This window comes from Rhinolophus sinicus, linkage group LG11 (genome assembly GCF_036562045.2).
Source record: "Rhinolophus sinicus isolate RSC01 linkage group LG11, ASM3656204v1, whole genome shotgun sequence".
Classification (NCBI taxonomy): domain Eukaryota; kingdom Metazoa; phylum Chordata; class Mammalia; order Chiroptera; family Rhinolophidae; genus Rhinolophus; species Rhinolophus sinicus.
In genome coordinates this window covers 4,793,709-4,924,518 of record NC_133760.1, presented here as the reverse complement: position 1 = coordinate 4,924,518, position 130,810 = coordinate 4,793,709, and the positions used below count along the sequence as shown (strand labels likewise).

The 130,810-nt window shown below is 48.1% G+C and overlaps 10 protein-coding genes and 2 long non-coding RNA genes across 20 annotated transcripts; 1 reads left to right on the top strand and 11 right to left on the bottom strand.

Moving 5' to 3' along the window:
- Positions 1 to 23,530: 23,530 nt before the first annotated feature.
- On the bottom strand, positions 23,531 to 29,100 carry LOC141567612 (uncharacterized). Its single transcript, XR_012490413.1, has 4 exons — positions 28,702 to 29,100; positions 26,899 to 26,974; positions 26,066 to 26,181; positions 23,531 to 25,969 (listed from the first exon to the last, which is right to left on the bottom strand). It is a non-coding gene; the product is annotated as an uncharacterized LOC141567612 (long non-coding RNA).
- A 1,287-nt stretch (positions 29,101 to 30,387) lies between these two features.
- Positions 30,388 to 38,677, bottom strand: LOC109452513 (kallikrein-5). 2 transcript variants are annotated; one of them, XM_074315579.1, is made up of 7 exons: positions 38,551 to 38,629; positions 38,404 to 38,454; positions 38,206 to 38,289; positions 36,501 to 36,762; positions 35,484 to 35,740; positions 35,220 to 35,353; positions 30,388 to 31,591 (listed from the first exon to the last, which is right to left on the bottom strand). In XM_074315579.1, the coding sequence occupies exons 2-7, from the start codon at positions 38,417 to 38,419 to the stop codon at positions 31,436 to 31,438; spliced, it is 909 nt and encodes a 302-aa protein (XP_074171680.1). In that variant the 5' UTR covers positions 38,420 to 38,454; positions 38,551 to 38,629; the 3' UTR covers positions 30,388 to 31,435. The 2 variants fall into 2 exon arrangements, with proteins under 2 accessions (XP_074171680.1, XP_019597027.2); XM_019741468.2 differs by lacking the exon at positions 38,404 to 38,454 and having other exon boundaries at positions 38,551 to 38,677.
- A 4,042-nt stretch (positions 38,678 to 42,719) lies between these two features.
- LOC109452487 (kallikrein-6) lies at positions 42,720 to 49,719 on the bottom strand. Of its 3 annotated transcripts, none has more exons than XM_019741440.2 (7): positions 49,565 to 49,719; positions 48,766 to 48,913; positions 48,287 to 48,334; positions 47,782 to 47,938; positions 45,589 to 45,836; positions 44,303 to 44,439; positions 42,720 to 43,420 (listed from the first exon to the last, which is right to left on the bottom strand). In XM_019741440.2, the coding sequence occupies exons 3-7, from the start codon at positions 48,330 to 48,332 to the stop codon at positions 43,265 to 43,267; spliced, it is 744 nt and encodes a 247-aa protein (XP_019596999.2). In that variant the 5' UTR covers positions 48,333 to 48,334; positions 48,766 to 48,913; positions 49,565 to 49,719; the 3' UTR covers positions 42,720 to 43,264. The 3 variants fall into 3 exon arrangements, with proteins under 3 accessions (XP_019596999.2, XP_074171691.1, XP_019597000.2); XM_074315590.1 differs by having other exon boundaries at positions 48,766 to 48,874; XM_019741441.2 differs by lacking the exon at positions 48,766 to 48,913 and having other exon boundaries at positions 49,565 to 49,695.
- A 4,009-nt stretch (positions 49,720 to 53,728) lies between these two features.
- On the bottom strand, positions 53,729 to 58,095 carry LOC109439360 (kallikrein-7). The gene is made up of 6 exons (XM_074315584.1): positions 58,053 to 58,095; positions 57,640 to 57,769; positions 57,035 to 57,188; positions 56,560 to 56,807; positions 56,146 to 56,282; positions 53,729 to 54,512 (listed from the first exon to the last, which is right to left on the bottom strand). The coding sequence occupies exons 2-6, from the start codon at positions 57,710 to 57,712 to the stop codon at positions 54,357 to 54,359; spliced, it is 768 nt and encodes a 255-aa protein (XP_074171685.1). The 5' UTR covers positions 57,713 to 57,769; positions 58,053 to 58,095; the 3' UTR covers positions 53,729 to 54,356.
- A 4,845-nt stretch (positions 58,096 to 62,940) lies between these two features.
- On the bottom strand, positions 62,941 to 67,869 carry LOC109452493 (kallikrein-7). The gene is made up of 4 exons (XM_074315592.1): positions 67,745 to 67,869; positions 66,498 to 66,745; positions 66,119 to 66,255; positions 62,941 to 63,682 (listed from the first exon to the last, which is right to left on the bottom strand). Exons 2-4 carry the CDS (start codon positions 66,727 to 66,729, stop codon positions 63,527 to 63,529), a joined length of 525 nt encoding a protein of 174 aa, XP_074171693.1. The 5' UTR covers positions 66,730 to 66,745; positions 67,745 to 67,869; the 3' UTR covers positions 62,941 to 63,526.
- A 9,991-nt stretch (positions 67,870 to 77,860) lies between these two features.
- On the bottom strand, positions 77,861 to 82,806 carry KLK8 (kallikrein related peptidase 8). Of its 2 annotated transcripts, XM_019719670.2 has the most exons (6): positions 82,586 to 82,806; positions 82,326 to 82,403; positions 81,676 to 81,835; positions 81,201 to 81,460; positions 79,285 to 79,418; positions 77,861 to 78,066 (listed from the first exon to the last, which is right to left on the bottom strand). In XM_019719670.2, the coding sequence occupies exons 2-6, from the start codon at positions 82,393 to 82,395 to the stop codon at positions 77,911 to 77,913; spliced, it is 780 nt and encodes a 259-aa protein (XP_019575229.1). In that variant the 5' UTR covers positions 82,396 to 82,403; positions 82,586 to 82,806; the 3' UTR covers positions 77,861 to 77,910. The 2 variants fall into 2 exon arrangements, with proteins under 2 accessions (XP_019575229.1, XP_074171683.1); XM_074315582.1 differs by lacking the exon at positions 81,676 to 81,835 and having other exon boundaries at positions 82,586 to 82,646.
- Positions 82,807 to 84,102: 1,296 nt separating this feature from the next.
- Positions 84,103 to 89,356, bottom strand: KLK9 (kallikrein related peptidase 9). The gene is made up of 5 exons (XM_019719673.2): positions 89,224 to 89,356; positions 88,900 to 89,056; positions 86,431 to 86,696; positions 85,119 to 85,255; positions 84,103 to 84,712 (listed from the first exon to the last, which is right to left on the bottom strand). Exons 1-5 carry the CDS (start codon positions 89,333 to 89,335, stop codon positions 84,560 to 84,562), a joined length of 825 nt encoding a protein of 274 aa, XP_019575232.2. The 5' UTR covers positions 89,336 to 89,356; the 3' UTR covers positions 84,103 to 84,559.
- Positions 89,357 to 93,018: 3,662 nt separating this feature from the next.
- Positions 93,019 to 97,616, bottom strand: KLK10 (kallikrein related peptidase 10). 2 transcript variants are annotated; one of them, XM_019719675.2, is made up of 6 exons: positions 97,468 to 97,616; positions 96,974 to 97,078; positions 96,247 to 96,427; positions 95,248 to 95,522; positions 94,950 to 95,083; positions 93,019 to 93,585 (listed from the first exon to the last, which is right to left on the bottom strand). In XM_019719675.2, exons 2-6 carry the CDS (start codon positions 97,062 to 97,064, stop codon positions 93,433 to 93,435), a joined length of 834 nt encoding a protein of 277 aa, XP_019575234.1. In that variant the 5' UTR covers positions 97,065 to 97,078; positions 97,468 to 97,616; the 3' UTR covers positions 93,019 to 93,432. The 2 variants fall into 2 exon arrangements, with proteins under 2 accessions (XP_019575234.1, XP_019575235.1); XM_019719676.2 differs by having other exon boundaries at positions 96,974 to 97,073.
- Positions 97,054 to 106,752, top strand: LOC141567610 (uncharacterized). Its single transcript, XR_012490409.1, has 4 exons — positions 97,054 to 97,373; positions 103,667 to 103,780; positions 104,544 to 104,683; positions 105,334 to 106,752. It is a non-coding gene; the product is annotated as an uncharacterized LOC141567610 (long non-coding RNA).
- Positions 99,085 to 103,656, bottom strand: LOC109439365 (kallikrein-11). Its single transcript, XM_019719678.2, has 5 exons — positions 101,787 to 103,656; positions 101,165 to 101,321; positions 100,528 to 100,793; positions 99,840 to 99,976; positions 99,085 to 99,511 (listed from the first exon to the last, which is right to left on the bottom strand). Exons 1-5 carry the CDS (start codon positions 101,824 to 101,826, stop codon positions 99,359 to 99,361), a joined length of 753 nt encoding a protein of 250 aa, XP_019575237.2. The 5' UTR covers positions 101,827 to 103,656; the 3' UTR covers positions 99,085 to 99,358.
- On the bottom strand, positions 104,675 to 108,938 carry LOC109439359 (kallikrein-12). Of its 2 annotated transcripts, XM_074315593.1 has the most exons (4): positions 108,478 to 108,938; positions 107,822 to 107,981; positions 105,695 to 105,828; positions 104,675 to 104,840 (listed from the first exon to the last, which is right to left on the bottom strand). In XM_074315593.1, exons 1-4 carry the CDS (start codon positions 108,610 to 108,612, stop codon positions 104,685 to 104,687), a joined length of 585 nt encoding a protein of 194 aa, XP_074171694.1. In that variant the 5' UTR covers positions 108,613 to 108,938; the 3' UTR covers positions 104,675 to 104,684. The 2 variants fall into 2 exon arrangements, with proteins under 2 accessions (XP_074171694.1, XP_019575226.2); XM_019719667.2 differs by lacking the exons at positions 107,822 to 107,981; positions 108,478 to 108,938 and adding an exon at positions 106,746 to 107,804.
- A 6,781-nt stretch (positions 108,939 to 115,719) lies between these two features.
- Positions 115,720 to 123,768, bottom strand: KLK13 (kallikrein related peptidase 13). 3 transcript variants are annotated; one of them, XM_019719674.2, is made up of 5 exons: positions 123,717 to 123,768; positions 120,141 to 120,324; positions 119,572 to 119,840; positions 118,253 to 118,389; positions 115,720 to 116,799 (listed from the first exon to the last, which is right to left on the bottom strand). In XM_019719674.2, the coding sequence occupies exons 1-5, from the start codon at positions 123,766 to 123,768 to the stop codon at positions 116,611 to 116,613; spliced, it is 831 nt and encodes a 276-aa protein (XP_019575233.1). In that variant the 3' UTR covers positions 115,720 to 116,610. The 3 variants fall into 3 exon arrangements, with proteins under 3 accessions (XP_019575233.1, XP_074171686.1, XP_074171687.1); XM_074315585.1 differs by having other exon boundaries at positions 119,791 to 119,840; XM_074315586.1 differs by lacking the exons at positions 119,572 to 119,840; positions 120,141 to 120,324.
- Between the last annotated feature and the right edge of the window lie 7,042 nt (positions 123,769 to 130,810).

Below are 130,810 nucleotides of genomic sequence, written 5' to 3'. Positions count from 1 at the left end.
AAATGAATGAGTACATGGTTCATTTTGGAGCTAGAGTCAACATACTGACAGATGGATGGAAAGTGGGGATGCAGGGGAAAGGGAGTTAAGCATGATGCCTGGCTCAGTCTGGAGCCACTGGGCTGTTAGTACCATTTGTGGGACATAGCAAGCAGGTGTGGGACAAGAGGGTTAGCTGGAAACACCCATCCAAAATAGTTGACGTAAAAACAAGAAAAGATAAGAAAAAAAAAAGGTAAAAAAAAACAAAACAAAGTAGCTGACATATGAACACAAGGTGTGGGCAGAGGTCAGCACTGGTGAGAAACCGTGGGGTGTCACTGGGGAGCAGTGCTGTCCAAAGACATGGGGCTTGTGGGGAGGAAAAAGAATTTTCTTTCTACCCTTCTAAGTTCTCTTGGCTGATCTAACAATCAAATGAACATGAGACAGATTAACAGGAGAAAATAATCAAATTTATTACATATGTGCATACAGGGGGTTCCATAAGCATATGGTACCCAAGGACAGATTGGGCAGTTGAGGCTTATATGTCATTTTGAGCTAAGGAGAAGTGGGGGTTGTGGTTTGGGACTTCAAAGGGGAGGACAGCAATTTCCATGCGGTTGGGAAGGCAATGTCTGCTAAATAAGTGTTCCCTGGGCCATCTTAACAAGGGGACACAGAGAGGACAGGGCTCCAAACCCTGCTCGGCTCCTCCCTGTCTATCACCCCTCGTTCATGTTCAACCATAGTTACCTATGATGACAGCTCCCTTCCTGGAGCAGGTCCTCTGTCTAAATTCTTATAGGCAGTAAGGGGGAAGGGCAAAGGTTTTTCCTGAGTCTTTCATTTCTGGAAAATACCCACCTTAAAGTGATATCTCCAGAAAGGCATACTTTGGGGTGGAAAAATTTTGCTTCCCCTCAGTCCTGCCTTGGAAACTTTGAGTAAGAAATTTCACATTCCAGAAGCTAAGTTGGTAGCTTGCCCCAAATTCCGTGGGACTGATCATTCAGTCCTGATATGAGGTTGGTTCAGTTAAACAGTTCTGTCTCATCTTAAGAGACGGTGATGCAAGTGGGCTCCCAAAGTTGGGCCTGTATTGTGCAAGCAAGTAATCAGGAAAGGTGTTTAATAAGAGGCATTCTAAGGAAACAAAAGAAAAACAAAGGTTAATAATGGGAGCAAATTATAAACCAGTTTCCGAGTCTAGTGGGCCGCCAGTTGAGAAGATTTCTAGATATTAGGCTCAAAGCTTCTTTTGCAGTTTGAAATATCACAGATGATGTCATCGAGTGCTCAGACAAACTTTTTTTTTTTTTAATTTTTATTGGGGAATATTGGGGAATAATGTGTTTCTCCAGGGCCCGTCTGCTCCAAGTCATTTTCCTTCAATCTAGTTGTGGAGGGCGCAGCTCAGCTCCAAGTGAACTGGCAACCTTGTTGTTGAGAGTTTGCGCTCTAACCAACTGAGCCATCCGGCCGTCCTCCAGAGGCTCAGCGGCAGCTTATTATCTTCAATCTAGTTGTGGAGGGCGCAGCTCACTGGCCCATGTGGGAATTGAACCAGGAACCCTGTTGTTCAGAGCTCGTGCTCTAACAAACTGAGCCATCCGGCCGCCCCAAACTTTTTTTAGTGGCTTACACAGCATCAGGCATTGGGATTGCCTAAGCATGAGCTATTGTGGTGATTTCTCTGAAGTTTATATCAAGTCATATAACTGCAGTTCACAGGGATTCATGAAAAAGAGCAGTTTTAGTTCCCAATGACTCTAAGTCAAAATGGGATAAAAAAGTGGAGACATCAGTTGTGAGAGTTGCAGCCAAGTATTGAGGAAACTAGGAGAATTCAAGCTCTCGTCTGATTTACAGGTGGAAAACAAAGCCCCAAAGACAATGAACTGAGCTAGAATCTAATATCCACAAGTGTGTATTATAGTTTCTATTGAAACAATTTTTTTCTCTCTAAAATCACCCTCATTTTTATCAAACTTAGTCAAATTACGACTAATTTATTTGCAAAATAAGTCTAGTTCCAATAGACTTGGCTTGTTTATTTGTATAAGTACAACAAGAATAGCAGTTGATCATATAAGTCATTTAAATCTGCTGGAATTTTTCATAAAGAACCTCCAGATTGAACTTTAAATAGCCTCTTGAGGCCAATAGGCCAAGCCAAATATTTACCATCAGAGTTCACCTGCAGTGCCTTTAGATTTGGGTGATTTCTTCTCTTCTCAAGGTTCTTTAAATATCCTGAGGTCCAGGCACCTGCCAGGAAATGACCTTCCATACTCACCTGGTAAGCTTCCTGGGAACCCTATAAGAGAGGCTGTTTTCCCAAGGGTCTTAAACAATTGGCTTCTAATGTCAGTCTAGTTCCTTAAATCTGTCTGGTCATATCTGAGCCTATGTATGTCTCTCTCATACATGACGTTCCAGTCAAAGCCTTGGTAATGTAACCAGTTTCCAATTGTGTCCTGTTACGAGGAGAACAGACTATTGAACTTATGCAAATAACGATATTGCCATGAAAATAAGAATATTCACTGAGAGTTTCCAAATTCTGAAGGGATCAGCTGGGGAAAAAGGTAAATGTTTCAGTTCTGCTTACAAAGTACAATTGACCAAATTGCTCTAGGTTACAGAGAACTTAAGAGAAAAAAAGTTTCCTTAAGTTTGGAAAACAAAATATTTTAAAAATCATCCATATTTTGAACAAAAACTCATAAAAATTATAATCATCCTCATCAGTTAATTCAGTCCCATGTAATCAATTTTTGTTTATCTTGATCTTTTGTTAGTTTTATGAAGCCATCGGGTTTTTTTTTTTTTTTGAGTTCTGTAAAATTTTACCCAGTTCAATGGTATGATCTCTAAGTTTGTCAGAAACCTATATTTTAGAGTGTCAGAGTCCTTTCCGTGAATCTCTCTGAAGATGAGACATAGTTGCAAAAGCATCAGAGTAAAACAATGATACCTGTAAATGACAAAGACTTAAAACGCCCATGGTTATGTCAGATGAGAGTTTATTATAACACACTCAGTAAGGAAATTTGCTTATTTGTTGGCACAAAACACTTAAGAAAATAACTAGAATTATAATTGATAACATTATACCAGGACATATCAAAATTTCCAAGAATTTTGTGCAATCTTTGGAATACTTATATTAATAATATTTGCCCATATGATATACTCTAGCAATTTATTATCACTTATTTGACAACGCTTCACATGCAATTAAACACACAAAAGAAGCCTAATTAGTTTAATATTTCTCTTTTATAAGGAGAGAAAGAGATAATCCTTCGAAATGTTCCAGGGGTCCTTTCAGTAAATCTCAAAGTTATTTTCAAGTCAAGAAACATATTCTATCTAAAATTTGAATTTTGAGGCAGCCAGTTAGCTCAGTTGGTTAGAGTGCGGTGCTCTTAACAACAAGGTTGCCAGTTCGATCCCCACATGGGCCAGTGAGCTGCGCCCTCCACCACTAGATTGAAACAACTACCTGACTTGGAGTTGGTCGGTCCTGGAAAAACACACTTAAAATTAAAAAAAAAAAAAAAAAGTTTAAAATTTGAATTTTGGGAAGTTTGTCAAAAAACATCAAGTTTTTTAAAAAACACTTGATTAGATAGGATTATAGGTCATTATGAAACAATGTTTATTTATTGTCGACTGGCCAAATATTTCTCCAGGTAATCCACCAAAAGAAAATGGTTTATTTGGGAAAAGAAAAAGAAACGGAACCACCAAGGAGTGTGTGCACACTTGCTGGCCTGCTCACCACCATCCATGTGGGAGAAAAAAGGGGGGCTAACCCAACATAAGTTTCCCCTTTATTTGCATCCCTACCCGGGAAGTTATCATAGAGTTCAACAGGAAGCCAAGACTAGAGAGTTAACAAGGGGCCCAGCTCCACCCCACAGTCCTCCCAGCTCTATGGTTAAGCATCTTAAGATGCCAGTTCACTTTTAACATTATCCATTTAACCAAAGTGACAATAAAAGAGTTCAAAGACAAATACAGAAGGTTACTCAATTGTTAGCAAAAACATTAGCTCTTACTATTGAGAACATTCAGTTTTCTTAAGAAATCAAGAACCTGATCAAGACAACATAAAACACAGAAAGTTATTTTGATAAAACATAGAATCTTTGCTTTTTAGGCAGAAAACTTTTCATAATCTTATCAGGACCAGACCAGTAGTAGAGGAAAACTTTGTTCTTTTAACAGAGAAAACCAAACTTAATTTGCATCAGCTTACTTTTGATATTAAATTCACTAAATTAAATTCATCCCAATCTTATTCAGCTTGACCACACATAAAATTTCCTTTCTCAAAGTTCCTCTTTCATAAACCTTCTACAACTTTCCTTGTCCCTATTAGTTTGTCTCTTCATATTCATTCAGAAATTGCCAATCTATTTTAGGACAAACCATTTTCTTTTAATTCCCTTAAAAATGGATCTCCATACCTTATAACCTTCTATTACCAAAACCATGTATTATTTTCCTTCCATCTTAATTAGCATTCTTAACTGTTTAAAAAAACCGTCATTTCTAATGAAAACTAAATAAGCAATTAACATTCTTCAGATTGGCAAACCCAAGAATACTTTTCTATAAACATATGCTTCCTCAACAAAGCACAATAAAACTTATTAACAGATTCAAATTTATATTTTAGTTTCTATGTAATAAGAAACCAAGAGTAGAAAACTTAGATTTATTTAGTAATTAATGTTTCAGTATTTTATCTTATTTGGAAATGATCTAGATAGTCAATAATGTCCATCATTTAATGCGACTTGGCAAAATTCTAAAGTTTCAAGTTACCAAAAGATTTTGGGAAACTATTTTTAAGTATACATATCATAACACATATTAGTACCAAAATGTTAACCTAAAACCATTTTTAATCTTTTTACATCTATTAAATTTGTTAGTTTTTAGCAATTATATTTAGATTACCCATGAAAAATCCATGAGACATCAAAGTCAATTATTACCCCAAGCTATTTTTACTGCTGACAAATTTTCATACACTTATTTTTTGTAAACCGAGGTAAAATAAATGTATTATACTGACTATTAATAACACTAAGAACATGTCTGTTTTAATTAAACCAACACACTTAAATTAGCTTTAGTACCAAATATTTTTTCAGAACCTGAAAAACATTTAGGTTAGTTTCTATTATTTTTCTTATTTTGTATAAGCACTTAATTCCTTTATACCAATTAAACAGAGCTCTTTACAAACCAGTCTTAATAATAACCTCTAGAGGCAGAAAAATACCATATCTATACATAAAACAAACAAATACAGACAGAGATCATAAACACAGAGTTACAAATGTTTGTAGTGAAGACACTTAAGATTTTTCATTTGCCCTTGACAACAATTTTTAAGAAGGCTGTGGGGGTGGGCTAGATTTAGGCAAGGAAGACTTTTCAGCTGCTTATGCTTTCAAAAAGCTCTCCTTTCCCATGTTTCCCCCTTTAGTTTGCTCAGTCTCAGGCAAATGTTAGCTGTTTACATTTCTGATTATCTACAGAAGGGTCTGGGCAGTTACTGAGGAGTCTTGAAAACTTTTCTGACTTAGAAACATCAACTTCCAATTCTGCCAAATTTCTGATCATAGAGTTATTAAATTCTTTGAAATACCTTGTGAGGTTTCAGCCAGGACAAACAGTAATTATTTCCGGTAGTATTAGATAATTCCATGGACTCAAAGGGGTGCCAAGTTTGGGATGATGAAGCATGAACGTCTGTGATTCTCCCTGTTGCTCGCTCTGATTTTCTGTCCAGCTCTTGCTTAGCATCTGTCTGGTTCTTTAGCTTGTCTCCATCTCTCTGCCTGCATCCGTCTCCTGGTGACTCATAGACCCCTTCCCCTGCCCTGCTCTTGGGACCAGCAGCCCTGACCACCAGGATGAATGAAGGAGGCCAGGAGGAAGGGTGGGGGGTGCAGTGTGGGCTCAGGTCTCACAGCTGCCCAGATGTGACTAAGGTTTGGATGGTGGGAGGAGGAGGGTTGGGGCCAGTGCTGGGGCCAGGAGGGAGAAGGAAGTGGATGTGGTATCCCTTGGTCCCTGTTTTGTGCCTATTCTATGTCCTGTCCTGCCTGAAGTCAGTCAGAGGTGATCCAGTTATTTGGGGATGGGTGCAGGACAGTTGTGGGCAGGTCACATGGTGGAGATGCTTCCACTCTGGCAGGTGAGAACAGTTTGGAATATGACCCCAGGAATAGGCTCCATGGGTCAGAAACCAGACTGGGGTAGGGGATGGAGAGAGGCAGAGACAAAGAGAGACAGAGATAAACTAGGAGACTGGGACCAGAGACCTCTAGAGAAATAAAGTTACAGAAGGATATAGTGACACAGACAGGGGTGGAGGCAGAGACAGAGAGGAACAGAGGTGGAGAGATTGACAGGAAGAAGAGATAAAGACACAGGGAGACAAGAGAGATGGAGACCCAAAGTGAGACAGACACAGAGGGAGACAGGGAGCTAGAGACACAGAATAAAGATGGACAGAAAGATGGGCACAGACAGGCAGAGACAAAATGACACTGATAGAGATTATTAAGTAGCCCGGAAGTTATTTTTAAAATGGGGACAGAAATGAGTTTTAATTTCTGCCCACTTGACCCAACCCCAACCCCTAGGTGCCCCCTTCTCAATAAGTGGCACCCCATTCACCTGTCCCCTTTGATTCTTCCCTCAGTCACTCTAGCCCATCCGTGAGGTCGTCTGGGCGGCACATCCAAAACATAATTCAGACCTAGCCAAGTCTCCTTACCTCGACTCCCCAGATCCTGGTCTAGCCCCTTCCTGCTTCCACTTTTGTCCACCTCATTATATTTCCCAGTGGGATGTGGCTCCTGTGAACAGCTCCAACCCCCTTCCCAGCCTCCCTTCTCCTCTAGGCTACCCTGTGGTTTGTTCCATGTGCCTCCAACACTCTTCCCCTCAATCTCCCCTGATGACTCCCACTTCTCATTTTATCTCAGTTTAAATGTGACTTTTCCAGAGAGGCCTTCCTTGACCCCTTCCCCAAATCTAACTCAGGGGTCCCACTCTCCTGGTTATTTTTTTTTATTTTTATTTTTTATCCTTCTCATAGCATCCCACACTTTTTCCCCCCCAGAATCCTTAGTACAATTTACACACGTTATTGCTTGTGTGTTTCTTTTTCTTTTTTTTTTCTCCTCTTTAGGTTTTTTTTTAAAGATTTTATTGGGGAAGGGGAACAGGACTTTATTGGGGAACACTGTGTACTTCCAGGCCTTTTTTTTTTTTCCAAGTCAAGTTGTTGTCCTTTCAATCTCAGTTGTGGAGGGTGCTGTTCAGCTTCAAGTTGTTGTTCTTTCAGTCTTAGTTGTGGAGGGCACAGCTCAGCTCCAGGTCCATTTGCCATTGCTAGTTACAGGGGGCACAGCCCACCATCCCTTGTGGGAGTCGAACCGGCAACCTTGTGGTTGAGAGGATGCGCTCCAACCAACTGAGCCATCTGGGAGCTCAGCTCAAGGTGCCGTGTTCAATCTTAGTTGCAGGGGGCAGAGCCCACCATCCCTTGCGGGACTCAAGGAGTTGAACTGGCAACCTTGTGGTTGAGAGCCCACTGGCCCATGTGGGAATCGAACCAGCAGCCTTCGGAGTTAGGAGCATGGAGCTCCAACCGCCTGAGCCACCGGGCCGGCCCCTGTGTTTAATTTTCTAATGTCTACCTGTCTCACTAGTTTCCTCAGGAAAGGGCCCATGTCTGCTCTGTTCACTGATTTAAAAAAAATAATCAGTGCCACTCATGGAGAAGGCATTCAGTATGTATGAGTTGAATGGATGGGTAAAGAGAGATAGAAAGACTGAGACTGAGAGAGACAGAAAGACACAGAGACAGACAGACAGACAGACAGACAGAAAGAGAAGGAACAGGAGATGAAGACATGGAGAGAGAGAGAGAATAATAATAACAAACAATAATAATAGCTTATGACTAATAGTAGCTCTCTCTCCACTGGTACAAGAGTAGGAAACATTTAATATGTTGAATTAGTTAATGTTGAATTAATTATATTTATGCTGAGAGCTTACTATGGCCCTGTTTTAAGTGCTTTATATGTAATTAACTCATGTATTCATGACAACAGCTCTGTGAAGCAGATGCTCTCATTAGATTTATTTTAGATGAGGAAACTGAGGCACAGAGAGGTTAAGTAGTATACCCGAGGTCACAGAAAGACTGAGGCTGAAAGCGATGGAGATGAACAGACAGACAGAGATGGACAAATATAGAGCAGGAGAGAGGTGGAAACAGCGAAAGGGGAGGCCAAGAAGATAGGAGATGCTGAAAGAGAGATATTCGTCTCAGGAACTGTTACTGGAGAACAGACCCTCCTCGGCGCGTGTGCAGGTTCTTGGTGTCTCGAGCAAAGAATTGAACGAGACACAGAAATACAGTGGCGAAAGAGCAGTTTATTAGAAGTGAAAGTGCACTCCAAAGAGATAGGAGTGGGCCCGAGCACAAGAGGGTGGCTCCAGGGGCCCCACTAGTGAGAGCTTGGTGGTTTTACTTTCTTTTCTCTAGCATGGGCTACTCCTCTCTGGGTGTGTGGCCTCTTGATTGGCACCTGTGATTGATAAGCGGCCATTACCTCACTCTCTTAGACTGCGCATGTCCCTTCTCAGAGTTCAGTCTGTTATAATGATATTAATGAACTTCTGGGCATATATATGATATTATAATGATGGTATAATGAGGCGAGGGTGAGATGGAGGTCATGGTTTTTCTCCCGTGGTTAATGCTTACGGCAGATAAGGAAGAATTTGGGAGGTCTCCAGGCGGTGCTCCCTGTAGATTTTGTTGGCCGTGCAGAGATGCACAGACCCCATTACCTGTCTCTAACTGCCTGCCTTTCTCCTGAGAGACGTGATCCCCATAAAGCTCTGTGGGAAGTTGAGGGACAGGAATTCTTTTTTTTCTGTATCTGCTTCAGGCTGAGGAGGGTAGAGCTGTCCCTACCTACAGGGGATTCATGAAACTCTTGCCCTATCTGTTCTTAAATAAAGAAGAGGGGGTCTCATATCTGCCTTGGTCGGGGTACACTGAAAGCCTTGCTGGGACATAACTCGTATCCTGATGGCCCCTAGATGAAGAGAGAGAGATTAATAAATTAAAGCACTGGCTCCAAAAATAGGACTCAAAGCCCAATTATCTTAACTTTACCCAGCGGTTAGGTCTGGACTGGCCTGGAGGAGTATTAAGACCCATTTGGTCTCTGGGATGGCGTTTATTTATCCAAGAATTAGGTCTGGAATGGCTTGGGGGAATGTTGGGCTACAATTATAGCTCACAGGCTTTTAAGTAGTTATTGGGCAGGGGTGAGAGACATTCTGTGATTTAGGCTAGGAGCAATCTTTGGGATTCAGAGACTGACTGGAAGAGTGATTAAAACCAGGGACTAAGGAGCTAAGAAACTAGGGAAAAGGAGACTTAAAATTTTTATATTGAGGGGACTTAAAATTCCTATAGTGACGGGACTCTCTCGTACATAATGATATTAATGAACTTCCGGGCATATGCATGCTATTATAATGATGGTATAATGAGGCTAAGGTGAGGTGAAGGTCGTTGTAGCCTTTACGGCACAGGTGTGAGTAACCAGTCTAATCTAGTTAGATATTTAGTATCCTTTAGCTTCCACATAGTGGTTGATGGCTATAGTGGATATGGGAAAGATTTGGGCGTGGAGGGGAGCTCTTCTGGGTGTTCGCTTTCCGTAGGTCGTGTTAAACGTGCAGGAATGTTTGGAGACCCCATTCCTCTCTCTAGCTGCCTGCCTCATTTTCCTTTGAGAGGCGTGATCCCCATAAATCTCTATGGGAAGTTGAGGGGCAGGAGGTCTCGCCTCTGTATCTGCTTCCTTCTGAATGTGGCTGTTGTCCCTACCTATTGGGGATTCACGGAGCTCTTATCTTATCTTAGATGAAGTGAAGGGGTCTCGGGATCTGCCAGGAAGGCCATATTGACCTTTTTGGATGGGATGTACTGGAAGTCTTGCTGGGGCATCATTTGTATCCCAATGGCCCCTAGATGAGGAGAGATAGATTTTGGTTAATAGATTAAAAGCGCTGGCCCAAGGAGCAGGACTCAGAGCTACTGACGCAGGGTGAAGTCCATTTAGCTCTGTGGGGCCTCCTGTGGCTTTTCCCTCTGGTGTTTAACTAGTTGTTCAGGTGGCATTGTTTACCCAGGAGTTGGGTCTGGAATGGCCTGGAAAGAATGCTGGGCCACAATGATTACAATCAACAAGCTTAAATCACAAGCTTCTGGGTAATTATCTGAAGCAGGGGTGAGAGACATTCTACGATTCAGGCTAGGAGCAATCTTTAGTTTAAGATTAAGAAACTGATCTAAAAGGTGATTAAAACCAGGAACTAGGGAGCTAAGAAACTAGGGAAAAGGAAACTTAAAATTCCTATAGTGAGGGGGCTGTCCCACAGCAGAACTAGGGATAATAATAATTTTTTAAAAAACAGATCTAATGGTATGTCACCTACTCTTTTCTAGGTGCCTTCATAATTGTTTTACACGCGTGACTGGTTTGAATCTTCATAATAACCCCATGAAGTACCTATTATTATGCCTCATTTTATGAAAGAGGAAACAGAGGCACAGAGGTCAAGAAACTTAGCCAAGGTGAGACAACAAAGTGGCAGTGACTCCAGGCTCCTGGCCCCACAGCACACATCTTGAGCTCTCTGCTGTGCGGCTCCCTCACGCATGTCAGGAAACAGAAGCAGAAGCTGAGGGACAGGTGAGCCATCTCCTTGGAGACACAGGTCATGGGGGTCCAGGATGCACCACCGCCCCTCACCTGTCATCTGCCTTCGCCCCCACCTGGAGGCAAGGTGCAGCCTTAGCCAGAAAAGACACGGAGCATTGCTAGGGAAGGGACAGAATGAGCACGCCAAGCCCCCTCGTCCGGAGCATCCACTCTCACTGCTTCACTGGAAGAACAAGCTCTTCCTCCCTCCCACCTGGTACCTGGAGGGCTGGCTGAGTCATTCATCTCCTAGATACAGTGCAGCAGGAGGCTGGCTGTTTAGAAATATCATCTGGCCTTAGGCTCATGGCAGCCCTAGTGTCTATTCCAGAACTTTATGGAACTGACCCTTGAGCTTTACCTGGTAAATTCAGGAAATGCCAGTCAGTGAGCTGGGTTTGAACAAACTTTCAGAGTGGGTTGAGGGACTGCCCCTGTTCCACTCAGTAACTAAAGCTTCATTGAGAACAGATTATATTATCCAAAGAGAAGTGTTTTCTTTCTTTTTTAGGGCAATCGGGTAATTCAGTGGGAAAAACTCTGCGAATGCTGGTGTGGGCATCTCCCTTCCACGCTCCTGTCCCAGGAACGAGATGCCAGCCCTGAGCGGTGTAATCCTGGAGTCTGCCCAGAAGGGGGCAGCATAGAGAGAAAAGCTTGGGGACGGGTTTTACTGGAGAGTTGGAGCTTACTGCAGCCTGGGGAACCACAGAGAACATTGCCTGACCATATGGGAGAAGGTGGGTGGCTGTGGGCTGTGGGGACCACCACGGGGCGCATATCCCAGCCCCTCTGCAGCGCCAGGGTTGGGGGGGACCTCAGCCAATATCAAAGGAATGAAGTGACGGTAGTGGCCCCCCCGTGGGCCACAGGCCTGGACACTCCCCCATTTTTTCTAGCAGTGACCAGGCTGAGTTACGCGTCATCGCCCTGCGGAGGACAACAGGGGACCTCCAAAGTGACTGACACATTTCCTGCCTGGCTGGTGGGGGAGGGCCAGTGGGCTTGAAGCAGATTAAAACGGATTTGATCTGTGAGGTCCGACACAGCAGCCACCCTAGGTGGCTAATGAGAACTTGAAATGTGGCTTGTGTGGTAGAGGAATCCGCCTCAAAATTTTACTGAATTTTAACTAATTTAAATGGAAACACTGACACTTGATTCAGTCATTGGAAGAGTTTTAAGTACGTTTGGAACAACCTGGGTAGTGAACTTACTTTTTTTTATTTACTTGGGGAATACTGGGGAACAGTGTGTTTTTCCAGGACCCATCAGCTCCAAGTCAAGTCGTTTTCAATCTAGTTGTGGAGGGCGCAGCTCACTGGCCCATATGGGAATCGAACCAGCGATCTTGGTGTTATGAGCACTGCACTCTAACCCACTGAGCCAACCCGCAGCCCTATGAACTTACTTTTGCAATTCTAAATTTAGAGCTCTGAATAGAGATTAAGCATTTCTAATGAAGATTTAGCACTCGAATGGATATGCCGGCTGTAGGTGTGAAATAGTCACTGGAGTTTGGAGACTTGGTATAAAACAAGAATGTAAACTATGTCATTAATAATTGTATATTGATTACCTGTTGTAGTGACCATCATTTGGATATATTGGGCTAAATAAAATTAAAATGAAAATTTACTTGTTTATTTTTCCTTTTTTAATGTGGCTACTACAAAATTTAAAATTACATATGTAGCTCATGTTATATTTGTATTGGACAGGACTGATTTGGGGGAATTAGGAATCAAAAATTAACAAAACAAAAAAAGTTTAAGTGGTATTAAGTGGTCTTAAGCAGAAACTGCCAGAAGCACTTTGTAAACTGGTTGCGGCAGGGAGCCAGTGAGAGCTCTTTTTTTTTTTTCCTGTTTACCTTAATCTCCAGGAATGTCTCTGATCTGTAAAAAATGTTCTAGAAACAGCAGATCCTTGTCTGGGCTGATCTGCAATAGCCCTCAGCTAAAGAAAAGACCTGTAAAGCTCTTCTGAAAGACTTTTGATCACACTCAGAATAGAAGCTAGAATTTTCACTATGACCCAAAAGCCCACTTAATGTTCTGTCTCCCTTTTTTCATGCCTTAACCTCATCTCACACCTTCTCCCCATCCCTCATGCCTGCCCCACCTGCCTCTTTGCTGCTTCTTAGATCTGTGAAGCTGTTTCCACCTCAGGACATTTGCACTTGCTATTTCTTCTATCCAGAATGCTCTTGCTCAGATATCTACATATCTCAGGCCTTATTCAGCTTTCTTCTAAAATGTCCTCTTCTCAGAGGAGCTTTCCCTGGTCACTCCCCTCCCCCCCCATTTAGAGTGGCTCAATTTCTTTACCCTTATATCAGTATATATACTCTGATTTATACATACCCTTACGTATTTATTACATAGATAAGGTATATAACCTGATATATACTTTTATTATCAGTATAAAACTTATTATTAGTATATAAATCTGTATTCATTTTCTATTGCTTCTGTAAGAAATTACCACAAATTTACTGGCTTAAAACCACACAAATTTATTCTCTGGAGGTCAGAAGTCCAGTTAGTTTGACTGGGCTTATTGCCCAGGAAGCTGTAGGGGAGAACCCATTTCCCTGCCTTTTTCAGCTTCTAGAGGCCTCCCATCTTCCTTGGCTGGTGGGTGGTCCCTTGCTCCACCACCATAGCCAGCAATTGCAACACCTCAAACTCTGCTGCCATTGTCACATGGCCTTGTCTAACCCTGATGCTCTCTTCTAAGGACCCTTGTAGTTACATTGAGCAGGCACCACAATAATCCGGGATAATCATCCCATCTCAAGATCTTTATCACTTCTGCAAAGTCCCCAATGAAGATCACATAGTCAAAAGACATCTTTGGTGGCAGGCATTATTTTATCTACCACAAAATCGTACGACACATCTAATGATGCGCTTGTTCATTCTGTCTCCTCCACTGGAACATAAGCTCCTCCGTGAGGACAAAACACCCATGTCAAAGTCACCATTGTATCTCCATTGCCAAGAATAATAATGCCTGGCACATAGTAGATGGTCAATAAATATTTCCTGAATGAACAAATACCCCCAAGGAAGAAAGCATTAATGCCCTTACTAATAATTCATTTACAGTGACGATTTTCAAACTGTCAGTTGCATTTTACACTAATTAAGAGACAGACTCTGGAAATCCCTGCTTGGACACTGACTAGATGGGTGATCTTGGGCAAATTACAAAGTCTCTCTTCTCATTACCGAGCCTCAGTTTCTCATCTGTGAAATGGGAATGATTGTAGCACTGGGAAGATTAAACGAGTTATTAAATATAAAGCAGTGAAAACAGTGTCTGGCATGTAGGAAGCACTTCATAAGTGTTTGCTTTTGTTGTTATTCTTAACATTATTTGGCAAATATCTGAAACAATGTTTCACAAAATGTGATGCCAACCCCAACATGCAGGGGTGTGGGGTGAGGTAGTTCAAAATAGATAAAACAAATTCAGCAACACCTTGGAGGATTCTGCTGGTATTTGCCTTGGGCACTGTGAACTCCAGAAGTGAGAAAATACAGCACGTCGAGCTCAATTCATAACTGAGTCTCAACTTCATTATCCTCGCTGAACAAATTCGGCTGCCAATATGCTGAATAAAAGTAAATTCCTCCCTTAACGGAGAAAGTCATCGCTTCTATTTCCTTTCTGAAAGGGGACGGGCGGCCTTGTCATTCTGGTTCTCATTAAACTAAAAATAAAAAGCCAAAATGAGAGGCAAGAAGTGTTTATTTGAAATCACAGGTTTACAGTGGTACCTTGTTTTTCGAATGTAATCTGTTCCAGAAGACCACTGGAGTTCTGAAACGTTCGAAAACAGCCGACAGCTAGGCCTCAGGATCCTGCACTCAGCGGAAGACGCATGACATGTTCCACTTCTGAGGCGTGTTCGAAAACCGAAGCATTTACTTCTGGGTTTACGGCGTTCATAAACCGAAATGCTCATCAATGGAGACGTTCGAAAACCGAGGTACTACTGGAATTGCAATCCGGGGCACAGATTCAGGCAGAAACCCCAATTATGCCCTGATTACAGGGTGAAGGCAAGAGGTTTTTATGAGAAAAAAAAGGAAAGGAAAATAATTATATGAATGGACGAAAGGAATTTCCAGAGAAGCTAGCCAGCTAAGTTACTCTTTAGCTCTTCATGGCTGGTTACTGATTCTAAAGAATGTGCCGAATCACCAGTCCTGTAATAGGGAGGTCTGCTTTCCTGGTAGTTTTACAAAGAATTGCTTGTGAGACAATGTTGCTTTGGCTCAGCCCAAAGGTTTTTTTGCCCAATTCAAATACTCCAAATGTTCAAGGAATAAGAAGACATGTCAGGGCAATTCCTTTGGAATGACTGCTCAGGTTCCATTTTAAAATGGCTCCACTCACGTCAACTTTTCACATTCCATAAAAGGAGCATGTTTTCTGTCCCCTCTGATTATGGAGTAAAATACATTGCAATTCCCTTGGAGCTTATCCCTGGGCAGCCCACAGACAGCTCTTGAGCCAAATACAGGCTGCAGAACCATAGGGCCTGCTTCACAGGGTCTGGGCTTTTTTTTTTTTCCTCTTTTTTCTTTTAATTAATTGTGGTAAGAACACTTAACATGAGATCTACCCTCTTAACACATTTTTTTTTTTTTTTAAAGATTTTATTGGGGAAGGGGAACAGGACCTTTATTGGGGAACAGTGTGTACTTCCAGGCCTTTTTTTTTTCCAAGTCAAGTTGTTGTCCTTTCAATTTTAGTTGTGGAGGGTGCCATTCAGCTTCAAGGTGTTGTCCTTTCAGTCTTAGTTGTGGAGGGCGCAGCCCAGCCCCAGGTCCAGTTGCCGCTTTCTAGTTGCAGGGGGCACAGCCCACCATCCCTTGTGGGAGTCGAGGAGTTGAACCGGCAACCTTGTGGTTGAGAGCCCACTGGCCCATGTGGGAATTGAACTGGCAGCCTTCGGAGTCAGGAGCATGGAGCTCTAACTGCCTGAGCCACCGGGCCGGCCCTTAACACATTTTTAAAGTGTGCAGTACAGTATAGTTAACCATAAGGCACTATGCTCTACAGTAGATCTCCAGGACTTATTCATCTTGTATAACTGAAACTTTATACCTGTTGAATAGCAATGTTCCATTTGCCCCTCCTCCAAATCCTGGCAATCACCATGCGACTCTCTGGTTCTATGTATTTGACTATTTTATACAATTCATAGAAGTGTAATCGTCATGTAGCATTTGTTCTTCTGGGGCTGGCTTATTTCACTTAGCATAACACCCCCCCAGGTTCATCCATGTTGTCACATATGGCAGGATTTCCTTCTTTTTTCTAAGGCTGAATAATATTCCATTATATGAATATTTTTTATCCATTTATCCATTGATGGACACTTGGGTTGTTTCTACATCTTGGCTATTGTGAAAAATGCAGCAGTGAGCATAGGTATACAAATAAATACCTCTTGGAGACCCTGATTTCAATTCTTTTGGATAAACACCCAGAAGTGGGATTGCTAGATGATATGGTAGTCCTATTTTTAATTTTGTGAGGACCCTCCATACTGCTTTTCATAGTGGCACCATTTTATATTCTCACCAATTTCTCCACATCCTCACCAACACTTGTTATCTTTTTTTTTTTTATATTAGTCATCCTGACAGATATGACATAACATCTCATCTTGGCATTGGTTTCCATTTCCTTTTTGATTAGTGAGGTTGGTCATCTTTTCATCAACTTGCTCTTCATGTCTATGTTTCATTTGGAGAAATGTCTGTTCAAGTCATTTGCCCATTTTAAAATCAGATTGTTGTTACTATTATTATTATTAGTAGTAGTATTTTGCTATTCAGTTGGAGGAGTTCCTATATAGCTTGGATATCAACCCCTGATCAGTTATACGGTCTGCAAATCTTTTCTCAAACTCCATAGGTTGCTTTTCACTGCTGATTTTCCCTTTGCCATACAGAAGCGTTTTAGTTTGATGTTGTACCACTTATCTATTTTTGTTTTTGTTACCTTTGCTTTTAGTGGCATATCCAAGAAATCATTGCCAAGACCAATGTCATGAATCTTCCCCTCTGCCTTGTTCTAGGGCTTTTACAATTTCAGGTCGTCTGTTTAAGTCTTTAATCTATTCTGAGGTCATTTTTGTGTATGGTGTAAGGTAGAGTCCCAATTTCATTCTTTTGCACGTGGTTATCCAGGTTTCCCAACACTGTTACAGAAACTATCCTTTCCCTTTGTGTATTCTTGAGGCCCTTGTCAATGATCAATTGACTTTATATCATGGGTTTACTTCTTGGCTCTCTGTTCTGCACACTTTTTTTCTTTTTCTTTTCTTTTAATTGGCCATCAGCATTGAAAGATCAGGAGATTTCAAGCTTCTCTTGAAAAGACATTAGACATCAGTCAACATTGTATCTGCATTCCCACACAGGCACAATCCACCATTAGCAGACTCTGAGTGGCCACTGGCATACTGTGGTTTTCCTTGCGCAGTACCCAGTCTGCTTCTCTCATTTACATTACCTGCCTGGCCCCAGGAGGCAGAAGCATTCCTGACCCCAGTGGAGAAAAAAAGTAGACACATGGACACGAAAAGATGTGGACATAAAGAGATCGGAGGGAAAGCAAGTCCCAAATAACAATAATAATAGTCATACATCACCATCATTGTCATGTAGAATACTTACATAAAGACTGATTTAGGGGCAGACTGGTGGCTCAGTTGGTTAGAGTGGGGCAACGGGGCTGCCGATTCGATTCCCACATGGGCCAGCCAGCTGTGCCCTCCATAACTAGAATGAAGTCAGTGAGCTGCCACTCAGCTCCCTGGTGGCCAGATGGCTCAGTTGGTTGGAACCCGTCCTCTCAACCACAAGGTTGTGGTTCAACTCCCACAAGGGATGGTGGGCTGTGCCCCTTGCAACTAACAACAGCAACTGGACCTGGAGCTGAGCTGTGCCCTCCACAACTAAGATTGAAAGGACAACAACTTGACTTGGAAAAAGCCCCGGAAGTACACACTGTCCCCTGCCCCAATAAAATCTTAAAAAAAAAAAAAAAAGACTGACTTAGAGACTACATATAAAGAAGTTATTTTGTTCCAGGCACTAGTCTAGGTCCTTTACAAATGTCAACTTTCTTAATCTCCTCAACATCCTATCAAATAGGAACTATCATCACCCCCACGTTACAGATGAAAAACTGAGGCACAGAGAAGCTAAAAAGAGTCACACAATAAGAAACAGCCAAGTTTGACCCCAGCGAGACCTGTACAAGAGCCTATTGCATAACTTCATTTCTACTTAATTTTCTGAATGGGTATTATTTCCACAAGGTAGGAAAGTAGAATATGTTTATAAAAAAGTTATAGAGTGATAAATCTCCATTTATACCCTTTCTGTCCTGCCCTCACCCCTTCTTTAGAACCTAACAACTAGCATATGTTTCTTGGGATATCTTTAAGGATTTTGTTGCACACAGGAGCAAAGGTGCATTCTTATTTTTCTCTTGCCTTTAGCCACCAGGCTGGACTCCTCGCAAAGCAATGTGTCACCTGGTGTTCAGAACACTTGGCTAATTCTTCTAAATTCTTTTTCCTGTTTTAAGCATCAGAGACCTGTAATGCCTGGTTAGTTTCCAGGTCTGCGAAACACTGTTTGGATAATTACTTATGTTATAAAACAATGGCTGGTGTGAAAATTACAGATGATTCATAATATGTTTACGGCTGTACAGCTTCCTTCTGGGAAGGCTTTGAGTCTGGGAGAACTCAGAGGGAGGCATGCCCCCAGTCAAGGGAAATCTTTTGCGGTGATTAGAGCTGCCCAGAAAAGGAACATTGAAAATATGGCAAATAGATCAAGTGAAAACTGTACACAGGGAGATCAGGGACAATGATAATTAATGTTATTGAGTCCTTTGGATGTGCCAGACACATTTTTTATTATAACATTTTGTTTTGAAATAGTTCAAGACTCATAAGAAGTTGCAAAACAGTACACAGTGTTCTCATATAGCCCTCACCCAGTTTCCTTCAGTGATAACACCTTTCACAACCATAGTACATTGTCAAAACTAGAAAACTGACATTGTTACAATGTTATTAACTTGGGTGAATGATCTTAATTTAATCTCACCATTTTTATCTCCTGTCTCTCTCTCCCCCATCACCACAGCTCTGAATACAGAAGTATTTAGTCACCACAAAGAAATTCTCTCGTGATATTCCATAATAATCACACCCTTCCCCCAACCTTACGCCCTGACAACCACCGGTTTATTCTGTCACTACAATTCTGTTACTTTGACAATGTTATATAAATGGGATCATATAGCACGTAACCCTTTGAGATTAGGTTTTTTCCTCTTCAGCATAATGCCCTTAAGACCCATCCAAGTTGTCACATGTATCAATTGTTTATTCCTTTAGTAAGCATTCAAAAATACTTTGTATGTTTACTTGCTATCATTCACAAAAGCCTGAAGGTTACAGGTTCTGTTAATAATTCTATTTGCAGATGGGAAAACTGAGAGTGGAGAAGTGAAGTATCTTGTCCAAAGGCACACAGCAGACAGATGATACAGCTAGGATTTGAACCCAGGAGGCCAGACTCCAGGGTCACTAATAGAGAGAGAGAAAAAAAGATCACACTTGGTACTAATGAAATTTAATATCTTCTTTTCCTTTTATATAATTAAAGAGCCTCAGATCCCACTTATGGATATACATAGGGTGCCAAAAAAATGTATACACATTTTAAGAAAGGAAAAAACTATTAAAATTGTAATACTCAATATATGCTGATAACAAAGGATGAATACAAGTCACATTTGACTCTGCAATTACGAGGTGATCAAAGTGGTTACCATCAGCGTTCAGACTCTTCTGATTACGGCGAACTACTGCTTGAGCAACGTTGACCCAAGTGTCCACTGGTATACATTTTTTTTGGCACCCCAGTATATTCAAAAGAATTGAAAGCAGGATCTCAAAGAGATATTTACACACCCATGTTTATAGCAGCATTATTCACAACAGCCAAAAGGTGGAAACAACCCAAATGTCCATCAGTGGATGAATGGATAAACAAAATGTGGTCTATCGATATGATGGAATATTACTCAGCCTTAAAAAGGAGGGAAATTCTGATACATGCTACCACATGGATGCATCTAGAAGACACTATGCTGAGTGAAATAAAGCAGTCACAAAAAGACAAAGAGTGTATGATTCCACTTATATGTAGTTTCTAAAATAGTCGAATTCACGGGGACAGAAAGTAGAATGGTGGTTCCCAGGGTGTGTGGGGAGGGGCGATGGGGAGTAATGTTTAATGAACACAGAGTTTTAGTTTTGCAAGATGAAAAAAATCTGGAGACCCATTGCACAACAATGTGAATGTACTTCAGACTACTGACTGTATATTTAAACATGGATAAGATGGTAAATTTTGTTACATGCTTTTTTTTTTTACCACAATTAAAAATGAAATGTTAATAAAACCCCCTGATGCTTGAGTTGGTTACAAAGTTTGTGAAACATCATTTATTCAATTGCATAAGTTATAAAACAATGACTAAGTGTGAAACTAGTGATGACTTTTTTTTTCTTCCCCGTCTTCTGCCTCCCCATCCCTCCAGTTTAAGCTGTTGTTTCTCAGTCTAGTTGTGTAGGACACAGCTCCCTGGCCCATGATGGTATTATGAGCCGTATGCTCCCCCCTGCTGAGGCAGTCGGTGGGCTGCTCACAGCGGCTCTTGCCCACCGCTGCTCATGCTGGCTGCTGGCCGCTCCTGGCAACACATGGTAGCACACAGCAGCTCACACCAAGCCCCAGCTGTTCATGGCAGCCCAGCTCCTGGGAGAGCCGTTGTTCACAATCTTAGCTGTAGAGGGCGCAGCTCACTGGCTCATGTGGGAATTGAACCAGCGACCTTAGTGTTAGGGGCCCGGGGCTCCAACCACCTGAGCCACTGGGCCAACCCGACTTTCTTAATTGTTATCAGTGGAGGTAAATGATACAGCCCTGACTCTTTCCCTGGCTTATTTCTTAAGGTGCATTGTTTTTAAAAAACTATAAAAACTCAGTACAAACATGTAATTGTGAAGTTGAAAAATTTCACTCTTCGTCTACTGCCCTGGACTGGTGTTTTGGTAGAGTGATTCCTTGACAACTTTTTTCTAAAACCCAAGTCCAAATAAAAAGCACTGTTGGATATTATATTTCATTATTCTTGAAACAACCCAGGAGGCTATACTATTATTCTTGCCATTTTATAGACATCAAATATATAGTAAACTTAAGATTAGGACCCAGCACTTTGGCTTTTGGAGGCTGTCTGCCTAGCTGTTCTTCTATTTTGCCTCTTTTCAGCACACACACACACACACACAATATCAACATTGGCTTTTTTAAAACTTTATTTATTATTTTAAATTAATTAATTAATTTTTAATTGGGGAATGTTGGGGGAACAGTGTGTTTCTCCAGGGCCCATCAGCTCCAAGTCGTTGTCCTTCAGTCTAGTTATGGAGGGTGCAGCTCAGCTCCAAGTCCAGTCACCATTTTCAATCTTTAGTTGCAGGGGGCACAGCCCACCATCCCATGCGGGAATTGAACCAGTAACCTTGTTGTTGAGAGCTCTCACTCTAACCAACTGAGCCATCTGGCTGCCCCTCTGGAAGCTCAGCGGTAGCTCATTGTCTTCAATATAGTTATGGAGGGCGCAGCTCACAGTGGCCCATGCGGGGATAGAACTGGCAACCCTGGTATTAAGAGCACCGCGCTCTAACTAACTGAGCTAACTGGCCACCCCAACATTGGTTTATTTTTAATGAGAGACAAAGCTGGGTATTAAAAATGGAGCCAGGCCTCATCTTGTCCTCACATGGGCCCCCAGCTGGGTTCACAGGAGTTAAGATTCAGTCTGAGCTGATTTTGAGGGATGACTTCTGAAGAGTGGTGGTTCTGGTCCCTCTATTTACTTTTCTTGACCTCTGACTTTTCACCGCAACTGTTTCTAGAGGTTTCACTCTGAGTCTTTTTGTCTATAACTTACCCTTTCTGGCTCGCTTTGACCATCAGTTGAAGATGGCACATACATTCTGGACAACACCGCTGACTCCAAATGCTGTCTCTTGGACATCCCATGATGGCCCTCCTCCCTTCCTTCCTGACTTAGGTGATACGCAGGGTCCCAGCCCCCAGCCCCTTCCCAATTCCCCTAACTACCCCATCTCACCTCATCAGGATTATATACTTCCCGGACCTAAGTCTGTGAGTGTGAGATTTGTAGGAATGTGAGAACAGTGTGAGTCCATGGATGTCTGTGTGAGCATATTATGAGAGTGTGTGCTGTGTGCCTGTGTGTGAGTGTGTGTCTGTGTGTGTGTTATGAAAAATCCACCTTCAGCACCATGGTCAGGAACCAAATTTCACCCTGGACAGTGAGTGACCTATGTCCTTTCTAACATGTAGCTGATCACACCCCTCCCTACCGTCTTAATTTACCAGTGGATTAAATTTTTTGAAAGCATTTCTGAGAATAATAAGTCCAGTCTGAGTTGCAGAAAGACTCAGGGTAAAAGAGATGGGTCCAGAGGCAATGCCTAACACCCTCTTTCCCTGCCGGGGTTTGGGGCAAAGAAGGGAAACCTGGCCTGGGACTCAGTCCTGGCTCATGTCCACTATTCATCCTTTCCCTCTGCTCCCCGAGTCCGCTCTCCATGGGAATCCCCACTGCTGCCAGGTGTAAGGCTCCCAGTGAGAGTTCACAGAGGCGTTTTGATGAGGTTGTTTCAGGGCTCAAGGGCCTGGCTTTCTCACTATTGAGCTCAGTGATCCAGCTTTTTTCACCTCCACCACCAAACTCTGTAGTCAGCCCTAAGTACCCTGCTGTGATCTGCAGGACAAAGGCACCTCCTTCCCTGTAAGCAGTGCCCATCCTCCTCTGTTTGCTGTGTAGAGAAAAAATCAGGGACAGAGCAGGGCACAAACAACAGGAAGAAGAGAGGAATTTGCAGTGGTCCAGTGCACCTGTGTTTGCTGCGTATCCTGGAATGTCTTCACTCCATCACCTTCATGACTTTCTCCCTCACTGCTTCTGGTCTGTTTCTGAGTTATCTCACCAGACAGGCCTCTCCTGACCAGCCAGTGGAAAACAAAACCACCCCCAAGTACTCTCTTTCCTCTTTCACCAATATATTCACCTTCACAGCATTTAATGCCCCCCCTCTGAAATATTAAACACATACTTATACGTGTTGGTTTTCTTTCTCCTCCTCTAGAAAACAAAAGGCTACACGCAGACTTTCTCTGACTTGTTTGATGCTGTGGTCTGGGGAACTAGGGCAGTGCCTGGCTCGTAGTAGGTGCTCATAAGTATTTGTTGAATGAATGAATGAATGAATGAATATCCAGAGGACAGCAGCTTGGGCTAAACTGGTGGCAGTACAGATGGACAGAATGCAGCCATCACGACTCAACCGGACACATGTCTGATTCCCACCCTCAACACTTTTGTTATGAACAGTTTTCAAACAGAAAAGTTAAAAGAAATGTACAGTAAACAGCCATATACTCACTACCTATTTTCTATACTCGCTTTGTCCTGTGTCTGTTGACCTTTCATCCATGTATCTTATTTTTGATGCATTTCCTATTAAGTCACAGACATGAGTCCACTTCATCCTAAGCTCTCAAACACATGTCATTTTAATTGTTATGTATGTCAGTATAACTCAAACTTCATGTCTCTTTTTGTTGAGGTGAAATTCCTGTACAATGAAATGCACAGAACCGAAGCTGTAGCTTTCAGTGTGCATCGACAACTGCACATGTGTATAACCCAAACCCCGACCAGTATGCAGAACATTTACCATCACCCCAGAAAGTTCTCTCATGCCACTTCCCCGTCAGTCCCTGCCCCCACCCCAAGAGGCAAGCAGCTTTCTGATTTCTTTCCACCGTAGATTACTTTGGCTTGTTCTGGAGTGTCATATAAGTGGAGACATAAGCGTATACTCTTTGCGTAAGGGTTCTTTCATCTTGAGGTTCACTTACGTAGCTGCAATTTCTTCCTTTTCATTGCTAAGGAATAGCCCATTATTTGAAAAACAACAGTTTATCCTTTCTCCTGTTGATGGACACCTCGGGCTATTACAAATAAAGCTGCTATGAACACATGTGTAAAAATCTTTTTGTGTACATGTGCTTTCTTTTCTCTTGGAGAAATACCGACAAGTGGGCTCTCTGGGCATGCTGTTCAGTATTTTAAGAAACTGCCAGACCTTTTTCCAAAGTGGTCATACCTCGTTACACTTCCCCTAATAATCTCTGGGAGTTCTGGTAGTTCTACATCTCTGCTACCTTTTTTTTCTTTTTTTAAAAGATTTTATTGGGGAAGGGGAACAGGACTTCATTGGGGAACAGTGTGTACTTCCAGGACTTTTTTCCAAGTCAAGTTGTTGTCCTTTCAATCTTAGTTGTGGACGGCGCAGCTCAGCTCCAGGTCCAGTTGCCGTTGCTAGTTGCAGGGGGCACAGCCCACCATCCCTAGCAGGAGTCGAACTGGCAACCTTGTGGTTGAGAGGATGCGCTCCAACCAACTCAGGTGAGCCATCCGAGAGCTCACCTGCAGCTCAGCTCAAGGTGCCATGTTCAATCTTAGTTACAGGGGGTGCTGCCCACCATCCCTTGTGGGACTCGAGGAATTGAACTGGCAACCTTGTGGTTGAGAGCCCTCACTCCAACCAACAACTGAGCCATCCGGGAGGCAGCTCAGCTCAAGGTGCCATGTTCAATCTTAGTTGCAGGGGACCGAGCCCACCATCCCTTGTGGGATTCGAGGAGTTGAACCAGCAACCTTGTGGTTGAGAGCCCACTGGCCCAGGTGGGAATTGAACCGGCAGCCTTCGGAGTTAGGAGCACAGAGCTCCAACCACCTGAGCCACTGGGCCGGCCCTCTGTTACCTTTTGGGGTTTGGGAATTGTAAAAACTTTTTTAGCCATTCTGATGAGTGTTTAGTAGAGTCTGACTGTGGTTTTAAGTTGCATTTCTCTCATGACTAGCGATGCTGAGCATCTTTTCATGTGCTTATTGGACATTTGCATATCTTCTGTTGCAAAATAGACCGATGTTTAATCTTTTCCTCTAGAGGAAAGGGGTCTTGAGATAGTCTAATGTCTGTACCTAACTTACATAGATCAACCTTCTCATATGTATTAATTTCGCAGGGCTGCTGTAACAAAGTACCACACACGGGGTGGCTTAAAACAACAGAAGTTTATCCTCTTACAGTTCTGAGGCCAGAAGTCCAAAATCAAGGTGTCAGCAGGGCCTTAGTCCCTCTGAGACGCTTTCCTTGCATCTTCCCGCTTCCAGTGGTGGCTGTGAATCCTTGCCATCCCTCAGTCTGCAGCTGCATCACTCCAATCGCCACCTCCGTTTTCACATGGCCTTCTCCCCTGTGTGTCTGTCTTCGGTCGTCTTCCCTCTTCTTATAAAGACACCAGCCATATTAGAATAAGGGTCCACCCTACTCCGGTATGACCTCATTGGAACTAATTGCATCTGCAATTACCCTATTTCCAAATTAGGTCACATTCTGAGGTCCTGAGGAGTAAGAGCTCCACATATATTTTGGGGGACACAATTTAACCTGTAATACTACAGATTCAGTAGCCTGACCCTTAAATTATGTCCAGGCTCCATCGGGGAATCAGTGATGCCTTCTGAAAGTGGTAGAACATTTTTTCAGCACTAAGTGTGGGGCAGGCACCATGCATGCGGTGGAATTGACATCTCAGCCTTACAGGTGAGGAGTTTGACCCATCCAGGGGTGGAAGGTCAAGCAACTTGCCCACAGTTGGCCTGGGGACAGAGCTGTGAAACTCCAGAAGTCTTGCCACGTGCATGGCTTTCCCAGGCCATTGCTTCAATGGACCTCGAGGTGGCGGCGTAGAGCAAATGGTGAATTCAAACACCTGGCGTTTAAAATTTGTTCTTCCTGGGGCACATCTCAGTCTTGAACATGCACACGGATCGCCGGGGTAGCTTGTGAAAATGCAACTCCTGACTCAGTTGGTATGAGGAGGCGCCAAGAGTGTGCGCTTCTGACGAGTTCCCAGGAGATGCTGATGGGGCACAAAGGCTGTCTTTTAATGTTCCTAATCATCACAGAAATGCCGGTTTGTACACGCCCCATCCTGTGCCGGGCTCGGTGCCCTTACCTTTATGTGCATTCTCTCCTTTTAATGGTCACAGCAGACCTATGAGGTAGCCCCGTGTAAACAGAACAGGAAACAGACCAGATTTCAATCCAGCCAGGCTAGTGCTGGGATCACCTCTGTAGTACAAAACAGACATTGTCCATGGGGGATGGGGGTGGGGTGTGGGGTGGGGGAAGAGTCTGGAACCGGAGGGAGTGTGAGATCAAGGGTCAGCAATAGAATCCACCCCTTTCTAGACTGCTCTCCTGAAAACTCTCACCACAGGACTCCTCTCTCTCTTTCTCTCTCTCTCTCTCTCTCTCTCTCCCCTTCCTCTTCCTCCCCTTCCTCTCCCTCCCCACAGCCGTATCACTTTTCCTGAGCTCTGGCCCTGTGCCCCTATGTTTGCTTCTGTTGGCTCCAGCGCACTGTGTTTTCAGGCAAAGGCTCAGGACTCCCGCTCTTTAGAGTCGCATCCCAGCTCTGCCATGTGCCAGCTGCAGAAATTGAGCCAAGTCCACCCACCCTCGCTGCCCATTGACTTATTGAGAGCCTCCTTCCTGAGGCTGCTGTCAGAACCTGGAGAGCCACATGCAGTGGCTCTGGCACCCAATAAAGGGTGGCTGTCGTCATTGTTATGATTATTACTAATAAAAGGTAACCCACAGCCGGCCTCTCTGTAGCCAACAATTAGATACTGATCTGGTGTGAGGCATGCATGGGGAAAACCCTCCCACTAACAAAAATGGGGCCACTCCCTGACCTCGGTTTCTGGCCAGGATCAACCATCCCCAGAGCAAGGACACCAGGGGGAGGATGCACCAGCTTTCTGAGCCACACCCGATGACACTTACCACCTTCAGTCGTGGCCTCTTTGTGGTCCTGAGCCAACTCTGCAATTCAGGGGGGTACGCGAGAAGCAGCCACAGTCTGCTTAGATTAAGCAGTGATTTCACAAGTCAGGGATATAAAATAGTATCCGACGGTGGCCACAGGGAATGGCACCACACACACACACACACACACACACACACACACGCACGCCAGCACACGCACGCACACACGGTCTCCCCACCCTGTAAGGGCACAGTCCTTGAAAGGTGTGGTTTGACAACTTTACAAGCTTATTTTTTCACTCTTTTCAGACCTTAGAGACACAGGTTGCATGTCATACGTGTCATCACTAGTTTATACAGAATCCTTCTTTTCTTTAGCCTCCCTCCCTCCTTGCCTTCCTTCTCGTCCCTCTTTCCTTCTTCTCACCCTCCCTCAGTCTCACAAAATGTGTAGTGTGGTTCTTATAAGGCTGTAACTTTAATGAATGTACTTGGCAATGGATTATGTATCTGCTATTCTACGTCACTTTTCAAACAGCACCGTGTTTTTAAGACCCTTCATGTGGCGATGTTCATGCACCTGCCCCATTGTATCCAACAACCCTCCCAGGTATGGAGACTCGATGGCTGCCAGCTCCCCGCTACCACAAGGGACAGTGTAAGGCACATCCTCGTACGTGTCCCCTTGTGTGTGTAACAAATTTTTTGCGGGTGTATAGCCATGAGAGAAATTGCTGAGTTATAGGGTGTGTGTATATTTAATTTGATGAAATAATGGCAGATCCTCCCTCAGGATTGGAGACACCACACTCCCCTGAGCAGCACCTAAACATCCTAATGTCTGTATGTCCCTGAACCATACTTGAATTCTCCAACCTTCTAATTATTTCCAGCCTAATTGGTGCAAAGTGATATCTCCTTGCTGTTCCAATTTACATTTCTCTGATAACTAATGAATTTGAGTAGCCCCTCATGTACATGTTAGCTTTCGGAATTCTGCTTCTGCAAAGTCTTCATATACTCTACCCATTTTCCCATAGGGTCTCTCTTTTCTTCTTATTAGTTCACAGGTGCTTCTTGCATCTCATAGGTTTTAGTCCCTTGTGCATTTTGGATTTTACAAACGACTTCTCCCACACTGACAAATGTCTATTAATGGTCCATCTTACCCTCCTTTAAACCCAAACTTTAAATCTTGACATAATCAAGCTAATCAATGTTTTGTCTTATGACCTGTGCTTTTGAAGTCTTAAGAAGTCATCCCCTGTCTCAGAGATTCAGCTATTTTCCTAGATTTTCTTCTACTAACTTTATAATGTATCTTTCACATGTTGGTCTTTAATGCATCTGGAGTCTACCTTCACGTGTGCTGTTAGATAGGAATCCAGGTTTATTTTTCTCCACACAGTGGGTCAGTTTTCCCTACACCATCTACTAAGCATACCATCTTTCCCCCATTAATTTGGGTTGGTATTTTGTCATGTGTTATATAGATTATATAAAGTACTAAGTTCTCACAGGTCTCTACCTGAACTTTTTCTTCTGTGTCACTGATCCATCTGTCTGTTCTTGCAGTAACACCACACTTATTTTTCACACATTAATTTTGTTGTGTAGTATGTCTTAATATCTAGTAGGGCAAGACATTTATTTCTTGCCCCACCACAGCCCTGTTCTCCTCACCACTTGCATCACCATGCAGGAAATACACGGATCCTCTCCACCCTTGATGGAATCTATTTACAGATATCTGTGCCCTCATGGCTTTAAAGGTGGCCTCTGCAGTGGAAAAGACAGACAGGAAGTGAAAGTCAAACTTACCCAGGAAAATTTGCACAATGTCTTAGCTGAGCTTTGAGTTCCCAGAAACTTCATTTCCCCATCGTCGTCTCTGTGTCGGCGCACTGAAAACCAACTGCAGTAGCCCGGACCCTTGAGGTTTTGTTCTGCCTGTTTCAAGCTCAGATATTGGAAGTCCATGCCTGGAGCACATGCTTAAGCAAGTCACCAAGAGTGCAAGCTTCTTCTTGCTTCTTCTGCTCCCATCTTTAATCTGTGGCTTTTAGCCTCAGGATGCAAAGTGGCTGATTCATTTCTGGGCTCTCACATTCCAGGTGAGAAGAAGAGGGAAGATCCAAACATATGCCCTCCTTTTTATCAGCAAAACAAAAACTTCCCAGGAAAACCCAGCCCCTAGGTTTCAGCTTGTATCTTACTGCTTAGAACCGGATCACATGGCTGCCCAGATGGAAGGTGAGCATCTTTATTCAGATCACGTGCCACCCTGAGCAATAGTTGGGCCGGGATTGTAATGCAGTGGAAAAACTGATGACGGCGTCTCAATTATCCCCAGCTTGCCCTGTGCTGAGTCAGACTCGTTCACAATACACCAGCCTGCTGCCCCGCATAGCTGCCTTCCATGTCCTGCTCTCCTGGGAGCTTAAACTTAACTAGGATGCATCCGGGCTCTGTCATCCGGAGGAAGAAGCATAGGGGACTCACACTCACTTCTTCTCCCACACTTTTTATCATAATTTTAGCAAATGTTATGTGAGCACATTACGTTTATTTATTTATTTATTTATTTTTATTTCGGGAAGGGGAACAGGACTTTATTGGGGAACAGTGTGTACTTCCAGGCCTTTTTCCAAGTCAAGTTGTTGTCCTTTCAGTCTTAGTTGTGGAGGATGCAGCTCAGCTCCAGGTCCAGTTGCCGTTGTTAGTTACAGGGGGCACAGCCCACCATCCCTTGCGGGAGTTGAACTGGCAACCTTGTGGTTAAGAGCCCTCACTCCAACCAACTGAGCCATCTGGCACTGGCCCATGTGGGAATCGAACTGGCAGCCTTTGGCGTTAGGAGCACGGAGCTCCAACCGCCTGAGCCACCGGGCCAGCCCGAGCACATTGCTTTTAATCTTTTAATACAGTCGAAGAAACTATGCAAATGTCCAGTCACAGCAAAAATGGGTAAATAAATTAGAGTACGTTTACATAATAGTATATTGTGCAGCAACGAGAATGAGATGTTTACAGCTATAGACAAAAATCTGAATGTTGAGCAAAACAAGCCAAGTGCAAGATAATGTGCTGTGGGATTTTATTTACATACATTTATTATATTCCTGTAACTCTATCTAAACACATAAGTATATATTTCTTTATACAAAGCATAACTAAACTGTTTTTGTCTGCTCAGGGAATTTTCAAGGCTGGTCTCTGTTTGTGTTTGATTTTAACAGGTACCTGGGATACACCCCAGCCCATCCCAGGCCCAGAGCCTTTGCACTGGTCCTTCTGCGTCAGGAACACCCAGATAGTCACGGGGCTAGTCCCTTTTCATCCTGTAGGTCTCGGCTCAAATGCCACCTCCTCAGAGATGTATTCCTTTCCTACTGTGTTAGTGTCCCCTGGCTGCTGTAACAAATCACCACAAACTTAGAGGCTTAAAACAACACAAGTTTATTCTCTTACAGTTCTAGAGACTAGAAGTCCAAAATGGGTGTCAGTGGGCTACAATCGAGGCATTGACGGGCAAGGCTGGCTCCTTCTGGAGGCTCCAGAGGAGAATCCATTTCTGTGCTCTTTCCAGCTCCCACAGGCCACCTACATTTCTAGGCTCATGACCCCTTCCTTCATCTTCAAAACCGGCAGTTTGCCCAATCTCTCTGTCATCCTGAGCCCACTGCTTCCTTCCTATGAGGATCCCTGGGATTATAACAGCCCCAACCACGTAATGCAGAATAATCCCTCCATCTCAACATCCTCAATTCAATCACACCTGCAAACTCCCTTGGGCCACGTGAGGTCACACTCACATGTTCCAGGGATCAGGATGTGGACGTCTTTTTTTTGGGGGGGGACACGGGGAGGGGTGTCTGTTACACTGCCCTCCACAGCCTCTGTGATCATTCAGTATAAACAGCCCCCTTAACCCCACATTCTTTCTCTTTCCTCACGCTCTATTCTCGTTTTATTCATATCACTTACATACTTAGTGCAGCATACAATGTATTTGTTTATGTCTTTATTGTCTGTTCCCTGACTAGAACGTGAGTTCTACCAGGGGCAGGACTTTTTTCTCTGTTTTGCCCGTTGCAGTGTCCCCAGGCTCTGGAACCGTTCCTGGCACAGAATAGCCAGCCACTTGATCCATATTTGTGAAGAAAATGAAAAGCAGCTTGAGTGGACCTGTTTCTTGCAACTGAAATAACCTCATAGAGCACACACAGTAGTGTAGAGGGGAGAAGTGACTTGTTCCCAGCTGCCCAGCCATCTAGTGACTGGGGCGGGGAGGAGACCACACATGAAGCCCACTTCTCCTTGGATGCTTTATTTCTGGCCATCCTGGGAAATGTCCCCAGGATCCAACTGGAGATATGAGTTCAGTCCACTGTTAGGGAAGGGGGACCCTGATTCCAGGAGACTTGGGGGGCTAGAGGTTAAAATCCTCAGAATCCTTGGGAAGGAATGGGGGTCTGGAAGGAGTGTCAGGTCCCTGCAGGACTGGGGACTTGCAGTGGGTGGGGGACACTAGAATGCCGGGCCCTGGTATGACTCATGAGTTGGACTGGATGGTGTCATGGATCCACTTGGTGAACCGGCAGAGGTTGGTGTAGACGCCGGGTCTGTTGGGCTGAGCACAGGGAAAATCTCCCCAGGACACGAGGCCCTGTAGTTTGCCATTGCAGACCACGGGGCCCCCAGAATCACCCTGTGAGACAGAAAGGGAGGTACACAGAGAGGCAGAGGTGTGGGGAGGTGGAGGAGAGTGACACACAGATGAAGAAGGACCAGAACAGCAAGACACAGAGGCACAGAGGTGGCCAAAGTAGAGAGATGAAGAGACGGGGGGGTGGGGGTGGTCAGGGAGAGGGAGGGGGAGAGAGAGAGAGAGAGAGAGAGAGAGAGAGAGAGAGAGAGGAGAATATTAACATTTTACTCCATGTCCAACTTGTAGAAACCCTGTTTGTCCCTCGTTACCCAACCCCAGCCTCTTCTCTGTCACCCTCATTGCATGTCTCTATTTCTTTCCCTCTCCCCTCCAGCCTTTGAATACCATACTTCTCTCACTGGACACTCTTTCCTTTCCCTTCCTCACTCTTTGTCCATCCTTGATATCAATCCATCTTACTTAGACCTTACTTCTGCTGAGAGGCTGTTCTTAGCCCCTGAAAGAGAGTTTCTCAATCTGGGCACCTTTGACACTGGGCCGGATAATGCTTTGCTGTGAGAGGCTGTCCTGTGCATTTAGGATGTTTAGCAGCATTTCTGGATCTACACACTAGGTGCCAGTAACTGCCCTCCTTTCTCTCCAATCTCCCAGCCCCCGCACAGTTGTGGCAAAGAAAAATATCTCCAGGCCTTGCCACATGTCCCCTAGGGAGTGCAGAATTACTCCCAGTTAAGAACTCTGAATGAAGAGTGGCCTGGCTACCTGGCAGGCCTGACAAGTTCAACAGCTGAAAGTAACCACATAGGATGTTCCGGTCATAAAAAAATTCCTAACTGAGCAGGTCACTGCGGGAAGTCACGTCCTGAATTCTGTGTGACAGGTGAACTTTTACCTTGAGGGGGCCCTGTCCATTGTTTTTGTGCATCTGGAAGAACATACTTCAAATGTCAGAAAGATCTCTTCTCCAGTCCCGGAGATAAACACCCTGATACTGTGACGAGATGACCCCAACGTTCCTCACTGTTATCTTTTACCTGAATACTCACAAGTATTTATGTGAGATGTTAACTATGCTGCATCCACTGTGTAAAAGAAACATGTATCTCTCCATTTTACTATGTATCCAATACTAGAGATTTCCCTTCTTTGCTGTCCCCTGTCTCCTTAATCTACCACAATGGATTTCATGCAAACTTATGTCTTCTACGTTGATTCTAAGTGTATGAAATAAACTGCAAAACTGCTACTTCCTGGAGCATTTCCTCAATCCTTTGAGATTTTGCTTCCCTATCTGGCCTTCAGGCCTTGGCTCAAATAAACTCTTTAAACCTCTCATGAGGTCTGGAACTTCTTTCTTGGACAGAACTGGATTAATTTGGATTGCCAATCCTTAAGTCCCCTAGCTCCCTGTAATTACCCTGCTATAATAATGCCACTCTTTACTGTCATTTCTTACTTACGTTTAAGCAAAATATGAAAGACTACCCAGAGTGCTGGGATCAATTCTAAGGAATAGACCTGACTTCTTTCCCCATTAGCAGACACCATTTCAAGACAAAAGAGATTGGCTGCCCAGACCTCTAAATTCCAACTTTCTTGTGGCTTAATTTTTCTCACGATTTTTTTTTTTTTTTTAACATCCTGCAGAGTTTCTTTGGAGAGGCAGTTAATTAACTGCCCTCAGCCTCGGTTCCTTGTCTGTAAAACGGAGCTAATAATTACAACACTTAAATGAATTAATCAGCTGATGCATGTGAACTACGTAAAACAGTGTCCAGCAATTAGCTGCTATCATTATTATGCTATTAATATTAGTATTGTTGTTATTATTTCTTGTTTTTAGTGGCCTTGCCCAGACCACAGGCTGGTGTAAAAAAGCAACTTGGGTCTGCAAAAAACAAAACAACAGCAAAAACACAAGGTACTATACTTGGCTACAGAAAGGCTAAATGGTTTAAAATATTGGCATTCAAATGAGATGTACTTTCATTTCTTCTGATAAAAATCCTCCCCATCTCGCTATCCTGATGCATGTGCTTCCATTGTTAAGTGGGAACAGAGTTGAAATTGGGAGACCCGGGAAGCTGTTGCAACTGTCAAATTTGTAAAATTTGGGGGGTGGGGGGAGCATTTCACAGCCACCAGGATGGGACTGGAGTGCTATCTGAGCCCACAGCTTACTAAAGGCCAATATTACTCACCTGTACAACCTGCCAGCAGAGAGCTCGTTAGTTTACATTGCACTAGAACTCTTGGGGGCCTGAATACAGGGGAAGGGTCCTGATTGCTGTAACAGTTTAATTTTAATTTCTGTCATCTTCAATAGATATAGCTTCCATTAGAACACAGAGAAGCTCTACATTGGGGATCAAGAAATGTTATTGAACTTTGGCCCCTACCCATCTCTCTCGCCTCAACTTCCAGTGGCCCCCACTCCCCCAAACACTGACCCCAGACACACTGGCTTCTTTCTGTTCTTTGAATCAGCCAAACTCCTCCCTGCCTCAGGGCTTTTGCGCATGCTTTTCCTAACCTTTAACCTTTGCAAGGCTGGCTCCTTTGTGTCATTCAGTCTCTGCTCAAATACAACGTCTTTCAGGAGGTCCTCCCAACCACCGTTTTGAATAGTTGCCCCCCCCACGCCACTTGCCATCATAAAATTATGTTCTACTTTCTGCAAAGCCCTTACCACTCTCTGAAATTACTCTATTTATGCAGTTTCTTAGCCATAGGGTTTGTTTTTACCTTTCAGCCCTCCCAACAACTTTGTAATCAATCCTCTCTATAAGATATTCTCTCTCTTTTTGAAAATACCTAGCATAGGTTGCTGTTTGTCTTCCTCAAGACATTTTACTAGCACTTGTCAAAAAACTTTCATGCTACATATTTTTGTGGGAACAAGACACTGAACGGCTATATGCTTGACATTCACCCAAATAAATAGACAAAACTGTGATGTCTATTATGTGAAGGGTGCCCCTTAGATTTGATTTCTTTATGCAGTGCACAACCTGCCCAACCATACGGAACAGCCTTGAAATCTTCTTCTAGATCTGAGTTGTCTATTACAATAGCCACTAGCCACATGGGGCTGCTGAGCACTTGAAACACGGCTAGCCCAAATTAAGATATGCTGTCAGTGTAAAAATACAGACTGGTTTTCAAAAACTTATTATTAATAGCAAAAAAATGTAAAATAGCTCATTCATCATTGTTTTATATTATTTACGTTTTGAAGTGATGGTACTTGAGATACATTGGGTGAAATATGTACAATATATTAAAAATAGGTAATTTCACCTGTTTCTTTATTACTTTTTTAAAATGTTGCTACTAGCAAATTCAAAATCACATGCACGGCTCACATTATATTCCCATTGGACAGCACTGTTCCACAATATGAGCTCTGAGAGAACAGGGGTCCTAACTGATTTGGTCACCGCTGGAATCTGAGCACTTAGCCGGGTCTCAGGCTACATACTGTGTTTCCCCGAAAATAAGACCTACCCAGAAAATAAGCTCTAGCATGATTTTCAGGATGAGACGTCCTGAACGTAAGTCCTAATGCGTCTTTTGGAGCAAAAATTAATATAAGACCCAGTCTTATTTTCGGGGAAGCACGGTAGTTGTGTATCTGCTGAATGAATGGAGGCGTCTCGGTTCTCACCTGGCAGGAGTCTCTGCCGGCTTCGTCGCCGGCACAGAACATAGTGGCATCGATCTGCCTTGGGTAGGCCTCCCTGCACTTGCTGTCGCTGAGCACAGTGATGTTCAGGCACTGGAGGACCTTGGGGAAGTTAACTGTCAACAGAGACACACAAAGTAGGGCTGCAGTGAGTGGCAGGGAAGGGCGGGTGGGGCAGAGTGCTCAGAGGCACAGACGGGGAGAAGGCAGACATGGGCAGACATCAACAGGGAGCTGAACACTCACCATTGGGACTGCTCACTGTTCCCCAGCCAGATACCATGCAGCGGGTCCCAGCGACTGGACAATGGGAGGAGATGTTAATGGGCTTGACATTCTGAGTCTCAAGGATTCTTCTATTCAGTTTGACGAGCATAAGATCATTGGAGTGGCCGGGGTAGGAGTAGCCAGGGTGGGGGATGGATCTGACCCCCCGGAACAGCTGCTGGCCAGATTCATAATTGGGTGACAGGGAATAGTGGCCGAGACGGATTTTGAACAATCTGAGGAAGACAATGCAGGTCACCACCAACGCTGACCTCCACCCGATAGCCAATGCCAACGGCAGCCCCAAACCCAGTCCTAACCCTACTCCACCCCAGCCCCAACACCATCTTTGTCTCCAACCCCATACCTGTCCTAACCCCAGTCACAATTCAAACCCATCTGCATCCCACTCCCAACCCCAACCTGAATCTTTTCCGCACACAGAAAACACCAACATACGCATTCCTAAGGCCGGATCTCACCATCCTCAACATCAAATCTGACCACCTCCACCTCACCCATAACTCTAATCCTAACCCCATCCTCAATCCTATATCTATTCCCAATATCATCTCTATCCCAACTCTATCTTTATCTCCATCCATCCCAATCTCCACCTGTCTCCAACTCTATAGCCAACTCTAATTCTATCTCCATCCCAAACCATCAGCATATACAGGCCCATCTGCAACCTCAAACCCAACTCTAACCCCATCCGGAATCCCTTGCTCACCCCCAGCTCATCAACAGTATGTGTTCCTAACCCCAAATCCGACCCATCCCTAGCTCCCATCCCCTCCCGCAACGCCCTGCCCAACCTAATCAATCCCCACCCCCACTCTCCTCCACAACTCCATCCTTAATCCCATCCCCAACTCTACTGCCTCCTGCTCCCTCATCCTCAAACCATCTGCGCCAGGTCCTCACCTCTCTGCTCCCTCCCCACCCACCCTTCCCCTAGCCCCGTCCAGCTCTCCTCCTGGAGCCCCCACTCACTTCTTCCAGCAGTGGGCGGCGGTGAGCAGCCACTGCGGATTCACCAGCACGGCCCCACAGTAGAGCTGGTTGGGCTTCAGCAGCAGCGCGCCCTGCCAAGGCTCATCGTGCATCTGGCAGTTGGACCCATTGATGATGCGGCTGCCGCTGCTGTCATTCGCCCGGGGGTCGTCTGTGGCCTCCGCTCCAAGGTCCTGGGTGCTCCCAGAGGTCCCGGTGGTAGAGGGGTTGTTGCAGGAATCATCATTTGCAAGAACAGACGCTGGGTGCAAAAAAACGGGCAAGAAGGGGCTTGGCTGTGGAACTTGGACTCGGAGGTGGGTCTTAGACCAGCCAGTCTGATTTCTGAAGAGGGCCTATGTTGAGGAGGCGGGGCCAATGATTTTGGGGCGGGGCCAAGGGACTAGAAGAACTTGGAGAATATGTGTGAAACCGCTGAGAGGGAGCGAGGCTTAGAACTCATGGGCAGAGTTCAGCCTCAGGCGGTGAGACTGGACTCTGACTGGACTTTAAGATCATGGGAGTGGTTTGAGTAGGACCTGGGAGGGTAAAATTGGACATCGGGGGCGGAGCCAAGGCTCAGGGGGTGGAGCCTTGGGATGGGCCTGGTAGCAGCGCTTTAGGAGGTGGCAGAGCCTGAGATGTGGGAGGGGCTTGGAATCACTTGGGTAGGGCCAAGGCCAGGGTCATGTGGGGGTCATCTTATAAGGAGGCCCTAATTTGCGAGAGGAGGTGGGGGCTGGGCTCCAGGAGTTGAGGACGGGACAGTTGAAACCTGGTTCAAAGGGGGCGCATCACGGAGACTGAGCTTGACCGGTATGGGCCCAACCCAAAGGTCCCTGACTGTAGATGTAGTCTGGGCTTGAATGTGGTTGAGGCAAAGGGGCGGAGCCAGAGCTCATGGGTGGAGTGAGAGTTGTGGGGAGCAGAACCAGGAAGGGTGCTCTGCTCAAGGGGCCCAGTGGAAGGACAGGGGAGAGCTGCTTTTCTGCATTCTCAAACACAAGCGTGCCTCCTGAATGTCCTGCCAAGACTCTCCTCCCCTACACAAATCTACACAGACACAGATACTCTACTCCATCACCAGTTCCCCAGAGTTTGTTCACTCGTTTGTATTCTTACTAATGACCCAGAGAAGAGAAACTTTATGTACACACTCCAAGAAACATGCACACAACAGCTGTCACAGACAAGCACACACAGGGACACATGCATCGTCTCCAAAGGGGCTACATGCTCAGCCCTGTCTCATGGTCCACACACTTCCCAGATATACACAAGCAGGTGTGGCCTTACCTGGCACACACCCAGCATGGCACAGTGCAAGTTGCCTAGCATTGTCATCCACGCTCACACAGCCACTGTCTCATAGGGACAGTCACTTCTGCACACTCAGTCCACTGACGCGCGACAGACACTCCACACACAGCTGCACTGTCACACATACAACCCTCTACAAACAAGCGGTCACATAGTATACAGTCACCTGAATGTAGAGCCTCAAGCAGTCACACCTTCACAGATCTAGCCACACGAAGTCTCACACCCAGCCACAATCACACAATCACAAATATAGACATGGACTCACATTCCCCCAGTCCTGGAGCCAGTCACACTGTCCCCTGGGACAGGGACTCCAGTGCCACACAGCCACTCACAGCACCATGCACAGTTAGCTGTCATGCACACACAGGGTTCTGATTACCTGTCACCCCCAGAATCAGGACGGTGATCAGGGCACAGACCATCCACTTCCAAGAGGGTCCTGCTGTAGCCATGGCCACTGCACCTGGCAGGGGAGGGCAGAGGGTGGAGAGTCTCAAGTAATTCTGGGAACCTTTCCCCCCACTTCTTCCCCTACCGGATTCCCAGGGCAGGGAGGACCATCAGCGTCGAGTTGTACCTAGGGACAATAGCATTCAGGGGAGTCGACATCCAACGCCCTCCAGTTGGACTGAGGAGGGAGGACAGAGAGAGAGAGGGCTGCATCAGGGACCAGAGCCAGACACGGAGACACCTCTCCCTCCCTCTCCCCTTCCCCTGGTCTCACCTGCACACGTCCCCCAGGTAGGGGGTGGGGAGCCAGCTCCCAGCACAGCCGCAGACTTCTCAGGCCTGCGCCGTCCTGCCGCCACCTCCTCCTCGGCTCCGGGCGCCCGGCCTGGGTTATAACCACCCACTGCTCCCTGGGGCGCATTCCCGGGTAGTGAGGCGCCCTGTCGCCTTAGCAATCACTCCTCCTGCCTCCCCCCACCTCCGCCCCCAGAGCACCCCCCACCCAGGGCCAAAGGCCACACCCTACCTGCCTGGCCCGAGGATGGGGAGGGGTCTCCGCTCTGCGGCGCGCTTCTTGGCGCAAGGGTTTTTCTTTCTTTTCCGTGCCTTCGTTCTTTCCGCCTCTTTCGTCCCCCTCCTTTTCATCGTTCCATCCTTTGCGTCTGTTTTTCCAAACTCTTCTACCCTTCCTTCCTTCCCTCTGTTTTTGCTTCCCTCTGAAACTTTCCAAGGGTCTTTCAGTATAAGGCGCCCACTGAGTATTTCTTTTTGGGTCTCTCTCTCTCTCTCCCCCACGTAAGGATCCCTGTCTCTCTGTGTCTCTATCCCTCCCTCTCTGTCTTTCTGTGTCTCTACATCTTGCTCTTTATCTGTGTATCCTTATTCCTCTCTCTTTTAAATGGTTCTGAATATTTTATATGTCAAATATACCTTGGAATTCTCAAGTCTTTTATTTTTCTTAATTCCTTTCTGGTTTATTTTTAAAAACAGCTTTATTGAGGCATAATTGTGATACAATAAGCTGTGCATGGTTAATGTGTACAGTTTGACACACACACGTCCAGCCATCACCACAGTCAAGATAGTGAGCATATCCATTAACCCCAAAATTTCTTTGTGCCCCTCTATGTGTCTCTGTGATTCTCAATTAATCTCTTTTTCTACACCTCTGGGTGTCTGTAGCTTTCCTTTTCTGTTATCTCTCTTTTCTCTGTGACTGTCCTTCTCAACCTCACACTCTGTGTTTCTGTCTCTGTATCATTCTCCCCCCACCCCAGGCTCCTCTCACAGGCTCTGAGCATCTGTATCTCTGTTTCTTTCTGTCCCTCTAGCTCTCTCACCCTGCACTTTGGGTGGAGAAGTCTCAGGCCACTTTGTCAAGGGACACACCAACCTCTTCTCCTGCCCCTCCTGGGGCGGGGGCCACGAAGCAGAAACAGGCAGGGATCCTGTCTGGGGGCCCCGGAGGTGCTACGCCTGGCTGCACAGCCAGGCGTGGGTGAAAGAGTTGGGCAGGGCCACTTGTGGATGAGAAAAGAGGCCAAGAGGCCAGGCGGGATAGAGGGTGGGTGGCTCCTGGCCCTTTGGGAAGTGGGGCACTGGGTGGGGAATCCAAAAGGTGACTTCCCCCTCCTTGGTCCTGGGCCATCTGAGTCTGCCTCCCCTGACCTCTTCTCCATCCCACCTGTTCTTTCTGTCTGCCTCCAACTCTCTGCATCTGTCTCTAACTGTGACTGCAGGTCTCTGTCCCTACTAGGATATAAGAGCCAAACTCATCCCCCCCACAGCCCCCCATCTAACAGCTATTGTCTGAGCACGTTCTCAGTGAACAAAATGGACAAATGCCTGATGATGTGCCCTTGTGGGGGCCCTGTTCCTTAAAGGCAGACCCCGAGCTGTCCTGCTCACATCTGTTATCCAACACCTGTTGAATGAAGGTTTTAGAGCCCTTGAGGCTGGTTTTAGTGCCCAGAGGGAAACACCTTAAAAAATAAAATTCTGAGGTTTATTTTGATTATTGCAATGAATATTTCATGCATTAAAGTGAGAAATTCAGCAACCTAGCACTTTCTTAGTATTTTAGGTTTAGCTTACAAACCTTCTCATTCTAGGTATGTCTTAACTGTCAGTCACTTTTATAGATTCTTTATAATAATGTTTGGTCTAATTTTCAAAGTAAGTTAATTATCTTCAAACATCTGAAACTGCAGTTCTAAAACCAACACATTCAATCTCTTCTGGAAATCCTTCAATTTTTAGATAAACCTCCCAGCATTTAAACACATCTGTACATCTCTCTGTATCACACTTACAATTATGATCAATGTTACATTCTTTTAAGATCCCTAATGCTGGATAGAAACTTGGTATGACTCCAACTTAAAAATCACAGATCAACGACACATTTCAAGCTGAAGTGACAAGGCTGTCCCGATAATAAGTAAAATTCTCTTAGACATAGAAGCACCTTAAATACCAAATGTGCAAAGATTCTGCTTCAGAAAATATTCATGATAAGAATTGGGCCTTTAAACGTTTCTATGCTCATGAAACATATCAGAATTGAAAGGAGACTTTCACATAGCAGAGCAGTGAGGAACTCTGCTCTGGCACCAGTCCCCTGGCATTCAAATTCGGATTTGGTCACCTACTATCTGTGAGCCTCTGGGCAAACCATGGGTCTACTCTGTGCCTCAGTTTCCTTATCTGTAATTAGGAAACAAAAATTGTACCCAGCTCACAGGGTTGCTACGAAGATGAAATAATATACAAAACCCTTAGAACAGTGCCTGGCACGTGCGGTTTACCATCATCATCATCGTCACCCGTTACAGAACACGGTTCCCTCTCAATTAATTGTTGGTTTTGGTCTGGACAACCACTCATTGGGTCCTCTTGGTGACCCTGGGCATCGCTTGGCTCTGTTTCTCATCTGTAACTTCTAGAAGGAGTTGGTCAAAGCGAACCCAGTCCATTCACATGACTCACTATTTCCATGTACTCAAAGAAGTCAACCAATAAGGTAAATAAATAAATAAATAAATAAAATAACAATAGCAATAAAAAAAAAAAGAAGTCAACCACTCCCTCCCATCACATCCCTTTGATAACATTTCATATTTTCTTGGTTCTTTAGACATGAAAGTGTGATTTTTCTCCAACTCTAAAGAGCTTTGGAACCGAGGGACTCTGTTCTTTCCAACACTCCCTCTGTCTTGGGACCACTTCACTCTTCTGTCATAAAGTAATGGAGGATTGACTCTGACATCTGTTGTGATGCAGTCGCTCTGTTAATAACATCCAATTTCATTCTACTCCACCCGGATCAAAATAAGATTGCAATAAATATTAGTGGAACAAATAGATTATGGTCTCTGGTCGTCCCTCTGTTCCTAAATATTCCTCCACTCCTAACCCCAGCCCCCCATCTGGCCCTCTATTCCTTCCCTCTGGGGAGCCACCACGTGTCCTACTAGCCTCATTTTGTCTTCCTCAGAGATGGTACAGTGGGGGTTACAAGAGGAAAAGCCCCCTCTGAGGACAGGCTTGAGGTCTGGGGATAGAGGGGTGTACATCGATTTGGGGTCATGCATGGTGCATGTTAGTGGGACAACCCCAGAAAGCATGCAGAAGCCTGGGTCCTAACCCAACTCTGCCTGTCCACTCCCTTCATTTCTTTTGTGGCCTCTAGTCTCACCTCCTCGCTGGCCATTCACCCACCTCCAATGAACCCCAGCAAGATCTTTCTAATACCCAGATCTGGCCCTGTCCTTCCTTTTGTCAAGGCCCTCAGGATCAAGGCCATGTTCTTCTGCCTGGCGTTCAAGGCCCAGCACAATTTTCCATTGACCTATATTTCTAGCCACGTCACCCACTTGTGCCGCCTCAAACCCCAGCCCCCACCATCCTGAGTGAGTGATTTGCCATCTCTGGGGCACACCAGGTGTCACACCTCCAGCTTTTCTGCAGGTCATTCCCTTTATGAGAATGCCATCCACCCAAACTTATCCATATGGTAACTCACCTTCAGCCTCCCTTCTCCAGCCCTCCCAGCCTCAGCTCGGCCTTCTCCTGGCCTCTAGGCTCTCCCCTCTGGCCCATCCTGCACGTGGTCCCAGTGCTACTCCTGCCCCCAACCCTTCCGTGGCTCCCCATGGCCCTCAGGAGAAAGTCCCAGCCTCCCAACCTGGGGTCTGAGGTCAATGTGGTCCTGGCTATCCTTTCCCATCACTCCTACCCACACACTGTGGTCTCCCGACCCTCTCACCTCCCTGCTTTTGCCACTGAGGGGGGAGTTGAGGGGAGAGAGCCACCCCTGCGGGCTAGCACAAGGTGGAAGAGTCAAGGGTGTCTTCCTGGAGGGGAGAAGTCAAAATGGGCTGTTCAGGGGAACTAAGAATATCTGGGTTTCAGAGATGCAGAAAAGCAAAGTACTACCAACAATGAAATTCATGCTTTATTGAGCAAACATTTACATGTGCATGATTGAGCACGATTACAGCTGTTTCACATGTTCGAAACCTTGAATCTACCCAACAACAGGCACTGCCTGGTGAAGAATATACTCCTATTTTCCTTATGTTACAGATGGGAATCTACACAGTGAAGGAAGGCACTTCCCAGCGGTACATGGGTAGCAGGAGTCAGAGCTAGGATTCCAACTCAGGTGTCTCCAGATTTGTTGCCATGCCTCTGTAGGAAGACACCAAGACCCTGGAATAATCAAGGAAGGAGGGACGTTTGGAAGGGATTTTCCTGTATTCTCTTAGTGGTGGGGTAAGACCTCAACCCATTTCCCACTCACCCCCCATAATGTAAGGATGGGGCTGGGATAAAATCAGGGAGAATTTGTGCTGTTGTGTCATGGCATTTATTAAGCATTAAGTGTTGGATCTGGGCAGGTGCCGGGAAGGTAAGGTCTTGGTGAGATATATTCTAGAGCCAGCAAATGGGGATCGAGGTCAAGAGTTAGATGTCACATGTCAGAGTTAGTAGTAGTCCTGAATGATTTTTCGGATCCATGGGCCATATCTACAGACGTTGGTATAGACTCCTGGCTTCTCTTTGGATCCACAGGGGATGTTACCCCAAGAAACAAGGCCTCGGAGACGGTCTCCACACACCAGAGGACCCCCAGAATCGCCCTGTGGGAAAGAGGGAGAGAGTCATATACAGAAACACAGGGAGAGAAAGACAAAGAAACAGAAGGCGACACAGAGACATGTAGAGAAGGAAAGAGAGACATGCAGAGATGGAGAGAAATACTCAGGGACAGAGAGAGAGGCAGACAGACAGATGCAAAGTCACAGACAGGATACTGGAGAAAGACTGAGGGAGACTCAGAAACATAGAGAAACAGAGAGAACACCAAGATCCAGAGAGGCATAGAGAGAAAAAGAGAAAGAAAAGGATAAAGGTTAAGAACAGAACAGAGACTGAGAGGTGTGGAGAGACAGAGGGAGATCTGTATGCCCTTCCTTTTGATCCAGCTCACTGTGTATCCCTTTCTCTATCTTGGTCTCTTTTCCCCTCTTGGCTAGTCTTTGCAGGTCCTTTAATGCACTGCGGGTAAATTTTGGCACAAGCTGGAGAGACCCAATGGACGATGGTGGAGGAAACCCAAGTGAAAGGTATTTGGGAGTGGGGATGGAACTCCCTCTCTCTCCATCTAGGGTCCCCTCCTCTATGGCTTGGCCATGTCCAAGCAGGACTTGTGGGGGCTGTATTTGAAGGACAGTCCCCTCACACCATTTGCCTCCTACTGTGTCCCTGATTCTTGATCTCTCCATCTCCATCCTTGACTGCATTTCCTGTCTCTGTTGGCTGTCCTTGTATCTCTATCAGTAAACGATTGTGTCTCTGTGTCACATTGAGTCTCTCACCTTTTCATGTCTTGGCTTCTCTCCCAGCCTATCTTCGTACAGCTCTGTTTTGATCTGTATGTATCTCTCTCTTCCTGTTTCTATCTGTGTTTTTGTGTCTCTGTCCTTTGCTATGTAGCTGATGGGTCCCGTAATTGTCCTCACCTGGCAGGAATCCTTCCCGTACTTCTCATCTCCAGCGCACACCATGTTTTGGGTGATCTGGCCAGGGTAGGCACGCTCACATTCCTCATGTGTCACCAGGTGAATGTATGCACACTGGAGGGTGTTAGGAAAATCACCTGACAACAGAGAGGGATCAGGCTCACTTCACAACCCGCCCTTCCCATGTCCTCCCCAGCGATCCTCCAACCCCCGAAAGTTTTCCCTCCCTGATTGGTGCTTACTTCCCACTGGTTTCCTTCTTCCTATTTGTTGCACATTCTTAAAACCCATTTCCATTGGCCCTGACTCCTGACTGGTCCCTCTTTACGTCATTCTTTCCTCCCATTGGCTTGTGTTCCTCATTAGTCATCCCTTCTCCATGAGTCTTCACTTCCTGTTGGTTTTTCCTTTCTCCTAGGTCCTGCCTCCACATGTCTCTCTTCCATTGGTCCCACCTTCTTCAGTAGTTCCAGCTGACTTCTAGACTCTCTTCTATTAGTGGCCTCCTCTGTTGTACCCCTTCATCCTTCATTGGACCATTCTTGCCCATTGGTTCATCCTGACTGGTCACCACTTGATCATTACTCCTTTCCTATCTGGTCCCTTCTTTCCCCATTGGCTCTCCCTTCTAATTGGCCCTTCATCCAATGGCCCATGTCCCCTTTCCTAAATGCTGCTGCGCTCCCCCCACTGGCCCTACCCTTTCATTGGCCTTTCAGCCAATGGTCTACCTTTTTTTTTTGGCCCTTCACTTACAGGCCCATGTTCAATGGTTATTACTGGTCTATCAGACTTGTTTCTTCCTCTGGTCTTTCCTCTAGTGACTCCTATTGATTATCCATGTTTCCCCAATGGTCCCTCCCCTATTAGCTCTCTCTATCCACTCTCTCAATTCACATCCTTCAGTTGCCGCCCTTGCTTTACTGATCTCTCTTGTTTCATTAGACCCTCCTCCTTTCATCCCTTTTTGATCATAGTGCATCCTGATTGGTCCTTTTTGACAACTGGCCTCCTTCCTGATTAGTATCTCCCATTGATCCTTCCTCCTCATTGACCCTTCGTCTTATGACCCATCCTCCCATATCATTCACCCACTGGTCTACTTTCACTCATTGGCTCAACTCCCATATTTGTCTTCCCTCTCCAATGAACTTTCATCCATTGGTACACTGCCCCATTAGTCCTCACCATTGGACCACTTCCACCTTTGACCCTTCACCCTTTGGTCCACCTTCCCTGACCCATCACCCACTGGCCTGCTCCCCCATCGTCCTTGGCCTACTGACCGTTCGCTGTCTTGCCCCAGCCTAGGATGCGGCAGTTGGTGTGGTTTGCCGAGCAGTCTGTCTCCAGTCTCAGGGGCTGGATATATTCGGAGAGTCTGGCTGGCTGCTTCAGGCGTAATAACATGATGTCATTGTCATGGGTGGCAGCATTGTAGCCAGGGTGGGCCACAGCTCGGGCAACAGAATTCGCTATCTGGGAACTCTCTCTTTCTTTAATCTTGTGCTTCCCCAAGTAGACCTGAAGATTCCTGTGAAAGAGGAGGGCTGGGTCTCACTTGTAGCCCTTGTGCTGCAGCTGAGACTCCATATATGGCTGTGGTGGGAGGTGGGGTAGCCTGGTGAACCACAAACCATTTGGCCTGTGTGGTCCCTTCAGTCTTCCCAGCTCAGTAAATGACAAGTCCATCCTTCCAGAATAACCTTGGACCTATTCTTGACTCTTTATTTCATGCCTCATATCAAAGCTGTCCAGAAATCCTTTTGTCTCTCTGATGTATCCAGAATCTGACCACCTCTCACCTTCCCCTTTGCTACATCTTGGTCTGAGCCACCTCTCTGGACCCCTTGCTTGTGCCTTTGGCCCCCTGTAGTGCATCCTCCACAAAGCAGCCAGAGATATTTTGACCACATAAGTCGGTCCTGTCATTCCTCTGCTCAGAATTCTCCCATGACTCTCATCTCACTCAGAGTAAAAGCCAAAGCGTTCACTATGGACCACAAGGTCCTGCCCATTACCTCTGAGACATCTCCTCCCACACTTTTCCTCTCTCCTTCTGCTCCAGTCACACTGGTTTCCCTGCCTTTCCTTGAACACAATAGTCATCCTTTCACCCCAGGGCCTTTGCACTGGCTGTTTCCTCTGCCAGCAACTTTTTTTTTTAAAAAAACTACTCTTTTTTAAAAAAACAACACTACTGTTTTTTTTTTGTTTTGTTTTTTTTTTTTTTTAAAAAACAACTCTGCCAGCAACTGTTTTTTTGTTTTTTAAAAACAACTCTACTCTTTTTTAAAACAACTCTACTCTCTCTCTCTCTCTCTTTTTTTTTAAACAACTCTACTCTTTTATTCCTTATCGACATTAAAATACAGTATCGTCCAGCCGGTCATGCAGTAAGAGGCCTTGGAGTTTGCATATGGATAATACTTCTGAAATAGTCCACAGTCCTCTCTCTCCTCCTGTTGCCACTGTCACTGCCATGGTCCCAGCCTCTATTCTCAGAAGGGTCAGTCTGAAACGTCTCCTTCTCTAATCTATTCTCTACACTGTTTTCAGAGTTGTCTATCCAAAACCCAGACCCGGAGAAGGCGTTCCTTGCCTGTAGACCTGGAATAGCTTCCCATTGACTGAAGGATGGAGGAGGAAGCATTTCAAGACAGCAGTTATATTAGTGGCCAATGGCTCACTGGTTACAGCTGATGGCCATCCAATCACAGTTGATGGCCATTTACTACCTGAGCCAGCACCTTTCCATGTGAGGGCGAGAGCCTGGAAACTGCACTCCTGGCTCTGTCCCTTCACCTGCCCTTATCCAAACTGCTTCTCTTTCCCTCTCCTCTGACTCAGAGAAAGACAACCAAACACCCAGTGTTCAAGTCAAATACTTGGAGGTCAGCCCTGCTTGCTCTTTTTCCCTCCCATCCCACGTCACCACGTCCTGCTGGCTCAGTCTCAAAATACCTCCCAAGGTTTTTAACTTCCATACATCCCCACTGCTAACATCCTGGACCAAACCATCCTTTCATGGCACTGGATGATGGCTACAGCGTCCACATGCATCCCTTCATCTCCTCTCGCCCAGGCCACTTTCCACATGGTAGCCGGAGTGCTCTTAAAAATGTAAATCAGATCTTGCGGCTTCCCACATTAAAACTCTCCAGTGGCTTCCCACTGCACTTAGAATTAAATCCATTGCTCCATCTCTCCCTACAGGTCCTTGTGCAATCTGATTCCCCAATGAGAAGTTCAGTTCATGAAAGCAGCAATTGCTCTTGTTTTCACTTCTGGATCCCCAGGGCTCCAAACAGAGCCTGGTACATATTTAGTACTCAGTTAAATATTGGCCGGATGAACCTGGTTATCAGATGTCCTCACACTGGGACAGGGGGCTGCGTGTGTCACTTCCTGCATGAAGTCTGCAAGACACTGGAAGGGTCAAATTGCAACCAGTCCCCGTTCACGGTGTGGAAACTCACGGTTTTTTGCAGTGGGCAGCAGTGAGGACCCACAGTGGGTGAATGAGGACCCCTCCGCAGAGCAAGTGCCCTGAGGTGTAGAGGGCAGCTTGGTAGGGGTGAGACAGCTGCTCGCAGGGTCCGCCGTGCAGCACCTTTTCCTTCTGCTCTGCCCCGACTGTGGGAGGGAGCATCAGGGTCAGAAAGGAGGTCTGCAGACAACAGGTGCATCCCTGGGCTGATGCCAGTTCCGTCTTAATCATCAACATCATCTCCGTCCCTACACCCAAACTTATCCATCCCATCCATGCCAGCCCCACCCTCAAGCTCTTCGCCATCTTCACACTCACCTCCCACCCCCTTCCCTGTCTGCATCCCCTATTTCTCACCCAGCCCCCACTTCTTCCTCATTCCAAACCACTCCACCTCCACACTCATTTGGATCCCCACCCCCATTCCCAGTCTGTGTCCCAGCAGCAACCCCCACCTGCCCCCAAACCTCCCCATCCGTTCCTTGTCTTCCCACCTGCAGCAATCAGAATCAGTACTGCAGTCAGGGTCTTCATGGCCATTCCTGGGAGGGGAAGCCAAATGCACCATCAGTCCCTGTCTCAGACCCCACCACACCCACCCCCTTCTGTGTCCTCCCCATGTCCTCCTTCCTGGCTGGCCATGCTCTCAGATCCTTTGCTTCTGTCCTTCATTAGGCCTCCTGATATCTTGTCTCCTACACCCCTGTCTCCCATCTGAGGGTCCCATGAAGGCAGGTGTCAGTGAGAAGCCAGGAGCACATCTGCTGGTCCCAGGTGCTGCTCACAGCGCATTCTCATTAAATCTTTCTCCTCCTCTCCGCTAGAGTTTGGCTGCCTAGTAACAGGAAGGGTTGGCCAGGGTGGCCTCCGACGTTCTTGTCTCCCAATGCGTTTTCCTCAGCACCTTGGCTCTGGGCTCACCTGTCCACTCATCCCCCACACCTGTAGGTTCTGGGGTGCAGTATGGTCTTACCTGTGGGAGGGCCACTGCCTACTGGCCCAGGGGTTCTTGGGTTGGGGGCAGGGACAGCACGTGTCACAGGCAGACAGACAAGGAGGCAGAGAGTCAGAAACACAGGGAGCTGAGGGGAGAAAAGGGGCTCAGAAAGGAGAGAGGACTTCTGCGGATGAAAGCGAGAGAGAGGCAGAGAGAGAGAGAGCAGACAATGTAAGGGCTGCAAGGCCCAGGTCTTCAAGGTCTGCCTGACACACACCCCTGGCCTCCTGGCCTCCCTGGAAGAGGCTAGTCCTGTCCCCAGATGCTCCTGGTTCTTCCTTTTAACCCGTGCTCCCCAGGTCCCTGAGGCAGGAGGCTGCCCCGCCCTTTTCCTCCTCACTCAGACCTCCCACACACATTCCTCCAGCTCCCACAGATCTGCTCCTCCTGACCCCTGACCCCAGTTCAGGGAGGGGAGCACTGGTCCATAAGTGCACTGGGGGTCTGAGGGAAGAGGGGCCGGGGGCCTGGACTCCTGGGTCTGAGGGAGGAGGGTCTGGGGGCCTGGACTCCTGGGTCTGAGGGAGGAGGGGCTGGGGGCCTGGACTCCTGGGTCTGAGGGAGGGAAAGATGGGAGCTTGCCCTTCGCAGTCCCTAGACTTTTAGGTCCCTGAGCAAGAAAGTGTCTGAGGACACAAATATGGGCCTCCCAGGTAAGCAAGGAGTGGCCCTGGCCTCTAGGAACCCCACCACTGTCTGTCGGGGCTCGGGACCCGCATTCCCCGGGCCTGGGAACCAGGCTGCAGGGTTGAGGGGGTTGGGCTGATTCACGCACCTGCTGTAAGTCCCTCTGTGGGTGCTGACGACCTCCTTGTCCCCACGAGAGAGTGAGCCAACTAGTGAGAAAGCGTGTGTCACCAAGCTGGCACCCGACCCTGCCCCGGGCTGGGGCGCAGGCCCGGGCACTGTGGGGAAAGGGCCCGGAACAATCAGGCTTTGTCCGCCCCGGCACCTAGTGCCCTGCTCCTGGCAGCTCCATTTCTCAATCTCTCTTCCAAGCAGGCGGGTGACAGGCGGCTGTGTCAATAGCTTCTCTCTGTCATTGTCTGACAGTTCTCTTGCTGTCTTTTGATTGTCCACCCATCTCTGCCCAGATATCAGGACTTCTGACACTCCTGGGCCGCCTTCCTCCAAGTCTGCCCACTTCTGAGCTCTGTCTCTCTCCCTGACTATGGCGGGATGTCTCCATGTCTGTCTCTCTTTTACTCTATCTGTCCATCTCAGCCTCTACCTGTGTCTCTCTATCCCTCTGCTTCTTTCTCCATCTTTTTCTCTGTGTCTGTCTTGCCCCTTTCTTCTCCAAATCTTCTTTGACACTCTCTAATCTCTCTGCTTATCTTCCCTTAGGTTCCCCCTGCATTTTGAAGAGAAGCGTGTGCGCACACACGCATGTGCACCGAGGGTGTTAGATGCTGGGGAGCTGGAAGGAATGACATGAGGGGCGGTGGGGAAACTAATGGGACACGGAAGGATTTGGGGACTTGATGAAAGTCAACATGCAGGGAAGGACATGGAAATAAGTAGGAATGCAAGAAAATTTGAGAGTAACGTCGGAGTGTGGAATGGGGGCACCAGGAGCGGTGGAGGAAATCTAGGAGGATTTGAGGAGGTGAGAAGGCTCAGTGTGTATGAGAAAGGCAGGTGTGGGCTGGAGGAGCGAGGGTGTGTGTGACTGAGAGCAGGGAAATGACGATGGGTGTGGCGACCACAGGGACCGGCCGCTGCAGGGCGTGAGAAGAAAAATGGGGCCTTTCAGGAAAGTCATTGGGTAAGAAGCACAACTGATCTAAATAATGTCCACCTCTGCACCAGCTTGGGCCTGGTACTACATTTCTTTCTTGCATTAAATCTATTTGTCACCACTTTTCCTGGGCCCCATCTCTCCCGGAACAAAAACCAGTTCAGCATTCAATGTACTCTTTGGAGCTGTGCCCCCGGGCCCCCGGCTTCTCCCAGGTCCTTCACATTATGTGCCCACTGAATTGAGAACCCAGCATCCTCCCAGACACCAGGCTGGACCTCTCACAAACTGTTGGTCCCCAAGCCCTGCCCCATGGCCTCCCCTCTCTGTGTGGTTCCCTCCTCTCCATCCCCATGACCCCGGCCTCAGTTCAGAGCTGCTCCTCTCCCACCAGGACCACCATCCCAGGCTCTTCCCCCTCTGCTGCGTCCTTCACTTAATCCCAGAGCGTTCTTCGTGCACCCAGAGCTGACGCTACCCTCTCTTGCTCACAGCTCTGCCCTGGGTCCCCCATCATCCTGGGGACAAAGTTTCAAACACTCAGCCTAGTGTCTGAAGACCTTTAGTACCCAGACCAGTGCTGGCCAGTGGAAATATAATGCCAGGTACACATGCACTTTCCAAGTTTCTAGTAGCCACATTTTTTAAAAAAAGTAAAGAGAAACTGAAGGAGTTTGTTTTAATATCTCATTTAACTCAATACGTCCAAAATAGTCACTCCAACATGAAATCAAAATAAGAAAAGTTTAAAGAGATAGTTTGCCATCTTATTTTTTTGTGCAATTAGAGTTTGGAATCCAATGTGTCATTTACATGTCAACAGCACATCTCAATTGGAACCCGCCACATGTCAAGCAGTAGGGAGCCACCGTGGCGAGTGGCTGCCATATCTCATGGCACAGCTCTGCCCACTTCTCTCGTTGTGGTCCAGCCCTGGAGATTATCTGAAGTTTCCCTGAACTACGGCATGCCCGCTGACCTCTGGGCGTTCGCCCAGAGTGCCCCTCTCACCTGATCCTGGCAAGAACCTGGCCTTCAAGTCTTTGCTTAGACACCACCTCCTTCAGGAAGCTTTCCCTGAACACCACCCGATTTCCACCTGTTCCGGTTGGTTTAGTCACTCTCTCATCTAGGTTTCCGCAAGGTAGGTGCCTCCCTCAAGTCACCCTGCACCATAACCATCTGGATTCACATCCGTCTCCCCCACTGGACCATGAGCTCCTTGAGGGCAGGCACCGAGCCTGACTCACCCCTGTGTGCCAAGCAACTGCACAGGACTTTGCCCAGAAGACGCCTTAGGAAATGTCAACCAAATGACTAAATGACTTCATTACACCCACTCCCATTTTGCAGATAAGAAAACTGAGGCTCAGAAAGAGCACGTTAATTGCTCAACACCAAACACCCGGGAAATGGTGGGGCCTGAACTGGAGCTCAGCTTCCAACATGGCAGTGGACATGACCCATCTCTTGGCGCCCCTACTGGGTCTACCTTAGGAGAGTATGGCATGACTAGATCTGGGAGGAATTGTTGAGAGCCATGTGGGAAAGGAGGGAGGTGGTAGGTGGTGGGGAGTGGAGGAACCTCTAAGAGAGAGAGTGAAGTCCCCAAGTCCAGGCACTCCCCAGTGGCCGTCCTGGCTTTGTCTCCCCACAGGCCATACGTGTTTACTTATGGGGTGTTTTTCTCCAAATTGACGTGCTCTGCAAAGTCTTCAATCAAGAGAATGTTTTTTAAGAATACTTTATGAGAGAATAATCAGGAAAAAGTTTCCAGGTTACAAACAATTAAAAGCCAACATTCACTGAGGCTTATTCTGTGTTAGACAATGTTCTACCACTTTCTGAATATTATACTGATTTAATCTTCATAACAGCCTTGGGAAATAGGTGCAACTTCTCTCATTTCAAAGATGAAGGGCGGCCGGATGGCTCAGTTGATTGGAGTGTGAGCTCTGAACCACAGGGTTGCTGGTTCAATTCCCACATGGGCCAGTGAGCTGCGCCCTCCACAACTGGATTGAAGACAACGAGCTGCCGCTGAGTTTCCGGAGGGGCGGCCGGATGGCTCAGTTGGTTAGAGCGCGAGCTCTCAATAAGGTTCCCAGTTCAATTCCCCTTTGGGATGGTGGGCTGTCCCCGCTGCAACTAAGATTGAGGACAGCACTGGACGTGGAGCTGAGCTGCGCCCTCCACAACTAGATTGAAGGACAACGACTTGGAGCTGATGGGCCCTGGAGAAACACACTGTTCCCCAATATTCCCCAATAAAATTTATTTAAAAAAAATATGAAGGAACAGGGGTTGGGAGCTAATGTTCTCAAAGGCAAATAGCTTCCAGGTGCTAGAACTGGGATTGGAACCCACGAAGCCCAGTTTCTAGAACTAGTGCCTTTAGCTACTATGCTATCCTATATGCCCCCATAAAATTATTTTAAAAAATTCAACAAGAGGACTACCTCAACTTATTGCAAACCAACCCACCCACCCCCAGACATGTACAAAGGAGCTGGAAAGAGAGGCAGGGCCAGGCATCTCCAGCCCCATGTAGTGATGCGAGAGGTGTCCTGGACAGGAGAAGATCCCTCTGCCAGCAGTCTGAGGTGTGACTGCTTCTGGAGCAGGAGTCCATGGGGTGTGGCCAGACTCTGAGTCACAGGGACTCCTCCCTCCTCCCTCCTCCCTTCCAGAGGCTGTTCCCTGCCTTCTTTGAGAATAGGAGCCCACCTACCCGGGTTCCCACCCCATCTTCCTCTTGCACTAGGCACTCTGGGTGCTCATTTTGGCTGCCCCTTGTGGGACTCCGGTGTCCCCTAAACCTGCCAGCCCTACCTTTCCTGAAAACCTCCATCCCTCTTTACCTTCAGTCTCTCTCTCTCTCTCTCTCTCTCTCTCTCTCTCTCTCTCTCTCTCTCTTTCTCTCTCTTTCTCTCGTTTTATAAATGGGGACAACTGAGATCTAGAGAATGGAGAGGAACTGAGTGGGAGTGTGGGAAGGGGAGGGGCAGGTTGAGGGCTCAAAATCGGATGCATTTTTCTTTCCTGTCTCCCTCTGTGAGGGTCTCCTCTCCCCAATTTTAGCTCCTCAGAAATTCCACCTGTATTTTCCAGGTTATAAAAGTGCACAGGCACAGGAAGGGAAATGGAAGGAAGGAGGCACCCCACGAACACCACCACATGCAGGTTGGTACATGCTCTTTCAGGTTTTATTCTGTGACTATTTCATTTACATGGCGAGGTACACATGCATATACATTTTTGGATCTTCCTGTCTTCACTTAACATCCGACAGCATAAACATCCCTGCACGGCACTAATGACTCTGCATAATCATCCTGAACAGCTTCACCAATATTCTTGTCACAAATCGGGTCATGACTTACATAAACAAGCCCCGCATTGGGGACATACTCAGTTTCCACTGTTTTACTATGACAAATAATGTGATGAATTCATCCTTTGCTCCATGTTTTGGAGTTACTAGAATTACTGGGTCAAATGTGGTGAATAAGTGTCTAGATTCACCTTGCTCAACTGCCTTCAGTACAAATTGTATCAATATAAAATTCCAGTGGTTGAGACTGCTGGTCTTACTGCATCTTTACCAGAACTGAGGTATTTGTGTTTCTTGCTTTGGTGGGTATCAGGTTTTTTGTTTTTTTTTCCCCCCCTAATTTAATTGGTTTACACACATGTCATATTGTTGAGGTTTTAGTGAGTATTTGAGGAAAGGTAAAGTCAAATATGACTATAGGTCATCGATGTCGTTATTTCTGTGAATTTCCTGTTCAAGGCGATCTGATGGAGAGATAGGAGTTTCGACAGATTAGCGATGCTTTCTCATGGTCTGATTTATCCAGTCGACGTACTTGCAGACCTGGGTATAGACACCTGGGTCGTTGGGCTGGCCACAAGGGAAAGTTCCCCAGGATACCAGGCCTTGCAGGGTGTCATTGCAAATCAGTGGTCCTCCCGAGTCACCCTGAAGGAAAGAGAGCAGATTAACTTTGGCTTCACACCAACCAGCACTGGGGTCTCATACACCCCACAGTTATCAGGTCCTTGTCCTGCCAGACCACAGTCTTCCATCCTGGCCAATGGGAGGAGACTCATTGTCTCTGTAGACCAATGGGAGAGCAGAAACTAATGCTATTATGGAAAAGACAAACAGGGCTCCCTTAAGACATTGGCTGAAGCCCCAGGCAATGGGACCAATCACAGGGAAGGGATGGAGCTTCTGGAAGTCAGCCCCATTTATTTTCCCTCATGAAGGACTCAGGGTCAGGCCAATGGGAGAAGGAGCATTATCCCCAGGGAAGGGAGACAGGGCAGTGCTGCAAATCAGAGGCAGGACCAATAACCTACTTCACAGGGCCCAGTGCAAAATAAAAAAGCAGGCCCCCTTGCTTAAAAGTTATGAATTTCAAGACAGAGTGCATTAAACCAAATGTGGGACTGTCCCGAGTGAGGGGCTCCATGTCCCTGCACAGCTTGTACATTCATGAAGCAGGTCCTCACTAGCGGACAAGGGAACTCCCCCCATTCTCTAGGACACAGAGTCCTGTTCCATCACCCCTCTCCCTAACACACATCATCCAGCAGTGCCTGAATGTGAGGGTACAGGTGTGAGCAAAGAGAGTGGGGGTACAGAGAGGGACAGGGTCAAAGAAAAGGAGAAGAGAGAGGTAGAGAGAAGGATGGGGAGAGCAACGGGGATGCAGGAGGGAGTGGGGAAAGTGGCAGAGATGGAGGAAAATAAAGACTGACATAGGCAGACTGCTGAGAGAGAGAGAGAGGGAGGGGGAGGGGGAGAGAGAGAACAGATGGGAACAAGACAATGAAATTAGGTGTAAAGAGAGATGTGGGAAGATATTCAGGGACAGAGAGAGAGGTGACAGAGACGAGCACAGGGAACAGAGAGGAAGGGGACTCCTTCTTTTCCCAGGACCAGGACCTGGGTGAGGTGCGTGAGACCTTACCTTCAGGCATGAAATCTTAATGATCACACTAAATAGTATTTTAATGCAATACCTTGAGAATCAAATTTAATGTGAAAAAATTCCACAACAAGCGCAGTATCCCCATTTTAGATAAAGACTGGGTAACTACGATTCTGGGCTGAACAATATGAGAGCCCGAGACTAATGGAAAAACTAGGTAAAACTAATCGCTCTTTATTGAAAATTCTGATATTTTGCTAATTCTGGATATTCTGCATGGATTTTTAAAAATACTGTGTTAGAATTTGAGTAATTGTGGCCACTGCGTTTTTGGTCCTCCTCATTTTCCTCAAAGTTCGGGCTTATGGCCATTGATTGCCTCATTCGCTTCCCCCAGTCCCAGCCTCATTTTCCCCCTCCAGCCCCTCCCCTTCAGCTGTGTGCCCATCCCAGGGTCACACCAGCCCCATGGGCTCCCACTCTGACTCAGGCGGAGCACCGGGTAGAGAGAGTCAGGAAAGTGGGCCTGGGGGTTGGGGGGTGCGAGGGAAGGCTCAGCACCAGGGTCAGACCCTCAGATTCTGGATGGAGGGAGGACAGGGCCCTGTGCTGAGAGGAAGCAGGACCGGGGTGGGGGGGGAGGTGGGGGGGAATGGGCGACGGGGGACGTCTCACATTGCAGGCGTTGGTCTTGGAGTTGGGAATGCCAGCACACAGCATGGATTTGCCCAGCAGGTCCTTGTAAACTTTCTTGCACTCCTGGGAGGAGATGAGCCTGACATCTGTACACATGAGCTGTGTTGGATAGGTCACTGGAGAAGAGTACAGGTCAGTCAGAGGCCTGGAACTAGAAACTCTGGGTGCTAAAGGTGAGAGGATGTGGTCCCTGGGCCTTGAAGGAAGAGGGGGTTGTGGGGCTCAAGACTATGGTCATCAAAAGGGGCATAACTCCTGGGTTCCCGGATCTGAGGGAGGAGGGGCTGGGGTCAGGACTCCCGGGTCTGAGGGAGGAGGGGCCGGGGGCCTGGGCTCCTGGGTCTGAGGGAGGAGGGGCTGGGGCCAATGCCCAGGGTCACTGAGCAGCCTCACCGTCAGGGCTGGTGGTGGTGCCCCAGCCAGAAACAGTACATGTGGTCCCAGGGGGTTCGCAGCGGGAGGGCAGGTTAACTTTCCTCACGTTTGATGACAGCCTGGCCGGCCTACTTAGCTTCACAAGCATGATGTCATTAACGTGGGTCTGCGTGGAGTAGTTGGGGTGCACAAATGACCTTGTGGCCCTGATCTTCTGGGATCCCCTACTGCTCAGCTGATCACCGCCCATGTGCACATTGTACTCACTGGTGGAAGAGGGCGACATTCAGAGGGAGACACTGCGACTGAGGGAAGGGACAGAGCCCCACAGAAGGAGAGGAACAGTAACCCATAATGGGGTACAGGAACCCAGAGACAGGAGGACAGACACACAGAGGGGGCACAAAGACCTAGATAGAGGGGCACAGAGACCCCTAGAAGGGGATAGAGACCCAGAGGGAGGGCTGAGCCTGTGGCACCCACTGCCACGTACTTCATCTTGCAGTGGGCGGCGGTGAGCACCCACATCCTGTTGACCAGCACGCCTCCACAGTGGAGCTCATTGCCCCTGAGCAGAGCCACCTGCCAGGGATGAGAGCCTCTTGGACATGGAACCCCATCAATAATCCTATTACCTTCATCCTGGGCTGGATGGAGACATGGAGAAAAATGTGGGCAGCAAGCTCCTGGGCAAAGCTAAGGCATCAGTAGAGGGATTTGCACAGACAGACGGAGAGACAGACAGACAGGCATGGAGAAGGGCAGGGCAGAAACGGACAACGGTGCAGAGAAAGCTGCATGGAGAGAGGGAGCCCGCTCAGTAACCCAGGGGAGTGTCTGGTCTGGAGGCCACCCCAGAAGCCGATGGGAGGGACACTGAGTGCAGGAGAAGGCCTGGAGGACACACAGACTCAGGAGTCAGAAGGAGGCAGCAAGAAAGGGGGCACAGGCAGAAGAGTCTTATCTTCATGGGAGGAAGCTGCCGCGTGGGGAGGGGTCCTGACTCAGGGACTCCTGGTAGAGAGGGCATCCTGGAGAGGACAGGTGGGGACGCTGTGAGGCCCAGGGGCAAGGTCAGACCTCCCAGAGGGCCCTCACCTTCTCTATCTGCAGATCCCAGGGCTGAGGACCACAGTAGGATCAGCAGGGGCGTGAGAAGGGAACCTGCCATGTGGCCTCTCTGAGCGTCTGAGGCAGCCAGGTGGAGGCAGGGCCTGTCCTGCTGGGGCTGCAAAGACAAAGAGTTCTGGAAGCAGAAGTCCTGGTCCGCTGTCTTAGGAGTTCAGGTCCCTATAGTCCTTCCCCTGGTGACCCAGGAATCTGGCCTCCCATCTCTTCCCATCCATTAGTCTGTATCCCCAGTTCCTTTCCCTCAAGAAACCCAAAATTCCAAGCCCCTGGCCCCTCATCTCAGAATAAGGAATTGAGACCCCCCCCCACCCCCCTCCTCAGGAGCTATAGCCCCCGTCCAGCCAGCACCACTCCCTACCCCAAATGAGGCCGCTTCTCACCTGGGGAGGGTCTGGTCTGATCTGGGATCCAGGTTAGGTTGGGAGCCAAGCATGTCCAGCCCTACGCAGGGCGGCCCTCTTATAGCACACCTGCCTCCACCCCCAGCACCCTGGGGTGCAGGTGGATCCGGCTCTCAGACACCCCCTTCCTGCATTTGTGGTTATCTGGAACCCCTGAGGCAGCTAAAGCAATAGGCCAGCACTCTACCTCCACCCTCCCTGCTGAGGCCAGGTGGGGGCGGCACCCAGCCGGTTCGCCCCCACACATTCTGTCCCTGGTGGCAGCTACCCAGGGAGGGACCAGATGCTGGCTCTGAGGACAGAAGCAGGAGTCAAGGAACAGCAGAGCTGAGTAAATGGCTTTGACCTGGGCCCTCCTCTGTGGCCCTTTTTCTTGCCCTCACCCCCTCGCAGGGGTGGCCTAGACCATACACCCCAACTCTGACCAGCCTGTGGGAACTTGTCCAGGCTGAATCCTATGTGTGTCTTTGAGCCTGAACTCAACCCCAACCCTAATATAAGGGTATGAATGAGAAAGAGACGGCTTTCCTCCACCCACTAAATGCTTACCGTTATCACTTAGTCTGTTCTCATGTTACACATAGATTTCTATAAATATTATGGTTTATAAACAACAATGTACTAAACATTTTGTAATGTAACCTTTTATGTACTCCATAAAATATCTTGAACAATTTTTCCTCTTAGTACATTTAGATCATTTCTCCTTCCTTTATAACTGTTGCATAATATTTCATACTATAGTTCTATTCTGATTGCTGTAATCTGTTTCAAATTGAAACACATTTGGATAGTTTTCATTACAAAAGTGGTGAGATAAATTTTATTTTGTGTGTATTCATCTTTGCTCATTGATTTCATCCAAGAAGTATCCACTGAGCATTTACTCTGTGCCAGAAACTATTCTGGTTCCTGGGGATCCAGCATCAATAATAGAGAAAAAACTTCTTCATAGCAGCTCCCGTTCAATGGGTGGAGACTTGGAATAGAAAAATAAGTACATGGGGAGTTGGGTGAAAAAGGGGAAGAGGTTAAAAAGTACAAATTGGTAACTATGAAACAGTCAAGGGGATGTAAAGTGAAGCACAGGGAATATAGTCAACAATATGGTAATAACTATGTACAGTGCCAGGTGGGTACTAGACTAGTCAGGGGGATCACTTCATAAATTATATAAATGTCTAACCACTATGCTGTACACCTGAAACTAACATAAAATAATGTTGAATGTCAACAGCAATTGAAAAAATAAATAAAAATTTAAAAAATAAAAATAAGTACATAAAATACATAGTTTGTTAGCTGGTGATAAGGGCTAAGGGGGAAAATAAGAACAGAAAAGAGAGAAAGGGAAGTATTGGTTCCCTCCACCCTCAGGGAGCCCTGGGTGATAATATTAGGAAAGACGGTTGGAAAGACTTCATGTGCAGGTGACATTTGAACAAGATCTTGGAGGTGGTGGATGGATTTACGTAGCTACTTAGTCTCAAGTCAGATCCCAAATCTGATCCCAAACCATGAATCCAAATCCAATCCTAACTTGAATCTCTATCTGGAAACCACATTAACCAACACACCCAAGCCTACCCCCAGTGCTACCTCCTTCCCAGCCCTCCTCCCACATCCTCCTTCAGACCCAACCCTTTATATGCTTAAGAAACACATACTGAGCACCAGCTACCTGCCAGACTGGGCTCGGTGCTGAGGGTACAGTGGTGCACAAGCCTGGACAGTCCTTTTCTTTAAGAAACTGATAGTCAAATGTAAAAGAAAAAAATAATCATTGATAAACAAATGAAAAATTACAACTACAATGTGTGCTCTGAAGTAAAGGCGCAGTGTTATGAAAGCAGTTCCAGGGGTTTTGGACCCAGGAAGTGACAATAAGCTGACAGTGGAAAGAACAGGAAGCGTGAACCAAATATCAATCTGGCTCATGTAGGAAGGATGGATTTGAAGGATCTGTGGAGGCACGAGGAGGCCATTGTTGTCCAAACGAGAGATGTCGATGACTTGGTAAGGCCCTTGGGAGGGGGAGAGGGTGATAAGGAGGTGCTTGCTCAGCATTCTGTTAGAAAGAGGAAAGGAGCCTCATTTCTCTGAAGGCCTGTTATTCATTCCTAAATCACCAAAACTCCTCTTCTGCTGTACTTTGCACATTGTCAGTGTTTTTAGTTATTTAATCTGACTTTCTTGCTAAAGCCTGGTTTCCACACAGAGGGAACGTCTGATGTACATGGGTATTTTCTTTCACACCTAGCCAAGACCAGGGAACATAGGAGACATTTAAATAACTGCTAGTCTGCAAATCTCTGCCATCCACAGATCTGCCAATGTTAGACTCAATCCTTCCTCGATCCCTCCGCCACACAGCAAAGGGTGTGATAGAAGAACTTGACTTCACAAGTCAGAATAATCCAGGTGTGAACCTCATGTGCCTTCCCTGTGATTTCAGGTAAATGACTTCATTTTTCGGAGCCTCACTTTGCCCCATGCTTTCTGAAGTCGGGGGAGCAAACCTGCCTCTCAAGGCGAATGGGAGGATGAAGTAAAATGCTGAAAGAGGAATGAATTCAGGGCTCTGTAGGCACTGAATCCACGTTAGCTGCCTTCCCCCACCATCCAGGGAATGAGGAAGCTCCTACTTCTTGCCCTACCCACTGTGTGACGTGTCAGGCACTGCTCAGACCTGGTCGCTCTGCCTACACAGGTCCAAGCCAGGATTGTGTTCCCTGTTTCTATAGATGAGAAAAGGGAGGATTGTAGGCGGTTAGGTAACTTGAACAAAGTCATTCAGCTCAGGAGTCAGGAGCGGCAGAATTCGAACGCTGGGGATTCTTGTGGTACCACCATTGCACAAACCCATACTCTGAGGAGGAAATTTCCCTGGGACACCCTGACAAACCCTCGGAGTCTCCTATGGTGGAAAACAGATGCAGAGCCTCATGGGTCTATTAAGGACGCATGCCTCCACGTTGGCGAGAGCACTGGATCCCAGCCCTCCTGTGCCCTTGGGTTTGGTCCCAGCACCTGTTCCTAAATCCCACCCCAACACACCGCCTCGTGCCTCCCTCACCTTCAGGGCTATGAGTATGTCCTGAACCTTTGCCTGATGACTCATCTTGCTCATTATCTCACTTGAGCACTGTCATGCCAGCTGTGCCTTGCCCTGGGGGATCCTGGACACTGTGGGCCTGGAACTTCCTCCTTCAGCCCCTTGGGTTCTGAAGGCCAATTGTTTCTGACTTCCTGGATTCACTTACCCCTCCTTCAAGAGCAGCTTCCCACGTCTTTTGGGAAGCGGTCCCCTCATATCGTTCTGGCGAAGCTGTCAAACATGCTTCTCCACACCTCCAACCCACTGGGATGGAGGCATGACCCAGGCTAATCCAACAGGAGCACTGCTTCCTTCCTAGAAATACTGACTGATCCAAGGGGTGGGCTCTGGTCAAGCTGGACCAATCAGAGTTCTTCCCTGGGGCTGATATAAGATGCCAGCAGAAAAGAGATCTTTGTTTCTGTTTGGTTTGCTTAATTGGGCCTGTCTGTAGCTGCTAAGTTGCCTCCATGTCTACACAGGCTCAAATGAGATCCACAGGAGAAGGAAAGAGACAAGATATGGGAAACAGGTCACACATGTGGGAGAGAGAAGCAGAGACAGAGAGAGGCAGTCAGAATGACAGAGAAGGAAAGTGTCCCAGAGAGACAGAAAGAGAGCTGAGTGGCTTAAGTCACCATTTCAAGAACTTGAAACTCTGGCACCCATGTCTCTCCTCTGACATCATAAATGTTCCTCTGGGTCTGCGGGAGGAGGGAGCTTGCTGACATGACTCCTGGGTCTCACAGAAGGGGTCTGAGGGCCTCACTTCCTACTTTCTGTGAGAGAAGTGCTCCCAGCCTCTTCTGTGCAGGAAAGCAATGGCTGCAGAATGTCTGCAATGTGAGGAAAGGTGGGGAGTGGGGACCAGGGAGACTCAAGATGGAGATAAGATGATCTGAGGAAGGATCTGGAGCATGTTGGCCAGAAAGGAATTCTTGGAAGAAACTGGAAAGACAGGTATGAGTGGGGAGTCCTGGGCTGGAGAAGATCCCTCTGTCAGCAGAGTCTGAGGTGTGACTGTCCAGGGAGCCTCTGAGAGCAGCAGTCTGGTCAGTGGGGTCAGGCTCTGAGTCACAGGGACTCCTCCCTCCTCCCTCCTCCCTTCCAGAAGCTGTTCCCTGCCTTCTTTGAGAATAGGAGCCCACCTACCTGGGTTTCCACCCCATCTTCCTCTCGCACGAGTTACGCTGGGTACTCATTTTGGCTGGACTTTGTGGGACCCTGGGGTCCCCTCTGCCTGCCAGCCCTACCTTTCTTGAACACCTCCTCCCTCTCTCCTAGTTTGTCACTTGTGAAATGCTCAGAACAACTTCACATCACTTCTCACCCTGAAAAAGCAGTCATTTCTCTACTCTCTCCCTTCATCCCTCTTTACCTTTAGTCTCTCTCTCTCTCTCTCTCTCTCTCTCTCTCTCTCTCTCTCTCTCTTTCCCTCTCTCTCTCTCCTTCTCCTCCCCTCCCCTTCCTCCCTCCTCTCTCCTCCTTGTATTATGGATGGGGACACCTGAGACCTGGGAAATGGATAGGAAAACACACTGGACAGAGGGAAGGGCAGGGTGAGGCCTAAAAATCGGATGCATTTTTCTTTCCTGTCTCCCTCTGTGAGGGTCTCCTCTCCCCAATTTTAGCTCCTCAGAAATTCCACCTGTATTTTCCAGGTTATAAAAGTGCACAGGCACAGGAAGGGAAATGGAAGGAAGGAGGCACCCCACGAACACCACCACATGCAGGTTGGTACATGCTCTTTCAGGTTTTATTCTGTGACTATTTCATTGACATGGCGAGGTACACATGCATATACATTTTTGGATCTTCCTGTCTTCACTTAACATCCGACAGCATAAACATCCCTGCACGGCACTAACGACTCTGCATAATCATCCTGAACAGCTTCATCAACATTCTTGTCACAAGTCGGTTTGTGGTTTACATAAAAAATCCATGAATTGGAAAATGCTCAGTGTTTCCACTGCTTTACTATGACAAATAACGTGTTGAGTTCAAACCTTGCTTTACTTTTTGGATTTACTAGAATTACTGGGTCAAAGGTGGTGAAAAAGGGTCTCCATTTACCATGTGCAGTAGACTTCCATAAGAATTGTATCAATATATAGTTCCAGTAGCTGAGACTGCTGGTCTCACTGCATCTTTACCAACAGTGAGATTGTTTTGTTTTTTATATTGTTTTAGATTTGTGCTCATTTGATTGGATTACACATATGGTATATTGTTGCGGTTTCAATGACCTTTTGAGGAAAGGTAAAGTCAAATACGACTATAGGTCATAGACGTTGTTATTTCTGTGAATTTCCTGTTTTGCACGTACCAATGGAGAGATGGGAGTTTGAAGAGTTTAGCGATGGTTTCGCATAGTCTCCTTTATCCAGTCGACAAAAGTGCAGACCTGGGTATAGACACCTGGGTCGTTGGGCTGGCCACAAGGGAAAGTTCCCCAGGACACCAGGCCTTGCAGGGTGCCATTGCACGTCAGTGGTCCCCCTGAGTCACCCTGGGAGGGAGAGAGCAGATCAGCTTTGGCTTCACACCAACCAGCACTGAGGTCTCATACACCCCACAGTTATCAGGTCCTTGTCCTGCCAGACTACCCTGGCCAATGGGAAGAGATTCATTGTCTCTGTAGACCAATGGGAGAGCAGGTTAATACTATGATGGAGAGGACAAACCAGGTTCTCTTAAGACATTGGCTGGAGTCCCATCCTTACGGACCAATCACAGGAAGGGGGCGGGGCTTCCAGAATGCAGAGCCCCATTCATTTTCCTTCATCAAGGACTCAGATTGGATACAGCCAATCAGAGAAGGGGCATTATCCCCAGGGAATGGATACATGCCCCTTAGCCAGGGAAGGGAGACAGAGCAATCCCAGAAACCAGGGGCAGGACCAATGACCTAATCACAGGGCTCAGTGCAAAATAAAAAAGCAGGTCCCCTTGTTTAAAAATTATGAATTTTAAGATAGCAGTAGGAGTGCGTTAAAGCAAGTGTGGGACTGTCCCGAGTGTGGGGCTCCATGTCCCTGCACAGCTTGTACGTTCATGAAGCAGGTCCTCACTAGGGAACAAGGGACACCCCTCCATTCTCTAGGACACAGAGTCCTGTCCCATCACCCTTCTCCCTAACACACACCACCCCGCAGTACCTGAAAGTGAGGGTTCAGATGTGAGCAAAGAGAGTGGGGGTACAGAGAGGGACAGGGTCAAAGAGAAGGAGAAGAGAGAACTAAAGAGAAGGATGGAGAGAGCAACGGGGATGAAGGAGGGGAAAGAGAAGCAGAAATGTAGAGAGTGATTTAAAAGGAAGAGATGGAGGCAAATAAAAAGGGGGGGAGTAGGGATGGAAGGGAAGAGAGAGAGAGAGAGAGAGAGAGAGAGAGATTACAGAGGAGAACAAGGAAATGAAACTAAGTATAAGGAGAGACATGGGAAGATGTTCAGAGACAGAGAGAGAGGTGACAGAGACGAGCACAGGGAACAGAGAGGAAGGGGACTCCTTCTTTTCCCAGGACCAGGACCTGGGGGAGGTGCGTGAGACCTTACCTTCAGGCATGAAAGCTTAGTGATCACACTAAATAGTATTTTAATGCAATACCTTGAGAATCAAATTTAATATGAAAAAATTAATGACAAACGCAGTATCCCCATTTTAGATAAAGATGGAATCACTACCATGCTGGGCCTAACCAAATGGGAGCCTGAGACTAATGAAAAATTCAGTAAAAACTTATCGCTCCACCTCACCGCAGTCAGAATGGCGATCATCAACAAGACAAATAGTAACAAGTGTTGGAGAGGTTGTGGAGAAAAAGGAACCCTCATACACTGTTGGTGGGAATGCAGACTGGTGCAGCCGTTATGGAAGGCAGTGTGGAGGTTCCTCAAAAATTACGAATAGAATTGCCATATGACCCAGCAATCCCTCTCCTGGGTATCTACCCAAAAAATCTGAAAACATTTATCTATAAAGACACGTGTACTCCAATGTTCATTGCAGCTTTGTTTACGGTGGCCAAGACATGGAAACAACCAAAATGCCCTTCGATAGATGAATGGATAAAGAAGTTGTGGTATATATACACAATGGAATACTATTCGGCGGTAAGAAAAGATGATATAGGAACACTTGCGACAACATGGATGGATCTTGAGAGTATAATGCTGAGCGAAACAAGTCAGACAGAAAAAGCAGAGAACCATGTGATTTCACTGATATGTGGTATATAAACCAAAACCAACAAAAGAACAAGACAAACAAATGAGAAACAGGAACTCATAGACACAGACAATAGTTTAGTGGTTACCAGAGGGTAAGGGGCGTGGGGGGTGGGAGATGAGGGTAAGGGGGATCGAATATATGGTGATGGAAGGAGAACTGACTCTGGGTGGTGAACACACAATGGGATTCATAGATGATGTAATACAGAATTGTACACCTGAAATCTATGTAATTTCACTAACAATTGTCACCCCAATAAATTAAAAACAAACAAACAAACAAAATCTTATAGCTCTTTTTTGAAAATTCTGATATTTTGTTCATCGTGGACTTTTTGCATGGATCATTTAAAAATAAAAATGCATTAGAATATGATTTATCTTGGTCACTGAGTTTTTTGTGCTCCTTAAAGTTTGGGCTTGTGACCAGTGTCTGACTCCCTCCCCCCAGTCCCAGCCTCATTTTCCCCCTCCAGCCCCTCCCCTTCAGCTGTGTGCCCATCCCAGGGTCACACCAGCCCCATGGGCTCCCGCTCTGACTCAGGCGGAGCACCGGGTAGAGAGAGTCAGGAAAGTGGGCCTGGGGGTAGGGGGTGCGAGGGAAGGCTCAGCACCAGGGTCAGACCCTCAGATTCTGGATGGAGGGAGGACAGGGCCCTGTGCTGAGAGGAAGCAGGACCCAGGGCTGGGGCGGGGCGGGGTGGGGGGGTCTCACTTTGCAGGAATCACTGTTGGAGTTGGGGAGGCCAGCACACAGCATGGACTTTGTCAGCTGATCCTTGTAAACTTCCCTGCAGTCTTGGAAGGAGAGGAGGTTGACATCCGTGCACATGAGCTGTGATGGAAGGGTCACTGGGTGTGGGGGGGAAGAGGAGCCAGTCAGATGCCTGAGCCTGTGGACTCTTGAGTGCTAATGGGGAAAGAATGGGTTTCCTGGGCCTTGAATGAGAGAGTGCTGGGGACTCAACACTATGGTCATGTAAAGGAACCTGAGTGCTGGTCCTTTGGGTCTGAGGGAGGAGGCTTTAGGGACCAGGGCTCCTGGGTCAGTGGGCAAAGGGGCTAGGGCTTGTGGATCAGAGAGGCAGCCTCACCGTCAGGGCTGGTGGTGGTGCCCCAGCCAGAAACAGTACATGTGGTCCCAGGGGGTTCGCAGCGGGAGGGCAGGTTGACTTTCCTCACGTTTGATGACAGCCTGGCCGGGCTACTTAGCTTCACAAGCATGATGTCATTAACGTGGGTCTGCGTGGAGTAGTTGGGGTGCACGAATGACCTTGTGGCCCTGATCTTCTGGGATCCCCTACTGCTCAGCCGATCACTGCCCATGTGCACGTAGTACTCACTAGGGGAAGAGGGCGACATTCAGAGGAAGACACTGTGACTGAGGGAAGGGACAGAGCCCCACAGAAAGAGAGGAACAGTAACCCATAATGGGGTACAGGAACCCAGAGACAGGAGAATGGAGACCCAGAAAGAGGGGAACTGAGACCTAGAGACAGGAGATGGGATCTAGCGAGAGGGAGACAGAGACCCAGAAAGAGGAGAGAAAGACCCAGAGAGGCATGATAGAGACCTGCAGAGGGGGAACAGTGGTCCAGAGAGAGGGGACCCAGAGACAAGGGGCAGAGACCCTAAGAAGGGGAACTGGGTCCCAGAGATGGCGATGCGAGCCATAAAGGGAGGAACAGAGACCCAGACAGAGAGCTGGAGTCCCTGCAGCACCCACTGCCACGTACTTCATCTTGCAGTGGGCAGCAGTGAGTACCCACATCTCGGTGACCAGCACGCCTCCACAGTGGAAATGACTGCCCCTGGACAGGGCCACCTGCCAGGGACGGGAGCCCTTTGGACATGGAACTCCATTAATTATCCTTTCCCCGGTATCCTGGGCTGGATGGAGACATGGAGAAAAACGTGGGCAGCAAGCTCCTGGGCAAAGCTGAGGTATCAGCAGAGGGATTTGCACAGACAGACGGAGAGACAGACAGACAGGCACGGAGAAGGGCAGGGCAGAAACGGACAACGGTGCAGAGAAAGCTGCATGGAGAGAGGGAGCCCGCTCAGAAACCCAGGGGAGCGTCTGGTCTGGAGGCAACCCCAGAAGCTGATGGGAGGGACACTGAGTGCAGGAGAAGGCCTGGAGGACACACAGACTCAGGAGTCAGAAGGAAGCAGCAAGAAAGGGGGCACAGGCAGAAGAGTCTTATCTTCATGGGAGGAAGCTGCTGCGTGGGGAGGGGTCCTGACTCAGGGACTCCTGGTAGAGAGGGCATCCTGGAGAGGACAGGTGGGGACGCTGTGAGGCCCAGGGGCAAGGTCAGACCTCCCAGAGGGCCCTCACCTTCTCTATCTGCAGATCCCAGGGCTGAGGACCACAGTAGGATCAGCAGGGGCGTGAGAAGGGAACCTGCCATGTGGCCTCTCTGAGCGTCCGAGGCAGCCAAGTGGAGGCAGGGCCTGTCCTGCTGGGGCTGCAAAGACAGAGTTCCGGAAGCAGAAGTCCTGGTCCCCATGCCCCTCCCCACTCAACCCAGGAGCCCAGTCCCCCAACCCCTTCCTCCCTCAGACTCAGAAGTCCAGGCCCCAGACACCCTTCCCCCAGGGACACAGGAAACTAGCCTCCCACCCCTCCCCATCCATAAGACTTTATCTCTGGTTCTTTTTCTCCTAAGACATAAAACTGCAGACTGCCAGTCTCTCATCTCAGAAAAAGGAGTCCAGGCACCCCACACCCCCTCTCAGGAACTGGAGTCCAGCTCACCTCACCTCTGGACAAAAAGAGGCCCCTTCTCAGCTGCGGAGGGCCGGATCTGATCTGGGCTCCAGACTAGTTTGGGAGACAGTTGTGTCCAGCCCCGTGTAGCATAGATCTCTTATAGCACCCTACCCCCATCACCCTGGGTTGCAGGTTGAGCCGGCTCTAGGTCGCCCCCTTCCTGCGTTTGCTCTTATCTGGAATCCCTGAGGCAGCTAAAACAATTGCCCCACGCTATCTCTACCTTCCCTCCTGAAGCTGGATTAAGGCAGTAACTAGCTGTTTTGCCCCCAGCACATTCTGGCCCCACCATGCCTGGTGGCAGCTACCCAGAGAGGGACCAGATGCTGGCTCTGAGGGGAAGGAGCAGGAGTCAAGGAACAGCAGAGCTGAGAGAATGGCTTTGACCTGGGGCCTCCTCTGTGGCCCTTTTTCTTGCCCTCACCCCCTCGCAGGGGTGGCCTACACCATACACCCCAACTCTGACCAGCCTGTGGGAACTTGTCCAGGCTGAATCCTATGTGTGTCTTTGAGCCTGAACTCAACCCCAACCCTAATATAAGGGTATGAATGAGAAAGAGAAGGCTTTCCTCCACCCACTAAATGCTTACCGTTATCACTTAGTCTGTTCTCATGTTACACATAGTATTCTATATATGTGTTTATAACAAATTATCTGTACTAAACTTTATTTAATATAACCTTTTATTTACTCTATAAAATATCTTGGACAATTTTTCCTCTTAGTGCATTTAGATCATTTCTCCTTCCTTTATAACTTACAAAATATTCCATGCTATAGCTTTATTCTGATTTATGTCAACAGATTGTTTGCATAACAATCCTGTTTCAAATTGAAGAACAATTGGATAGTTTTCATTATAATAATGATGGGACGAATTTCTTTGTATATTCATCTTTGCTCTTCTGACTACTGGAGACACAGCACCAATGAAACATTAAAAATTCCTTTCCAGGGCTGGCCCGGTGGCTCAGGTGGTTAGAGCTCCGTGCTCCTAACTCCGAAGGCTGCCGGTTCGATTCCCACATGGGCCAGTGGGCTCTCAACCACAAGGTTGCCAGTTCAATCCCTCGAGTCCCGCAAGGGATGGTGGGCAGCGCCCCCTGCAACTAAGATTGAACACGGCACCTTGAGCTGAGCTGCCGCTGAGCTCCCGGATGGCTCAGTTTGTTGGAGTGCATCCTCTCAACCACAAGGTTGCTGGTTCGACTCCCGCAAGGGATGGTGGGCTGTGCCCCCTGCAACTAGCAACGGCAACTGGACCTGGAGCTGAGCTGCACCCTCCACAACTAAGACTGAAAGGACAACAACTTGAAGCTGAACGGCACCCTCCACAACTAAGATTGAGATGACAACAACTTGACTGGAAGTACACACTGTTCCCCAATAAAGTCCTGTTCCCCTTCCCCAATAAAATCTTAAAAAAAAAAAAAAAAGTTAATGAAAAATTAAAACAAAAAAATTCCTTTCCAGAGGCTCTTGTTCTAGTGGATGGAGACCTTGAATAGAAAAATAAGTATATAATGTTGCGTTCGGATTCCTTTGTCTTCATTTTTTGGGTATTTTTTGTATGGTTTTGGTTTATGGTTACCATCTAGGTATTTAGTTTAATTGCATTCTAAAAGCACTACATTTTTACTCCCCCGTCCACTCTTATGTTTTCGATGTCAGGTTTTATATCTTTTTGTTTTGTGTATCTCCTCGTTACTTTTTGTAGTTATAGTTAATTTTGCTACTATTGTCTTTGACCTTCCTATTAACTTTTTAAATGGTTGATTCACAGTGATTATTGTATATTTGCCTTTACAGTGAGATTTTGTTTTCCTTTCCTATATTTTCTTATTTCTGGTTATGGCCTTTTCTTTTCTACATAAAGAAGATCTGTTAACATTTCCTGTAAGGCCAGTTTACTGGTGGTGAACTCCTTTAGTTTTTGTTTGTCTGGGAAACTATTTCTCCTTCAGTTCTAAATGATAACCTTGTTGGATAAAGTATTCTGTATCTTAGATTGCTTTCTTTCTTTGAGCACTTTAAATATCTCCTATCACACTCTTCTGGCTTGTGAAGTTCTCCTGAGAAATCAGCTGATAGCCTTATGGGGTTTCTTTTGTATGTGACTTCTTTTTTCATTTTTGCCCTCTTTAAGATGACTCTTTATCCTTAACTTTTGCCATTTTAATTAGAATATGCCTTGGTGTGGGTCTCTTTGGGTTCTTGTTACAACACAGCAATTCCACTTCTGGGTATTTACCCAAAGAAAAGGAAAACACTAAACGAAAAGACATATGCACCCTTACGTTCATTGCAGCATTGTTTACAATAGCCAAGATATGGAAGCAACCTAGGTGTCCATTGATAGATAAATGGATAAAGAAGATGTGGTACATATATACAATGAAATATTATGCAGCAGTGAAAAAGATAAAATCATGCCATTTACAACATGGATGGACCTAGAGGGTATTATGTTAAGTGAAATAAGTCAGGCAGAGAAAGACAAATACCATATGATTTCATTTGTATGTGGAATCTAAAACAAACAAACAAAACAAAACAAAAACAGACTCATAGAAACAGAGAACAAAGGGAGGGCTACCAAAGGGATGGGGGCATGGGTGAAAGAGGGAAGGTGAATATAGTTAATAATATTGTGATAACTTTGCATAGTGGTTACTAGAACTGGTGAGGTGATCACATTGTAAGGTATAAAAATTTTGAATCACTATACTATACATCTGAAACTAATATAAACAATATAAGATTTTATACTAGTTATACATAAATTGAAAAACATTTTTTAAAAAGAAAAATAAGTACATAAAATACATAGTTTGTTAGGTGGCAGCAAGTGCTATGGATAAAAATAAGACCAAGGAAGAGGGTAGGGAAGTATTGGTTCCCTCCACCCTCGGGGAGCCCTGGGTGATAATATTAGGAAAGATGGTTGGAAAGACTTCATGTGCAGGTGACATTTGAACAAGATCTTGAAGGAGGTGGTGGATGGATTCATGTACCTATTTGGGGGCAGTGAATTCCAGGCAGAGAAAACAGGCAGGTGAGTAGACCTAGAATGCTCTAGCAGGGAAATCTTTTTGGCTGGAGCTGAATGAGCAAAGGGGAGACAGGTGGGCAAGGAGGTCAGAGACATAACAGGGCTTGAATGATACAGGGACCTGAGGACCAATGTTGGACTTTGGCTTTTACTCTGAGTAAGATGGAAAACCATTGTCTGATCATTCCCTGATGGCAAATACATAAATGTGGGATTGGGCCCAACTTCTAAATCAGACTCCAAAATGTGATTCATTCCTCAGCTCTGAGTCCAAATACGATCTCAATACTGACCCCTAACACAATTCTACCTTTGTCCCATAATTTGATGCAGCATAGAAACCATTGTTACCTACCCAAGCATTCAGTGCTTCTGCCTTTCTATCAGAACCGCAGTTTTGTTTGGATAATCTTGTATTTTCATGGTGACCACAAATAAGCTTTACAGCACCAAGCATGGGAGACATGTTGCTTGTCAGTGATTGGCTTAGACATGGACATGTGATGGAGTCTGGGACAAAGAAGGGTGAGGGGAAACCCTGGACCACTTCTGGGAGATGATCCTTTTTTCCAAAGCGAGACAAATTCTCTTTTAGTATGTTAGGTGGTGTCCCTTCTAATTTCTGGATGGAAATTTGGGAACTGTGGCAGCCCTCCTGGGACCATGGAGGGAACTGGCTGGTGGACCAAGTGAAAACACTGTAGATGGCCAAACAGAGAGATGGAGGTAACTGGGGTCTTGATGAGGTCGCTGAACTGGTGAATTAACCCTCCATGGACCTTCTTCATCTCATGACATCTTCAGGTTTCCTCTCTGGTCTGGAGATTTTTTGATTCCCACAGCCAAAATCTTTCTTATGAAGACATCAACCTTGAGCCCAAATCTCAAGTCAGATTCCAAATCTGATCCCAAACCATGAATCCAAATCCAATCCTAACTTGAATCTGTATCTGGAAACTACATCAACCAACACACCCAACCCTTCCTCCAGTGCTACCTCCTTTTTCAGCCCTCCTCCCACATCCTCTCTCAGACCCAACACTTAAGAAACACATACTGAGGGCCGGACCTGTGGCTCAGGCAGTTGAACCTCCGTGCTCCTAAGGCCGAAGGCTGCCAGTTCGATTCCCAGATGGGCCAGTGCCAGATGGCTCAGTTGCTTGGAGCGCAGGCTCTCAACCACAAGGCTGCCGATTTGACTCCTCGACTCCTGCAAGGGATGGTGGGCTGTGCCCCCTGCAACTAACAAGGGCAACTAGACATGGAGCTGAGCTGTGCCCTCCACAGCTAAGATTGAAAAGACAACAGCTTGACTTGGAAAAGTCCCAGAAGTACAGACTATTCCCCAGTAAAGTTCTGTTCCCCTTCCCCAATAGAAAAAAAAAGAAAAAGAAATACATACTGAGCACCAGTTACATGCCAGGCTGGGCTCGGTGCTGAGGATACAGTGGTGCGCAAGCCTGGACAGAGTCCTTTTCTTTAAGAAACTGATAGTCAAATGTAAAAGAAAAAAATAATCAATCATTGATAAACAAATAAAAAATTGCAACTACAATGTGTGCTCTGAAGTAAAGGTGCAGTTATGAAAGCACTTCCAGGCAGTTTGGACTCCGGAAGTGACAATAAGCTGACTGGAAAGAACAGGAAGCGTGAACTAGAAGAAAATGGAAGGGGCCTGGAGAGGGTATCATGTACAGAAAACAGCCTGTGCAAAGGGCCTGCGATGGAAGGGGAGTACAGATGGAACTCAGGGAAGAAAGGTTGGTGGGAAACAGACAATGAAGGACCTTGCAGGTCATGGTGAGTTTGACTTTATTGTGTGGACAATGGAGAACCACTTGGACATTAGTCAGGGAAGTGAAATAACAAGATTTGCATGTTTCAAAATATCAGTTTGGATTTGAAGGATTTGTTGAGACATGAGGAGGCCATTGGTGGTGTCCAAATGGGAGAGGATGGTGACTTGGATAAGGCCCTTTGGGAGGAGGAAAAGGTGACGGATTCAAAATGCATTTAGGAGAGAAAATCAACAGGTCATGGTAATAGATTGAATGGAGGTTGTGGTGAAAGACTTGGAGACGTTAGGACTTCAAGGTTTCTTGTTGATGGACGTGGTGCCGTTCACCGAGAAGGCATGGTCAGGTATCATAAAGCACTAACGAGGGAGGGAGAAAGACTTCAGTTCCTGATTTCCAGCATAATTCTAACTCCAGTCTTTATTTTGGCACAACTCTCAACATCAATGTCAACACAACCACAGTCTTTTTTTCTTTTCTTTCAGTAACAGTTGACATTTAATGCTATTTTATATTAGCTTCAGGTGTGTAACATAGTGGTTAGACATTTATATAATTTACGAAGTTATCACCCCAATTAGTCTAGTACCCACTTGGCACTGTACATAGTTATTACAATATTGTTCGCTATATCCCCTATGCTGTAACACAAGCCCAAGTATTAACCTGAAACCTGAAGTTTTACATAATCCTAACCCTCAGTATTGGTTTATCTTTGATTATCTCCAATTTACACCTCAACATGGTACTTACTTCTGGACCAAGCTCTTGACTCCAAATATCAACTCAAGCTACAATTTACACTTCACTCAGCCTTAATCCGGTCTCTTGATTTGAACCCTGAACCTCTAACTGTAAGGTAAACTCATCCTTGGCCCAAACACTAGATGTCACCATAGCCTCAGTCTCAAATCGGACCCAACTCACAACTCAGACTTTAGTCTCCATCTCTGTCATTTTCCAGGAATTTCACATTGAAATCCTACCCATGAACCCATCCCCAAGTCACATCTGACATCAATCCTAACACTCTGACCCCAACCCCAGCCTTCTTCTCATTCCCAACCCAATTTTACCTGCAATCCCTTCCTCATTTCCATGTCCAATTTTTCTCTCCCACCCCTTCATCAGCTCTACACATAACTGTGACTATTCCTTTCACCAAAATTCTAAAATAAAGTCTACCAACTAACAACATACTAACGTCGATCCCATATATTGACTAAATATATTCAAGTTACATTCCCAAACCTGCCTCTCAAGGCGAATGGGAGGATGAAGTAAAATGCTGAAAGAGGAATGAATTCAGGGCTCTGTAGGCACTGAATCCACGTTAGCTGCCTTCCCCCACCATCCAGGGAATGAGGAAGCTCCTACTTCTTGCCCTACCCACTGTGTGACGTGTCGGGCACTGCTCAGACCTGGTCGCTCTGCCTACACAGGTCCAAGCCAGGATTGTGTTCCCTGTTTCTATAGATGAGAAAAGGGAGGATTGTAGGCGGTTAGGTAACTTGAACAAAGTCATTCAGCTCAGGAGTCAGGAGCGGCAGAATTCGAACGCTGGGGATTCTTGTGGTACCACCATTGCACAAACCCATACTCTGAGGAAATTTCCCTGGGACACCCTGACAAACCCTCGGAGTCTCCTATGGTGGAAAACAGATGCAGAGCCTCATGGGTCTATTAAGGACGCATGCCTCCACGTTGGCGAGAGCACTGGATCCCAGCCCTCCTGTGCCCTTGGGTTTGGTCCCAGCACCTGTTCCTAAATCCCACCCCAACACACCGCCTCGTGCCTCCCTCACCTTCAGGGCTATGAGTATGTCCTGAACCTTTGCCTGATGACTCATCTTGCTCATTATCTCACTTGAGCACTGTCATGCCAGCTGTGCCTTGCCCTGGGGGATCCTGGACACTGTGGGCCTGGAACTTCCTCCTTCAGCCCCTTGGGTTCTGAAGGCCAATTGTTTCTGACTTCCTGGATTCACTTACCCCTCCTTCAAGAGCAGCTTCCCACGTCTTTTGGGAAGCGGTCCCCTCATATCGTTCTGGCGAAACTGTCAAACATACTTCTCCACACCTCCAACCCACTGGGATGGAGGCATGACCCAGGCTAATCCAACAGGAGCACTGCTTCCTTCCTAGAAATACTGACTGATCCAAGGGGTGGGCTCTGGTCAAGCTGGACCAATCAGAGTTCTTCCCTGGGGCTGATATAAGATGCCAGCAGAAAAGAGATCTTTGTTTCTGTTTGGTTTGCTTAATTGGGCCTGTCTGTAGCTGCTAAGTTGCCTCCATGTCTACACAGGCTCAAATGAGATCCACAGGAGAAGGAAAGAGACAAGATATGGGAAACAGGTCACACATGTGGGAGACAGAAACAGAGACAGAGAGAGGCAGTCAGAATGACAGAGAAGGAAAGTGTCCCAGAGAGACAGAAAGAGAGCTGAGTGGCTTAAGTCACCATTTCAAGAACTTGAAACTCTGGCACCCATGTCTCTTCCTCTGACATCGCAGCCATTCCCACAGCTTTCTTAGCCACCTAAGTGAACCAATACCCTCTTATTTTTTTTTTTTTATATATATCCTCTTATTCTTAAGCCAGTTTGAACTGGGGCTCTGACACTTGGTATCCAAAAGTTCCCTGACTAAGGCAGAAATAAGCTCCTTATCTGCGTAGCTCGTTGCAGCTTTTGTCCGTGCCTGGTGCTCTGATGCTCTGCCAGCCTGCACAGCCCACAATTCTATTCTTTAATTCCTGATAGACTTTGGACAAGTTCCTTTTCCTCCTTGACCTCAGTCACCCACCTCCTTAATACCAGAAATCAATCTTTAAGTCCTGTCTGGTTTATCTGTCCTTAGGGACATTTAAATATCACCTGGATATTGGCTGATATGAAGGAATTATTATTAACTCTGTATGGTGTGATAATATTAACTGGTTATGTTTAAAAACCATCATTATTTTAGAGAAGGGGTTGCCAAACTTTTGTCATAAGGGCAAGATAGTAAATATTTGAAGGTTGTGGATCAAGAGACAAAACCAAGGACACTATGTAGGTACTTCACAAAACAGAAGAGAAAATAAATTTCCTTACATTTTTAAGTGACATATCTCAAAATATATTAGTAATCATTTAGTACAATTTTTATCATATAGGTCTTTTATTTTATTTTATTTTATTTTTGGGGTCTTTTAATGAGAAGAATCACTTTTTTGGGGGGGTAATATTTTGCTTAACGAAGGTTCTGAGTTTGGGTTCTCTGTCATCAAAACAAATACTAAAAATTATTTTTAGCTCTTGAAATTTGGCCTACCAGCCCTGGCTTGCCAAGTCCTGTTTCAGAAATACATTCTGAAATATTCAAGAAGAAAATGATGGCCAAGATTGGCTTCAAATTATTCCAGTGTTACGGAAATATGTGGGAGTATGAGTGAAACATGAATTGGTTTTGCATTTTTCATTCTTAAGTTGGATGGTAATGTATGAAGTTTCATCATATTATTCTATTGTATGGAATAATACATTTTCCATCATAAAAATCATGTGATGATTCTTTAGGTTGAGATGACCCTTGGATAGCAGAAACACATCCCTGACACTAGGAGTTTAGCGTCAGGCATGAAAGATTTCCTCAGGATTTCTGGTATTGGGGGACTTCCGTGAAGGATCAGGGAGGCTGAGGTATGCAGGCATCTCACACATCTGCACCCCTCATGGAGAACCGCCCGGTCCACAGCCCTGGGTGGCTATAGGTCACATCACATGACTCCAAACAGCCACTGATTAGATTCTGGTCACCTGACCAGAATGCAGTCAAACCATTGGCCATTCAGTGGCCTATGATGTGGCTGAAGGAGAAAAGTTGATCTGGACCAATTGAATTTTTCTTCATGAGACTCTGATCTGAGAAACCCTGGGAGAGTGGAGCAGTTGGTTGTAGTCCTTAAAGGTGAAATTCAAAGGTTGTGAAGTAGAGAGGAGGAAGGCATGAGGGAGCTGACACTCTGACAATGCAGAAGCTAAAGTAGAGGAAGGAGTTACAGAGTCAAGCAGATGAGTTAGCTGGTTGGTAGCAAGACAGCCATGGCACACTGGAAGAGACATGACATAGACATAGAGGGGAGCCAGTGCCTATCTTGTTGCAGTTTATTTATGTCCGTATAACAACTACCCACTCCACACACATCTTTCCCAAGACAACTTCCATTAAGCCTTTGCTCTAATGAAAACTGCCCCAAATGTCCTTTTGTCCACACTTCAATTTGGACACCAGCAATGACGTCCTTCACTTTTTTCTACCACAGCAGTCACCTCCTTACAGCTCTAAGCTGTGAGAAAGACTGACATTTCTCTTGAGAAAAACAGAACTGTCTGAGACATTTGGGGGCTGTCAATGTTCTACTTTTTCACCAGGATGGTGGTGTCAAAAGTGTGCATGAGTGCATATTTGAGCTGTGTATGTATTTCCTGCACCCTTCTCTGCATATCTCACAATTTTAACAGTGGGGGAGGCGAATCTCCCCTCACTGCTTAAAAACACGTTAGCTGCTCAGGAAAAGCAAACAAAGACGCTTTCGAGCGTGTCTTTCACAGGACAGCTCACTGGGTATTAGAAAACTCTTACAAGTCTTCCCTGCCCTGAAATTAACCTCCCATTCCTCCAAGTCCTTTCAGGAAAAAGGGGATCCCTTCAGGCCTTGGTGATGGCAGAGTGGCCATGTGGATCCTGGTCTCTCTAGGTTTCCTGTCAAGACTCCCTCCAGGACACAGACCCTGTCCTTCCACCCCTCCCAGCAGGGCCAAAGCACAGACAGGCAAGGAGCCAGGCCATTTTATCGAATTTATTGAAGGGGCCCCAGAGCTGATCCTAGAATCAATCAGCTCCGGCTGCTTATCGTCTTCTTAATCCAGTCCAGGTAGCGGCAGAGGTTGGTGTAGATGCCAGGTCTCTGGGGTTGCCCACAGGGTTCCGATCCCCAGGATGTGATACCCTGGAGGACGCCACCACACACCAGTGGGCCTCCGGAATCGCCCTGGAGAGGGGAGTAGGAGATGAGTATCACCTAAGATGCCCTCCTGTACCCAGCATTTAGTACCAGTTCTCTACCATGATTGGTCGACTCTAGACACTGGGAATAAGATCATTGTCCCCTGGGACCAACAATTGGCTAGGGTGAGAGAGAGCTTGAGAGAGGGGTGAAGCCTTCCATGTCCAGGGACACAGGCAGAACGTCTGAGGGAAATCCCAACCAATGAGAGAAGAGAATGTCCTCAAGTGTCAAATCCAGAGAGAAGACAGAAGCGGGGGTGGGGAGACTGAGCTGGTGTCTCTTCCTTCATGGCCTCCCGGAAGAGATCATTGAATCCAGTTACCAAACAGGAGAAAGGAGCAGGGTTCTTGTGGACACACACACACACACACACACACACACACACACACACAACAATGGCTCTGTGGGAAGAGACCAATATCTGCGAACCATCCAGAGAGATTGGATTTCGGATCTCATGGCAGGACCACCGATGGAAATGACTACATTCCTGGCCAATGGGGAAGAAAGTGTTGGAGCATTGTCTTCAGGGACCAATAGTTCCTGAGGTGGCTGGGGCTTCCATGAAGGGGAGAAAGTCAGGGAGAGTCCTGAGGACTGGAGTTGCAGCCAGTGGGAAAGAGAGTGCTATATCTGTGCCAAATCTCAAGATTTGTCATTTTGAGGATGCGGAGTCACTGAGGAAGCACTGACGTCAGTGGTGCCATTCCTTGGCCACTTGGGAAGAGAGCATTGCTCCCCAAGGAACCACTCAGAGGAGAAGGCAGCTGTGTTCGGGAACCCAGTCAGGTACCAAGCAAAAGTGGCTGATTACCTGGTCCGTGGCAGAGTCAGCACAATATCAGGGGCTAATCCTGAGAAAGGAAGCAGGGAGGTTGCATACCCTCTAGCCTCTGACTCTCTCCTTCATGGACATCTTCTCTCACCCCTTTTAGCTTCTTCCCCTCCCTGAACCACACTCTGCAGACAAGGGTTCCCAGGAAAATGACTGTGACAATTCAATGCTCCTGATCCCTGTGCTGTGTGACCTGCAGGGAGAGTGTGGCTTTCACTGAATCTTCTCCCTCTGTAGCGATAGGGGTGACCTCTCTGGGTGCTAACCCTTTGGGGTCAGCCCATTGCTAAGGCTCCAGTTTCTACATGGGGTAAAAGAGGAGGGAAGAAAGAGGTTTCAGATTGGTTACTTCAGAAGTCACTCACCTGGCATGAGTCAGCCCCATTGCTGTCGCCTGCACAGATCATACCCTCTGTGACTTTCTGAGGGTAGGCATCCTCACACACCTTCTGGGGAAATATTTCTACTTCTGCACAGTTGAGAGTATCCGGAAAATTCTCTGAGGAAGGCAGCAGCTTTTAGTTCCCAGAGAGAACAAACCTTTTCCTCCATCCCTGTCTGGACCTCACCTCCCTTCTGTGCATCCATAGCTGAGTTTTCTGACACATTTTACGGGGCACCTCACTTCTCACCACATTAAACAAAGACACGGCACCTGCTTTTCCTTTTCTCCAGTTGGAGTGGGAACATTGGACCCTACCTTTTGTTTCTTGCTCTGAGTCATTTTCAAAATAAGGATCAGGGGACTGGAAGACTTGGAGGTGCCTGCTTATGACAACCGTGACCGTCTCTCCCCAATCTTCCCAGACCACCAGGTTCTCAATCTCAGCTAAATCCTACTTCTGCCAAATGTCACCTCCTCCTAGAAGTCCTCCCTGACCATTCTAATAAAACACCACCCCTCTATCACTCCCTATCCACTTACGCTCCATATTTCATTATAGCACTTTTCTTCATATTTCATTTTATATATATTTGTTCATTGTCTATTCCCCCCACTTGGAATGCGACTCCATAAGGATAGAGACTCATACAGTACAGCACTCCTTTGTGCCAGAGCGCTGTGCTCACATCTCATTTAATCGTCACAACAGCTTTTGGAAGGAGGGGTACATTCATTCATTCCATCATCCACTCATCCATGTAAACATTCAACAAATATTTATTGAGCACCATCCTGAGCACTAGAAACACACAGTGAAGAAAAGATACTGTGTTTCCCTGAAAATAAGACCTGGCCGAACCATTAGCTCTAATGCGTCTTTTGAAACAAAAATTAATATAAGACCCAGTATTATATTATATTATTTTATGTTATGTTATATTATATTAAAGACCCGGTCTTATTATAGTAAAACAAGACCGGGTCTTATATTAATTTTTGCTCCAAAAGACGCATTAGAGCTGATGGTTCGGCCAGGTCTTATTTTTGAGGAAACATGGTATGAGTTGAGCCCTTATGGAGCTTTAAAATCTATTGTTTAGTTATCCCTGTTTTGCAGATGGGGAAAGTGAGGCTGAGAGATGGGAAAGGACTTGCCCAGAGAAAGGGGACAGAGCCATGGTTTGCATGGATCTGCCTGACCCATGAGCAGGTGGGTTTCCACGTTGTCCCACTGTCTCCCTAGAAGTGAGAGTCAGACGGGCAGGGACCTGAGTCCTGGATTTCTTGCTTCCTGGTGAGTCACATGGCCTCTCTGAGCTGAGCCCCAATTTCTTCACTATGAAACAGGGTGAGGGCTACCTAGACTCCAGTGTCCCAAAAGGAGGAGCTTAATGGAGGTCCAGAGTTTTCAGTCCAGAATGAGGAGTGAGCTGGTGACCTAGACTTGGGTCCTAGAGAAAGAAGGGCCTGGACTCATGGGCTTGAGGGAGGAACCTCATGGGCTGGGGTCAGGAATCTTGAGTTCAAGAGGAGGAAGGTGCTTAGAATTCTGCTTTCTTGGACCACTATGGATCCTGTGTATCTCAAGTCTGCTAATGAGATTACATAAAATCCTGTACAACAAAAGGTCTCATAATATGGTACTCTCCACCATAAAGGAGGGATGCGTTCATTCACCCATCCATATTTGTGAGCCCTCCTTAACAATGCGTTAGTTTGTTTCCTTTCTCCACCACTTCTATGTTAATACTCTGGCCTTCAAGGTGTCTCACGTGGGCCACGTGTGAATCTCAACCTCACAGTCACTTTCCCTTCTTTATCTCCTTCTAGGGGTAAAGCTTTGCCAATGGCTTGAGGTCCACCAGGCCAACCAGCTCCCCCTCTCACTCACAGTACCTTGGGGACTGGTAACAGTGCCCCACCCCGAGATGGTGCACTTCTGGCCAACTTCAGGGCAGCGCTCCGTCAGGTTGATGGGCTTCACATCGGACCCTAGGGACGCAGGGTCACGTAGTTGAATGAGCATTAGATCATGGTTGTTGCCAGTGCCGTTGCTGTTGTAGCAGGGGTGTGGGATGGACTGACCCACAGCCTTTTCTTGCTCTGTCCCATCATTTTTCTGCAGGCTGTGATCTCCCAGGCGTACTGTGTACTTCCTGAAATTATGGGGGGTAGTTTGGGACCCAGGCAGGAGTCAGAAACCCCAGCCCTTTCATATCCCAGGGTCCAGGCCCCCAGCCCCCTCCTCCCTCAGATCTAGGAGTCCAGGCCCCTCAGTCCGTCTTCTCTCAGACTTCCTCTCCCAGAGGCCCCGTCCCCAACCTTCTCTTTCTCCAGGCCCAGCCCATCTCTGCTCCAGGCATCCACTCACGGTTTTTTACAGTGGGCTGCTGTGAGGACCCAGCTGTCATCTATGAGGACACCCCCACATAGCAGCTGGACGCCCTGGAACAAGGCCGTCTGCCAAGGCTGCGAATGGGCCTTGCACTCTTGGCCCCCTAGCACCTTGGGCTTCTGTGCCCTCCAGTGTCCTGCAGCCGAAGGGAGAGGGTTGGATTGCCACTCCTGGGGCAGTGTGGGAGGGAGGGTGGCAGGAAAACCACTGTGGGTTCAAAGGACACACCCCACGTTCTCCGCCTGCCACACACCCTCACATGTGGGGCCCCTGGCTTGTACTTGCCACCACACGGATATACACGACACTCACTGAAGCCCATGAGTCATCACACAGAGTCACACACCCGAACATGCTTGCACATGCTCCCAGTTGCATTCACACTCCCCTAACGCTGCTGTGTGTACCTGCGTTCCTCAGCGAGCAGCCCCACAGACTTGGTGCGTTCATGCAAACTCAACACTCCTCCCTGCTGCCTGGAGTGCGATGCCTCCACTGCCACCAGGAAAGCAAGCCCATAGAAGCCCCCCACAAGCGATCCCATGCTCACCCCCCCCATACCCCACCACTGGCCCCCACAGAGCCACTATAGCATGCCCATAGGCTCACATATAACACCTCCTCACCTGTGCAGGCTTTCAACAGCAAGAGCAGGAACATCCAGGTCCACATTGCGGCAGGTGGTGGGCGTCCCATGGTGGAGTCTGTGGGAGGGAGAGCGCAGGGCTGAGAGATGAGGAGGGAGGAGCCCAAAATTCTAGTGGGATCTTGAGATTGGGGAGGGAGCAGAGCATGAGCTGCTCTTCAGGGTCCTGCAGGAGGAAGGGGCTGGGACCTAGATTCTTGGGTCTGAAGATAGAGGGCGCTGTGGGGGCTGGATTCTTACGTTCCCAGCGAGGAGGGAATTAAGGGTCCCAGACAACTCCTGAATTTTAAGGCAGAGGAAGCTCAGATTTCCAGGTCTTGAAGGAGGAAGGGATCTGAGGTTGGAGTCCTGGGCCCGAAGTAGGAGGGGCCCCGAGGCCAGAGTCCGGGGGCGGGGTCACTGACTGATTGGGACCCAGAGGAAGAGGCCCCAGTTCTTGAGCTTTCTGCCTGGTACAGGATTCTGGAACCTTTTAACTAGGAATCCCCGCCTCCTGCTCCGCCTCCTCCCGCTCCGGAGCTGTCAGAGCATCCCATTATCTGAGTGAGGAGGGAGGGGCTTAGAGCCTGAAAGGAAAATCTTAGGAAGGAGGGCCTGGAATCGCGTGCTCCCCGAGGCCTGGGAGAGGAACTCACTGCTGTGACTCCTGGGTCTGAAACAGAAAGGACTGGGGGCCCAGACATCTGGGTCTGGGGGAGGCAGGACCTGGGAGCCAGGACTTCTGGGTCTGAGGAAGGAGGGGGTTGGGGGCCTGGACTCCTGGGTCTGAGAGGAGGACTCTGGGCCTGGACTCCTGGGTCTGAGGGAGGAGGAGCTGGGGGCCTGGACTCCCGGGTCTGAGGGAGGAGGGGCTGGGGGCCTGGACTCCCGGGTCTGAGGGAGGAGGGGCTGGGGGCCTGGACTCCCGGGTCTGAGGGAGGAGGGGCTGGGGGCCTGGACTCCCGGGTCTGAGGGAGGAGGGGCTGGGGGCCTGGACTCCTGGGTCTGAGGGAGGAGGGGCTGGGGGCCTGGACTCCTGGGTCTGAGGGAGGAGGGGCTGGGGAACTGGGCTCCCGGGTCTGAGGGAGGAGGGGCTGGGGGCCTGGACTCCTGGGTCTGAGGGAGGTGGGGGCTGGGGACCTGGACTTCTGGGTCTGAGGGAGGAGGGGCTGGGGGCCTGGACTCCCGGGTCTGAGGGAGGAGGGCTGGGGTCCTAGGCTCCTGGGTCTGAGGGAGGAGGGGCTGGGGACCTGGACTCCTGGGTCTGAGGGAGGAGGGGCTGGGGGCCTGGGCTCCTGGGTCTGAGAAGAGGACTCTGGGCCTGGACTTCTGGGTCTGGTGGAGGAGGGCTGGGGGCCTGGACTCCTGGGTCTGACGGTGGAGGGGGCTGCTACGAGTAACCCCGAATGGAAGAAAGACAAGTGTTCTTGGTTCTGACATCTGAGGGCGGATCGATCTGGTCCTCTCTCCTTTGAGAGGTCCGGGATCTGGGAAGGCAGGTTTGGGAGGCACCGTGACCTGGTTTCCCCTTTTCCTGGGGGCGACAGGACCAGCCCGAGCAGAATCCAGTATGCTTGATGCAATAGGGCTGATGGAGACAGACTTCAGGCAGGACAGACTAAGGGCTCAAGGGAAACGGTAACGCTGTGGCCGTTCTCTACCCTCCACGACCCACCTGTTGCCCTTCCTCCATCCCACAAAGGAGGCAGAAGGAGGGCACAGCTCCGCTCATTTATTGTAAACTCATCCATTGGATCTGAAGAGAGCGAGACCCTCCCCTCAATTTCTCCCAGACAGGTACCCCCAGGTTTCAAACCCTGGATCCGCCATGAGGGGCGAAGCCAGACCCTGCCTGCATTCCAGTGGGAGAAGCCATCGCGCCCCTGACGTCACGGGGGCGGGATCTCTGCCGGAGGGGCGGGGCCACACAGGGCGGAGTCCACAGGGGAAGTCTCATTGGCCAAAGTTCCTACCTAGGGCCGAGCCACCAGGTGATGCTGTTCCACCTGAGGTGGTAACAGTTCTTGGTGACGTCATAGAGACCTGGCTACTTGGGTGGAGGTGCCTCCCTGCTCCATTCCGAAGGGGTTGGAGCCTAAAATCCAGAAGGCTTCTCCAGGACAGCTGAGGCCACGGCTGGAATCCATTGAGGCTGGAGACCTGCAGTTCCCCCCTGCCCTGTGCCCACCCTCCTCTCTTGGTCGTCCAAGGCAGAGGGCTCCAAGGCATGAGGGCTCAGTTGTCATCCATTGTCTTCCTGATCCAGTCCACGTAGTGGCATACGCTAGTATAGACAGCGGGGCGCTGAGGTCTGGAGCAGGGTTCTGCTCCCCCAGACACCACACCCGCCAGGGTCCCGTGGCAAACTAGGGGGCCTCCAGAGTCACCCTGTGTGTGGGAGGAAAACAGAGAAACTATTAGGCTGGACTATTCATGACATTATACAGATCACGTCCTCCCTCCCAGGGACCCCTAGTTTCTAACTCCCCCAACACTGGAGTCCAGGTCTCCAGTCCCTCCTCCCTCAGACCCAGGAGTAAAAAGTCATAGTCTCCACCTCGCCCCTGGACCTAGAATTCTGGGCGCCAGCATTCTCTTCCCCCAGGACTTAGAGTCTGGACTCCTAGTCCCCTCCTTCTTTAGATCCGGCAATCCTGTACCTTGCCCCATCCTCCCCCAGGACCCAGCTGTCCCAGCTCCCTCCTTGCTTTGATTTAGGAAGTCTGGGATTCCAAGTCCCTTCTCTCCCAGGACCCAAGAATCCCATCCTCCTCCCCCTCAGAGTAGATCTCACCTGGCAGGAGCCCCGGCCCCCCTCCCACAAGCCGGCACAGAGCATCCTTTTGGAGATGTGGCCTGGATATGCCCGATGGCAGAGTTTAGAATCCAGGATGCTGATGTTGGCACATTGCAGCGTGAGTGGGTACTGCACTGTTGAGGAAGGAGGTCATAGAGGATGAGCAGCTGTCCCTATCACACTCAGCAGCACCCCCCACTTTCTTAAGGAGGATCCATGGAGCCACAGCATAAGATTCCCCAAGATAGAAACAAGAGATAGTGACAAAGAGAGAAAATCATAGTGTGAAAGAGAAACAGATGTACATGGAGAAGGAGGGCGGGGGGGGAGAGAGAGAGGATGCAGAGAACCAAGAGGCAAGAAGAGATACATATTTAATTTACACAGAAAAATGAGACCATGGAGAGAGAGAGAGACCTCTTAAGGGGAAAGAGATTCTCAGAGGCCATGAAGAAATAGGGAGAAACAGGCCCTGTGATATACAGTGAGAAGGCAGGGGGGTAAAGGAAAGGAGATTAATTTCTAGGGAGATGGTTATTGATAGAGACACAAATAAAGATTTAGAGATACTAGGTAAAGCTAAAAGGAGATACAACATATAGAGAGAGATATGGATACAGATATACATATGTCCATGTATATAATGTACGGATTCAAACTCAGATGCTTCCAGGGTCTTGATGGGTAAATAGACGTGGGAGGAGGGGACTGTGCAGGGGGACCACAGCCAGTGGGATGAACTGTACTCGTCTTGTCTGCAGAGGGTGACTTCCACTGCCTCTACCCAACAATGGTGGCTATTTTGGTAATGTGGGCCCAGCGTTGTCAGTTCCTGGAGTTTTTCAAGCAAATCCAGAAACTTGACTTTTATGTAAAAACTCCCAGGTTTTAGATGTTGGCAGCAACAAATACAGACTTTTTTTTCCCCCCACAGATTTTGAAAAGCAGTACTTATGTGGGAAGCCAAATTTGGGTAATAGGCTGTTGATTTGTGACTCTGAGAGACCTGGGCCTTATTTCGATTTTAAGATGCATATATTTTAACATTTAAACATCCCTGAAATCAGAATGTGTCTTCCAGTAAATGGTGCCACACCAGTATCAATGAGACCTTTTGCCCCCATTCACAGTGGGTTGTGAAATAATGATGCATCTTACAATATATAGCATCTTAGATTTGATAGAATATGTGGGTGGGTAGATAGATAGACAGACAGATAGATGACAGAGATGAAAAGGCAGAGACAAAGAGGGAGGATTTAGATCCTCTGCATGAGACTTAGGGAGTGTGTCATGGGCAAGGCTGTACCCTTGGGGCTGGACACGGCCCCCCAGCCAGAGATGAGGCACTGGGTGCCTGGGGAAACGCAGGTCTGGCTGAGGTTGAGGGGCTGCACAGCGGGTCCTAGGTATGTCTGCCTGGGCAGACGGATCAGCATGATGTCATCATTGTGGTCTTGGGCGCTGAGGTCTTTGTTGAACCCAGGGTGGGGGAAGAAGTCCGTGACCCGGATCAGCTGCTCTGGACCCTCCCATTTCCAGAGGTGGTGTTCCCCAAGGCGGACCCACAGATACCTGCTGGGACAGGCCTCATAGGTCAAGCTGAGTGTCCACCAGGGTACTATGTGACTCTCCACGAGCCATTTATCCTCTCTTGGCCCCCATCATCTATGTATGACCCAAGAGGGCTGTGTGATTTTAAGCAAGGCACACACCCCCTGTGGGCCTCTGCTCCCCACTCCATCTCTTCACCTCTGCTTTTGTAGTGCTCCCCCAAAAGCTTACACCCTTCCCTAAGTCCATGCCAAGTGAACCACCTTCCTACTTGCCCCACTTGGAGCCTTGGTGGTGACCTGGGTACCCTGGAACCCTGTAGGGGGGCTCCACCTACAACACAACAGCCCCACCTCCTGCTCCCACAGGTCTGGTAGCTTCTGTGGGGGAGTGGCTCTGTGTATGTCCTAGTGTGTATGTATGGAGGGGGATGGGATATGGAAAATTCCCTAAGTTGGGGGTCGTCTGTGTCCTCAAGTTTTTCCTGTCTGTCGTATCCCTTACCCATCAACACATTTCTTCCTGAGCTCTAACCTCAAGCCCTCTCACTGCAGTTCTAGTCCAGTTTTTCTGCTCTGGGTCCATGCCCTGGACAGCTGGGGACGCTTTGGGGGTCTACATGTCCACGCCCCCACCTCGCCTCCAGCCTCTGATTTCTAGCATTAGGGACCAGAGAACTCAGGGTTGGAGCAGTATGAAGTGTTAGTTCTATCTCTGTGCCTCTCTGTCACCTCTGCCTTGGCTCTGTGTCTGGGAAACCAGCCTCCCCAACCCCAACTCATCCCTGCCCCCGAATCTCTTCTACTTCCCTACCTCTGCTTTTCTCCTTCTTTGTCTTTGGATGAAATCTGAACACTGTTCTCCTAGCCTGATATAAAGACCTGAGCTAAAAAGAGGCCCCATCATGGAGCAATGCATGATGGGAAATTTCCACAGAGCATCCTGTACCAGCACCTGAGCTTCATGCCTGGAAAGAGTATCAAAACAGGATGAACAGCCCCTTTCCAGACATATGTAGAAAGGATTTCTGCATCAGATAGATTCTAGGATTCTATTAGAATGTTCAGAATCTAAGATTCTGGTACTCTAGAATTCTAATACGCTAGGAATCCACGATTCTAGGATTCTATGAGACTTGAGTTCTAGAATGTTATGAATCCAAGATTTTAATGTTCTAGATTTCTCTGGATCAAAAATTCTAGGATTTTAAAATTATCTGAATTAAATCTAGGACTTAAAGAGCCTAGAATTCTAATACTCTGGGAAAGGAAGTGTAGAATGCCACACATTCTAGGATTCTATAAATCTATTATTTTGAAAATTTAAGAATCTAGGATTCAAATAGTTTGAGACACTAGAATTCTCTGAATTAAACATTTGGGGATTTTAAGAATCTGGAATGACAACATTCTGGGTATTAAATCCACCAGATTCTAGACATTTATGAATATAAGCTTCTAGAATTTCCTTGGTTTCAGATTCTAGAATTCTGAAAACACAGTATTCTAGGATACTGTGAATCAAAGATTCCAGGACTGTGAGCATATATACTCAATGAACCTATAGCCAGAATATTCTGAATCCAAGACTCCAGTACAGTGCGGTCCTGTCCAATTAGTAAGCACTTGAAATGGGACTCGTCCAAATTGAAGTGTGTCCTGTGTGTAAAATACATATCCGATTTCAAAGGCTTACACAAAAGAGAGTAAACTATGTTATTCGTAGGTATTTAAACATTGATTACAGGTTGAAATAATATTATTGTAAGTATATTAAATTAAATCTATTAAAATGTTCTCATTTCTTTGTTTTTACTTTTTTAACATGTTTACTAGAATAGTCAAACTTACACATGTGGCTGAGGTTATAGTTCCATCGGACAGTGCTGCTCTGGTCTTCTAAGATTCTAGTAGTTTCTGAATCTATGGATCCTAGAATTCTCTGAGGCTAATGTAGAATCTTTTGGATCCAAGATTTTAGAAGTCTGTGATTCTAGATTTCTCTGGGTTAGAATCTAGGATTCTAAGAGAGTAAATTTCAAATCTTAGATTCTTAGAATCTTAGAGTTGACTCTTTGTAATTCTAAGAGTTTTGAACTTTTAGAAACTATTGAAATAGAGGCTCAGTCCTTCCTGCTTACATATTCCCTCCCTCCTCTACCAGAGGCCCTTGCCCTCCGCACCCTTTCCTTAACCCCAGTCCCCTCCCCAGAGTGGTCACTCACCGCTTTTGGCAGTGGGCAGCTGTGAGTAGCCATCGGTCACTGATGAGGGACGCTCCGCAGAAGAGGCGAGTGTGGTAGAAGAGGCCGGCCTGCCAAGGCTGCGAGTTGGGCTGGCATTCCTGAGCCCCGATGGCTCTGGTGTCTGCCCAGCTATTCCCTGGGGGCAGGTTGGAGGCAGAGAGGTCAATGAAGAGCAAGGTGGGAGGGCTGGGGAGAGATGCTGAGATGCCTAGAGGGTAGGAGTAGAAGTCTGGGGGTGCGACGGGCAATGTGGAGGGGCGGCTGGGGCCATGCAAGGGTACGGATGGGTGGCAGGAGCCTCACCTGCCAGGAGAGAAAGAAGACCACAGATGAATCCCAGCTTCATCACCTCTGGGTGCCTGGGTCCTGGAGCCTGGCTCTGGCATCTGTGCTTCTTTATGGTAAGCCATGCCATCTCCTTCCTCCTCCCTGGGGCCACCCCTGTGATTAATCCAGGTTGAGAAATGTCACAGGGGGAGGGAGAAGCCCTGAGGCCTTGACTGGAGGCACTGAGAAGGGAGGCAGTACAGGGGGATCCCCTGTCAGATTGAGCTGGCTGCCTGCTGGGTATGGGCTTAAATGAAAGGGGGAGAGGGGCTGAGATGTGGGGTCTCCACAGAGGGGGAGCCCTCATTCCCCATGACCTCTGGATACAGGATATTCTGTGGCCTGGAGGAGGAAGAGGAAGAGGAGGAAGATTGCTAAAGTGAGATGATTAATCCGGGTTGAGAAATGTCACAGGGAGCGGGAGAAGCCCTGAGGCTTGACTGGAGGCACTGAGAAGGGAGGCAGTGCAGGGGGACCCCTTGTCATATTGAGCTGGCTGCCTGCTGGGTATGGGCTTGAATGAATGGGGGAGAGGGGCTGGGATGTGGGGTCTCCAGAGAGGGGAGCCCTCATTCCCCATGACCTCTGGATACAGGATATTCTGTGGCCTGCAGGAGGAAGAGGAAGAGGAGGAAGATTGCTAAGGTGGGGTCCTGGAGTAGAAGCAAGTTTATCTGGAATGAAGCTGTGGTGAGCTGGGACTGACCAATGTACATGAGGACCACTCAGAAATCAGGCTAGAGGTGGGAGAAAGAACCAAGACTCAGAGGGAAGAAGCCACGTAAGCAGACAGGATGGGAGTGAGGTGGGGAAAAGGAAAGAAATTAAAGACAGAGGGAGATAGAGACACAGAAAGATCCAGGAGGAGAAACAGAGAGAGAGAGCGAGAGGGGGGGTGGGGAGAGAGAGAGAGAGAGAGAGAGATTGATTCAGACTGAGAGAGGCAAAAACCACAAAGGTGTTTGAGAAATATGGCCCCAACTGGATTAACCCACTCTTCTCATAACTTAATCCCTTCTTCACATCCTCAACACTGCAAGGACCCAGGTGCCCAACCTGCCTGGAACTAAGCACTTTTCCCTTTCTCTTAATACTACCAGAACTTGGCTAAGTCCTAAGAACATTCTCTTGTTTTTTTCTCACCCATCTCCTCCCCTCCATTGTCCTTTCCATCACCCCATCCTCCCTGCCTCTCTCCCATCCTTCCTCATCAGGTGGGCAGCCCTGGAAGGGCCAAACCCAGGTCTGACTCATCTATGTCCCTAGAATCACCCAGTTCAGGCTGGGCTCATGGGAGGTTTCCAAATACATTAATTAAATGAGTGAATGTCTTTCTCAAGATCCTTCTTTTCCTGGTGAACTCCTACTCATCCTTAAAGACCCAACCTAAATGCCCCCTCCTTCAGGAAGCCTTCTCTGATTTCTCCAGGTAGAGTCCATCTTTCCTTCCCTGAGCACTCACAACCTCTTCCACTTGCCACAAGCCTGATTACTAAGCTGGGTCTGGGCTCCTTTGAATGCATCCTCACAATTGTACAGTGGTTTGGAGCATGGACTCTGGAACTGGACTACCTGGATCCAAATCTCAGTGCTGGCAATTACTAGGTGTGTGACCTAGGGCAGGTCACTGGACCTTTCTCAGTTTCTCCATTTATTGAGCAGTGATAATAACCAGGGTTGTAAGGAGATTAAATGAATTCACACATATGAAGCACTGACAACAGTGCCTGGCACGTAGTAAGCATTCAATAAATATAATGTTTGTCCATCTCTTACAGAGCCCTGCACTGCCTCCATCATAATAAATATCACCCATGGCTGGAGTTATCTTACTCCCTTTCCAGACAGGGAGGTCTTGAGACTTGAGGACTGACTATCCACTATGTGTTAAGTGCCATACTAATTCCTTTTAAGAACATCGCAATAGCTACTTTTATTGATTGTTTATTCTGTGCCTGACAGTTAGGTAAGCATTTCAAGTACATTGTCTCATTTTCATCTCACAAGAGTTTATTCAATCCGTATTTTTACAGAGAAGGAAATTGAGGTAGAGCACTCAAGTAATTAGATCAAGTTCACACAGTAAGTGATAGAAAACATTTCTTTCTATACCTGGTGAACTCCTATGTATCCTTTAAAACCTCATACAAATGTCGCCTCATCTGAGAAAACTTTCCTGATTCCTTTGGGAAGAGTCCTTGGCCTCTCCTTGGGGCACCCTGTACTTCTTTCTTTTACAGCATTGATCAATTTGTGTTATTTGGTAATTCAACAATGTATTGAGTAGCTTTGTGTGCCAGGCACTGCACTAGGTGCTTAGAAAACCACAGTGAATAAATCAGAGTCCCTGCCCTCATGAACTGGGTGGGAGGAGGGAGAAGACAGATCGTTATGGAGTAAAGAAATGATTGAGATCATTTCAGTTATAACAACTACTGTAAAAGAAATAAACAAAGCAATGGATTGGTGACTTACAGGGATGGTGGAAACCCCTTTAGCCAGGATAATCCTGAAGGCCTCCTTGAGGCGGTGACCTTTGAGTGAATTCCTGAATGGCAAGAATGTAAGGCTTGCCTGTCTCCCTGACTTGACTAGCAGCTCCTTGAGGGTAGGGCCCAGTCTGATTCATCTCCGGGAACTGGTGTAGGACAGGGTTCAACAAACACTTGTGGCATGACTAAAGGAATGGGTGAAATGCCTTTAAAAATGAATCAAATTTTCAAGTTTCCACCTACTTCACTTCTGATCATTGCATAACAAACTCAGGTGATATGCCTGATTGATGTTTCCTGAATGTGCTAATGGGAGCAGGGGAAGAGTCAGTGGAAGGGACTTGTGCACCAGTCTTCTGTGGTCTGTGAGGGCAGGGACCTGGTGGTCACAACTATATTCCCAGCCCAGCACCAGGCCTGTCATACAATAGATGCTCAATAAATTGGTGTTTGAAAGGGAAACAAAAACAATCTGAGCTGGATAGAAAATTTCTGTCGTGCATATGTTCAGCTTATGTTACTACTCCGAAGTCCAGGCTAAGTGGAGATGCCAGACCATTTCTTAGCTGTGCCTGAATTCTGTGTATAACCGCCCTCCCCCTACCCCCAGCACAGGAATATTTACACGGAGACAGTTTCAGAGAGAGGAAAAGAACCTCTCCTCCCGAATTTTTAGAGCAAAATCTCAAAGCCAATTTGGGATGAGGGTGGGATGGAGTTGGACTTGAGTTACGGGCATTGGATGGGGGCTGAAAATGGAGCCTTGGTGGAGCTGGGATTGCAGCTGTCGGTTGGTGAGGGGGTAGAGATGGAGCTAACAAACAAACCGAAACATTTCCCCTGAATTTCAGAGGGCTTCTTTGTGTGAGCAACTGAGGCGGGGAGAGTTCCTCTGGTCTTAGAGGCTGGGATGGAAGCAGGGTGAGGTCCCTTGGGTTCCAGTGGCCCCAGGAAGCCAGAAAAGGTACCCGATGACTCAGAGCTGGCCCAGCTCCTTCTGGGACAGGAGATACTCGTGTTGGGTGGACCCAGATATGGGAAACAGTGGGAGGGAAAAAGGAAGTGGTTAATAGGCGCTTCATGGAACTTAAGAGGAGGGTGGAGAATGTGATTCTCCCATCAGCCCTCCCATGAGGGATGGGGATGGGGATGAGGTAGGGGGTAGGATTGGGGGCTACCCCTGTGTTTTTCTCCCCAGGACAGAAAGTCACACAAGTTCTTACCAGGACCTGTTCACACATCATGACAACAGGTAACATTTGGTCAAGAGCTCACCACCCACTGTGCTAATGCTTTACTGAGCAATAATGATCTATGTACACACAGTATTTCATAGTCTCCTCACAACATGTCCACAAGGTAGGCACTTGTTTGTTCCCATTTTCCAAGTGAGGAAACTGAGGCCCAGTGACGGTACTTGACTTGCCTAAGTTTGCACAGCAGGGAGTGGTAGAGGAAGCCAGGTTGGGTGACTGATAACTTCTCTCAGAGACTGGGTGATCAGCGGCTTCCTCGCCTGTCTTGCACAAAAGTTTGCCCCCGTTTTCTGTACTCCGGGTTTAACGTGGGCAGAGAACAGCAGTGAGCAGGGGGGTGAGGGAAGAGGAGAGATGTTAGCAGGTGTGGAGGAGTGGCAGAGGTTTAAATGGGGCAGGGGGGTGGCAGATGGTGAAGGACTTGCAGGACCTCTGAGTCAGTTGGAGCGAATGGTTTTCTCTATCCAGGAGGTGTACTTGCAGATCTGTGTGTAGACTGCTGGATGCTGAGCAGAGCCACAGGGGTAAATGCCCCAGGACAGGATGCCTTGAAGGGTGTCGTCACAGACCAGAGGACCACCGGAGTCACTCTGGGGGTGGGAGGAAGGAGAGAGCGAATAAATACACCAATGCGAGCGAGGGCTGCCACTTCAGGGTCTGGGGTATTGATGGGGAAGGAAGGGGGTGGGATAAAGATGAGGTTGGGGTGGGGTTGGACTTGGGTTATGGGTGTTGGATCGGGCAATGAGAATGGACATGTGATGGAGCTGGGATTCTAGCTCCTGACAGGAGCTGCATCTAGAAATAGGGATGGGGCAGAGACTTAGGGATGGCTTGAGGATGTAATGAGGTCCAGGATGGCGGGGGAAGGGGTAGGATTGGGGAGAAGCATGGGAAAATGGACCCAAAAAGGCAGAGCTGGACATGGGGATGTGAATGAGAAAGAGACTGTATAATGAACCTGACAAGCTCAGGGCCTACATGGCAGGCCTGACAAGCTCAGAGACTGAAACCATGTTTCCCTGAAAATAAGACCTAGTCGGACAATCTGCTCTAATGTGTCTTTTGGAGCAAAAATTAACATAAGATTCGGTTATATTATATTATAATATTATATTATATTGACCCAGTCTTATATTGTAGTAAAATAAGACCGGGTCTTACATTAATTTTTGCTCCAAAAGACACACTAGAGCTGACTGTCCAGCTAGGTCTTATTTTTGGGGAAACACGGAAGTAACCACACAGGATGGTCTGATCACAACTTCCTAACTGAGTAGGTTATAGCAGGTAATCTCATCCCAGGCCTATAAGCTTCCTTAGCAAAGGTCAGTTTTTACCTTAATCAAACCCTGTCCATTCTTATGCATCTAGGATAACATGCCTTTGAAGTGAGAGTAATCTTTTCCGCGGGCACCAGAGCACAAGACCACACAACTCCTCGTTATCTTGTAGCCTGCATAGCATCTCTGCACCATTTACCGTAAATGTGAAATGTGAACTATCCGGTACCATCAATGTAAAGAGTATGTGTCTCTCCATGTTACTTTGTATCCATTTCTAGAGATTTCCCTGCTTTTCTTCCTCCCGCTTCCTCAATCTACCACCAATGGATTTCATGGAACCTTTCTTATATCTTTCCTTTGATTCTAATGTGTAAAATAAACCATAAAACTGCTTTTCTCTGGAGCATTTTCCAGTCCGTTGAGAACTTGCTTCCAGGCATGTCCTCAAAATTTTGGCTCAAATAAACTCTTATAAAATTTTTATATAGGTTTGGATGTTCTTTTGCTGACAGGGATGACATTGGGGTAGGGATAGGACAGTGCTGGACACGGGAATGACATTGGCTGGAGTGGTTATGAGGTTGGGGACAAGGGCGGAGCTTTTGCTTTCCTGTAATCACCCTATGCTCATGCCCATGAGTCAGAGACCCTCCCTGGCCAGTCCCTACCTGGCAGGGGTCCTGGCCCTGGTCCAGTCCTGCACACATCATGCTGTTGGCGATCACGCCGGGGTAGAATACCTCACACTCTTTGGAACTCAGGAGAGTGACCCTGGAGCAGCTCAGGCCCTTGTTGTACTTCACTAATGGGAGAAAACGCCAGGTTATTCCAAGCTCCAGCCCCAGTCCTCCAGGACCCAGAATGTTCCCATCCCAGGCCCCAGGCTCTAGCCCCCTCCTCCTTCAGACCCAGAAGCCCCAGTCCCCCTGTCCGTCTTGCCCGAGATACAGGGCTCCCAAGTCTTGCCTCTTCGGGCGGCCGTGGTGCCCCAGCCAGCAACCTGGCACTGGTCTCCCGGCTGAGCACAGGTGTAGGGCAGGCGCAGGGTCTGGATGCGAGGTCCCAGCACAGCGGGCCTGGCCAGTTTCAGCAGCATGAGGTCATGCTCATCTGTCCGCCGGGGCAGGATGGGGCCTGAGCCATGATGGTATTTGGGGTGCATAACAGCACGAGTGGTCCGGCGGAGCTGCTCGCCTTGGAGAAGCAGCAGGTGGTCATCCCCAACTCGAGCCCACAGCTGCCTGGGGAGGGAAGAAACATCTGGAAGCAAAGGCTTTATAGGGGCTGGGACTGGACTCTGAGTCCCTGGGAAGGAGGGTACAGGCAGTGGGGTGGGGGTAGACACCAGGGTTCTGGCAGAGGAGGGGGTTAGGACTCCTGGGACTGAGGAAGGAGGGGTGTGGGCCTGGACTCCTGGGTCTGAGGGAGGAGGGGCTGGGGGCCTGGACTCCTGGGTCTGAGGGAGGAGGGGCTGGGAGCCTGGACTCCTGGGTCTGAGGGAGGAGGGGCTGGGGCCCAGACTCCTAAAGGAATGTGTGGGGGAGAAGAGAGCTGGGGACCTGAATTCTTGGGACATGGGAGAAACAATCAGGTGTTTGGGTCCATGTGTAAGCCTACCCTTTCCTTCTTCTCTCAGTAGGGACTCATGAGGTGAACAATTTATTTTAGCTCTAAATTCCTAACTACATTGACTTCTGCCTGTTACACGCAACTATTTACATCTAATGGAACCCAAGGAGAATCAGCTGGACAGAGGTGATAGATGGACCTTGAAACCCTGAGAAGGACCATACCGCCCTCCGGTGGCCACAGAGCAGCCCCATCTCTCCTACAGGAAGCCCTCCAGGGCTGACCCCATACCGTGCTGGGAGAGTTCCATACCCTCAAGTGCCCCAGCCCTTCTCGCCTCCTCCCTGGGGCCTGCCTCCATGCCCCTCCCTGGCGTCCCCGAGGAGCTCCCCCTACTTGTTGTTCCCGCAGTGCGCGGCCGTGAGCACCCAACTCTTGTCCACCAGGACACCCGCGCAGTGGAACGAGAGGCCATTGAAGAGGGAGACCTGCCAGGGCTGCGAGCCGCGCGCACACGCGGCGCCAGAAGCCTCGGGGTCCCAATCCGTGTCGTTTCTGGGGAACACCGCCTCTGCGGCTGGAGAAAGGAGGTGGAGATTAGAGCAGGCAGGGCGGGGCAAGGGCTGAGTTTGGGGTCCCAGGGCAATGAGCTGGGGCTTGGGGCGCAGCCAGTTGGGTGGGTCTGGAGGGGCAGGGACAGAATGTACAGCGTGTGCAGAGTGCAAGAGTAGAACGCAGCGGAGCGACACGGGAGCGGGGATAGAATGCTGCGCGCGGTGGAGGAGTAGGTGTGGGAATAACGCCGCCGGCTGGAAAAGAGGACAGAGGCAAAAAGCGATGATGTTAGATTTAGGATAAAATAGGGCGGAGTGAGGAGGGGCGGGGACAGAATGGAGCGGAGTGAGGGGCACGGCCCGGGTGGGGGAGGGGCATCTAGGGCGGAGCTAAAAGAGGGGGCGGGGCGGGCTTCAGGGCCAGGCCCGCTTCCGACTCATAGGTGGGTGCTGGGGTCCCAAGGGCAAGGGCAAGAGCAAGAGCAGTGCGCGGGGGTTGGTGGTAAGAGCTCTCTCTCCCATCGCTTCCGGCCCTGGCGCCTTCCTCCAAGCCCTGTCCCCCGCCTCACCCCAGAGTTGCGCCACCAGCAGCGGCAGTAGCAGCTTCGCCCGGGCCCGGGCACCAGAGGCGGCGGAGAGGTGGAGGTGCGAGGGTCTCATGGCCTGGACCTAGACTGGCGGGCGGGGGGGCGGTTTAAAACAGATGCCCTGTCAGAGACCCTCATCCCGCCGTGCCTGTCCGCCCAGCCTGGACCACTCCAGGAGCCTGGGACCCGTTTAACCTGCGACCGACAACCGCAGGGGCGGGCGGGCGATTCCGGCCGGAACTGCGGTAATAAGCTCAATTATCCTAATGACGCCCCTGGCTGCGTCCTCCTGCCCTCCCAGCGCTCTAGGGGAGCGCCCTCCCTGCCGGGGCTGCCCCCGCTGCCAGCCTCTCAGCGCTTGGGGTTTCGCCCTCCTTCACAGGTAGGGTGGGGGTCTGAAGGGAAACCTAGCTCAAGCAGGGCTCCTGCTGGCGATCCGAGGGTCCCCAATTAGGGTGAGGTGCATCCCGCCTCACCTGGGAGTCGCCGAAGGGAAGAGGAGGAGACCCAGAAGTGCCTCTGCCCTGCCGTGTGGGCCTCCGTGATCTTCTGCCCTGGGACCCCTGGCCAGGCCTTCCCTTTTAACCCCGAAGAGTCCGGAAACTTCCCCACCCTCCCCGCAGGGGCTTTCCCTCTCCCTAATTATATCGTGGGTGCGGCTGGCATCCAACCTGGGCCCCAGATTCCTGCTCTGGGAAGGGCCCAGACTTCTCTCAGTGCCAGAAACACCCTTTTTGGAGCTGAATTCCTTGGGGGATTTCCCTAGGTCACCTGTCCCAAGTCTTCCCAGATGGGGAGACAGGGTGACCCGTCTCTAGGGAGCCTGGGGGTCCCATGGAAGGTGTTGATAGTGTTGAAGATAGTGTGGTTTTGAGAGAGAGAGAGAAACAGAAACAGTGATATGCATGACGAGTGACAATGTGAGAAGAAAAACCAAAAGGCTGCCAAGGAGAGAGGAAGGCAGAGAGAGAAGATGGATTAAAGGCAAGAGTAGGAGCAGAGGAGTAGGAGACACACAGAAACAGAAAAAGGAAAATGGGGAGAGGGAGGGAAGGAGGCAGAGACATAGAGCCGCTGGATGCTCTGTGCTTTAGCCCAACCCCCCAGCCTGAGCAGTGGTCTCAATGTGTGTTCCAGTGACTAGGCCCTTGTGTGTTTAGGGGGGCGGGGGCAGGGAGCTCGTGTCATCCCAATGTGTGGTCACTTCACATCCTCCCTGCCATCGCATGTCTCCAGGTGACCCACAGGCCCATGAGTCACAGGAGGCTGCAAGGGGGCATGAACATCACCTGGGCCAACTCCCTCACTTCAGGTGAGGAATGGGAGGCTCAGAGAGGGCAGTGACTCACAAGAGGTCACACAGCAAGTCCACCTGAAAACCTGGAGGCCCCAGTTCCAGCTGTGGGCTCTTACTCCTCATGCCAGCTGCCTCCCCTACAAGGGGAGCAGAAGGTCAGAAAAGAGCCTGAGTGCTGGACTATTTGCCAGGCACCTTCTCCAGGGAGAAGCTGGTTAATTCCAGAGGCTGTCCAGCTCAGCGCTGCCCAGTTGCACTTCTGCAACAACTGTATGTGCTATCTGACACAGCAACAACCAGCCACAGCGGCTGTAGCACATTTGACATGTGTTGCGTGCGACTGAATAATGACAGTTCTGATTTTATGTAATTTTAATTTAAATAATCACCTGTGATTAGTGGCTACTGTATAGGTCTGGCACTGGATGGAAACAAAACAATGATAGTTCCCTTTTGTTAAGTCTTCCCTCCGTGCAGGCGGACTGAGTGCTAACTATACTTTTTGCATGCACTAGTTAACAGGTAAGGAAGCTGAGTATCAAAGCAGGATGCTCACCCTGCTTCAGACTCCTTGCTCTTCTACTACTGGCTGGGGACCATGAGCAAGTGACTTCATGTCTGTATGCTTCAGTTTCCTCGTTTGCAAAACGGATATAATAGTAGCACCGGCCTCATAGGGTTTTTCTGAAGATTAAGATAGTTGATGCATTTAAAAGCCCTTGAGCCAGGGACTGGCACACAGTAAGCACTCAAAAGACTTACTAGTTTAGCAAATATTTATTAAATCTTGGTGAGTGCCAGGAATTGTCTTTGGGGCTGGGGATACACCAGTAAACCAAATAGCTATTAATAATCACTCCCGGAGTCACAAGTTAGTATGTGACAGGATTTGAACCCAGGTCTCACTAATTCCAAGCTCCAAGTTGATTATTAAGTTCCAGCATCTCTCTGTCACGGAGGCCCAAAGGAAGTCTGTCAAGGGATCCTGGCTCAGGGTTGATTAACAGAATGGACAGGAGCCACATCACCAGGTCAGGATGAGGTGCTGGGCTGTGGTGAGTTGGTCCTGGCTAATTGTTCTTCATAGTCTCCTGGATCCAGTCCACATATTTACAGACCTTTGTGTAGACACCGGGCTTTCTGGTGACAGCACATGGATCCTGACCCCAGGAGATAATGCCTTGAAGAGACCCATTACAGACCAGAGGGCCCCCAGAGTCACCCTGGGGATGGGGAGAGAGAGAACCAGTCAGAGAGGAGGGGAGGCCATGGGCGAGGAGGAGGTGTTGGGCATGGTGTTAGGGAGGAGCTGGGGATGGTATTGGGAGTGGGGTGGGAATTGAGGGCAGGGTTGGAGTTATGGGTAGGAACGAAGATGGGGTTAGGGCTGAAAATGGATTTGGGGAAGGTTGGGTGGGAAATAGGGGTGGGAATAGGGATGGAATTGGATTTGGGGGTGCGGGGGACGGGGTTAGGGTTGGGATGAGATTGTGACTATAGATGAAGACGCGAATGAGGACGCGGTTGGAGACCCAGGCCCTGCCCTCTGACCTGGCAGGAGTCCTTGCCCTCTTCCCGAACATTGGCACACACCATGGTGTCTGTGATGTTGCCAGGGTAGGCGTCCTCACACTCCTTGTGATCCATGATGGTGATCTTGGCACACCGCAAGGTATGGGGCAGGTGCACTGTGGAAACAGCGGGAAGGGTGTGGGAAACGAGAGCCTCCCGGCTCACTTCCCCTCACTTCAGGGCTTGTTCTGAACCCAGCACCTGGGTTCTCCAAACCCAAGGACCTTGTTCTGAATCCAGTCCCTCTCCTCCTTGCTTACAGCCAACTCGTGTCTCTGCTCATAACAATAGCTATTGAGTAAATCCTTCGTTGCCGTACATACAGTATCTGTAACCCAGCCTGGTAGGTGGGTGTGATTCTTCTCATTTTATAGAGAAGAAAACCAAGGTTGAGAGAGGTGAAGCCACTTGCCCAAGTCCCTACAACTAGCAGTTGTGGATCTGGCCTGCACATCACATCTACCTGACTCCAAGGCCCAAACGCGGGTCTCCAGCCTCCCCAGCCCTTACTTTTTCACTCTTCCTGTCACCTTATCCCACCGACACCCCCAGGTCGCCCCCTCGTGTTTCACTATGACTCTCATTTTTGAAGGGTCGTTTGTTTTCCTATGTCCTTCCACAATCATGACCACCCTTTCCCCTCCGTGTTCCCCTGGGGAGCCCTTACACTGGGGGCTGGATGTGGTGCCCCAGCCGGAAATGAGGCAGCGGGTGCCAGGAGTGACACAGCATGATGAAAGGGTGAGGGGCCGCACGGCCCGGGTGATGAAGGCTGGTGCCACCATCTTCACCAGCATGATGTCATTGCGGTGGTCTTTGTTGGGGATGCTGTCATTGAAGTCTGGGTGGGGGAAGGACTCAGTCGCTATGCGGGTCTGCTCGTAGCCATCCTGTCGCTGGAGGTTGTGCTCCCCCAGGTGAACTATATATCGGCTGAGGTGGGAGAGATGGTGGTCAGAGATGGAAGGGTAGGGGGAGACAGGAGGTGGGGCGAAAGGCATGGGGGAGGGGAGACATGAGTGCACCTGACAGAATGAAGGACCATGGTACTGCTCCCAGCCTCATCCCCATCTCCCAACGAAGCCCCTTCCAAACCACATGCCCATCCCAGTTCCAACGTCTTCCACCCCATCTTCAGTACCAACTGGACCCCCATCATCAATGCTAATGCCACTCCTCACCCCGTGCCCATCTCCAAGCCCACCTTTCTCACCCCGTACACATTCTCCCCATCCCCAAGCCCCTCTCCATCCATCATTCCATCTCCAGCCCCCACCCGGCCCCGCCCCAGCCCCCGCACCCACGGCTTGCGGCAGTGGGCTGCTGTCAGGAGCCATTTGGGGGCGACGAGGGTTGCCCCACAGAGCAGCCGTGTCTTCTGGAAGAGAGCCACCTGCCAGGGCTGGGAATGAGGCTCGCATTCATATCCCTTGATGACCCTGGTCTCTCCCCGTCCATGCCCTGCAGGGAGTGGGGGCAGAAGAGGGGACTCAGGCATGAGAGGCTCCCAGAAATGGGGGTAGGGAGGAGAGAAAGAGGGAGGGTCCCTGGGTCCTGGCTGGGTGACCCGCTAGTACGCACTATATGGATGGGCCAGCACTAGCGTGAAATGGTTGAAATCCTCTCATACTGGCTGGTCAGTAGCCACTATCCTGAGCTCTCTGAGTGCCCCCCATACCACCCCGGCTGCTCTGGGCCCTCCCTGCGGCCCTCCTTGACCTCTCCCCATTTTAGCATCTAAAGGGGTTACATCTGATACAGCAAGGGGCCTCCAGCACCTCATTATGTCTCATATATCCATTCAGATGCCCGCTGGGTTATTCTAGAGTTTGAATATCAGCTCTGTCAATGTCCAGACATAGAGGGTTGGGGGAATATGAGAGATTCAGGAGGGAAGCCCCTACCCTTCCCCAATGCCCGCCATACCTGTCACCAGAGCAAGCATCATTAATGGTAGAATCCTCATTGCCTGGAGTTGGGGAGGGCAGGCCCCAGGTTCTTCTGGGAACAAGGAAGGACAAGGGGCCAGATCACTTTATGGGGAGACCAGGGGCTGGTTCGTGCCCTCTTCCCTCTCCCTTGCCTGCTCCAGCTGCCCCCAGGGAGAAACAACAGGGCTTGAAGAATTCCCTTGTTTTCACAGCACCCCAAACTCCAAAACCTTAAAGTGAATCTTTGGTATGAAGGGTGGCCTTGGAGGGGTCTGATCTCAGCTAGAAGCTTCTGGTATCTAAGGAGGATGTGGAAGTGGCTGGGAGAGGCTTTACCCCGGGCAGGTAATGGTCTGGCCCTGTTTTAAGTCAGCCTCGGGACCTCCAAGGTTCATTTGGGAGAATACTTTTCTTCTTGCCCACCTGAGACCTGGCCAAGTCCCAGCAACTTGGGGTGGGCGGATAAAGGGAACCGGCACCATTCAGCAACCCCCCAGGACGATATGGGCCCTTTGTGGGCTCCATAGGGGGCTTAGCCTGTGGGTATTCTGGCCCCAGTCCTGATGAACCCTGCCCCTTGGAAGGACAGCAGGGTAGGTTGTTCTCAGGAAGAGCCAGTGCCCTCAGCTGCCCGCGCCAGTGGGTGTGGAGGTGGAGGGCTGGACTCAGTGACAGAGCTGGGGTCAGAGGTCACTGAGGTTGGGGGCAGCTGGATGGAGAGGCAGAGAGAGACAGAGAGCCCCCATCCAAGCCCAGAAGGACAGACCAGAGGGAGAAGTGGTGCTGAGACCCAGGGCAGCCTGCTATGCTCCAGTGCAGGCGCTTGGAGGGGGCTCTTCCCTTCCCCCCCAGACTCACAAGCTCGGGCTGGGGCTCCCGGGGCCCAAGGTGGTGGTGGTGGTGGCAGCTGCAGCAGGCTGGGGCAGGCTGGGTCTGCGTGTGTAGCACCAGGCAGGCAGACAGGAGAGGGGTGGCCCAGGATGACTGGGCCTCCTAGCCCTGCCTTATCGTCCTGGGGGCGGGGTGTGTGTGGGGGCCCTCCCTACACCGGCCCTGGGCCTCGGTGCTGCAGCCTGCCTGCCTCTGTCACCTCTTCAAGCTCCCCTTCTCTCTGATTTTCTCAGTTTCTCCTCAATTTTGTGTCCCTCTGTCTGTCTACATCCTGCCCTGTCACTCCGAATCTCTCTTTGTCATTTATTCACTGCCTTTCTGTAATTCTGCATGTGTGTCATTTTTCTCTTTCTGTCCCTGTGCCTGTCTGTCATTGTCTATCTCTGCTTTTCTCTCACAGTCTCGCTCTGTGGGTCTCTCATTCTTTATCTTTCCTTGTGCCTCTCTGCCTGCCTCCCTCCCTTCATCTCTCACTTTCTCTCTCCCTCTGTCTCTGAACCCCTCTTCTTCCACCTCATCCCCCAGTCTCTGTCTCTCCTCCTGTCCCTACCACTACCTCCCCACAGCCTGAGCCCAGGTGGGCCCCTGGCCTCCTTTGGGCCCCTCCCTTCTCCATTCCAAGGAGGGGGGGGGGAACTGGGGCGTCACAGAGGTGGGGCTGCTACTGGGCGAAGGAGCAGGACAGGAGGGTGGGGGAGGCAGGTCAGGGCCTGTGGGAGTCAAGGCCCAAGAAAGGGCAATCAGGGCTCCTCTGATGACCCTCCGCTCCCTCTTCCCACCTCCCAGTCTGCCAGAAACCCCAGGGTCCTCTGATTCCAGCCTTGACACTTACTTGCTGTGTGACCTGGGTCCGATGATTTCCCAAATCTGAGCCACCTCAATTTCCTCGTCTGCAAAACTTGAGTGACAATCCCTACGTAAACTGGCTTGTTTGTTATCGGTTCAATCGCCTCCCTGTCTTGCCTTCCTCTCTTCCCTAACCAGATGTGGAGCAAGACTGCCAGGCAGGCCTGGCTTCTAACAGCCAGCCCTGTCCCCAAACCCCAGCTCTGCCTCTTCCTCCAATAGTGACGACGTGGGACGAAGGACTCCACCCTAGTAAGGCTCAGTTTCTTCATCTGTGACATGGGGGTGACAGCCCTGCCTTGGGAGGTTGGGACTTCAGGAGATCTAAGGACAGTAGGCGCTCAGCAAATGCTTCCACGGCTGTCACGATCACCTCCGCACCCTCTTCCACCTCACATTCCCCTGCCGTTCATGGGGAGTTCTTTTTCTATCTCCTGGAGAGGTGGTGAAGACAGAACCCAAGGGGGTGGGCAGGGCTATTTTAAAACAGGTTGGGTCCTCTTGCTTTCCAAGGCTGCACTCCACCCTCCATCATTGCAGGCATGAAAATGAACCCACATCCCACATGAAATGTAACGTATGCTCAACTCCAGCAGAGCCACGTTGCCAGTGGCTAGTTGAAGGAATGTTACATTTTATAGACATTTAATTAAATGGTAGTGAATTTCGATTTCATGGCTTTCCTTTGGTATTTTGAAACCAATAATTTTTCCACCTTTGAGTCCTTGGGGGCCCTTGAAAAACTTATAAGCTCTGGGTACAGTTCCTATTGTATCAGGGGGAGAAAAATGGCCCTTGTTTTTACTGTTATGAGTACCTTTTTCTACTCCATTCCTGTGTGACCCGAGGGAAAACCTCACCCTCTCTGCTCTCTATTTCTATACCTGTAGGTAGGGGAAGTGATAAGCCCTCCCTCCCTTCTCAACCAGCTCGGGGATACCAAATAGACAGACATCTCTCCTCAAGTTAGAATATATTTATTCCAAATAATCACTCCCTCCTCCCCAAACCATAGGTCTTACAAAGGCTGGCTGGAGTTGGAGTTCTGGGAAGAAGATCCCCAGACCAAGAAGAGTGAGAACTGGGGATGATTATGGAGGAGAGATTGGAGCCCTGAGGCTCAGAGTAGCCCCCAAGCTGAGGTAGAAGGAGCAGGTCAGTTGTTCTTCATGACCCTCCGGATCCAGTCCACATATTTGCAAATATAGGTGTAGACTCCTGGGATGCCTTTTTGCCCACAAGGCCCCACAGACCCCCAGGACACCAGACCCTGAAGAACTCCTCCGCACACCAGGGGGCCCCCAGAGTCACCCTGGAAGGAAGAAGGGGAAGGAGCACAGCCTGAATATGGCAGAATTCCTGTTCCAGCTTTCCTCTCCCCGACCTATGCTGGGCTTTGATGACAGTGGCACCAAGCCTAGTCATCAAAGGACACAGCCAGATTCCCCAAGGTCAACCGCAATGGCTGACCAATGAGAAGAACACAACGTTCCTAGGAACCGATCCCAGGAAAGGAGGGCGGGACTCCACAAAGGGTAGATAGGATTCCTTTTCTCAAGGACAATGGCTGGGGCCCTGATCAATGAGGGAGGAGAACACAGACATCAATAACCAACCCCAGCAAAGGGGGACGCGTCTCCATAAGAGTTCTCTGAAGGATGATGGCTGGAGCCCTGGCCAGTAGGGAGGGGCAGCCTCTTCTCTGGAGGACCCAAGCAAGAGGTTAAGGTAGCAGAATTTGAGGATGAAAGAGCCCTCCATCCCCCTTTCCTGCATCCATCCTGGAATCTCTCTCTCTCACCCAGGCCAGCATCAACTGGAGGACGGTATGGGGAAGACTCAGAACTGGAGAAGCAGCAGTTACCTGCCTGAGTTCCGAATGCCGGCTGGGTCTTTGTCTTCCCCCACTTTCTCTCTTTGTCTCTTCTTCTCCCTCTCTTCTCTCTGCTCTCTCTCTCTCTCTCTCTCTCTCTCTCTCTCTCTCTGTCCTCCACTCCCTGTCTCTCCCTCCTATTCTGTCTTCCTCCGTTATTGTGTGCCTTCCCTTTCTTCTGACTTTATCTTTCTCCCCTATCCGCTTCCCCTGACTTACCCTCCCCCATTTCTCCCCTTCGCTGTCCTCTGCTTCCTGTCCTGGGTGACTATGCGTCTCCTGCATTCACTCACCTGGCAGGCATCCTCCCCAGTGATGCCACCTGCACACACCATGTTGTCTGTGATTCTCCCAGGGAACACAGCTCGGCAGGTGGAACTGGAGACGATGGAGATGTTGAGGCACTGGAGCCGGTCCGGGAATGGGTCTAGGGGTGGAAGATGGATGCTGCAAGGTCCTCCAAAACTCCCCACTCTGGGACCACATCTCTCCTCTCAAGAAAGCTCAGTCTAAGTCTATGCCCCACCCCCACCCTGTGACCTCCACTGCAATCCTCAAACCTCTAAATTTAAGATTTATGACTTGATTTTGTAGTGACCCTTGACCCTAATGTGTGGGCCCAGCCCCCTTGACCTTTAACCTATGACTTTGAGTGCCATACTCTAGACCCTCCAACCTCAGATACAGTGAATCCAGACCTGACCTTTTACTTCAATCTCAGCTATTGTGACCTTTGACCTTCAAGCTTATCATCCTTTGATCCCAATTTGACCTCCTGTCTCCTGACACCATGTCCCTTGTTTTCTTTCACCTTAAGCTCCAACCTCAGTTCTTCATCCTCTCACTCATTGATTCCCAACTCCAAAATGACCTGTGATCATGGTTTATTTGACCCCAGGCCCCGTGACCTCTAACCTCTAGCTCCATACCCCAAACCCTATGACTTCCAATCACAGACCAGTGATCCCCAATTTCCATCCTTAGATTGTGGCCAGCTTGTGCACCATCTGGATCCCATGACCTCAAGTCTTCAATGACCTTGGCCTCCAGAGTCCATGACCCGTGACCCCATGGTCCTATTTATGTGCATTTTGCTCCAGCCTGATGCTCCCTGACAGCACTCTGACCTCTAACCACCTCCCTGACTATGACTTCTGATTCCATTCTCAACCCCTAACCACTCTGACGCTCAAGACCAAATCCACCATGATCTCTGACCGCAAAACACAATTCTGATGTTTGGCCCTCTACCCATCCTTCCTCTGAGATGGCATGACTCCTGACTTCTCATCCTACACCCCAGATTTTTGCCCATCTTGATCCCTGATCCTGGGGCCTCCTTACTCCACGGTCGGTTGGTGGTGCCCCAGCCTGAGATGTGACACTCAGTGCCACCCGCTGCGCAGGTTGTGGGCAGGGCCAGAGGCTGGACACTGCGGGTCAAGAGGACGGGGGCGCCCAGTCGCAGAAGCCTCAGGTCGTTGTCATGGCTCTTCAGGGCTCCCTGGTAGTCGGGGTGGGTCATGGAGAAGCCGCTGCGTCGGATCTGCTCCGTCCAGTCCAGCTTGCTGAGGCTGTGCTCCCCCAGGCGCACCCAGTACCTGCTGTGGGTACAGCGGCTCAGCGCATGCTGGGTGGGCTGTCCCCAGGCTCCCAGGCCCTCCTGCCTCTCTCTGCAGCTCTGCACCTCATGTCTGGCCTCTCACTCCCTCCTGCATTTGCGCTCTCTCTCTCTCTCTCTCTCTCTCTCTCTCTTTCAGCCTCTGGGTCTCTCTCCACGGCCCCAGTTCTCCTCCCTATGTCACTGCATCTGTCATTTTTAGCTGGCAAAGCCCACAGCGGCAGGGACATCCGTCAGTCTTGTTCACTGTTCTGTCCCCACCACCTAGGACACTGCCTGGGCTGTCAACACTGTCGACTAAATGAACGCTTTCTGTCCTGCTTGTGTCTGTCTCTCCTGTCCTTGAATCTCTTCATCTCGTGTGTCTGAAACTTCCCCTTCCCAAAAACCCACAGTGTCAGACCTAAAAAGCCCAATCCTCTCTTGTACAGATGGAACCACTGAGGTGGTGCAAAGAGTCTGTGTCAGACATGGGTCCAGGGCCCAGTCTGGGTCAGGCAATGGCTGGGGCTGGTGTCAGTTACCACATAGGAAGGAAGTGGTGCAGAAGGGAATGGGAGGGGGTCAGTGGGCAGGTTCCAGGACCTCCCCTGCCCTTCATCCCACTGCACCCCACCCAGCCCCACCCTAGGCCCAGTGTTGATGAAGTCCTACTCCTTGTCTAACCTCAGACTGTTTTTGTGGCAGCACCATCTCCTCACTCCTTGACATCCCTTCCCATGAGCCCCTACCTCTGGTGCTCTCCTCCCTGTCACCTTCCTTTGCCCACTCCAGGAAGGGACCCAGACAGGAGGCTTACCTGCCGCTGCAGTGAGCTGCTGTGAGGACCCATCTCCGATCAATGAGGACCCCCCCACAGCGCAAGTTGGCACCCTCGAACAGCCCCACCTGCCAAGGCTGTGAGTGAGGAACACATTCCGTGCCGTTATAAATCTTCTCTTTGGATGCGTGGCTGAGCCCTGAGGACAGGAGTATGGGCCAAAGAGATGGGATCAGAGACCTAGAGATTGTGTACCAGAGATAGGAAGAGAGATACAGGGATGGAGGGACACAGAGAGAAAAGGGCAAGAGAAATACAGAGACCCTGAGACAGACACAGGGAGACAGACCTAGTGATGTATAGAAAAAGACCTAGGAAAAGACCCAAGATATACAGAAAGGAATAGAAAGAGGGAAACAGAGAGAGAGATGACTAAAGATAGAGGGGAAATAGAGAGGCAGAGATAGAGAGAGAGAGAGAGAGAGAGAATACGACAAGGAGAGACAGAGGGGAGATGAATCAAAAGATGAGATACAGGGAGAGATATGCGCAGGACCTGGGGAGCTGGAGGTGATAGAGGCACAGAGCCAGCCCCACCCCCTCCTCAATGCCATGCTGGGGGCCAGAGCTGAGATAGGGAGATGGGGTCCCCACAGGGAGGAGGCAGGGATTCTCCTTCCTCCTGGGGAACTCACCAATAACACACAGGAGCAAAAGGGTGCTGGACCCCGTGGCAGGCCACCTCCAGGCTCTGGGGGGAAATGTGGGGGACTCTCAGAGATGGCTCTGTCCTTGTCAACCTGCCCCTCCCTTCCTGTCCTTCCCATCATCAGCTCCACAAGAAGGGGATGGCCCGCCCTTCCCTCTCTCTGCCAGTCTTCCGCTGCCACCCCCTCACCAGTGACTGTCTGCCCCCTTCTCACCTTGTGTCTCTGCCTGCTGTCTCCTCCATGTGGCTGTCGCACTTTCAGCCTGTCTGTCTGTTATCCGTCTGCCCACCTACCTGCCTGTATTGTCATCTGCTGGGCACTGCTAGTCAATGCTCCCACTGTTCACCTGGCTGGCTTCTTAGCCACCTGTCATGCTGCACTACCTGTCCTCTTCCTTCTGTCTGTCTGTCCCAGACCAGCAGCTGACACAGCTTTTAACTCTCTTTGTCCCAGCCCATTCAATTTCCTGGTTGAGGGAAGGGGACGAGGAAGACACAGGGTGGGGCACCCTCTAATCTCATACAAACTCTTCTTGGCTAATGACACTTAATTAAGCTCAGCTAAACTGCAGGGGAGTGGGGAAGGGGCCCAGGATGGTGTGGGGGGAAGACGCGGCTCCACTCCTGCCCTCTTCTCCAAACCAGCCAGCAGCCCCCCGGCTCATGACTCAGCTGTTCTGGAAGCTGGGTCCTAATCCCAGCTCCAGTGGTGGAGGCTCAGGGAGGGTGGGGTGCACAGACACCTGGGGCCCCTCCCCATGCAGTGCAGGGGGGTGGAGAGGCAAGAGGGCAGGAGGGTGGAAGTGAGAAGCAGGAAAACCAAGGGCAGAGAGAGCCTGAGAAAGAGAAGAGGAGAAGGGAGGGGGGGAGGGTTTCCACCCTGGGTTCCACGGAGTCTGATTCATTCACTTATTATTTGTTCGTTCATTTATTATTATTTTTTTTGTTTTTCTAAATCTTGGTCTTTTATTTGAGCTAGGTCTGTACAGAGAGTCAAAGAACATTATTTTACAATGATTCTCCAAAGAGCAGTTAAATGGACCTAAAGAATATTATGCTGAGTGAAATAAGTCAGACAGGGAAGAAAAATACTATATGAAGTTACTTATATGTGGAATCTGAACAAAATAAATGAACAAACAAAACAGAAACAGACTCATAGATACAGAAAACAAATTGATGGGTGCCAAGGAGAGGGGGGTTGGGGAGGTGGGTGAAAAAGGTGAAGGGATTAAAAGGTAGAAATCGGTAGTTAGAAAATAGCCACACACAGGGCTGTAAAGTACAGTATAGAGAATATAGTCAGTAATGTTGTAATAACTATGTATAGTGCCAGGTGGGTACTAGACTAGTCAGGGGGATCACTGCACAAACTAGCGGAATTGCCTAAATGCACAGTCAGCTCTGTTCCTTGCTTCAGGAAGTACAAGTCTTATATAAGTGCGGTCAATTTATCTAATTCCATGAAACTTTTTTCTTGCATAGGGTTGCCACTGAGAAGGGGAGGTGAGGAAGAGAGAGCGCACACAAAAAACACGAGAGGTCCCCCCACTCCATTCCTATCTTTTTTGGGGGGTCTTGGGTCTCTTTCTTGCTCTGAAATCAGCATCACAAAACTTCTACTTTTGATTTGTGCTGCTACAGCCCCTAACTCAACCTCTCTCTTTCTGTGGATTGGGGGTGGAGGGCACACCTGGTTTATTGAGATGAATGTAATAAAATGTACCCTTCAGCTTCTGTGGCGAGCTATAACGTGAGCCCAGCATTGCCAAATCCTCTGACTTTTCAAGAAATGCTGGCAATTCAGATTTATGTTGGGACATTTCCTGACTTTAAATATTGGCCAACAACCCCCAAAACAAAACAAAACAAAACAAAACACACAAGTATGGATCCAACACAGATCTCTCTCTCCTCTCATTCTTTCTCTGCCTTTGTCTTTTTCTTTTTAAAATTGTATTGGAGAATCCTGGGAAACAGTGTGTTTCTCCAGGGCCCATGGCTCCAAGTTGTTGTCCTTCAGTCTAGTTGTGGAGGGCGCAGCTCAGCTCCAAGTCCAGTTGCCATTTTCAATCTTTAGTTGCAGGGGGAGCAGCCCACCATCCCACGTGTGACTTGAACCGGAAACCCGGTTGCTCAGAACTCAGTGCTCTAACCAACTGAGCCATCCGGCCATCCCTGCCTTGATCATTTTTTGAAGTAAGAGCCACATAACTTAAAATTCCGCACTTGAACCATTTTAAAATCCGCATTCATTCAGTGTCGTGCGACTATTACCACAATCTAATTCCAGAGCGTTTTCCTCACCCCCAAGAGATCCCATACCCGTTAAGCTGATGTCCATCGACCAGTGAACGGATAAAAGAATGAAGCACTGACCCACACTGCAAAGCGGGTGAACCTCAAAAACAGGATGCTGAGTGAAAGAAGCCAGACACAAACACATGTATTGTAGGATTGCATTTGTATGAAATGTCCAGAACAGGCAAATGCAGAGACAGGATGCAGATTAGTGGTTGCTGGAGCTGGGGGGCATGGGTAATGGGGACTGACTACTTAGTGGTTCTCTTTGATGCACAGATTTGTGCCTTGTGGCTTCCGGCTAAAACCAATCCCTTCTTTTTGTAGCTGGAGGCTCAGAAGGCAGGGACTGGCTCACAGTCACACACCTTCTGTTTTCAGAGAAAGCTCTGAAGTCACTTTTCCCAGAGAACCCCCAGAGCTCTCAAGTTCCCGTGCCCCGGCTCACTCTTGGGCATCAGCAGCCCAATACGAAGGCCCATTGCCTCGAGAGAACTCAGTCACCCCAACACTGGGGCATAGATGTGGAAACTGAGGCACCACTAAATAAAGTCACTTGCCCAGAGTTACACACGTAGCTGGTAAGTGGCAGAACCAGAGTTTGAACCCAGGCAAGCTGTCTCCAGAGCCTGTATTATTTGTTAATCATCATCTAAATATTGAAGGAACAAACGAATGACAAACTGAAATAGATGAACGTAGGAATGCTACGGATTTCAAAGAAGGAGGATATCTTTTGAAATCATCCAGACTGGGTTGAACCCACAGTTCCTTCCATGACTCACTGGGGGCCATTGAGCCACTCTCTTGTCCTAACCTCAGTTTGTCTGTCTGAAAAGTGGGGTGGGAGTGAGCTAAATATCACTGGGGAGATCAGGTAGGTAAAGTGTAGACATGATCAAAATCACCCTGATCAATTTATTTTCTTAGAAAGGAATTTTCAAATCTGACTTAGATAACAGAATCTTCTTTTTTTCCTCAGATGTGAAGAAATAGCAGCTACAACTTGGTGCTGCAACTTCTTTCTCTTCCGGCTATCTTTACACCTCTCCCTCATTCTATTCTTCTGCTCATTCATTCATTCATTCATTCACTCACTCACTCACTCAATCACTCAACAAACATTTTGAGATGCCTTGTGTGCCTGACACTGCTGGGTGATGCTAAGACCACAGAGTTAATCAGAACCAGCCCCACAGCCCCGTTATTCTTTCTTTTTTCCTTCCCCCCTCCCTTTTTTCCACCTCCCCCCCACTCTGGTTCAAGCCGTTGTTTCTCAGTCTAGTTGTGTAGGACACAGCTCCCTGGCCCGTGCTGGTGGTATGAGCCCTGCGCTCCCCCCACCCCCCACTGAGGCAGTTGGTCACTGGTGGTCGGTCAGCCAATCACAGCAGCTCTCTCTGGCTGCCGGCCACTCACGATGGCTGCTGGCCACTCACACTGGCCACCAGCCGCTCAGGGCACACGGTAGCCCACGGCAGCTCCCGCCAACCTCTGGCTGCTCACCACAGCCCAGCTCCAGCGAGAGCTGTTGTTCACAATCTTAGCTGTAGAGGGCACAGCTCACTGACCCATGTGGGAATCGAACCGGCGACCTCAGCCTTAGGAGCACGGTGCTCCAACCACCTACACTACTGGGCCAGCCCAGCCCCTTTCTTCTATCATCCTTCCCAGCAAAACTTGTCCATGGAGATCTCCTCACTGCTTGCACCCTGCAGACATGCTCTTTTGGGGGTTCCAGAGACTTCCATGTTGAGCAACCCAGTGGTCACCCATCTGTCCCTTTCTTATGCAACCTTTCCGCAGCATTCCGCGTGCCAGCCACTCCTCTCCCAGCTTCCGGACGCCATGCATTTCTGGTTTTCCTCCTACTTTGTTGGCTCTTCTTCCTGGTCTCCTTCATGAATAGGCCTTTTTTTCTTCCACAGGTATCTGTACAAACAAGGGTGTTCCCAGGGCCCAGTACTAAACCATGTCTTGTGCACTATGTACACCTCAGATTTATCTGTCACATGTCATCTGGGGCAGGTTGGTTCTCAGGCCTCTCCCCAGCTTCAGACCTATGCCTCCAACAGCCTCCTGAAGGACCCAAACTGAGCTTACCATCTGTCCCCATTGACCTATTCTCAGACCCCACTCTCTGTCCGTGTGGTGGCACCACCATCCACCCAGTCCCCTTGTCCAGACACTTGGGAGACCAACACATTTTCCTTTCTTTCTTCTGAGATGTCCCATCCGCTCCCAAGACGTCCTTAACCACTACCTACCTGCTCCCTAACTCTGAAATCTGTCTCCTGAGCTCTGGGAGTCTGTCTTCCTTCTGGGGAATGGTTATAGCATTGTTCTCCATCATCCCTTCCTCCAAAAAACCTAACTGGGTCTCCTGCCTTCTCAACCCTCCCACAACTTGTCTGCTCTCCTCATCTTGTCATTGAACCTGTTACAATGGAAGCTTGGGCTTAAAAGTCCTTTGACCCCTGTGATATTGTGATTTATAATAAGAAAGATATATTTGGTCTTCATCCCAATTTGGGCACAGAGCTCCTAAAACACTTAGTATTTCCTAAATGAAGGTGACGATAAAGGTGTCTTGTTATGTTATTGAGGTGACTTTTGAAAAGCACCTAAGGAAGGGGATTGGTCACCAAAGGAACCAACCACGTGATTAGAGGGTTAGACCTTTCAGTCCTACCCTGGACCTCTGGGGAGGGGATAGGAGCTGGAAGTTAAATCAATCGTCAGTGCCCAATGATTTAATCAACCATGCCTATGCAATAAAACCTGCATTAAAAACTCAAAAAGATGGGATTTGGAGAGTGTTGGAGTTGGTGAACACTTGGCGATCTGGGGAGACTGGCACCTGGAGAGGCATGGAAGCCCCAAGTCCCCTTCCCCATGCCTTGACGCCTTCTCCCGGGCATCTCTTCCATCTGGCTGTTCCTGAGTTATATCCTTTTATAATAAACTGGCGATCTATTAAGCGAAATGTTTCTCTGAGTTCTGTGAGTTGCTCCAGCAAATTAATCAAACTCAAGGAGAGGGTTACGGGAACCTCCGATCTATAGCTGGTGGTTAGAAGCATCTGAAGTGGAGTGGAGCTGGGGAGGCGGTCTTGTGGGACTGAGCTCGTAACCTGTAGGATCTGACTATCTCCAGGTAAATAGTTGCAGAATTTTGTTTCAATTGTAGGACACCCACTGGTGTCCGAGACTTGCTTTGTCTGGGGGAACATCCACCCACACCACATACTTTGGAATTGGGTGCAGAACCCAATTATCCACATCAGCCTGGAAAGTCTGGCCTAGTCCCTTATCCAAAGTCCACAGCTGGGTGGTGGTGGTGGCTTAGCTTGGCCTGGATCCTCCAGACTAGAAGGGAAAAGTCCCTGGGAATGGTCATGGGGGAGAAGTAGAGGAATGCGTCTCCAGTGGATGGGTTCAACTCACTGTTTGAGTTTTCCTTAGTCTAGGTTGATACTTCTGTGAAATGGGGAGCTGACCTTGGGAGAATAAAAAGGGCTTTATCTGCTGGAACAGTGTCACGAAGCATTGTCATCCCTTTGACACCCCTCCCTCTTTACTTTTCAGTCTCTTTCCCATGTTCTCCATCCCCTCCCTCCACCAGCTTCCAAATTCCTCCCTGCCCAGGTCCCCATTTTATTAACATTCCCCTGCCCAAAAATAGGAAGAGATCACTTTGAAACCCTGGGAGAGGAGGACGGCTGAGAAGCCTCAGAACCTGGCCACCTGGCTCGCCTTCCCGCTTTAAGGCGTGGGCAGTCAGAATCTCCAGCTCAGGTATGCCATTATTTTTTGTTCCACAGGAAGGATTTGGGCGTTCACTTCTCACTCTCCCAAATCCGCAGCTGTCACCCAAGGCAGCTTGATCTGGCACTGGGGCCTTAGAGACATGGCATCATAATAATTATATCAATAAAAGCAACAATACTAATGACAGCTACCACTTAGTAAGCACTCAGTACCAGGTGTTCTTTCCAGGGCTTTTTACATATTAACATTACTAATCCGCCCAAGAGTCCTCTGAAGCAGGTGCTGTTTTTTTTTCTTTTTCTTTTTTTAAGTTCATTAATACGTTTAGCTAGTTCTCAATGCTCAGATGGAGGGTTGTTGAATCAGTGATCAGTATGAGGCGCCTATTGTTTTCCTTATTTTATGTCCCTTCATCCCCATTCCCTTCAGCTATCGTCTTTGTCATTGTGTATCTTTTGCCATTCTTTTTGTTATCACATATCCTTTGCTCTTGTTTTTACTATTGCATATATTTGCTACTGTTTTTATTATGTATCCTTTGCTATTATCTTTGTTATTGTTTGTCTTTTGCTATTCATGTATTATCACATAGCTTTTAAAAAAAATTAAGGTGAAATTCCCATATCATAAAAGTAACCATTTAAGGTGAACAGTTCCGTGGCATTTAGTATGTTTACAATGTTGTATATCTTTTTATTAGGATATAACAAATTGTGTACTGTTTTGTGTGCCAATGTGTCTTCTTTCCGCACCATCCTACTTAAAACAGCAACTCCCCCGACACCAACATTCCCTGTCCTTCCACCCTGCTGTTTTTTCTGCCACCTGACAGTCTATTTCTTTATTCATCTTTTTTATTGTGTCTCCCTGCAAAATAAAGTAAGCTCGACAAAGGCACAAGTTTTTGTCTGTTTAATTTGCTGTTTATCATCCGTATCTACAGCAGTGCCTGGCTCATGATTGATACCAATATTTGTTGAATAAACAAAATTGTATTAACCAACACCCAGGAGAGTGCCTGCACATTTCAGCACTGAATAAATGTTTGCCAAGAAAAATAAATGAAGGCAACACCTTTTGGAAACAGCAAAAAAGGTTGTTATTGACATCCGAAGGTAGTATTTTACAGGGAACCGTGCAAATAATAGTGGCAAGCACTTGACATTTATCCTGACAATGCTGAGGGAAAAATATGAACCCTGTTTTACAGATGAGAAAAGAGGTGGTGACTTATGACTTGTTTAAATCAGGGCTTGAGTGTTTGACCACTGCATTCTGGGGTGGTGGGCAAAAATGTAACAACAGCAAACAGCAAGGGGCACTGAACATGGGTGTTCATGGAGGAGATAGGACAGGATATTGGTGGACAGTAGGGTCCAGGCATGGAGACCCCCTTTGGGATACTGAACCCCATCACTCTAGACTCTGGAGTGCTGTTGATCTTCAGTGGGCTGGGGATTCAAAGCCTGGGAGTATTGGCAGAGGCTGGCTATTGACAGAATGCAGAATGTGGGCTGTAGGTAAGGATAGGACATTGGGGAGCCTCGCAGCTGCGTGAGCATGATCCAGTATGAGCTGTGATGAGTCAGTCATTCAGAGGGGCACAGAATGTTGTCATGGCAGAAGATTGTGGGCACAAGAGAATATTTTCAGAATGAAATGTCATGGAAGTCTAGAATCTTGAGTACAAAACATAGAAGGATCAAGAAAGTTGGCAATGAATAAATATCTGAAGCGGAACAGGATGTCGTCAGGGAGGGTCCATTCACAGGACCAGGCTAGAGGTGCTGGCGTGTCCCACGGATGAAACATTCACATGGTGATTTGGGTTTATGTTCAGAGTCGGGACGTTCGTGGGACGGGGATGTTTCAGGGATGCTGGCAGGGACTGAGTGCTTTTGAAACATGGAATGTCAGCTGGGATGACACATTTTGAGGACATGGACCACTGGTTCCAGTGGAACCTCTGCGAGCGGCAGAGAAGGGCTGGGCAAACTGAGTAAGGCGGGCACATTGGAAGGAAGAAGGTGGGAAAGTCAATCCAACTTTTATTGTGAGCGCTTCGTCCATTTCTGCTCCTGGGTTTTCTGTTTTTGGATTGTTTCTTGAATCCATGAAATATATTGAGAAACTCGGGTGTAGACACCAGGCCGGTTGGGCTGCCCGCATGGGAAGTCTCCCCAGGATACGATGCCATAGAGCATTCCTTTGCAGATCAGGGGGCCCCCGGAGTCACCCTGAGTGGGGGAGAGAGAGAGGTGGGGTCTTTGCTGGGACTAAACAAAGGCAGAGATGGGGACTTGTGGGGAGAGAGTGGAGTCTAGAGTTGAGTGGAGTTCTAGACTCCCATGACATTTCATTCTGAAAATATTCTCTTGTGCTCACAATCTTCTGCCATGACAACATTCTATGACCCATGTGGAGGCAGAGATAAAGAGAGACAGAAGACATGGTGAGACAGCAACACAGTGAGAAACAGATAAGACAAACACAGAGGGATAGAGAGTGAGAGACAGAGAAAAGGAGGACATAGACACGGACACAGACGAGAGAGAGAGAGAGAGAGAGAGAGACTTTTGTGTCTCCCTCCACTTTTCTGTTCCTCAGTCTTATTCAAGTGGTGACAGCTTACCTCACACACCCATTCTTAGTTCCCTACACCAAATCCCATCTTGTTCCCTGTCCTCCAAACCTACTACCGCTTCATGGTTCCTTCATGCCACCTTAACCCATCCACATGTGGGTAGAGTATGTACACATATGTATTTCACTTCACCTCCTGGGCCCAGGGCAAGCATTACTAATTGATAAGGCACACATCATTAATCCATTATCATACACTTTCCCACTGAACCAAAACTCAGTCTAAGAGGTTTTCTCTATTAGACACAGGTTGTTTTTTTGCCCACGTACTATCCATTATCCCTTATTTTGGTAATAGCCTCCTGATTTTTTCATTTGGGGAATGACCCCTCCCCCACTCTCAATTCGTGCAGTTTGTCCCTGCCCTTTTCAACCCCCACAGTTAGTCACGTGACTCAGACTTGGTCCATCAGAGAATGCCACAGCTCTGGCCAGAGTAATGGTTCCAAGACACATGACTTAAGTCAGCCTAGTAAAAATCATGCTCAAGATGATTACGTAAACTATTGGAAAAGAGATGTGCTCTCTTTGCAATAGGGATGCTTAGAGGGTGGGATGCAAGCCCAAAGCTGCTGGGGCCATCCTGTTATTGCACGGGAGAAGCTTCATTGAAAACAAAGTCAAAACAGAGAAGAGCTGAGAGTGAAAGGGAGACAGAGTCCGAAACATATTCTCTGTGCAGCTGGATCCACCCATGCCTAAAGCAGGCCCCTGGACTTTTCAGTTACAAAAGTCAGTGTTTTGCTTGAGGCAGTTTGAGCTGGGTTTTTTGTCACTTGTAACCAAAAGGATCCTCTCCTTTACGCACGTCAGCACAAGGCTCTGAGCAACCACTGTCACGCAAAGCTGGATCAAATTAAGATGACTTACATTTGCCATCCATGGGTACTCCCTTTTTTCTTGACCCTCTATGCCACGGGATAGCTCACCTTACAAAGACTGATTCCCCCAAGGCAAGAAGCAAATCCTTTCCTTCCAGCATCTGTCTGTACCTCCACTCTGGCTTCCCATCCTGGCCCATGGCAGCCTCCAACCCCAAGCCCTCACCTCACAGGAGTCCTTGCCTCCCTCTTTTGTGCCGGCACACAGCATGTTGGGTGTGATTTTCCCTGGGTAGTCTTGACGACACTCCTCATCTGAGCGTAGCTGGATGTTGGCACACTGTAAGGTTTGTGGATAACTCACTGGGGAGGAGAGAGAGGAAGGTCTAAGGATATCTGTCTTAGACCTCAGGCTATGGGGTGGCAGTTAAGTAGGAGAGTTGGTAGAAAATAGCAATGGGAAGAAGAAGATGCAGGGATATTGGCTATGGATCTGGGGAAAGCGATGGAAAAGACAGAAATGTGGAGAGATAGGGAATGAGAGGTGGAAGTGAAGATAAGAGTGGAGAGAAAAATGGAGAGGGATGGGGCAGGGAACGGGCAAGGAAGGGATACAGATGGGGAGGTAGATGAGGGAGAAGAGTGATGGGAAAAGAAAGGGAGTTTCGAGAAATAGGAAGACAGAGATGGTGAGAGAGAATTGGAGATGGGGAAAACACAAGGAGAGATGCAAAGAGATGCAGGAGAGTAGGAAAGTGGTGGAAAGAGAGATGGGGCATGTTGGGCAGAAAGATATGGAAATGAGATTGTGGGAGCTAGGGACTGCAAAGTTGATGCAAAGGGCTCTTGCTAGAGGTCAAGTTTATATTCACATATATATAATTTATACACAAAGGATATATTTTATTATATTTACTAAATATATCAATATACCTAATATTGCTAAACCTATCAATATATCATTTATTTTCCAAATTATATATTTATGCGATTATTTAAATATAGCATACACTATATTTAAATAATTGCATAAATATTATATTATAAAAATATTATGTCATGTAATATAATTACATAAATATATTATAAAATTAGATTTATTTTCTAAATTATATATTTATGTAATTATTTAAATATACACTATAAATATATAATTTAGAAAATAAATCTAATTTTTATAATTTGCATATTTACATACAGAAGTATAGAAATGTATATTTTCATAAATTTGCACATACATAGTATATACTATTTTCTATATATTTATAAATATATATAAATATATAAAGGATATATATAATCTAGAACATATATATAATACATAACTATAAATTTATATAAAGAACACATATAACATCTATATATTTATAAATTTATATTTATATAAAGGATACACGTAACTTTATATATGATATGCAAAATATCATATAATGTATAACTATGTATATTTATTTTTACATATAAAGGAGTCCTCCAACCTACTGTCCCATCTCTGCCCAGTTTCCCCAGACACTGAGACCTCAGGTCACCTGTGTGGGTGCATACCCTGGGGGCTGGTGGTGGTGCCCCAGCCAGACACCCGACAGCAGGTACCAGCGGGGAGGCAGTCATCATGGGAGAGGGGCAGGGCACGGATACGTCTCGTGAACTGGACTGGGGACTGCAGCTCCAGAAGCATGATGTCGTGGTCATGATTCAGGTGAGTGGGGCTGCTCTGGTACAGAGGGTGGGGGATAGAGCGGAGTACATCCCTCACCTGCTCGCCAGCCTCCACATTCCCCAGGGAGTGCTTGCCCAGGTAAACTCTGTATCCACTGTGGGTGCAGGAAGGGAGCGGTTAGAGGAGAGGATGAGCCCATTTCCACCCCAGCCTCTTCTCCATCCCACCTTCCTCATCTCCAAACACATCTCCTGCCACATCCTTAACTCCAGTCCCCTCCAGACCCTCTCCTTTAACCCAGTCTCATCCCCAGTCTCCTGTGTCCACCCCAAACCTCATTCTCACCCGTTTCCATCCCAACCCTAACTCCAACCTCATCTTTAAATCCAACTCCACACCTACCACCCAAATCCCATTCTTGTCCCTACCCCGTGATCCCCTGGCCCCTACATACTCCTTCCGACAGTGTGCTGCAGTGAGGACCCATCTGGGGTCCACCAGGACTCCCCCACAGAGCAGCCGTCCCTGCACTAGCAGGGCTACCTGCCAGGGCTGAGAGTGGGGGAGGCAGGTGTAGCCTCCTGGGAGAAACCCATTGGTCCCATTGTTGACGAGAATCTTGGGATACTGAGAGATGCCTGGCGAAGGAGAAACAATGTTAGAGAAGTGCGGTCCAGGGAGAGCAGGAGGCTTTGAGGTGTGCTTCCTGGGCTCGGGGAGAGGGTCAGCATTTGCTCTAGGTGGCCAGGAACTGATGATTCATGTCTTGGCCCCTGGGAATTGCCATTTTCTATGTAGTGGAGATGACAACATCCTTTTCCTTAGACGTGTCATACTGGGGATTGAAAAAGGAGTTCACAGAATGAGGATGCTTCTGATAAGCAGAGATCTGACTTTCTCCCCAGCTGCATTTTCTCTCTCATTCCACCATGGGGACTGATTTCAGGAAGTAGAAGTGAGAAGGACCTGCACACCTACTTAGGCAGCAGCCATCCATTCATCCTTTCAGCACATTTCCTGGGTGCCTCCGTGGCTTTTAATACCATCCATAGGCTAACCACTCCCAAATTCAGCTCACAGGATCGCTAGCACCTGACCTTCGCCAACCTCGTCACCCTCATCTCCCACCTCTCTCCTCTTCACTCATTCTGTCCCAGCCTCATGAACTTGTTCTTCAAAAAACCAGACCCTTTGCACTTGCTGCTTCCTCTTCCTCGAGACCTGCAGTGTTTTATATGGCAGCCAGTAGCCACAGGTGGCTATTTAAACTCAATTAAAATGAAATTAAAAATTCAGTTCTTCAGTCACACCAGTCACATTTGAAATGCTCAATAGTCTAAATGGCCAGTGGCCACCATATTGGACAGTGCAGACATGGGATGGAGCTAGAGATATTATAGCTAGACAGACAGACAGACAGACAGACAGACAGACAGACAGATATTAGATAGATAGATAGATAGATAGCTAGCTAGCTAGCTAGATAGATAGATAGAAAAAATATTCCACTGACTGGCACTCAGAATCTAAAGGTTACATGTCTGGGTCCCTCTTGACTCTGAGAGTTCCGCTCAGATGTCACTTCCTCAGAGAGGCCACCCTTGATCCCTAGTCTAATATTGCCCTCGCCGCCCCTCAGTCATTCCCTATTACACCCCGCTAATTGGTTCTCAGAGCTACCATCACTATTCATTTCTCTTTATATTTATTTACGTCTATGTGTTAAAATCTCCTCATCTGGACTGTGAGCTCCATTGACAACAGGTAGCTTAACTGCTTTATTCAGTCCTGCATCCCATCCCCAGGACCAACCAGTGTCTGGCACACAGTAGGTGCTCAATCAATGAATGTTGTGTGTGCTAGGCTCTGTGCCTGGCATTGGAGGCACAGCAGTTGGCAATGGGACAGAGAAAGTTGAATCCTGAATGTGCCACTTTCCGGCTGGGTGATCCCACCAAAAATGGCCAGCCTCAGTTTTCTCAGCTATAAAGTAAAGAAAGCAACAGTTTCATCTCTCATGGGGCAGTTGTAAGATTCAGGCAAGTCCTACATCTAAGACACTAAGAGCGCTCAGTAAGTGGGGACTGTCATTATTAATTATTAACTGCAATAGGAGGTCCCCAGCTCTGTGGCCAGCAGATCATTTTCCCACCTACATAAACAGTGGGATTAACCCAGTGGTTCTCAAAGTTGGGGGCAGGAGTCATTGTGGGCACAAGGTCATTTCAGGTGGTACAGGGATGAGACGTAAGTGACACTGAATCGCACCCTCAGAAACTCAGTCACCGTCCCGTTCTCTTCCAATCCTGACTTTATCAAGGAGAAAGTCTCATGATGGTGCAGATATGGTTTTAACGCTTCTCTAATCCTCTCTGAGCTCACTTTTTAAAACCTAAAAGGGAGCAGGACCCCCCGGCCTGCAACCTGAAATTTATTAAGTTGAACCATCTGTAATCGCTATTTTGGAGGAGGTCAAAAAAGAGTCTTAACTATTGGCAATTTCAGAGAGTCCAACCCAATAAACATATTGTCTTTGTTTCACTGTGCAGGATTTACTTATTTTTCTCTTTTATTTATTGCAAAGAATGCAGTTTTCCACTCAGGACAGTGATATAAACTTTACTTTTAATACTATTCAATTAAAGAAAAATGGGCTCTAAGCAGACCATTAGGTCTAAAATAATGAAGACGGTTTGCCAAGCTGTGAAGTCCTCAGTGTCGGGACAGGGCGGGCAGCATGGATTAGAATCCTGACTCAGAAATCACCACTGTCTTTGGGGCAGGACTCTCCTGTCTCAGTCTTGGGTTTTTCACCTGCGAAACTAGAGTAATTATAGTGCATGTACCTCTTCAGGCTGTGGAGGATTCCACAAGCCAATGCCTGTGGAGCTCCTAGCAGGGCGTGGCACACAGGAGAGGCTGGAGACACTGGCAGGAGTCCTGGGAATGTTGCCAAAGGAGAGAAGCCACCCTACCTCCAGGCCAAGCGTGGTGCTGGGTGCCAGGTGCCTGCGGACCCCTCCCTCCTTCAGATCTCTCAGCTCAAGGGTCTGCTCTTTTGGAGGGGACTTCCAGCCAGGGAGCCGCTATTACATCTCTCGGCTCCTGGCTTGGCCCCTTGAAGCTGTCACCTCTTATCACAGTTGTAACTAATTATTAACTAATTATTTGGTAGTTGTTTGAATGTCTGCAGCCGTCGCCGCTAAGCTGTGGGTGCTGACAACAGAAATGTGTCTCTGCTTGCACAGCACCCAGTATACTGCCTGGCATGCAAAGCTGTTGTTGAGTGAGTGATGCATGAATAGGGTTTCCAGAGAACTTGCCTGCAAAGGCAGGGAACGGGCCTTAAATGTGAGGAGAGGACCAACTCTGGGTGGAATCGGATAGGTTTAGGGTCACGCCAAGGATTACATGAAGAACTAGAAGGTTCTGGAAGGGGCTGAGAAAGGATACAGAATACTACTAATAAAGTAAATAGTAGGGAATAACTTCCCATCCCTTTTAACTGCCTCGCACTCAGCACATGAGAGGCGTTACCTCATTTTAATAAAGGTTCCACAACAACCTTTTGTGGAAATGACTTATAGGTTCCCATTTTACAGATGGAACAACCTAGATGCAAAGAAGCTGATTTACTTGCTCATAGTGGCGCTGTCAGGATTTGATCTCTTGTCTGCCTGACTCCTGTAATTCTCAGGAAGGCCAGGAGGCCTCGAATGTGGGAGGGGCTGCTGTGGGGATATTTGAAGGGCTGGGGGCGGGCTTTCCAGGGCTGAGTAGGACAATCAGAGAAGGGGCCTGTGGGGAAGTCCATCAGAGCTGAGATGGGGTCGGTGGGGACAGTGGGCTGAACCCAGCCAAGAAACCAGGTCACTCAGGGATAAGCCGGAAGTTCTCCGGCTTGTCTCTGTGGGACCCAGCACCTCCCAATGGGCAGGGGCAGAGCTCACGGGTTCCACGCCCCCTCCCCGTGGCCTAACCCCTCCTACCATTGTCTGGCCACCCCACTTCCACCCCCTCGCATTCTTACCTCCTGACAAGGCCATAGTCTGGAAAGCGATCACTGCGGCCAGGGGCCACATGGCAGCTCCGGGTGGGGGGCAGGGCGGGAGGGGCCTGAGAAGTTGAGGGGGGTGTTAAGAGCTGGACAGAACCCCCCATCTCTGACCATACCCCACCTTTGTTCCTGAACGTCCCAGTCATGAATCTCCTCTCCTTTGGAGAACCCTGACCCAGGAATCTACACCTCTCCACAAATTCATCCTTGAAGGACAGTTAAGGGGTGGGGTGGGGGAGGGGGGTGACAGGCATTCCCCTACGGCACTGGCTCTTGCCCTTCAACCCAGGTGGCCAGCCCCTCCACCCCTGCCCTCCAGCAAGCTGGGTACTTGGTGCACTCTCCAGCCCCTCTCCCCCCACCCTCCCCTTTCACCTCTCCCAGGGTTGGTTCAGACACCTGGTCTCAAGCTGAGCTTCTGATTTTCCTTGCTGCTCACAGGCCTCAGTCCATCTCTGCAGATTTCTACCTATAACTGAGCCTCTGGTTTCCTTCCCAAGTCCCTGACTCAGCTATGCTCCCTCTTTACCCTTCTCTCCTCTCCTTCCTCTCCCCCCTCCTCCCGTCCACTGCTCCAGCCCCTGCCCCAGCCCCAGGCAGACCCTACCTGGGCAAGGGGACTGGCTGAAGAGCTTCTGTAGCCTGCTGCCTCCAACTTCAGCCCAGATCCATGGCTTTTAACCCCTGAACTCCCTCCCCCAGAGCTCTCAGCATTTCCCGGTTGCTGGCCTACCCCTCTCCACCCCCAGTGGCTCAGCTGGCTGTGTCAGGCACCCCCCAGCCAGGGCTTGGCCCTCCGCTTGGGGGCGGAGCTTTCTGGACCAGCTGGGACCCAGATCTGGCCCCACCCAAGCCCCAGTTGAACCCACTGTGAACTTTCAGGCAGCAGGACCCACCTAGAGGGTAGGGGAAAGCCTATCATTTCCTTCCTCCAACCTACCCTAAATCCCCATGACCCTCCCTCGTAACATAAACCTATTTTCCACCCCACTTTCCAATCTCCATTCCAACCCTGTGCATAGTGCTTATTCTTAACATACATCAGCCCAGAAGGCCATTTTCCATCCTATTCCCATCTCCTTGCCTAATTTCAACCATACCCCTTACCCTCAGCCTACCCCTCAAAACCAATGCCATCAACAGCTTTATCTCACACTTATCTCTCAACATCAAATGTAACACATCTAAATTCCAGTTCTCAGGTTCACCTCTAACCCCTTTCTTTCTGAAAAGCACAGGGATACCCAAATTTATTCTACCATTTCCCCTCCACCACCCTACCCCCACCCCAACCATCAAGCACAAAAAGAAAAACTTCAAATTGGTGGATTGAAAGTCAACTCTTGGGAGCAGGGATGGGCCTGGGAAGCAATATTTTGGATAAGTGGCCTTTTAGGAGCAGGGCCAGATGGGGTGAGGGAGTCCATGGGCACCTAGGTGGAGAAGGAAAAGTTCAGGGGATTGGGATGAGGGGAAAGAGGAAGGAGGAAGAGGTGTTTTGGGAATGAGTAGGTGTCTCCTGGAACTGTGACTGGGTCGGGCTGTGACTTAATCCTAGGGGGTGGAGAGGGCAGGATTAGGGGTTAGGGAGGACAGAGGTGGGGTCAGAATTTGGAAGAAGCCACGGATGGGGACCAGATGATGTTTGGAAAGAGAGAGCAGTGGTGTCATACTAAGGATAAGAGGTTACGATGGATGGAGTGAGGGTTCACATCACAACTGGTGTGGTCCATACTGGGGCGAGTGAAAGTTTGGATATAGGGATCAGATCTAGTGTTAAAAGATAATTTTTTAAAAAGGATCTAACTGTGAGTCTCTTACATATATAAAATGGACATACGTCTAAGATTTGATTTTGATTCATTAATAAATGATGGAACTAGCAAGATGTTACAAAGAACCACACAGCTATAGGCGATAAGGAACGCAGAAAAGAATTCATAAACGGATGCAAAGCTGCCGTATTCTACATGGGAGGTAAGAGGGAAATTAATTGTACTTCCACCTGCCTGAACTCATTTGCACAGTGATGGACAAGAATTATTTGCATTGCAATCAGCGATCTATAATTTACAGAGCTGTAAAGCAGCTCAAAGACAGCAAAAGAAGAGAGCCCCCTAAAATCAGATAGCCCATCTAGTTTTCCACCAAAGATATCTGTTGGGTCCATCTCAACGTCTTTCACGATTTTTCCCTACACTAAAAAGAAAAGTCTGTGGTCAGGTTTAGGATGGGTCTGATACCAGCATTAAGAAGGAAAGTGATTTTGGGGAGGAGAACGGACATGGAGTGTGTTTGGGGGATAGAATTGGGTTGTAGGTGGGAGGGATCGGGGGATAAGGTTGCTGATAGAGTCCTGTTGGGTTGGGGCTGGAAACGGGGCCAAGACTGAGGTTTTGGATTGGGGAGGTGTTGAAATACAGATGGGTTAGTGTTGTGGGTTGATGTTGATAATGAGGACAGATGTGAGCTTGAACGTCTGTGTTGGTGTAGGGTTTTGGTGGGAGTGGGCTGGGTCATAGCCATGAGCTTTGCTCAAGGTGACAGAAAAGTCACTGTCCTTTCCCATCTTGGAATTTTCCCACCTCACAGGGCTGGACCCAGAGTGGGCACTGAGTTCAGTCTCTTCCAGTAGAGTTGGGTTCAGGCTGGGTGGCAAGAGGGAGGATGCTAGGTTAAGTGAGGTGACAGGCTTGTGTGGGAAGTCAGGGTACCTGTGCCCTCTTGTGGCCTGGGTCCACACTTCCACAAAAGCCTTTCTCACTTGGGAAGGGCTGGAACCTGGAGTGAAGGTGGCTGGCTTTGGCATTTGCTGAAGGGTGAGTACCAGGGCAACACTGATATTCAAGCTTATGATTGGCCAGGACTCAGTCTGGCTCACTCTCCTTGACGTGAGGTCATGGACCCACCAAGAGTTGGGTGCGTCCCACCCCCTCACTTGATCAATAAGGCAACTGAAGCCCATGGAGGACAGTGAACTGCTGAAAGTCATACCAAGTAGACCAAGTACAGGTGTGCTGTCTCCTAGATCAGGGTCTTCCCCTCCTCAGAGCAGGGCTGGAGAAAGAAGGACTAGAAAAAGAGGCAGTGTTCCTAGTGGTTTAGAGCGGAGACTCTGGAGCTAGACTGCTGAGTTCAAGTGACATGGACACTCTGTGCCTTAGTGTCCCCATCTGTACAGCAGCACTAGCAATAGCATCGACCTCATAGAAGAGGGTTAAATGAGTTGATATTTGAAGGTGCTTAGACAAGAGCCTAATATGGATCTAGGGCCACAAATGTGCTTGTTAAATAAGTAAAGCTGGAGATAGAGACAGACTGAGGTTCCTGGAAGCCCCACCCTAGCTTGGCTTCAAAACGGGGTTCTTTGTCAAGCAGGACTGGAAGTTCTGGTTGGAAGTGCTGGCTGGGACTAGAAAGTCGGCCCCACACCCAGGCCTGGAGGAGAGGCCCTGATACAAACATGAAGGGAGAGGGAGACTGAGAAAGACACAAAGGGATAAATACACAGAGATAGACAGGGTGGGTGGACAGGACAAGGGAAAGGCACAAAGACTTAAGAGATAGACAGAGAGCTGCCCGGGGGAAAACCAGACTCAAGATGCACAAGGAGTCAAGAGGCATGAATTCATTACAGGGGGACCTCTGTATTAAGGATGTTAGCCCAAGTCATCATCTTTCCCGTGCAGCAACGACATACCACTTTTTACCCATCAGAACACCAAAATCTAGAAAGGTCAGTCTTGCCACCTACCTGCATCTGTGCCCACATCCTCTGATTACTCTTCTATTTCTATAGACAAAACAGTCTGCACCTCCATTTAAAATAGATGCCTCCACTTGTGCCTGGTATCTCATCCCCTCATGTCTCCTTGAGGACGTTGTTCCAGCCAGCAGTTCTCTGCCCCCTCCTCTGCATCATCGTGTTTTTTTTTCTCCCCCAGTGAGCAGTCCCATTAACATACAAACATGCTACGATGTCTACGTTCCATTAAAAGGAAAACAAAAAAACAAAACCTTCTCTCAGCCTTCATGTTCTTCTGGCCCATTTTTTCTTCGCCTTGACTGCTATTCTCTAAAAAGTTGGCTCCACTCACTATCCGCAACTCCTCCTGTTCTCTTTGGAGCCCACTCCATGAAGTTTTCTCCATCACTCCTCCACCAATTATGCCCCATGAAGGGCACCAGTAGCTTCCATGTTGCAAAGCCCGTAGCCGGTTTCTTAGGCTTCATCTTACTTGAGTTAGCAGCAGCGTTTAACAAGTGCATCACTCCCTGTTCCTCCAAAGGGTTTCTTCCCTTGGCTTCTGGGACACTACACCCTCCTCATCTTCCTCATAACTCACTGGGTGCTCCTCATCCGTGTCTGGCGCTGTTTGCTCCCCGTCTCCCCAATGTCTACATGGTGGAGCATCTCAGGACTCAGCACTTGGTCTTCTCGCCTCTGTCTACACTTACTCCCTAGGTGATCTCATCTGGTTCCGTGGCTTTAAATACCATCCACACACTGGTGACTCCTAAATTTGTCTCCAGCCGACCTTGCTCTAGAACTTTAGACTTAGCATCCGACTGCCTACTCAACATCTCCATGTTCTAAACCAAGCTCCTGTCCTCCGCCCCTCTCACATTGCAAACAGGCTCCTCTTGCCGTCTTGGTTTTCTCAGTAGACAGTCTCGCCATCCTTCCATTCCTTAGCCAAAACCTTAGTCTTGCCCTTCAATTCCTTTTCTCACACCACACATCCATTTTGTTACCAAACCCCATCAGCTTTACCTTCAAAATAGATCCAGAACGCGACCATTTCTCAACATCTTCCATCCTTGCCACCCTGGTCCCTCCCAGCCATCATCATCTCTCATCTGGATTATTGCAAGTTTCCGATCTGGTCTCCCTGTTTCTGTCCTTGTCCGCCTACACTCTTTTTGCGACATAGCAGCCAGAGTGACCTTTTAAAAAATAAATCAGGGCAGGTCACTCTTCTCAAAATCTTGCAGTGCCTTCCATCTCACTCAGAGTGAAAGTGGAACTTTCTTATGGTGGCCTACAAGGCTCTAGACCATCTGGCCCCAAGAGTCCTCTGATGTCATCTATCCTCTCCTCTTCTCCTGCCCCTCTCATGCCAGGCATACTCCCCTCTCAGGGCTTTCATACCTGCTGTTCCTGCTATGGGCACCCTCTTCCAAACCAGATGTCTGCATGGTTTCTTCCATTCTTGCCATCCTCTCCATGAAGATTTCCTTGACTACTGTAGTTGGGTATTCACAAGACAGGTTCGATCACTAGAAGGACACACAGAACTCAGAAAGCTGCTATACTCACGGTTTTGGTTTATTACAGTGAAAGGGTACAGATTAACACAAACAAAGGAAAAACAGCCCACAGAACAGAGTCCAGGAGAGACAAGGTGCAAGTTTCCTGTTGTCCTTTCCCAGAGCAGTCATGCAGATAGTACTTAATTCTCCCAGTAATGATGTGTGACAACACATAGAGAGTATTGCCCACCAGGGGAACTCACCTGAGCTTTGGTGTCTAGGTATTTTATTGGGTGTTGGTCATGTAGGCAAAGCTACCTGCTTTCCTGGCTGACCTTATTTTCCAGCCCCTCCACAGATCAAACTGATACAACATGCCCTGAGGCCTCCACCAGAAGTCACCTTATTAGGATAGACTATTTGGCAGAGTCTAACACCACCAGGTAAACAAAGACAGGATATTCCAGGGGCTTAGTTGTTATCTCCCAGAAACCAGGCAAGGGCCAAACCTTTTTTGCAGTATGCAGGGTTTGGACAGCCCAGGCCTGCTGGGTTAACCTTGCATTGCACAACCACCCACTTAAAATTGCAAACCTTGTCTGTAATCCTCTATCCCCTTACTCTGCTGTACTTTTCTCCATGGCACTTACTCCCACCTGTATTTTTACTTACTTGTTTCTTGCCTGACTCTCCTCTAGAAGTGAGTATTCAAAGGGCAGAAGTGTTTATCTGTTTTGTTCCTAGACAAGTACCTGGCATGTAATAGGATTCAATGAATATTTGTTGAATGAATGAATGAATAAACTACAGGCATTGTTGGGAGTGTGGGGGGATAGGAATCCTTACCTGGACAAAAACCTGCAGGTACTTGGTGAAATTAAGAGTAGGCTTTTGGTCTATAAATATTCTAGAGACGTCTTCTAATGACAGGTACATAAGGGGCATGCCCCCTATCAAAATTTATGACGGAGACCTTCACCTAGACAGGAATAGGGCCTGTGGGAGGAGCTCTCACACCCCACGTTGTTGAGAGAGCCCTACAGGACCAACTCTGTGTTTACAACGTAGCTCTTCCGTTTTAACAGCCCCTCCCCTTAGTTTCCTTTGCCTGTCTATAAAGTACTTCCTCCATCATTGTCCGGGCATGAACTTCCAGGAGGCTCGCTATGGCCACACATACTGGACTGCAATTATTTTTTTCTAAATAAATATTTATTTCGATGACAGAATACCTAGTAGACTTTTGTTTAAGGTTGACACCCCGAATAGTCATTGCACCATTGCTTGGGTAGCGGAGGGAACCCAGGTGTCCACCACTGGGGAACCGGGTTGTTACTAAAGGAGGTGGAAGTATACAATGGAGCGGAGCTTCTCAAACTTTAAAATGCACCAAGTCCCCTGGGGATCTTCTTACAATGCAGATTCTCGTTCAGATGGTCTAGAGTAGGGGTCCAAGACTCTGACTTCTAATACGTTCCAGGTGGCAGGTGTAACCAAGGGATGGAGATTTAACATGTATTAAAATCGGCTAATCTTAACTTTAAAATGACCACATGTGGCTAGTGACTTCCACATTAGACCGCACAGGCTGAGCAGACTCTGGCAGTTAGAAGCAATAAACTAGACGAGCAAACTGTATACTGGGTAGATTAACACAGTGTATGCAGAATAAGGTCACCCACTTAATACTGCAACCTGACTCCTCACCCACACTCACTTGCCTTCATACCCTATTTTATTAATCTAAAACGCTGTTGATGTAAGAGACTTCCAAACCTGTAAATAATTTGTATAACAGTTTATTTGAGCCAAAC

Excerpts from the sequence above, each read along its gene's own strand:
- LOC109452513 (XM_074315579.1), bottom strand. Across the intron at positions 35,741-36,500 it reads GCCGCCCACTGCTGGAAGAA|ATTGTTCAAAATCCGTCTCG; the intron begins GTGAGTGGGGGC and ends TGTCTTCCTCAG. Across the intron at positions 31,592-35,219 it reads CCGGCAGAGACTCCTGCCAG|GGTGATTCTGGGGGCCCCGT; the intron begins GTGAGAACCGAG and ends TCTGTCTCACAG.
- LOC109452487 (XM_019741440.2), bottom strand. The coding sequence starts at position 48,332 with ATGGCCATGAAGACCCTGACTGCAGTACTGATTCTGATTGCTGCAG. Across the intron at positions 47,939-48,286 it reads ACTGATTCTGATTGCTGCAG|TCGGGGCAGAGCAGAAGGAA; the intron begins GTGGGAAGACAA and ends TCCCTCCCACAG. Across the intron at positions 44,440-45,588 it reads CTGGGGCAAGACAGCGAACG|GTGATTTTCCTAACACCCTC; the intron begins GTCAGTAGGCCA and ends CTCTGTTGTCAG.
- LOC109439360 (XM_074315584.1), bottom strand. The coding sequence starts at position 57,712 with ATGGCAGGTTCCCTTCTCACGCCCCTGCTGATCCTACTGTGGTCCTCA. Across the intron at positions 57,189-57,639 it reads GGGATCTGCAGATAGAGAAG|CCCAGGATGAAGGTAATAGG; the intron begins GTGAGGGCCCTC and ends GTCTCCATCCAG. Across the intron at positions 56,283-56,559 it reads CACCACCACCAGCCCTGACG|TGACCTATCCAACACAGCTC; the intron begins GTGAGGCTGCTC and ends ACTCTTCTCCAG.
- LOC109452493 (XM_074315592.1), bottom strand. The coding sequence starts at position 66,729 with ATGGGCAGTGATCGGCTGAGCAGTAGGGGATCCCAGAAGATCAGGGCC. Across the intron at positions 66,256-66,497 it reads CACCACCACCAGCCCTGACG|TGACCCTTCCATCACAGCTC; the intron begins GTGAGGCTGCCT and ends CCCCACACCCAG. Across the intron at positions 63,683-66,118 it reads CCAACAGTGATTCCTGCAAA|GGTGACTCAGGGGGACCACT; the intron begins GTGAGACCCCCC and ends TCTCCCTCCCAG.
- KLK8 (XM_019719670.2), bottom strand. The coding sequence starts at position 82,395 with ATGGGACGCCCACCACCTGCCGCAATGTGGACCTGGATGTTCCTGCTC. Across the intron at positions 81,836-82,325 it reads GCTGTTGAAAGCCTGCACAG|GACACTGGAGGGCACAGAAG; the intron begins GTGAGGAGGTGT and ends CTTCGGCTGCAG. Across the intron at positions 79,419-81,200 it reads CACTGTTACCAGTCCCCAAG|AGAATTTTCCGGATACTCTC; the intron begins GTACTGTGAGTG and ends TGCCTTCCTCAG.
- KLK9 (XM_019719673.2), bottom strand. The coding sequence starts at position 89,335 with ATGGCATGGCTTACCATAAAGAAGCACAGATGCCAGAGCCAGGCTCCA. Across the intron at positions 86,697-88,899 it reads GCTGCCCACTGCCAAAAGCG|GTATCTGTGGGTCCGCCTTG; the intron begins GTGAGTGACCAC and ends CTGTCCCAGCAG. Across the intron at positions 84,713-85,118 it reads GGGGCCGGGGCTCCTGCCAG|GGTGACTCTGGAGGCCCCCT; the intron begins GTGAGATCTACT and ends TCCCACACACAG.
- KLK10 (XM_019719675.2), bottom strand. The coding sequence starts at position 97,064 with ATGAGACCCTCGCACCTCCACCTCTCCGCCGCCTCTGGTGCCCGGGCC. Across the intron at positions 96,428-96,973 it reads GCTGGTGGCGCAACTCTGGG|CCGCAGAGGCGGTGTTCCCC; the intron begins GTGAGGCGGGGG and ends TCCTTTCTCCAG. Across the intron at positions 93,586-94,949 it reads AGGGCCAGGACCCCTGCCAG|AGTGACTCCGGTGGTCCTCT; the intron begins GTAGGGACTGGC and ends TCCCACCCCCAG.
- LOC109439365 (XM_019719678.2), bottom strand. The coding sequence starts at position 101,826 with ATGAGGATTCTACCATTAATGATGCTTGCTCTGGTGACAG. Across the intron at positions 100,794-101,164 it reads GCAGCCCACTGCCGCAAGCC|CCGATATATAGTTCACCTGG; the intron begins GTGGGTGCGGGG and ends CTCCCACCTCAG. Across the intron at positions 99,977-100,527 it reads CACCACATCCAGCCCCCAGT|TGCACCTGCCCCATACCTTG; the intron begins GTAAGGGCTCCC and ends CTGTTTCCACAG.
- LOC109439359 (XM_074315593.1), bottom strand. The coding sequence starts at position 108,612 with ATGATGGGAAGGACAGGAAGGGAGGGGCAGGTTGACAAGGACAGAGCC. Across the intron at positions 107,982-108,477 it reads TTTGCTCCTGTGTGTTATTG|GGCTCAGCCACGCATCCAAA; the intron begins GTGAGTTCCCCA and ends TCCTGTCCTCAG. Across the intron at positions 105,829-107,821 it reads GCAGCTCACTGCAGCGGCAG|ACCCATTCCCGGACCGGCTC; the intron begins GTAAGCCTCCTG and ends TTCCACCCCTAG.
- KLK13 (XM_019719674.2), bottom strand. The coding sequence starts at position 123,768 with ATGTGGCCCCTGGCCGCAGTGATCGCTTTCCAGACTATGGCCTTGTCA. Across the intron at positions 120,325-123,716 it reads GACTATGGCCTTGTCAGGAG|GCATCTCTCAGTATCCCAAG; the intron begins GTAAGAATGCGA and ends CTCCTTCGCCAG. Across the intron at positions 116,800-118,252 it reads GAGGCAAGGACTCCTGTGAG|GGTGACTCCGGGGGCCCCCT; the intron begins GTGAGGGCTTGG and ends TCCCCCACTCAG.